At 41.4% G+C, this 142,866-nt stretch overlaps 2 protein-coding genes, 1 long non-coding RNA gene and 1 other non-coding gene across 5 annotated transcripts in view; 2 read left to right on the top strand and 2 right to left on the bottom strand.

The window, feature by feature from the left end:
• CWF19L2 (CWF19 like cell cycle control factor 2) overlaps positions 1-37,829 on the bottom strand; it is a 140,137-nt gene extending 102,308 nt beyond the window's left edge. Inside the window, exons 1-7 of the mRNA XM_059418267.1 lie at positions 37,695-37,829; positions 36,067-36,177; positions 35,185-35,307; positions 22,680-22,790; positions 21,821-21,940; positions 15,253-15,346; positions 7,676-7,791 (exon numbers count right to left, since the gene is read on the bottom strand). Coding sequence (XP_059274250.1) covers positions 7,676-7,791; positions 15,253-15,346; positions 21,821-21,940; positions 22,680-22,790; positions 35,185-35,307; positions 36,067-36,177; positions 37,695-37,787 — 768 coding nt within the window. The 5' untranslated portion in view covers positions 37,788-37,829. The remainder of the gene's footprint in view (positions 1-7,675; positions 7,792-15,252; positions 15,347-21,820; positions 21,941-22,679; positions 22,791-35,184; positions 35,308-36,066; positions 36,178-37,694) is intronic.
• A 32,618-nt stretch (positions 37,830-70,447) lies between these two features.
• Positions 70,448-120,091, bottom strand: ALKBH8 (alkB homolog 8, tRNA methyltransferase). 2 transcript variants are annotated; one of them, XM_059418254.1, is made up of 12 exons: positions 120,045-120,091; positions 114,487-114,622; positions 110,548-110,785; positions 107,841-107,972; positions 106,830-106,925; positions 104,900-105,004; positions 103,712-103,782; positions 90,651-90,757; positions 80,745-80,896; positions 78,752-79,011; positions 72,215-72,364; positions 70,448-71,378 (listed from the first exon to the last, which is right to left on the bottom strand). In XM_059418254.1, exons 1-12 carry the CDS (start codon positions 120,056-120,058, stop codon positions 70,830-70,832), a joined length of 2,010 nt encoding a protein of 669 aa, XP_059274237.1. In that variant the 5' UTR covers positions 120,059-120,091; the 3' UTR covers positions 70,448-70,829. The 2 variants fall into 2 exon arrangements, with proteins under 2 accessions (XP_059274237.1, XP_059274226.1); XM_059418243.1 differs by lacking the exon at positions 120,045-120,091 and adding an exon at positions 119,767-119,918.
• Positions 120,092-120,135: 44 nt separating this feature from the next.
• LOC132013171 (uncharacterized) lies at positions 120,136-122,205 on the top strand. The gene is made up of 3 exons (XR_009402901.1): positions 120,136-120,389; positions 120,596-120,709; positions 122,038-122,205. It is a non-coding gene; the product is annotated as an uncharacterized LOC132013171 (long non-coding RNA).
• A 1,077-nt stretch (positions 122,206-123,282) lies between these two features.
• LOC132009536 (small nucleolar RNA SNORA61) lies at positions 123,283-123,399 on the top strand. Its single transcript, XR_009402001.1, has one exon. It is a non-coding gene; the product is annotated as a small nucleolar RNA SNORA61 (small nucleolar RNA).
• Positions 123,400-142,866: the final 19,467 nt, after the last annotated feature.

The raw sequence follows: 142,866 nt of genomic DNA, 5'->3' as shown, positions 1-142,866 counted from the left end.
CTTAATCTCACAAAACAAACTGAGGGTTGCTGGGGGGGTGGGGGGTTTGGGAGAAGGGGGTGGGATTATGGACATTGGGGAGGGTATGTGCTTTGGTGAGTGCTGTGAAGTGTGTAAACCTGGTGATTCACAGACCTGTACCCCTGGGGATAAAAATATATGTTTATAAAAAATAAAAAATTATATAAAAAATAAAAAAATAAAAACTAAAAAAAAAAAAATAATAATAATAATAATAATAAAAGACAGAATGGATAAGCACACAAGGAGAAAATCCACATGAGAGACACATCTAGAAGGCAGCCATTTACAGGCCATAAAGAGAGGCCCCAGAAGAAACCAAACATTGTAATGTTCTGATCTTGGACTTCAACTCTCCTGGACTGTGAGAAACTAGATTTCCGTGGTTTAAGCCACCTAGCCTATGGAACTTTGTTATGGCAGTCCTAGCAAACTAAATATACTACCCTAAAACAAAGCTTTAAAAAATGTGATTAATCAACAAAAAATTGCCAAATAATGAAAAATATCTGGTAAGTCAAAAGAAAATCCACTATCCCAAAGGCCCAGCACTAAAACAAAATATAATACAGAAAACAGTGAAGACATCATTTCTAAAAAATTAATTCCTACTGTCATTCAAAAGGCTGCTACAACTTACACTAAAACATAACAGACTCTCACGAAAAACAAGAGTTCAAGAACAAGAAAAACCTATAAATGAAAACTGTGTGTCTAAACCATGCAGATATATTGAATCCAATTCTAGTTGATTCAACACTAGCCTGGGAATTCACTCTACTTAGGAAAAGATGGTAAGTAGATGTAATAAGAAAAAAAAGACACAAGGACAATTAATTCTATACATTCTAATATGCACATGTGAATATTACCACAAGGAAAGAGCAAAGAAAGAAGCAAGCATTAATAAAATAATGATAGTAATAATAATAATATAAGAAAATTTGTCTAGCTAATTTTCCAGGTATCATCTGGTAGCCTTAGGAGAGGGGAGAAAATGAAGCATATTAAGACTCATACATAAAAAATCCTAATTCCTAGGGTGCCCAGGTGGCTCATAAACTCTTGGTTTCAGCTCAGGTCACAATCTCATGGGTTGTGACATCAAGCCCCAAGCAAGTCTCTGTGCTCATGGTAGAGTCTGCTTGAAAACTCTCTCCTTCAGCCCGCACCCCCCCCATTCATGTGCATGCACTCTCTCACTCTCTCTCTAAAATAAATAAATCTTTACAAAAAAAAAAAACCTAATTCTTGAGTCTCAAAATCCATACATGCACACAAAAAAATTCTTCACAAATATTAAATCAGAGAAGGCAGTAGTAAGCATGAGATGTAAACAGATGGAAGTAGGCAAATAACACATTACCTACGAAGTAAAGGTAAAACTGTTGGGGCACCTAGGTGGCTCAGTCACTTGAGCATCTGACTTTTGATTTCAGCTCAGGGCATGATGTGAGATTCAGATCATGAGATAGAGTTCCATGTCAGAGTCCACATTCAGTACCTACACTTCTCTCTCCCTCTGCCCCTCCCCTCCACTTTTGCCCTCTCCCCCCCCCCCAAAAAAGTAAAACTGTTATCAATTCTTTATCTCTATTACTAAACACTATAAGCTATAAGATAATGGAGTAAAGATTAAATTATGAAAGAAAAAGACAAGGCAATAATTCTATACAGAATTCAATTCACAGTCAAACTATCCTTATCTGGCAAGGACAAAAGAAAGTCATGTTCAAAAATACAAGGAATCAGAAAGCAAACCATTTACTAAGTAGGTGCAGAGGAAATCACTCAAGATCATTAAGCCAAACCATAACGGAAGTAGGGCACAGATGGTTGAAAAAAGGAAGGAACACTAAAAACCAAATGGTAAATGTAATAGTTAAGTCTAAATAATTGTTTTTGTAGCTGAGAATTGTCAAGAGTAAGATGCATTTCTTTAAAATGTACTATAAACTGGAATTAAAATTTCAAATTATTTAATTCAAGGAAGCAAGTAAAAATGTAAACACAGTGGTCCAAAACCTTCGGGATACAGCAAAAGCAGTCTTAAGAAGGAAGTATAGAATAGCAATACAGGCCTACCTGAAAATGCAAGAAAAATCTCAAGTAAACAACCTAAAGGAGCTAGAAAAAATACAACAACAACAACAAAAAAAAAAAAGCAAAAGGAAGAAAATAATAAAGATTAGAGTATAAATAAATGATGTAGAAACAAACAAAACAAAAAAACCCAGAACAGATCAATGAAACCAGGGGCTGGTTCTTTGAAAAAATTAATAAAATTGATAAATCTCTAGCCAAACTTATCAAAAAGAAAAGAGAAAGGATCCAAGTAAATAAAATCACAAATAAGATAGGAGAAATAACAACTAACATCACAGAAATACAATCACAGAAATATATCACAGAAATACAAACAATACAAAATACAAACAATTATGAAAAGCTATATGCCAAAAAACTGGACAACCTGGTAGAAATGGATAAATTCCTAGAAACATAAACTACTAAAACTGAAACAGGAAGAGATAGAAACCTTGAACAGATGGGATAACCAGCAAAGAAACTGAATCAGTAATCAAAAAGATGGCTTCATGAACAATTCTACCAAACATTTAAGGAAAACTTAATACCTATTTTTAAACTATTCAAAAAAAATAGAAATAGAAGAAGAAAAAAAACTTCCAAATTCATTCTATTAGGCCACATTCCAAATACCCAAACCAGATAAAGACATAGCTAAAAAAGAGAATATACAGGCCAATATCCCTGATGAACAGATGCAAAATTCTCAAAAACAAACAAAACAAAACAAAAAACCAACAAACTGAATCCAACCGTACATTTAAAAAAATCATTTCATCAATCAAGTAGAATTTATTCCTGGGTTGCAAGGGTGGTTCAATATTCACAAATCAATCAACAGGATACATCATATTAATAAAAGAAAGGGTAAGAGCCATATGATCATTCCATTAAAGGCAGAAAACGCATAACCAAGTACAACATCCATTCATAAGAAAAACCCTCAACAAAGCAGGATTGGAAGGGACAAACCTCAACATAATAAAGGCCATACATGTAAAACCCACAACTAATATCATCTTACATAGGGAAAACCTTTTCCCTGGCTTTTCCTCTATAGCCAGCAGCAAGAAAAAGATGTTCACTCTCACCACTTTTATTCAACATAATACTGGAACTCTTAGCCACAGCAGTCAGACATCAAAAAGAAATAAAAAGTATCCAAAAATCAGCAAGGAAGAAATAAAAATCTCCCTATTTGCAGAGGACATGATACCATTATCTAGAAAACCAGAAAGACCAAAAGAACAACAAAACTGCTAAAACTGATAAACGAGTTCAGTAAAGTTGCAGGATACAAAATCATTGTGCAGAAATCTGCTGCATTTCTATACACCATTAATGAAGCAGCTGAAAGAGAAATTAAGGAATCAATCCCTTTCACAATAGCACAAAAAGCAATAAGATACCTATGAATAAACCTAACCAAAGAGATGAAAAGACCTGTACTCTATAAACTATAAAACACTAATGAAAGAAATTGAAGACAACACAAAGGAATGGAAAGACATTCCATGTTTATGGATTGGAAGAACACGTACTATTAAAATGTCTATAGTACCCAACACAATTTACACATTAAATGCAATCCCTATCAAAACACCAACAGCATTTTTCACAGAGCTAGAATAAACAATCCTAAAATTTGTATGGAACCACAAAAGATCCCAAACAGCCAAAGAAAACTGGAGGCATCATAATTCTGGACTTCAAATTATATTACAAAGCCGCAGTCATCAAGACAGTATGGTGCTGACACAGAGAGGCATAATAGATCAATGAAACAGAACAGAAAACCCAGAAATGAACCCACAATTATATGGTCAATTAATTTTCAACAAAATGGGAATGAATATCCAATGGGAAAAGAATTCTTTTCAATAAACAGTGTTGAGAAAATTGGAGAGCCACATGAAGAAGAATGAAACTGGACCATCTTCTTACACCATACACAAAAATAAATTCAAAATGGATTAAAGACCTAACACCATAAAAATCCTAGAAGAGACCATAGGCAGTAACTTTTTTGACACTGGCTGTAGTAACTTCTTTCTAGATATCTCTTCTGAGGCAAGGGAAACAAAAGCAAAAACAAACTATTGGGACTACAATCAAAATAAAAAACTTTTGAACAACGAAGGAAACATTCAACAAAACTAAAAGGCAACCTACGGAATGGAAGAAGTTATTTGCAAATGACATATGTGATAAAGAGTTAGTATCTAAAATATATAAAGAACTTATTAAACTCAACACCCAAAAAATGGATAGTCCAATAGGACTATAGGCAGAAGACATGAATAGACATTTTTCCAAAAAAGATATATAGATGGCCAACAGACATATGAAAGATGCTCAATACCACTCACCACCAGGGAAATAAATATGTGTGTGTATCTATATACATATACACACATACATGTGTTGTGTGTATATAGATACACACACATATACATGTGTGTGTGTGTGTGTGTGTGTGTGTGTGTGTAGTGGAATATTACTCGGCCATCAAAAAGAATGAAATCCTGCCATTTACAATGACATGAATGGAGCAAGAGAGTATTATGAAGTGAAACATATCAGTCAAAGACAGACAAATACCATATGATTTCACTCATATGTGGAATTTAAGAATTAAAACAAATGAGTAAAGGAAGGAAAACAGAGATAGAGAGAGGCAAAACAACAAACAGACTCTTAACTACAGAGAATACATCCATGGTGACCAGAGAGGATGTGTGTAGGGGAATGGGGGACACGGGTAATGGGGATGAAGGAGCACACTTCCTGCGATGAGCACCAAGTGATGTATACAAGTGCTGAATCACTCTATTGTAACTTGAAACTAATATTACACTGTATGTTAACTAACTGGAAATTAAAGAAAAAATTTAAAAATATATATATTTTTTAAATTTTTCAAATTATTTCAACACAATGGAAGTTATTATCTTAACCTAGGCAGAGATAATCCCCACATCGGGCTCTCTGCTCAGCAGAGAGCCTGCTTCCCCTCTCTCTCTCTGCCTGCCTCTTTGCCTACTTGTGATCTCTGTCTGTCAAATAAATAAATAAAATCTTAAAAAAAAAAGTAAAAGAAAAAAATCAAATCAACCTCAAAGGATCAAAAAAGTTATTACATTTCTAATGTAAAAATAAAAACAAAAAACAAGAGAGAACCCCTGACTAAACTCTGAATGGAAGAATACTTGCTAAAGATGATAATCTTCATCTGAAATGCACTGACAGCATTTTAAGTGGAAAAACAAGAAAACTAGCTTCCAGTGCTTTTATCAAGGTTCTGAGATTCTATTTCAAGAGGACAAATAAGATCTAATATTATAATACAGAGGGCAAAAAAGCAAAAGTAATCATCATTTGTATATAACTATCTTCCCAGGATGACCCAATGAAAAAATTAAATTTAATGACATGAGTTTAGAAAATTGGCATGTTAGCACCAACAGAAAGCCCAAGAACATAAAGGAAAAAAGATTCAATACACAAATGGAAGAAAATTTTTTTAAACCTTAAGGACCCACGCATAACAACTACACAGAGAAATTTACTGAAAAGCATAAATTAAACTTGAATAGAGAAATATCCAGTATTTTAGGATGAGATGACTCAACATTATAAAGATATTAATCATACCTGATTTACCAATACATTTAGTTAAATTTAAATCAAAATTCCAAAAAAGATCTGTAACTTATGATGAATTCTGGGAAAATGTTTGTTTCTGCTGAGCCTGAACTAAACAAAATGATTCTAGATTTAACAACAAAGAAATATAAGAATGAAAAGCTAATCTTTTAGTGACTAAAAAAAAGACTTACCCTGCCACATAGTAAGTGTTCACTACTTACCTACTATCTGCAAGAGTTACTGAAAACTATAATAATTGTAAGAGTACTACACTAATTCCACAAACAACAGAGAAATCAATGGAACAGATTTGAGAGTAGAAGAACAGACTTATTTTATAACAATAATAAATTTATAATAAATGTGTCATTTCAAATCAGTGGGAAAAGATTAATTTAGTCAATATACTATAACAGTCTTTAGGAAAGTTAGAAGCCTATTCACAACATACACAAATATAAATTCCAGGAAGATTAAAGATATGCAAAAAAATAAAACTGAGCCAGTACTCAAAGTAAATACAGACATACATTATTATGATTTTGGGGTGAAGGAGGTTTTACAATGAACTACAGGAAGAATAATTAGTTATGAAAGGAAAACCTGATGGACTTTGTTAGGTAACAATATCCAAAACTTACCCATAGCAAATACACAAAGGAAAAATGAAAAATGTGGAAGGGAAAACAAAGGAAAAATGAAAAAAAAGGAAAAACCATGAAACTAAGAGAAAAATGTGAAGACTAATTAAAAGATCTTAAAGAAACCAACGTCCCAAAAGAAAAATGGGAAATACTGCCAACAATCAGTTCACTTAAAAATATAAATGGCCATGGGGCGCCTGGGCGGCTCAGTGGGTTAAAGCCGCTGCCTTCGGCTCAGGTCATGATCCCAGGGTCTTGGGATTGAGCCCCGCATCAGGCTCTCTGCTCAACAGGGAGCCTGCTTCCCCCCCTCTCTCTCTGCCTGCCTCTCTGCCTACTTGTGATCTCTGTCAAATAAATAAATAAAATCTTAAAATAAATAAATAAATATATATATATATATATAAATGGCCAAAAATATATGAAAAAATACCAATTCACTGGAAAACAAATGTATAAAAAGCAATGAAAAAAATCTGTTTTTCAAACACGGTAGCAGACTGTAAGGAAAGATAATCCTACTGTTGAAAACCATGTGATAGAAAAGTCATTGTAATGAAAATATAACTTGTTAATCTTTCTGTGGAGAAATTCAGCAATATATATTTCACTTCAAGTGTCTATATCCTTTAACAATTTTGTTTTTAGTAATTCATCTTAAGAAAAACATCTTAAGAAAAACGGGCGTCTCTGGGGGAGCTGGTTCTAAAGTGTCATGTAAAATATCATGGTTCCATTGTTTTAAAAGTGTGTGCATGTATGTGTGGGTGTGTGTATATATATTTAAATATATGTTGTAAAACATATATTTTTATATATTAAATATATATGTTACAAAATATATATTTAAAAATATATTTTTAATAAACCTGTTATATTGGAAAACTCTGGATATTGGAAAACTCTGGAATATAACATCTCTGGAATAAACCAAAACTCTAAAATATATCAAAATTCCAACACTGGTTATCTCAAGAGGTATGCCACAGAGGATTTCCTGCATTATTTAAATTTTCTCACAATGAGAAAATGTTATTTTTACATTAAACACACACACTTAAATTGTACATACTTAAGTTTTATATTTATCATGTCAATAAAAATATGCTACAAAAGTTTATATGATTAAAAAAAGGTAGAAGATGGCTTCAGCAGATGAAAGAAATTTAACATCCATTTAATTCAAAAGAGCACAAATCACTGACAGAGTTAAAGACACTTACGTCTCATTGAAGTGTAAATATAATACCTATCTCATTGATACCAGTACTCACCCCGTATCTTTCAGCCACAACATCTTCAAAATTTCTATTCTGCTTCTCAGCTTGTTCCTTCATTCTTTGGTAAGACTTCCTGAGCCAGCTTAGTCCACCATCTTCTACTACTGAAACTAAATCCCAATATTAAATGTCAGTCATACTTTTCATGTGGTTATAACAGAATCAATATCTATTGCTTCTATAATAATTTCTAAAATATAAATTAGATATTTTTCCCAGAACATATAAGAATCATAAGGGCATTTAAAATTCAACATATTAAAAAAGTAAAATAAAATAAAATTCAACATATTATTTATTGTTTTTGTTTTTTTAAAAAGATTTATTTGAGAGAGAGGACAAACAGGAGGGACAGAGAAAGAGGGAGGAGAGAATCTCAAGCAGCCTCCATGCTAAGCACAGAGCCCAATGCAGGGCTCCATCTCACGATCCTGAGATCAAAACCTGAGCCAAAACCAAGAACTGGATGCTTAATTGACTGCACTGCCCAGGTGCAGTGCCCTCAACTTATTATGTATAAACCTATTATGCAAGGTACAGATTTTAAGGACTGAGGAAGGCAAAACTGAAGCTATCCTCAAAAAAACTGCAATCTAGGAGTTGGAGTGTAAGAATATGTAAGTAGTAACAATAAGGATAATATGTAACAAAAAAAATTTTTTTAAGTGTAAGTAATGATAGAAAAAATGAAAGCAATGAATTATTTCTAAATGGGAGGTCAGGGAACAATTTACAGATCAGGCTTAAAACAATGACTGGGACTTCTATAAACAAAGATAAGACTAGGCAGGGCATTCCCAGAAATAAAGAATAAAAGTACACACATAGCAGGGAAAAAGCTACCTCAGATACAGCACGAAGAACAAATAAGGAAGTTACAGATGGTAATACTGAAATGTGTATCAAAACAATCTGAGGGTTTTGAAGAGGCGGGGGGTGGGCAGTGAGAGGTCGGGGGAACCAGGTGGTGGGTACTAGAGAGGGCGGATTGCATGGAGCACTGAGTGTGGTGCAAAACCAATGAATACTGTTACGCTGAAAAGAAATTAAAAAAAAAAAAAAACAAATTATTCTATGCAGTCATGATCCCCAACTATGAAAATCTGAATGCCTTCAACAAACTTTATTAAGCGCTTGTATTTCCATCTACACACATCACGTTTTCGATATGCATAAAGAAATCTAATCAGTTACTTAAGTCAAAACTTTGTTCCTGATTTTCCCTGTACAAAAATAGGATTGCTTTTTGGGCGCCTGGGTGGCTCAGTGGTTAAAGCCTCTGCCTTAGGCTCAGGTCATGATCTCAGAGTCCAGGGATCGAGTACCGCATCGGGCTGTCTGCTCAGCAGGGAGCCTGCCTCCTCCTCCTGTCTCTCTCTGCCTGCCTCTCTGCCTACTTGTGATCTCTATCAAATAAATAAAAAAAATATATCTTAAAAAAAAAATAGGATTGCTTTGGATCACTCCAGTTCTAAAATCAACAAAAACACACACAGACCACAAAAGACATGTGTAAGAATCTTCATAGTGGAAAAGTCTGCAGTAACACCAGCTTAGAAAAGCTTAGGTGTTCACCATCAGTAAAACGGATATATAGCATGAATTATGATATATTCCTAAAACAGGCTATTATACAGCAATGAAAATCAATGACTGCACCTATACATAACAACATGGATGCATCTGAAAATGTGACCAGAAGCAGCAGGAACCAAAAAGGGAGCAGAGAGTACTTACTATCTGATTCCAGGAAAAACTGTCTCTGGTGCTAGAAACCAGAATAGTGGTCAGCCTTCTGACAAGAGCACAGTTGACTAGAAGGGTCACAGGGAGCTTTTTGAGACGCTAATAACACTGTGTTTCTTAAAAAGTATGCTGATGATACAGATATTCACTTTGGGAAAATGATCAGTCTGTACAGTGAATGATTTCTACACTTTTTTGCATGTGTTACATTTTAATAAAAAGTTTAAAGAAAAAAAAGATTTTCATTCCTCTAATTCCAGTCTCACTCAAATCTCAAAAATTTGTCTATGCTAAGCATTCAGAATCTTCTAAGATAATGGGTCTTTCTTTAGGTCTAAAATACTTTGTACTTCAAAACCTAGATCCCGGGGCACCTGGGTGGCTCAGTGGGTTAAGCTGCTGCCTTCGGCTCAGGTCATGATCTCAGGGTCCTGGGATCGAGTCCCGCATCGGGCTCTCTGCTCAGCAGGGAGCCTGCTTCCTTCTCTCTCTCTCTCTGCCTGCCTCTCAGTGTATTTGTGATTTCTCTCTGTCAAATAAATAAATAAAATCTTTAAAAAAAAAACAAAAACAAAACAAAACAAAAAAAAAAAACCTAGATCTCTAGGGGCGCCTGGGTGGCTCAGTAAAGCCTCTGCCTTCAGCTCAGGTCATGGTCTCAGGGTCCTGGGATCTAGCTCCACATTGGGCTTTCTGCTCAGCAGGGAGCCCTGCTTCCTCCTCTCTCTCTGCCCACTTGTGATCTCTGTCAAATAAATAAGTGAAATCTTTAAAAAAAAAAAAAAAAAACCCTAGATCTCTAGTTAACTCAATGATTCACTTTTCTTTCAAGTTTATTTTGCTCTTGCTATCTTTTTATTTTATCTAGTCTTTGAGTTCAAATTTAACAAGGCAATTAGTGAAGGAAGCTAGTCTAAATCCTCAATTTATACAAAGAGAAGCCCACTGTCACTAATACCTATGTTAATGTCCCAGCTACATAAGTTCGGAGTTATCTAGAAACTGTTAAGATACTGATGGGCAGAGTGAAGATTTCCTGCACAATCACCAAAATATTAACACAGTTCAGAGAAAAATCACCAATATATTAACATAGTTCAGAGAAAAAAAAATCTCAGAGAAATAGGAAGACTTTTACTCTTATGTTAACATTTATCAAGGAAATCAAACAATAAAAATATTCAGTGAATTCAATTATGAGTAAAATTCACAGTCTTTGGAACATATTTTTAGTTGATTATATGTTCTATTTCAATAGTCTTATTAATCTTATCATTAGAGATACAATAATAAAATATTTTTAACAGGAAAATCATCAGATATTTTAAAAGCTAATAAAATACAATTTACAGCACCATTCACCATGAAATTCACTCTAACAAATATTTAGCAAATATTTACTATGAATATGAAAACGTGCTGAATATAAAAGGAAGTAAAAACATGAATAAAACATAGTCCAGTGCACATGGTGCCGCTATGCCAGGCTCCGGGACCAGCTGCATTTGCGGTTTGGGAAGCTCCCTTTCTAGCACTTACAACCACCTTTGATTCTGTACATCCCGTGGGATTCCCACTGGTCTCCACTGGTATTCTACCCGGGCTGCCCTGACTGCCTCCAGAGGTCACTTCTGCCTTTCCGTGGCAAAATGATGTGCTAACTCTAAAAAACCAAAGCCACAGTAAACACATGTGGGATGGATAGTCATTGTCTCTCAGGAAAGGTTGCAGAGCCAAAGGAAAAGATCAGGTTGATGCTTACTTGCTGAAATTCACAAAGGAAGATTCTGAAGGGTAGAAAACAGATCGAGAAGCAAAGCTTCTGAAGCAGGGTCCAGCCCTACTGCCAGCTGCAACAGCAGTGGCCATGTCCTCGGTCCTCAAGTGAGATCACCTTCAGGAATGGATGGGAGATGGCATTTACTCATTTACTCTACCTCTGGGCTGATTTTCTAAACGACCTGGGAAGCTATTTCCAGACAACGTGAAACTAAGGAGCCTTCTGTCCAGGTTTTAGAGCTATTTGCCTCAAAACCCTGTTGTAGTTTGTCAATTTCATAAGCACTTATTTCTGAAAACATCTTTTACTGTAAATTTAGGTTAAGAGGCAATATCCCGTGAATGCTCTGATATTAAGACGCATGGCTGTTATGAAAATACAAGAGCATTTAATGTTGCCTACTATTATTGCCACATGGAGCAAGTGTTAGGCAAAGACTGAGCAACAATCCTTTTCTTACATAAAATACAGGTGCATACATATTCTGTAGACAATATTCAGAAACTGAATGGGATCGCCTACCATTTATCTTTCTTTTTTCATTTCTAAATTGGGCTTAACCAGGTAATAATGAAAGGATGATAAAACATCAAACATTCATCAAAATGCTGGTTTTTCATATTTTGCTTTACCCCATACTTTCGTTCAGTAGCTTATCATATTATTTACTTAATAAAGGTATTGTACTAGCTGCTGGGGATAAAAGGTAAGCAGCAACAGCCACTCTCTACCTGCCCAGAGCATATCATCTCATTAGAGATAGGCGTTTCAATAACCATGGAAATAAATGTGCAATCACTACTGGAAGCCAAGGGACAGAGCTACCAGCACATGCAGCAGCTCACAACCCTGGTCTGGGGGTCAGAAAAGGCCCCTCCGAGGAAGCTCATTCTGAAAGACAAGTAGGAGTTAGCTAGGTAATGGAGGGGAACCTGTGCAAAGGCCCTGTGAGCCCTGTAAACAAAGGCCTGCAAGAAGAGCACCAGCGGCCAGAGATCAGAGCGGCCAGGGCTGCCTGGCCTCCTGAAGGCTATTTGTTTTTATCCCAAGAACCATGGGATGCCGTTGAAGAATTTTAGAGGAGGAGGCCTCTGACAGCACTGGTCTTACTTTCTGAGAACCTCATTATGGTTGTCTTGTGGAGGATGGGTTAGAGGGGTAGCAAGCAGACTGCAGAGGGGCTGGAAAGGGCAGAATCAAGAGATGACATGGCCCAGGGTGGTATGCAGAAAAGGGGATTGGTTCTGATGCGGCTACAGACGTTTTCTGTTCTTTTCATTCTTTCCATTTAATGCTGCATAAAGGACATTTCCCATTAAAACTATTTTAAGCAAGAAAATTCTGATTTGCTTTACACTTTTGAGTTTCAAAATCTGCTTCCATAAGCAAGGGTGAGACCTCTGGTAGCAAAGAGTAACAGAAAAACTCTTATTCTCTATCTCTAAAGAATCAGGCTTAATAAGCTAATACTATATTGAACCATCCTGGGGTTTTTAGTCGGGGTATGTCCTTATGCAGCTATTTTCCTTAACCTCTGGATGTGCCAATTTGGCAGAAAATTAAATGCTTGAACTTGACATCAAATTAAGCTGGCTGGCTTTAAATAGATTTTTTCAAATACAAATTACATGCTCACTCTGGAAAAAAATCTGACATAGATGTATGAGAAAATAAAGGGTGAAAGTACACTTTGCTTTGCATCTTTGAGAGGCACAGAAGAGTATGCTGGGAAGGAAGCAGGCTCTGGAGCCAAACTCTTTGGATTCAAATGCTGGTTTGGATACTTGCTAACCATGAACTTGAAGAATTTACTTCAACTCTTCTTGTAAAATAGAAAAAAAAAAAAAATAGAGCTAGAACTCTTAACTCCAGAGAACACACCAATGAAGGCCAGAAGGAGGGTGCGGGGGGGGGGGGGGGAGGAGGGAGGAGGGACCTGCCGCGGCGAGCACCGGGCGCTGTGTGGAAGTGTTGAATCACTAACTTGTACACCTTTAACTGAGACTACACTATGTTAACTAACTGGAATGTAAATAAAAATGTTTAAAAAATCAAGTAAACAACTCAGAGAGGTCAAGCAACTTTCCCAAAATCACAAAGCTACTAAGTGGAAATGCCAAAAATACTAAGCCCAAGTAGCCTAAATCCAAATTCTGAGTCCTTAACACTACCACTATGTCACCTCTCCAGAGCTCCTTCATACTCAAGTGGTACCACTGTCAGGGGCCTAACCAGCTCAGCCCTACCACAGGTCCACACAGAATGACTACACTATCCACATATGCAGTCCAGCCTGCAGATCATTTAAAACTTAATGTCAACTCTGGGATCTAAACCTCTGACAGACGGGCTCTGTCATTCTTCCTCCTTCTAAATAAGAGTAATAATGGGAAAGGGAAGTGGTGAAGGGGAAAAGAAAAAAGGCTCTCTAAAAGCTTTTTATTAGATCATTTTTCTTGTCAGATCTGAGATGATGCTGTTTCACCCAGTTGAAAGATACTACCTATAGTACAACACTGAGTCTTCCACATTCAAGAAGCCAAGAATCTACTGGCTGCAAACACCCAAAGGTTCAGCTGGTCAATTCTAAGTGTTCCCCACAGATTAATTTGCTAACTGTCCTCTGACAACAATGGTAGCAAAACCCTGGATCAAAAAATCAGGTCAACATAGTAATGGTTCAGTGAGCTACCCTACTGCCCTAAACTTATGCTTTCAAATTACCAAAAAAAAAGTATCTCAAAGAGATTCTTGCGTGACTACAGTTACTATGTTACAACCCAGCAGAGACATTTCTATCTATGCTGAAAGGCAATAAAGAAAATGCTGCAATTACTAAGAGCACCCAAAACTGCTAAAGAAAAATTATAAACAAACTTATAGGGTGGCTTTAGAAACATCTCCACATCTTTTTGTGTAAGACACAAAAAGAATATCTATGAATGGCCAAAATAAAAATAAAGAATACAGGGGCGCCTGGGTGGCTCAGTGGTTTAAGCCGCTGCCTTCGGCTCAGGTCATGATCTCGGGGTCCTGGGATCGAGTCCCACATCGGGCTCTCTGCTCGGCGGGGAGCCTGCTTCTCTCTCTCTCTCTCTCTCTCTATCTCTGCCAGCCTCTCTACCTACCTGTAATCTCTCTCTGTCAAATAAATAAATAAAATCTTTAAAAAAAAAAAAATAAAAAAATAAAGAATACAACAAAAAGCATGAGAATCTTCTGATAAACCACTGAAAGGAAAAGACAGCCCCATACTGGACACCGCTACTATCTCTGCACCAAGTTAGCTATAGTTAAATAAACTCTTCACGGACTCGTCATTGAGACATGTAACTAGCATAGCATATAAATATTTTTTAAATTATGGCATCAAGTGTGATTATGTGACACTTAAGTATTTTATCTCCATCTGCTGGAATAACACCATCCTAAAGTAAATAACAAATTCTATGAATGCTGGCAAAGTAGGAGTTTCTGAAGATATGAAATCACATGTTAAATATTTATGCATTATTTTCATTAAATCTCAGACTTATGATTTTTCACATTTTGTTACAGAATTTGTAACAAACCAAAGCATTATTATATTCTCACAGAATCATACTTTGTATTAATCCATCCAAAACAGAAACTCAAATATGGAAGCATTATCAAGCACAAAATATATACAGTTAATCAATTTGTTCCCAAACATATATAGTTAAAATAATCCACCCAGGTACTAAATTTAAATAAGGCCTCAAAAGACTGCACAAATTTTATCTGCGTCATCATTATGTTATCTGAACCTTTAGTAATAATCCATAGACACTCATAACATGAAACCGTATGGATTCCATATCAGATAATCAATAGACTTATAGTTGTTTGGCAAATACAGAAACAAACACAGAGAATTCTGGACATAATCAAAACTACAGCACCAAGCAGAAATCATTAATATTTGAATAACCAAATCTTGCCAGTCTACTAACTTTGGTCATTTCCTGAGGAATACCAAGTTATAAGACATGCTTATGTGGCTGCAACCAAAATCCGGAGATACCTTTGGTAATTGATGACATCTTACAGTCTTCTGGGGGAAGACCTGTCCCGCCATCTTTCCAGTATGGATTCAATTCTCTCTCCAGCAGTTTGGACTAGAAAAAAACATTTTCAGAGATCACAATTTTTTAAAAGTAAGCTCACCATAAAATCTGCTAATAAATAATACATCTGAGACTCAGTTAACAATTGTAACCTTGGACAAATATTTTAAACACTCCTAAGAGAGGCTGTTCTGCAACTTGAAAAAAATAATATCTCAATTAACATTGATGCCTACTATGAGCCAGAAATGCTCTCGATGCAGAAGATCTAATGAACAGTCAATATGCCTAACTCAGATCTTGCTAGTTTATGAAATAGTGAGGAACAGGGACAACAAACAAGTAACTGACAAGGGCTCAGAGGAGGAAGTGTGGAGTGCTAAAGCCACACACAATTTAACCCCCTCTCACGCTGACAGATCAGGGACCTCCTAGAGGAAGTAACACGTGCAGCCTTGGACCTAAAGAGGAGCAGGAGTCAGCCAAATTCTCTTTTGTGAGGGAAGAAGGCACAGAAATGCTCCAGAGAGAATGAATAACAGCATGTTTGGAAAAACCCAGGAGGAAACAGAAAGCTTTCAAGGAATTTAAGATTATCCAGACTGTCCTAAAACCTAGATGTATGAGTGAGTAGTCATAAGAGATGAGGTTGTAGAATCATCAGGGATGAGGGCCAAGTGCTGCTGGGGTTTCATGCTGGGGCAATGGTAAATCATGAAAGTGACTGGCTCTGAACTACACGAAGAATAAGTGGACTCAGAGTGGAGGAAAGAAATAAGACAAGCAAGATCAGAGGCAGAAATCTGCTCAGACTGAAAGAGCTGATGGCAGCCTTGTCACGAGTCGAGTGCCTCCTGTGTCCCAGGCACTGGGCCAAGCACTGCGGCTCGAAGGTGTAAGCCAGGCGGTCTTCCCATCAGAGGAAAGGCGGTCTGCAGCCAGGAGAAAGACAATGGAGCAAGTCCAAAACAGCTGAGTGCTATGGCAAAGCACACTAGAGAGCCACAGACTGGGGCACCTGCCTTGACCTTAGAAGTCAGAAAATGCTTTTTAAAACTAATACAGCAAATAGATGGAGAAGACTGAAGAGAGTTAAACATTATTTTCTCGTACTATGTATCAACCCTACCACTGGAAACAAAAATGGTGGATAGAAATTTTTTTAAAAAGCTTTTAAAAAATATTCGTGAGCTGACAAAAGAGTACAGAATCTTCAAGGTACAAAATTTAAGTTCAAGGTTAATGTAGAAGATAAGCAAAACCATAAGGATTTGATTTTTAGTTTATACCAAAAACAATTCCATTACCTCCCTTGTTAGACTACCACAAAACCTCCAAGGGTCTATAATCAAGGAATTTCTTCCAGTGGTCTTGTGCAGATACTCAAAGAGATATACTTGACAAGAGTCTAGACAAACTGTGAGATACTATGTGAAAATATACAAAAGTAAAAGAACTGGATGTATAAACAACTACACCAATCAGTAAGAAAAAGACAACCCTAAAAGCAAATCAATAAAGCACATAAGCAATTCATACTTTAAGAAATATGGACCAAAAAAAAAAGAGAAAAGATCTCTCACAGTAATCAGATAAATGCATATAAAAACAATGAAATGCCATTTCTCACTCATTAATTAGCATGACAAAAATTTAAAAGTTTGGTCATACAGATACTAAGTATGGTAAAGAAAAATACACTGTTGGTTGGGGCACCCGGGTAGCTCAGTAGGTTAAGCATCTGCCTTGGCTCAGGTCATGATCTCAGGGTCCTGGGATGGGGCCCCACGTCAGGCTCCACACTCAGCAGGGAGCCTGCTCTCTTTCTTTCTCCTTCTGCCCTTCCTCACCACCCCCCAATAAATAAATAAATAAATCTTAAATAAATAAATAAATCTTAAATAAATAAATAAATCCTAAAAAGAAAGAAAGAAACATACACTGTTGAGGCAGTATAAGCTGTTAAAATCTCTTTGCAAGTATTTCTAAAAGAAGATAGGTGCATATCTTACAACTTAGCAATTCCACTTCTAGATGTGCACTAGGGAGAAGTCCAAACACACGTGAATGAGGAAATGCGCACAAGGACCTTCACTTAGCACTGTTTATAAATAGTGAAAAACAGCAAACAATGCCAATGTCCACAGACTGGCACAAGAAATGGACATGGCATAGTTAGGTGATGAAAGACTACACAGTGATTAAAAGGAATGAACCAGAAATAAACTATATCAATATAAATCAATCTCTAAAACACACTCAGGCCTTCTAGTCAAAATGGTTTATGAAGGTTCTATTCATCACAATCTCCTTGCTCAGGACAAACAGAAAAGATACACAAAATATAAAACATACTAGGGCGCCCGGGTGGCTCAGTGGGTTAAAGCCTCTGCCTTTGGCTCAGGTCGTGATCCCAGGGTTCTGGGATCGAGCCTGCAATGGGCTCTCTGCTCAGCAGGGAGCCTGCTTCCCTTCCTTTCTCTCTACCTGCCTCTCTGCCTACTTGTCATCTCTCTGCCAAAAAAAAAAAAAAATTTTTTTTAAATATATATATAAAACATACTTCAGTTCAGAACAAGATAAACATCTTTGTGGACAGAACAGAACAGAAATGCAAAATGGTAAAGTGACCTGAAACCACAGGCTTTACTGGGCTCTATATGAGAGCAGAAAATAACAGCCCTTAGTTCAACTGCTGTAAGATGATCAACACTACCAGCGCCCCAGTGAAACAGGAATGGGGCCAGATCACCACATGAACCCAAAGACTGTAGTGGGGACACGTCCTGAGTGCAAAAGAAGGTTGAGAGACCAATATGCATCTCTATAAACGGTCTACAGACTAAGTCTACAGATACGTGCTATCACCCATAGATTACAGAACAGTGCGGGCAGAAGAGGCCCAGACAACAAAAACACAGCCTTGAGCATGTGTTTACAAACCTTTCTGTGACCTTCAACTAAAGAGAAATTGAATGTGTGTGCTTGCATGTGTGTGTGTGTGTGCGTGCATGCATGTGTGTTTGTGTGTGTGTGTCCAAAGCAAAGGTTTTAGGAAACAAAATGTGGGGTGCCTGGGTGGCTCAGTCAGTTAAGCGGTAGCCTTCAGCTCAGGTCATGATCCCAGGATCCTGGAATCCAGTACTGCATCGGGCTCCTTCCTCAGCAGGCAGCCTGCTTCTCCCTCTCCCTCTGTCTGATGCTACCCCTGCTTGTCTGTCTCTCTCTCTCTCTACCCCCACATCTGTCAAATAAATAAATAAAATCTTTTTAAAATGTACAAAGAAACAAAATGTATCTTTGTTACATGTAATATATGCTGATAACTTATTTATTTTTTTAAAGATTTTATTTACTTATTTGAGAGAGAAAGAGACAACAAGAGAAGGAATACAAGCAGGGGGAGTGGGAGAGGGAGGAACAGGCTTCCTGCTGAGCAGAGAGCCCAACACGGAGCTCGATCCTACGATCCTGGGATCATGGCCTGAGCCAAAAGCAGACACTTCACACGACTAAGCCACCCAGGTGCCCCTGATTTTATATTTTTAAGTGTTGACTGCAATAAATCAATTACATGACCTACATTTTGAAACACACCAGCCTAGAGCACAAAAGAAATGATATCCTGAAAAACCAGAAGAGACATAAAATCAGCACACTTCACACTGAAGCTTCAGTTAAAAACCATCATCAGGGATGCCTGGCTCAGTTGGTTAAGCGGCTGCCTTCGGCTCAGGTCATGATCCCAGTGTCCTGGGATCGAGTCCCACATCGGGCTCCTTGCTCGGCAGGGAGCCTGCTTGTCCCTCTGCCTCTGCCTACCACTTTGTCTGCCTGTGCTCGTGCGCTCTCTCTAACAAATAAATAAATAAAATCTTTAAAAATTAATTAATTAATTAAGAATTAAAAAAATAAAAACCATCATCAGACTTTTTCCCATGATCTTCATTTTATCCCCACCTCCATAACAAGAATCAACATATGATTCTAAGGCAAGGGCCATTATTTCAGTTAAAGAGGAAAAATTTCATAGAGCATATCAAGTTAGGCCTTCAAGGATAAATAAGATGCAGACTTACAAAGAGAAAGGGAATTCCCTTAGAAAGCACCCGATGAACAAAGATGCAGAGACAGGAATTTGCAAAGACATGAGGGAATGTAATTATACTAGTTTGGATGGAGTATGAATTACCCAAGAAAAAGAATCCCAACCAATGTGTTTGGACTCTATTCATGGCAGCATTGGGGTGGGGGGGATGGGGGGGATTAAAGGAGAAGAGTAAATATGGCATCTTTCTTTTCCATGCAAGCTCTGAACAAGTTAAGAAATACAACTAAACCTTAAGGAAATACAAGACAAAAACTAGCTCTGTTGCTAATGAAGACTAATTTGGAAGAGACTTTTTCTTTCAGTAAAAACCAAATGGGCCTATTAACTGAACAGCACAACAAGGCAGACTTCCCCAAGTACAGCCAACCCCTCCTCCCCTCATTCCCCACATGGGCTCTGGAGGGAGCCTGGTCCATAAGCAGGGAGCGCAGGTAAGCCCAGTGCATTCCTTCCAAATTTTCCAAAAGAAGGTTCACTCCATGTCCTCAAGGACAGAATGAGAAAAGAGTGTGACCCAAAATACCCTAGTGGGGCTTCTTCTACCAGAAAGGAAACATCAGAAATGGTTAAGGCAATCCCCTTCCCTTGAATCACAAGGACTTCTAAAGAGAGTAACACCATGATCAGAGCTGTACTTTGAAAAGATTAATCTGCCATTTGTCATAGGATGCTAGGTGAGAAATGAAGAGCTTCCTGAAATTGCCTGCACAAGAGTAAATCAGGGCCTGAATCTTACTAATATCTTACACGATTCTTCATTCCACGGGCCGTCCTCAGCTCCTCACACAGAGGAACTCCACTCCAGTACAGATGAGACGACTGAGGCCCCCAGAGAAGACACACCACTAACAAGGGCACTCCAGCAGGAATGAAGAGGATGATACAAAGGCAAAAGACAAAAACTCCATAGGCAAGTAGATCAATGGATGCCGGCTCCAGTGAATCACAGTTCATATAAGAGTTTGTAAGAAAAGATTATGTTAATTAGAAAACCTGGAATTCAAAGCTGGAAAGGTGGTGAGATAAGAACAAATAATTACTGTTTCTTAGGAAAATGAAGATGGTTTTTATGTAATCGTTTTTCTAAGAATAACTGGTCACTACTTCAATCTATTGAAGGTACTCAAGGTTTTACTCTGTTCTGTGGTTTGACATGGAGAACAGGCCTGACCAGGATACAAACAAAGCATAAGACCACAATCCAGGGTTACCCTAACACGCCAAAATATCAATGCCTACCAATGGCAGGGCAGGATTTCAGAAGCAAACTTGTCTCAGCCTGGGAATCCCAACTTCCAGACCTCACACAGCTCCCCCGCACACTGGTCATCCCCACTAGTGCTCCGTTTACTCTCCCTCTCTTCTCTGAAGGTAAGACTCCAACTGTGTCAGGTCTCAGAGACAAAGATATGTTCCAGAACTTAGTCAAGAATTTAGTCATAATCCCTGCCCTCCAATGCTCCATGTGAACAGCTGCTTAATTAATAAGTCAATCCCATGTACCAAATCTCCATTTTCAGAATTAATATTAAATGGGGGGTGGCAGACAGAAAACAACCCTGCTCACAAGACGCTTACTATGATCACTCTTAACGTTTTTCATTTATTGGTCCCTCTATGGTGTGTTCAAGGTAAACTCTTAAAGATGATCTTCTTGTTCACTAATTTTCTCTTTAGCTGTATTCAATCTGTTGTTTGCTTATTTACTGAGTTTCTCATTCTAATTCCAATTGTGAATTTTTATTTCTATAAGTTCTTGTTGGCTCTTACCCAGATCTGCCTTCATAATAATTTTTTATTGCTTACTCGTATTTCCATACCTCCAGTTACTGTATAAAGCTATTAAATACCCCAACGGATAAAGGCTCCTTGGGTCTGATTCTACTGTTCATTATTTCAGATGACTGCCACGCATGGACTGACTATCCTCATATTTTCATGTATTTTGTGATTCTAGATCATAAGAGTTCTTCTGGGAAACCCGTGATGCCGAAATCGACAATGGGACCTTCCAGACAGCACTGGCGTTCACTCCCACCAAGCACTTCAAAGTACTTGAAAAACTAAGTACTTCAACACAAGAATATTTCAAATGAAGTCTCACCTTGAAGAGTTTCAGACCACACAGGCAGCACAGTTCAAGCCAAAACCCTTGTGAATCCAAGCTGTGAACCAAACTCAATATTCATCCAATTATATGTGCCCTGGATCTGTCAATCTAGTTCAGCATTAAAATGGCTTCCTACAGGAGATGCATCTTTAAGAATTTCTGCCCCATTTCATAGTTGTCCCCACTCATGCTATTAAGTACCGCAAAAGATAATATAATATTTCACAAGTAAAACCGCATTTATATAAATATCTCATTGCTGATTAAAGGCAAATTAGAAGTTAAAGCATTCTCAGTACCTTACCTGTTCCAGGGCTTGGGTTTTCTCTCTCTCTATTTTCCTCATAGCCTCCTTGTCAGCTCTGAGTGACGATGAGCACACAGTTTTAACAGACATAAAATCAACTGTCATCCACTCATCTCTCTTAAAAAAAAAAAAAAAAAAAAAAAGTTACTTCAATCTACATTGATTAGAAGTGAAAAACACTTGGCAACAAGAGCAGGCACACTGGAGGCACATGCACCTGGCTCAAATCCTACATCTGCCTATCCTGATGCAAGTTTTCTAGTCCCTCTGCGCCTTAGTCTCTCTCCTGTAAAACAGAATAAATTCCTCCCTTTTAGGACTGTTTTAAGGAGTAAAGCAGAGAAAAGATTTAAGGCACACAGTCTGCTGCCTGACACAGAACAGGCACTCGAACACCAGCTCCTTCCACCTTTCTGCGCTGCGGCCAACAGCATATAAGCTGCATTCTCACAGCGGCAAATGAAAGACAGCCTCACATCTGTGAACTCTTCAACTCTAAATACTGCTAATGGGAATTATGACATGATCTGGTGAAGAGAAATAAAAACTGAGCGAACTCTACTCACTCAGATACACGTAACGGTACAGAGCTTCAGGACACGAGAGGAATATGATGCTTTTCTAGCAACAACCAGAGGGAAGAAACCCTCTGGGGGACCAGAACAGGGGTCAGTATTCCCTTTCTCACGAAGAAGTACGGAAGTCTGAACACTAAGCAAACAGCGTCACTGCCAGAATTATTCATCAAAATATATACTGTTTTCAAAGTCTAATTTTTCTCTTGAAGCATCTGTCATTTTAATATTCATCTATTCTTAGCTATTCACACTTCTTTCTTTAAAACCAGGGGACCTACCTGGATAGATGGGTTGTCTTCTCTTTCTGAATTCTCCCCTTTCACTTTCCAGGCCTTTTCTCCGCCAGAAGTCTGGGATGGGACAGCCTCAACCCACTCATCTTCAGAGCTCTAAGAATATTTAGCATACAAGTGAAATTCTCAAACTTGCAGACTTGCATATAAAAATTCTATGTTGTTAAATGGTGAACTCAGATTTCTAGAAAAAAAAATTTAGAGTCAACTTCCCCTTTAAAAAGCCACATTGAAAATATGAACAAGGAACATATAAACCCACTCTTTTGGGATAAGCCCATGAAACACCACGACTGTTGTCATGCTGAGGGAAAGGGAAAACAAAAGATTAGAACTGACAACAAAGAACCCACTTTAACACGGAGCTTCGGTTCCTACCAACGTTAACCAATACTGACATCTTTGTTTAACTAGAACAAGGGAAACAACACTCAAGTAAATGACTTTGTCTTCTAAGTTTCAAATTTTTAAATTTCCCTGGGTCTAAAAATGCAGAGATCTCAGTTAAAAGCCAGGCTGGTAAAGCACTTTGTTACTGTGTTTAAATACCAGATTATTAAATCAGCTACAAAGTATTGAGCCAACATCCCCTATGTGCTCAGCATTATGCCAAGTTCTGGGTTCTGTTTTCCACAAATACATCAATCAACTCCTTCTATGTTCTATGTTAAGTACTGTAATAAGTACTTTCGCATATGTTCTCAAGATGACTCCTTAAAACTATCCTACATAAAATACTATTTGGTTTTAGAGATAAGAAAAGCTTCCCCAAATTAGGTAACTTGCCCAAGTTACATGGTATCCAAGTAGGAGAACCAGAATAGAAATCTAGATCTGTCTGGCTCTATCATCTACTCTTTGGAGCTGTACAGGAAGTGTAGGAAAGATCCTAGAAATCACCCAGTACACAACACTTGCTAATGCAAAGCAGAGAAACTTGGAGGCCACGGGAAGAAAAAGGATTTCCTGAATGAGAACAATATTCCTTCATGTCACAAAGTTCTCGATAATTACCTAACTGGAGAACAACAATATGTCTGGTGAAAGGTATAATCCACGTGGAGTAAACACATTTGTGCTCTGGCGTCTCAAGTGACAACTGTTTTCCAATGCAGAGCAGACTTCATTCATTCATTCATTCAGGCCCTGATTTAGATTCGTAGAAACATTAGAACTAGCTATTTACATATACAGTTACAATTTTTAAGATAATCACTATAAATATGTTTCTGGCCTACTCATATTTACATTGTCGAATCAATTTAGAAAGGGCTGCGTGTGTTGTGATGAGCACAGGATGACCTATGGAAGTTTTGAGTCACTGAACTGCGCCCCTCAAACTAACAATAAGTGCTAACTAACTGGACTTGAAGTAAAAACTGTTTTTTAAAAAAAGCAATTGAGAGAACTGGTTCCTACCACTTGGTATTATCCACTATAAAGGGAGTCTATAATCTGAAAGATTTAGCACATTCCTTGGGGGAGAGTCAATCTGCTAAGATCATGCTGAAAACAAAAAATGTTTACATTAGTGTTCCACAGGATTCTGTTGAAGGTTTTCTTTTTTTTTTCTTTTTTTAAGATTTTATTTTTAAGTAATCTCTACATCCAACGTGGGGCTTGAACTTCAAACCACGAGATCAAGAGTTTTACACTCTCCTGAGTGTCCAGGCGCCCCCCCCCCCCGAAGGCCTTCTTTTGAAACTATAAGTTTTCTCTACCCTCTGAAATGCTAACCCATCCCTTCAAAGTCACTGAGCAGGGCCATAAGCTGCTTCCCCACCACAGCTGCAAACCATCTCCACCCCTGCATAAACCCAATCACCATACCCTTTACAACTTCAGTTGAGCTAGACTCTTAATCACAACTAGTATTCCTCTTCCTGGTCCCTGGTCAACCCTCTCTTCCACTCCCTTAGCTTCCTCCCCCCATTTGAAGCATTTATCAGTTTTACATTTACTTGCGTGACTGATTAATCTCACAGCAAGTTCTACGAGGAAAGCAACCACATCTGCTCTCGCCTAGAGACCTTGCTTAATGCCCTGGCAGAGAGGTGATGCTCCTCATCTTCTTAAAGATCTCTCTCACGTTTTCTACCAAATTCCATTCCACATACAGTCAGCAAATGGCTCTCTCCTTCTTGATCAATAAAAATAAAGTCATTTTAGCTTCCTACCCAACTTCCAACAGAACTATTTATGCCTGTGCCTATCCTTACCTCCTGTTAACTCTTCCTCTTTAAAGCTGTTCCTCCTCCACAGATCTTGGCCCCAATGACTCCTGGTCCTCTAGGATGGTTGCACTATCAATCATCTCTTTGTCTCATAGCTTCAACCAAAGCTCTCTATTGCCCTAGAAATATGTTCAAGTATTCCCCATCCTGTGTGTGTGTGTGTGTGTGTGTGTGTGTGTGTGTGTGAATGAGGGAAGAAGGGGAACACTGATTGCCCTTATGTCTCCCTCTAGCAGCCATTTATCTTCCAACTTCTACTCTAAACCAAATTCTTAAAACAGCAGTCTACACTCTCTGTCTGCACATCCTCACCCAATTCTCAAACTCTACCATGTGGCTTATGTCCCCATTAACCTACTAAAACATCTTTAAAGCCTACCACTGGTTTCCACTTTGCCCAGTGCAGCAGAATGTTTCCACTTCTAGCTCCCTAGACCTCTGCTGAATACAACTCTGGGAAACTCACCTTCTCAACCTCCACGGCCTTTCCCAGTTCTCCTCCCATTCTTGGTTTCTTCTTCACGTCCCTCATGCACTTTTCCTCATTTGCTCAGCCCTTAAATACCAATGTTATTTGGGGTTCCATTCTTTGCCCACTACATTTTCTAATCTCTAAACATTCCCCTTTGGCCCTTAAATCCACTCTCATGACTCAAACTACTACCAACTGTACTGATATCTTTCACCTTTGTCTACCCAAAGTCAGTGATTTAACCAACTACCTACTACATTTGGAGGCCATGCCAAATTCAGTAAGAACAAAAAGTTAATCCATCATCTCTTCCATGAAACCTGTTCCTCCTCCTCTACTACGGAATTCAATTACATGGTACCACCAACCATCTACTTACCCAAGTCAACAATCTCAGGATCAACTTAGCCCTCCCATCTAAACCTACTATTTCCATTTCCAAAGTATTTCTCAAATATACCATACAGCGAACACCATGGGAGGCCTACCATGCCTACCATGGGAATCCCACTTCCATCTCTGGCCAAGGCTGATTTGTTCAAAGGTAGGTATCTGACCCCAATTCGTATCAATCGGAGTTACTGTCCAGGAACTTGAAGTCAAGACTCAATGGGGCTGCTAAAACTAAAGAGAACTGAAAATGCACTGGTAGAAGCTATTTTTGTTATGAGGAATAGAATTCAGCAAAAAACTGATCTGTGACCAAGAAAAAAACTGAACTCAGAGAAAAACAAACATGGAAGATGGCAAGATGATTGATAAAAGCATTTGAAACTCTAATTCCAGCCATTCCTAAAACCCAGCGACATTCCCATACCTACATGTCCTAGGAGACTTTTGTACTCTAATAATGAATTGCCCCTTTTTCTGAATAAGCCAATTTAAGTTTGATCTCTGTTCCCTGCAACCCAGGGCCCCAACTAATACATGCCCCTTCCTTTAAAGTATTCGAGATCACATCTTATCTCTCACCCAGACAACTGGGATAACCAAATTAGTTTCCTGGACACCAGTCTTTCCTGCTCCCCTTCCTTTTTCCAACCCCCACCCTAAATATACCTAGGAGTCATGTAAAGAGAACACATCTGACCTCTTCTATGGCTCCCTGTCACAAAGCTCCTCTTCTTACTTGTCAACAGAACACTATTTTATTTGTTCTGTTTATTATTATTATTATTCTGTTTATTATTATTACTATTATTATTATTATGTTTATTTAACATAATAAATGCCTCCCTTGCTGGTAAATGAAGACTTATGATCCACTGTCCAATGACATGAAAATAAAGGTATTCTGTGGGACTTCCTGGAAGTCAAATTATGAAAGAGAGAGCATCCTCCTCTTGTTATCTAGACTAAGAGGTAAGGCTGTAATGATGATGGAGTAGTAAAACAGTAGAACTAGCCTTAGTCCCAGAAGACTACACTAGTCCCAGACTGCCTACCTGGTTTCTTTCATAGGAGAGAAAAGTTAACTATCTTGTTTAACCAATGACTATATTGTTTGGCCTCAGCATCATAAGATTACATACTGAAATTATGTATCTATTTATCTAACTAGAAAATGAGTTCCCCAAAGGCTTGAAAACAAAAACCTCTTTTTTTATATTCCCTATATCTATACCAGTGTCTGATAAAGAGTTGGATTCAGTAAAGGTGCACTAAAATTAATTAAATCCTCTTTTTCTACTCTTCCAATAGCCCTAGTCAGAAATTTTAATTAGCAGCCAGAATCCAAGCATTAAATACCAGGCACTGAATGAAAGAAGCATCGTGATACACTTAGTACTCTTACTGTTCAGTCACAGAACAGTGAAACCCGAACAGTTCTATAGAACTTGCCTGCCTTCATTCTCTTCCTACTAATTTTGTTTTTCATTTTCACCAGTATACAATTTCCTCACAATTTCACACAACTGCTGTTCCCCCTCCCAAATATGCTATGACCTCATTTCTTTTGCTGATTTTAGTTTCAATCCTCCACCTCATCTTAAAGGACTCATACGCCATCAAGCTTAATGTGCCTCCTGACCTAACACAGCTTCCAGAACTCTTCCTCTCTTGTGTGGTCCTCATAATAACCACACCCCTAATCATATAAGAAAAAAATCTGGAAGACAGAACCAAGACAGCAAAGTGTTAGCAGTAAATATCAAAGAAACTTGAGGACTTCTGCTTCTGGCCAAGACAAAATAAATGGCATCAGACTAAAAATACATAGAAATAGAATAATAGAAAATATTCGGAACTGTTCTCAGAACATTGACTCTCAGTAATACAGGGCTGTGATCCCTGAAAAGGAAAACAAATGGGGTGAACGCTACAGCATTTTGCCTTGAAACACCTCCCAGACCAAGGCACAAGGAAGGGAAACAGGTATAACTTGGTGTGTTCCAAGGAGGTAAGTTCAGAGTTTGCCTATATTGCCCTCTTGAACTGAAAATCTCGGTAATTTTGTTTTAAAGATTTTATTTATTTATTTGTCAAGAAGAAACAGAGAAAAAGCACAAACAGTTGGAACAGGAGGCAGAGAGGTAAGCAGGCTCCTGCTGAGCAGGAAGCCCAAGGCAGATCTCAATCCCAGGACTCCAGGATTATGACCTGAGCCAAAGGCAAACACTTAACTGACTGAGTGACCCAGGCACCCCTACATCTTTTTTTTTCCCACCTTGATTTTCAACCATTCTATGCCCTTATTTTAAAGATAATTTTTTTAAGCCAAAATTACATAAAGTAAGTTTTATGACAATAATAGGATTAAATTCACACCCAAAAACAGATTAAGAAAAACAAATTAAGAAAAATGTCTTCCTGGGGTGCCTGGGTGCCTCAGTCATTAAGATTCTGCCTTGAGCTCAAGTCATGGTCCCACAGTCCTGGGACTGGGCCCCATATAGGGCTCCCTGCTCAGCGGGAGGCCTGCTTCCCCCTCTCCCACTCCCCCTGCTTATGTTTTCTCTCTCACTGTGTTTCTGTCAAATAAATAAAATCTTAATTAAAAAAAAATAATAAAGTTTTCCTGCATTGCCTTCTTGAACTGAAACTCTTGGCAATTTTTTTAAAGATTTTTTATTTATTTGACAGACAGAGATCACAAGTAGGCAGAGAGGCAGGCAGGAGCTGGGGGAGGGGGGAAGCAGGCTCCCCACTGAACAGAAGGCCAGATGCGGGGCTTGATCCCAGGACCCTGGGATCACGACCTGAGCCCAAAGGCAGAGGCTTAACGCACTGAGCCATCCAGGCGCCCCTTGGTAATTTTTTTTTAAACCAAAATTTAAATAGAGTATGTTATATGACAATAACAGAATTAAATCCATACCCAAAAATGAATTAAGAAAAACTAGTAAAATCCAAAAATATCTAGAAATTTTAAAATATATATAACGTACAGGTTAAAAAATTTAAAAAATCAATTAAAAAATATTTGAAAAACATGACAATGAAAACCTAACACATCAAAATTAGAGATACAACAGTGCCAAAAGAAACATTAATAGATTAAATATTCGTTAGAAAAATTGAAGATTTAGAATCAATATCTACCTTAGGATGTTAGAAAGAAAAGAGCAAATTAAACACAAAGTACGTGTTAGGAAAGGAATAATAAAAAGGCAGTGGAAATCAATGAAAGAGAAAGTATACAAACAGAAAATCAATAAATCCAAAAGGCACCTCATTGAAAAAATTAATAAAAATTGATAAACCTCAAACTATACTGACCTAGAAAACAAAGAGAAAACAGGAATTGCAAAATCAGGAATAAAAGAGGGGACACAACCAGATTCTACAGACATTAAAAGGACAATAAGGAAATATCATAAACAACTTTACGACAAAAAATTCACCAATTTAGATGAAATAAGAAAATCCCTTGCAAACTTAACTTGCCAACACTAATTCAAGAATAAACAGAAAATACTTAATATAGATACTAAATAAATTAAATTTGGGATTTAAAAACCACCCCACAAGGGCACCTGGGTGGCTCAGTCATTAAGCGTCTGCCTTCAGCTCAGGTCATGATCCCAGGGTCCTGCAATGGAGCCCTGCGGTGGGCTCCCTGCTCTGCAGGAATCCTGCTTCTCCCTCTCCCACTCCCCCTGCTTGTGTTCTCTCTCTGGCTGTTTCTCTCTGTCAAATAAATAAAATATTTTTAAAAATTTTTAGAAATAAATAAATTTTTTAAAAGCACCCCATAAAGAAAACTCCAAGCACAAAGAGGTTCATTGGTATATTTTAGCAAAGATTTAAGGAAAAAAAAATCTTCACCAATTTTGCATAAACCCTTCTAGAAAACAGAAGAGGAATTAATTTTAACTCATATACAAGGCCAACAGTATCCTTATACCAAAACCCAATAGTTCTCAACAAATTGTTGGCAAATACAACAGGGGGGGATATATATATAGATATAGAAATATAGATATACAGATAACATGATATATATGATACCACACACACCATATTCACCACATACCATAAATAAACAACAATGTCCAAACGAAGTTTACCCAGGACAGCAAGGTGGTATACCACTCAAAAACCAAAATGTAAAAAATTATTAAATAAGTTAGGGGCACCTGGGTGGCTCAGTGGGTTAAAGCCTCTGTCTGCGGCCTGGGTCATGATCTCAGGGTCCTAGGATCGAGCCCCACATCAGGCTCTCTGCTCAGCAGGGAGCCTGCTTCCCCCACTTTTCTCTGCCTGCCTCTCTGCCCACTTGTGATCTCTGTCAAATAGATAAATAAAAATAGATCTTTCAAAAAATTATTAAATAAGTTAAATTTTTTAAAAACCCAACCCATGTAATTCTCTGTGTTGACTGAGTAAAGGAGAACAATCAATGCTCCTATTAATAAACACAGAAAAAGCACTTAACACAATTCAGTGTTCATTCAAGACACCAACTCTCAGAAAAACAAAAACTGAAGATAATTTCCTCACTCTGAAAAGGGCATACAAGAAAAACCCACAGGGAACATGAAGCTTAAAAGTGACAGATAAATGCTTTCCACCTAAGATAAGAAATGGAGCAAGGGTATCCACTCTTACCACTTGATTCAATATAATACTGAAATCCTAACTAGTGAAATAAAACAATAATAACAAATGAAATAAAAGGAACAGAGATTGGGGGGAAAGTATCATTTATACATGCCATAAAAAAGTACTAAGAAATCAACAAAAAGGGGGCGCCTGAATGGCTCAGTCAGTTAAGCATCTGACTCTTGATTTTGGCTCAGATCATGATAATCTCAGGGTTGTGGGATCAAGCCCATTGTGGAGCCTGCTTAAGAGTCTCTCTTCCTCCCCCATCTCATCCCCCTCCCTCAAGAAATCAACAACAACAACAAAAAGCTACTAACACTAGTACTTAAATTTAGCAAGGTGAAAGATACAAAGAAAACAGAGGTTTCTCCACTATCCAAAAGCAGAGTATTCCTATGAAACCTTGTGTAAACCAAAATGGCATAAAATAAAGAAGCCATTACTGTTTCATAAAACTGAAATCATGTTCAGATTTCTTTTGGTTAGCAAAAACAGGTAACAACTTGAACTTTCATAAGCAAAGTGGCATAAAACAAACTTGGGGAGAGGAAAAACCTATACACAAAAACCAACCGTTAATGTATACACTCATCGCAGATACACGGAAACTGCCATTTATTTTTCAAAGATTTCACTTACAGTAGTAACTCAAGAAAATAAAATAGAAAAAAATGTAACAGGAGCGCCTGGGTGGCTCAGTGGGTTAAAGCCTCTGCCTTCGCTCAGGTCATGATCGCAGGGTCCTAGGATCGAGCCCCGCATCGGGCTCTCTGCTCAGGAGCCTGCTTCCCCCTCTCTCTGTCTCTGCCTGCCTCTCTGCCCACTTGTGATCTGTCTGTCAAACAAATAAATTAAAAAATATATTTATATATAACAAAAGATATGGACAACATCTCCACTGAAAACTCCAAAACAATATGGGAGAAGCTGAAGAAGACTTCAATAGATGGAGAAGTATACGACATGCATGATGGGTGGGAAGCCTGGCTATTTTAAGGTATTATATTAATTCTCCCAAAATTGATCTGTTGATGCAGAACAATTCCAGTAGACATTTTTACTTAAAGTAATGGGCTAATTCTAAAATTTATTTTTAAAATACAAAGAACTTAAGAGTAACCAAAATAATTTTCAAAAAACAAATTTACACTACCTATTCCAAGACTTAACTTAACCTTAAACTAAGTAATTAAGAAAGTGTGTTTACTGGCCAAGGAGAGATGTGTAGCTCAACGGGATAGAATACAGAGTCTAGATATTAACTCAAAAATAACTGCTCAAGGGCACCTGGGTAGCTCAGTGGGTTAAAGCCTCTGCCTTCGGCTCAGGTCATGATCTCAGGCTCCTGGGATCGAACCCCACATCCGGCTCTCTATTCAGCAGGGAGCCTGCTTCCTCCCTTATCTCTCTCTCTCTGCCTCTCTGCCTATTTGTGATCTCTGTCTGTCAAATAAATAAATAAAATCTTTTTAAAAAAATAAATAAATAACTGCTCAAGGGCACCTGGGTGGCTCAGTAGGTTAGGCTTCTGCCTTCAGGTCATAATCCCAGGGTCGTGGGATCGAGCCCCGTGTCCGGCTCTCTGCTCGGCAGGGAGCCTGCTTCCCTTCCTCTCTCTGCCTGCCTCTCTGCCTACTTGTGATCTCTGTCTGTCAAATAAATAAATAAAATCTTAAAAAAAAAACAAATAAACAAAAAATAAATAATAACTGCTCAGTTAATTCTCAACAAAGGAGCCCAAGTAATTCAACAGAGAAAGGTCTATCATTTCACCAAACAATACTGGAACAACTAGAAATCCATATGGAAATAAATTAACTTAGACAATTAATACACATACCATAAACAAAAATTAAGTCAAAATGGCTCACTGATAAGCAAAAAATCTAAACATCACATGAGATTACTATACACGGAGTAGGATGGCTGAAAAGCACACAGACTGACAAGATCAAGGAGCAGCAAGGACAGGGAATAACTAGAACTCTCACACACAGCTGGCAGGATTATAAAACAGTCCAACCGCTTCAGAAAATAATGGCATTTTCCCAACAGAAATAAAAACGTGTCCACAAAAAAACTTGTACACATTCATAGTACTGTTTTCGTAACAGCCCCAAACTAAAACAACCCAAACGACTTTCTCTTTTTTTTAAGATTTTTTTAATTTATTTATTTGAGAGAGAGACAGTGAGAGAGAGCATGAGTAAGGAGAAGGTCAGAGAGAGAAGCAGACTCCCCGTGGAGCTGGGAGCCTGATGCGGGACTCGATCCCGGGACTCCAGGATCATGACCTGAGCCGAAGGCAGTCGTCCAACCAACTGAGCCACCCAGGCGTCCCCCCAAATGACTTCAAAATGTAAACAGGTAAGTGGGGCGTCTGGGTGGCTCAGTGGGTTAAGTGTCTGCTTTTGGCTCAGGTCATGATCCCAGGGTCCTAGGTTCAAGCCCCGCATCAGGCTCTCTGCTCAGCAGGAGCCTGCTTCTCCCTCCCGTCTGCCTGCTTGTTCTCTCTCTCTCTATGTGTGTCAAATAAATAAATGAAATCTTTAAAAAGAAAAAAAAGACATACATACAGATAACCCTTGAACAACAAGGTGGTTAAGGGTGCTGACTGCCCATACAGTCAAAAATCCACATATAACTTTGGATGTCCCAAAAAACTTTACTCGTAGCCTACAAGTTGACCAGACAACTCACTAATAACATTAACAAGATAAACATGTATTTTGTATGTTGTATGTATTATACACTGTATTCTTACAATAAAGTAAGCTAGAGAAAAGAAAATGTTAAGAAAATCATTAGGAAGAGAAAATACATTTACAGTACTATACTGTATTTATCTAAAATCCATCTGATTGGGGGGCCTGGGTGGCTCAGTGGGTTAAGCCTCTGCCTTCGGCTCAGGTCATGATCTCAGGGTCCTGGGATCGAGCTCCACATCGGGCTCTCTGCTCAGCAGGGAACCTGCTTCCCCTTCTCTCTCCGCCTGCTTCTCTGCCTACCTGTGATCTCTCTCTCTCTATCAAATAAATAAATAGTAAAATAAAATCCATGTGCTTATAAGCGGATCCATTAAGTTCAAACCCATGCCATTCCAAGGTCAACTATATTTCCAGGAAAGAACAAAAAAACGTTAACAGGTCACTGTCTCTAAGAAGGGAAAGCAAGGACCCTTAATCAAATTACATTATTTACTCAGCCTAGCATATCTGTCCCCACGGGACCGAGATTCTTAACCAGTGATCTCTGCCTAAACTGTAGGGAGTTTTCTAAATTCCACTGAAATGAACAACTTTGAATATAAATTTCTTTTTGGAAAAAGGGTAGTTTTTTCAGGATCTCAATGGGATCAGGAACTCAATACACAATTTTGGAAACAGTGCCTCCGCCTCTTTTATATTTTAAGATTTTCTAAGTGACTTTCTCCTGAATTACACTTAATTTTTTTTCTATATAACTTAAATATTCCTACCATTACAAAAATATACTGGCTACTTGACAAAACTATCCAGCTGTATTCTTGCTATGAATTCATAAACTGCATTCTCATATAAGAGAGGCTTTATTGAGCCATTTATCATCTTGGTGTACTGCCAAAAACTCAGTTCCTAGAAGTACAAGAGGACCAGACTTCGGAATCTGGTGATTCAACGACACATATAACCCTCTGAAGAACATACCTAGGAGACCAACTATCCCTCAACATCTCTAGCTCACCACTCTCTAACCACAGTGTACCTCTTTTTTTTTTTTTTCCAAGATTTATATAAGAGAAAGGAAGAGCACGCAAGCAAGAAGAGGGGAAGAGGGATAGAATCTTGAGCAAACTCTATGCCCAGCATGGAGCCTGTGGGCTCTATCTCATGATCCTGATGTCATGATCTGAGCCGAAATCAAGAGTCAGAGGCTTAACCAACTGATCCACCCAGGCGCCCAAACCATGTACGTCTTTCTTCCGGAAAATCAGTGTGAAAGGTTTACCCTTCCTCCATGAGTCCTTTTATCCCTGAACTGGCTAGAGACACAGCCGAGACACATGTTCTTCCTGTTGACCCCAGAGATAAATATATAAACATGTTCTATTTTAAAGACTAAATGTTAATTTCTATTAAAAAATAAGAGTAATAAACTCTCAAATGTCCTTTTTTTTTGAAGATTTTATATATTTACTTGTCGAGAGAGAGAGAGAAAGAGCACAAGCAGGCAGAGCAGACAGAGGGAGAAGTAGGTTCCCTGCTGAGCAAGGAGCCTGATGTGGGACTCGATCCCAGGACCCTGGGATCATGACCTGAGCCGAAGGCAGACGCCCAACCGATAGAGCCAGCCAGGCATCCTTGACTCATAAATATCTTAAAACCCTCTTATTTTTACAGTACTATTTTTCCTTGCATTCTTCCAATTTTCCAACTACTTGATGGCCTTTACTTTCATCTGGTTCCTCAGTATTGGGTGTTCCTCTTTCTTTGTAACTTCCCTGGACAATCCACTGGCACAGAGCTTCACCGAGCAATGACTGCTACATCATTATTCCCATCCTCCTACTTTTCTCTGTAACCAATAATCCATATTGCCAGTATTTCCTGGACACCTCCCAGAAGCTGTTTCCCAGGCATTTTCATAATCTAACTAGTAATACTTTTTTAAATTCTCATATATTTTTACATTTCCATACATTATTCCTTTAAATATAATTTTCCCAAGTAGCTGCTGTGGTTTAACACATACTTACTGATGAACTATCTGTTGACTCATTGCTTTTTTCATACTTCTGTTTCTTACTCTTTTTTTTCTTCTCTTTCTTTACTTTTTTTGAGTGTTTGTCTTTTTTCTTCTTTTTCTTAACAGAGTGTTCCTATAAATAATCATTTTAAAGAAGTAAGAAAGGAATTGGTTTTATCTTACATTAAAACAAATATTTTGAGGAAAATCTGCATTCCAAAAACTACATTTTCATGAAATGAGACAATACACATGACAAAATAAAATCTTCTAAGAAACTTTAACACAATTCTGTAATATATGCACTGCTAATAAATCGTATAGCTGAGGTATCTTTTCAGAAAAATATGAGGGAAGTTTTAGTCTTTATTTGCAGATTCATCTGACAGACAGATATAATCAAACAAATACATTTCTACCTAAACATATGCACACACACACATACATAAACATATATCCTCTGTGGCCACAACAGAATTTATAAAAGATTATTAGGCCATATAAAGACAACAAGACAACATAAATTAAAATTATGGAAATGGAAAATAAGAATTCAAACAGAAAACCATGACATTAAACTTTAAAATGCATAGTTTTTTAGAACCATAAGCTTGATACAAGTGGGCCAGAAATTTGCTAATCTACCAGTCAACTCAAGTAACAAAATCTGTCCAATGTTATAATGTCCAAAATATTAAAAATATATTATTTCTGAAAAAAATATATATATATATTATTTCTGTCAGAGAGATAAAATCAGTCAGTAATGCCACTATATGATAGTCATTCTGTAACTTTTGAAAATACTAATAAAGTTGCTATTCCAATATTAACTTTAATAAATACAAAAAAAGACAGATCTGTTACATCAAGTAAACCTGTTAGTATTCACCTGGGAGAACTGTTCAATTCGCTCATTCACATCAGGTAGCATCCATGTATCCTCACCCCGAAGTCGTTTAAGTTCTTTACGCCTTTCTTCCTTTTCAAAATTGGCTTTAGCCTGAAACAATGAAAAATAAAAAATTAACAACTTACCAATTGCTTTTCATGAGAAATAAAAAAAAAAATAAAACAAAACCATTTTCCACTTTCATATAAGGTCTCATCAGTCACTGTCTGTCCCTTGCCAGGAATTTTCTTCCATAAACAAAATAAAACTCTCCTTCCATATTACCAATCACATCACCAATCTCTAGTGAATCAAGGATAGAATTCTGGGACCTATAGCAGATCCCCCTCCCCCGCAAGCTCCCTACCTTAAATAGAACATGAATCTCCTTCCTTCACCATCGGACTGCTACTGCCTGAGACTTCTGGAACTGTCAAGAGATTGACCATGCCTTCAATCTGCAATGCCCATATCCTTCTATCCAGCCCCAAAATGCTTCAGGAAGAATTATCTTTCTAAAGCCAAATGATCATATTGCTAATTTATATTCACCTTTCAACAAAAGTAAAATAAAAAGAGTTTTTCCCAGGAGGTTGCTTCTGCCTTTTCATTCCCTCTCCAAATTCCAAAGCTGGTTTTGGTCCTTACCAAACTCTATGCATATCTCCACTATAAAATTTACTTTCACTTACAAATCTGACTCACTCCAAAAACTACCTAAAATAACAAAAAGGCAAGAATGAAGAATATTTATTATGAATATAGGTTAAATATGCTGAAATCACAGGACAATACCAATCTTTCATCTGTCCAATATGAACTGCCCTCTCTTCACCTTAAAATCTGAGTATAGTCATTATACACACACACCCCCACCAGCTCCTTTTCTTCTGCATTTATTTAACTCTTCCGTCTTAAAACCAATAAAAACAAAAACCTTCACGTGTACCCTATGTTGATCTCAAGCTACAAATTTTCCCCTTGATTGCCACACTTCCTACATCTTGTCAGATAATACAGTTCACTTCCGCCATTCTTTATAAGTTGCCTCTATACATCTCAATCTTGGTGAGAAATACCACGTTTCTTAACCTTTTTCGAGGGCCTACATTTTCTGAGTCTCTTCCGTCAACCCTTTGTACGGATCAATAACCCTGGATTCGATATCAATAAAGACAAGAGACGGAAACGGTCGAACAATCTATTCCAATGTGCCTCACGTGTTTCTGAAAACGGAAACGTTTATTTCAGATGCAGAAGGGAGGACTGACGCTGTCAAATGCGCTGGCAGAGTCGCGTTAGTGGCGGAGGCTCTCAAAAGTGCGCAGCCCAGATGATCAAATAATGGAAATACCAAAAAGGGGAAACTTAAAAAGTTAGGAAACTCGATAAAGAAACAGGACATCCTAAAAAGAGAATGTGCAGCTGGAGACTGCCAACGCATCTGGGGAGGCAGGAAATAACCACGAGTTTTCGGGCATCCCAAAGGGAGACCCTGCCCTCACTCAGATAAGGTGAGCCACTGAGGTGGCGAGAAGAGAGGGGGTGAAGGAGAGCCAGAGGCCTGGCCCCAGGAACCGTCCACTCCCACGATTCTAAATGACTCCAAAGCCCCAGAACGGAGATACCTGGCGCAACACTTCGGCCCTAGCAATCCTGGTCTGTTCTTTACGTTCTTCGATACTCCTTGCACTTTCAAATCTACCACTAGCAGCCGCCATCCTTGTTGTCGTAAAACTAGGACGCCAGCACAAAAGTCTCAGTTTACGACTGTCGTAATTTAATAAACAAAACAAGACTTCCGCCTGGAGGGGGTAGGAGGGGCGCTGCTCCACGTACGGAGCATGCGCGAGTGTGAGAGCCACTTAAAGTTGGCGGCGATGACGCAAACTTCAGGGTTCTGATGAGACCTTGCAGACTAAGTTGAGGTGCTGCGCTCCTTTCGTAAACCGGATTGTCCCGCCGCAGGAGTAGCGTCACTGTGCATTTATGCGCGCTTTGCACGATACCAACGGCATTCTCTTGTTTCCTTTCAAAATCTACAACTTCGGCGAAGTTAGGTCCCTACGTCTCGAAATTTTCCACCAAACTGCCCTTCTGAGCCAAGAAATTCCTGTGCCGGAGGGATCTCCTGAAGGTGGGAGGGAGAGACCAATTGCTCTGAAGTTCCGGTGCTTTGCTACAATTCGGGAAAACTTTCTCAAAAGACAAAGCAGCCTAAACCTATAGTAAAAGTATGCACCGTGAACTTGGGAAAATCAACCCAGGACAGCCAACATGGAGACCTATTCTAGTAAAACTACCGGATTTTAAAGGGAGAAAAGTACCTGGAGCATACAGGCAGAAAGATCGATTCAGTTGTTGCTGTTGTTCTTGTTTAATTTTTGTTGTTTAAATTTGCTTTTTCGTAAATTTAATAAATGTGGCATCAGTAATCCTACATGGAGATTCATCTCTAAAAGATCGGTTACTGAGGACAAAAATAAATTTTATCCAGTATGGCTTAAAATATGCAGTGGGTTTTGTTTTGTTTTGTTTTTCTTAAAGGTTTTATTTATTTATTTGATAGATCACAAGTAGACAGGGAGGCAGGCAGACAGAGATGGGGGAAGCAGGGTCCCTGCTGAGCAGAGAGCCCGATGCGATGCGGGGCTGGATCCCAGGACCCTGAGATCATCACCTGAGCCGAAGGCAGAGGCTTTAACCCACTGAGCCACCCAGGTTCCCCAATATGCAGTGTTTTTAAGTCGTTTTCACCTATTAATTGTTCATATATTCCATTAAATAAAAGTTTCATTTATAAACTAAATGAGTTTATGTTGTATGTGTGTGTTATGTAAAAATTGAATGAATGAAGATGGATTCAGTTGTAAGAGAAAGGACATCAAATTGGCATCGGACTTAGGTCATCTTTCTCTTCCAATTCCTCTGCTTTTCATTCCCTTCCTGTGCAATTTAGCCCGAAGTCATCTGTTGGGTGCAAGCAAGCTGTGCATGTGTGCAGGGGCAGTGGGGACGAGTGCTCTGAGCACAAAGGGTTAAGAAGGGGGCTCCCGTGGCAGAGGAGCAGCTGGAACCGTGGCATCAGGGCCCAAGAACAGCGGACTGTGCATCCGTGGGGGAGGGAGCCTGAGTGGGAGAACCTAGCACAGGGTGAGGAGAACATCCATGCCAGGAGGGAGCTGTGAGGGCAGCAGATGCTGGTTACATCCTGGATGATTGCACAGAGAAGTTAATATACTAGGCTGATAAACTTTTTGAAGAATGGAGTTTCAAACATGGAAATGAAGCAAACTCGAATGAACCCGGTGGTGTTGAATGGGAATTGGAGGTAAGAACTCATGTCTTCAATATACACAAGTAGATACGGAAATACAGATATTTCTGTTTATCTGTATCTGCATCTTTGTATCTATATAATCCACCTCCCTAGCTCTGTCCATTAAGAGGACCTGGGAATAGCAACGCTCTGGTGTTAATGACTGTATCTAGTGCCCAGATGCTGGCTTTGACAATTTTGAGCTTTACCTGAGCCCTGTGCTCCTGAAAACAGTTGTTTTAGGGGCAGGGATAGGAATACACCCATCCTTTTGTGTTCCAGGAAATGGCTTCTGTGAAGAACCACCCTTCCCAAGTGATTCAGATAAGACTTGTTCCTCCTTATTTACTCTAACAAGGCCTTCTAAATATGCATCTCCAACCCCTCAAAGGCCAATAAAATGTTCCCTTACTTTATTCTGCATATATTTCACATGTTCAGTTGGGTGCCTCAACATAAGAAGACATAAGCTAGGGAAGAGCAATGACTCATGGGTCCCACCTGAATTCCCACTAAAATACACAGCCACACAGGGACAAAGTACATAGATACACATATTGATAGAGACAACAGAGGACTGAGATCTTCGTTTTACCCTCATCTAGGAAATAAATGAGTTTACGTATTTAAATTGATTATGGTTCTTAATTATTTGCTTAAATTATTGATTTATTATGTATCTATCATTCTAATTTTACTTATTTTAAAAGTTTAGTTTACTTTTATCTTATTTAGAAGTATTTATGTTTTGTCTTCTATTACATTGTTGCCTTTCAAAAGTTGCAATAACAAAACAGGGGCATGTCTAATTGGAAAGAAACATGGGGGCCCCTGGGTGGCTCAGTAGTTAACCATTTGTCTTCAGCTCAGGTCACGATCAAAGGGTTCTGGGATCAAGCCCCGCATTTGGCTCCCTGCTTGGGGGGAAACCTGCTTCTCCCTCTCTCACACTCCCTGCTTGTTTTCCCTTTCTTGCTTGGTCTCTCTGCCAAATAAGCAAATAAAATCTTTAAAAAAGGAAGGGAGGGAGGGAGGGAGGACAGGCTGTAAAGTGTTACACTTGGAGGAGTGGTGTGGTTTGTGGGTTTCCATGGACACGGAAGATCTCTAATCGCCTGCCAATATTTGATGTTTTTATTTTGCCTCAGTTATCCTGTTTTAACTTCCTAACCTTCCTCTGATTCATCAGAGAAGACTGATGAAAATTACATATTTGTGACTTTACAGCAACAAGATCCCAAGAGTACTGCACTGATGCTCATTTATTCATCAAACATGCATCAAACATAGACTGTATGACAGGAACTGTAAACAGCTGAACTTAAAAAGATGAAAGCTGCTAGTCCTTTCTTCAAAAGCTCATAGTCCAGCAGGGAAGGCAAACAAGTAAACCAGAGTAAACAAGTAAGCCACAAGTAAATAAGGTCAGTGAGTAAATGACCTTGACCTCTCTTGAATAAACCAGGCACATGCCTGTCTCGGGTCATTTGCAAACACTTGTCCCTCAGCCTAGATTACGGTTTCTAAATTATGTAAATATTCATATAGCTTCAACAAGACACACTCAGAGAGGTCTTACTTAAATCACTGCTCCCTTACTCCTCTATCAGTAATCATTTTCATGAGGCTTTGGCTAACCTTTAGTTTCGTTTTAAAACTATAGGCACAAATGAAGCGTACCAGGTATTACGTGCCTTGTGATGTGATATAATAGGAAATACACTGCTGACAAGGCATTTTTGCCCCCCCAAAAAAGCCCATGAATTCAATCCAACCTCTAGATATAACTAGTTTATTGAAAACACAGGAGCTAGAGAAACAAATGAAGTGACATTCTACGGAAGTGATCCAACAAATCCAATATTTTACTACATCCTTGAGATCTCTTCCTGATTCCTTTTTACAGCTGCGCAGCGTCCTATCACAAGAATTTATTCATTTATCTATGGCCTGTTTTTCCCCACCCAAAATAAGTGCTCTTAGAGCAGGGATTTTACTAAGACGATGCCAGCCATCAATACACGTTTGTGGAGCTGTCTGATTTGACTGGCTGGATCCAGGAGGCTGTGCCCCTCGCAGCTGGTACATCTCAGGTCAGGGTAGCCAGCCAAGGCAGAGCCAATGCAAGGGCTCTCTGCACCTCGTCACCCCGTCCCATCGGTATCCAAGGAGTCTGCCACCAAACATCCTCTTGTGGTCCCGGGGTGGTTTACGCAGTGACCTTGAAACTGGCAGTCAGAAGGGCTTTGAAAAGTCATTTTATAGTGGAGAAAAAAAACAGGGCCAGGGCCTACCACTCTGGAAGGTTATGCAGCCCCATGAGGCCTGGCCGGGCCAGATCCTCCCATTCCTCACTGAACACAGCCAATGCTCAATGGAAGATGGCATGTTGAAATCTGGTGTCTGCATGTGTGACAGACAAGTGCAGGGCTCGAGACCTGCATGGCTCCCACCCTTCTCTCCCTCCACACCTCCCAGCCCCCCTGCCGTAGTCACTGGAGCCTCATTTCTGGGCCCCTTCCCGCAGATGGCCTTTGCACTTGCTTGTCGTCAATGTCTCAGATCAAACGTCCCTTCCTTGAGGACGCCTTCCCTGACCACACAATCTCCTTTCCCATCCAGACACTACTCCCCAATTACTCCGCCAAACCCCCCTCTATTGTACACTCCTGCACTCACTTCCTCCTCGCACAACTGTCCTGACTGGTTTGGTTTGGGGGTTATTTTGTCTTTGTTTTTGCCAACCTGTTTGTCTCCTACTGTATCCCCAGCATCTAGCAAAGAGTCTGTCACACGGCAGCTCAACGGATTCAGTGAATAGAGGAATTTATCTAAAGAAATGTATTAATCCACTTGTGGTGTTAAAACACTCTTCGCAAACTTCATCCGTTTGGAATTCATACTAATGCTTGAAGGACATCAAAAGTTATCAGTTCATACAGACTCTCTCAAAAACATTTTTCTACAAACTGGCTGACCTGCTCCATAAAGAGAACTTGTTGGAAAATGCTTAACCTGTCTCTATGGGGGTGGTTTCTGTATAGGGGTTACATTCTATCACCCATGGGTAAGGCAGGCACAGTCAAAACTATCCTCGGAAAATCCTTCAAATTGCCCATCAAACACAGACAGCTCGTCTAAAGACAGCAGTAATATACATGCGTTTGTGCGTAACGGGTACAGCGACCTATGATTTCTCCAGAGCCCTGTAGGTCTTGAAGACTGAAACTTACCCTGTAAGAAGGATGACCATATGTCCCAGTTTTCATGGTGAAGCTACCAAATAGCTTTTTCCTTTTGGAAGTGTCCCAGTTTGGATGATATATGATACGGCCTCTCATCTGTGAAGATCTTAATTCTTTTTCAACACAAGCCTGCCTATCTTCAGATGAAGGTAGGGTCGAAGAGTCTTTTTGAACAATGTGTCGAAGTCTTAAATCTCCCTGTCTTCCGGAAGCCACAACTGTAATAATTTAGTGGCGTTAGCTGCCTGTTGCATGCTCAGGTTCTAATGCCAGTCTCCTGGGTTAAACATGAACCCTGGCCCTTAACTAGCTGTGTCAGGGGACGTTGTCTGCGTTGTGCCTTGGTTCTTGACCTGATGGGAATGATGTTGATACATACGTCAGAGAAGTTTGGTGAGAATTAAACGAGTTAAAACATTAAGACATAGAATACGTTCAGCCTGAGAAGAGTGCTCAGTGCATGTCAGCGATAATTGTTTAGACTTCATCATATCTTTGTCAGGTGCCACGCTAAACCATTCTTTTCCTCTCATCTTCAAGGCACGGATGCTGGCTAGACGTACTGCGCTCGTATTTACAAGTCCTACAGGAAACTAGGAAAACTGCTTCCCAGTGAGTCCACCATGCCAGGATTTCTCCAGAACTGGCAGATCACTCTTCCTCTTGCTGAGCCCTGGACAGATCAGCCAGCTTCTACCAGACCATGTGGACCCCAGTCAGCTTCACCTCACCTGGCCCACATTGAACAATTCTTAATTAAGAATTGATTTTGAAGGTAAGAGATGTCACCATGATGAATTCTTTCACTAGTGTCTGATGTTTTGGTAGAACTGCTGTGAAAATATTCACTCTCCCCCCGTCTGAGTGTCCTGACTGCCGTGAACACTTGCAGTCTCCCTCCTGAAAGTTCGGTTCCACCCAGTATTTCTGTTTCTGGTTTTCCTCTCTTGAGGTAAAACTGGGGCTGGATTCTAGGATGGGAACCTGGTTCTGCACCTCAGATCGGCTGAAGGGGGTTCCCTCTCCCGCCAGCCTCTTTCCTGAGGCTGGACCCTCCTCTTGTTACCTCATACTATTTTGAAAGGATCTCCCAACCTGAAAGATTCCGATCCCTACCAGATGACTAAGATACGCCACCGGCTCCCCCTTGGCCCAAACCTCTTAGATATTGACCGTTGCCTACTCAGAGCAGAACTGGTTAATTCCCCTGATCTTGGTGATTTAAGACTGCTCTTTCTCCAAGGAAGTGGCTCTATCTTCTGTCCCTGTTATACTTTCTCCCAGCATCTGCTACTGTTCCCATGTACTCTGCCCTCAACAGCATGGCGTGACTAGGGGTCAAGATACTGATCCCACCCATCCCAGTGGGCTCCAGACTTCCACTGTTTTGCCACATGAGGCTTTCATGAGTTCAAGACCTGGGTTGGCTGAACCTACAGTCAGCAGATTTTTAATCCTGCGAGCAACAAGGCATGGAATAACAAAATATTAATTTCTATTTCCCATGCATCAAGTTCATTGTGTTTTAAGTACCAATCAACTTTTAATTATCCATAGTAATGGGAGGGAGTAATGACATACTCCCACAGCACTGCTCTAAATAACATATGCTTTGGAAGAAAATTAGTTGCCCCAGCAGCAGATGCACTTTGCTGGTTATCCTGTGTTTGTCACTTTATTGAAATGAGTCTACTTTCCCTGAGCACTGAGCCTTATAATCATAGGAGAAGACATCACAAAAGCCTTTTCAGTGTCAGAGGCCATTCAGTCTTGGCTTAGATATTTAGATTAGATGTTTACTGTAGGAAAATCCCATCCATCTGTGAAGAGCCAGTCATGACCTCTTTAGAGGTCACGTAACAAGAGCACATGGTGGAATTAGGGGTGGAAGTGGGGTGTAACTTGGAGTTAGGCATTGACTATGTGGACAGTTATGCTAATGAAATATGGAAGAATGACACAGGCAGAAAAGAAAGGAGAGAACACACTCAGTGACATTCTGTTGCAAGGTTGACATGTTTAGGCACTGCGGCTATTTACCTAATACTGAAAATAATTTTATTATAAAAGAGTTAATCAAGACTTTGGGAGAGGGCAACGATCACATTTGCTGAGTGTGTGGTCCACGCCAAGAACTGGGCTAAGCAACTTATGAGCGTTAGCTCCGTGTCCTTGCAACGACCCCAGGAGGAAGGCATTTCCCAGGTGAGCCATTCAGAGAGGGGATGTTCCCCAAGAAGCCAGGATAATCTGATTTCAACATCAACACGACTCCCTGCTATTTATCTTGTACGGCCTTCCACAGTAGAAAAGGCAGCCGTGTTAAATGTAACGTTAACAGAACATCAAAGAAGAAAAAACATTTCTCGCAGTAACTGAGCCTTTTTCATCTGAGATAAAAGATGATTTGAGTGTTAAATGGCAACTAGGGGTAGAGAGTGGAGAACACATCTCTACTTCCACCTCCATTTTAGCCCAGTCTTGACTGCGGACCACAGCAGGTCACAGGTCATGGTTTATATAAGCACCCCGCTTTGGCGGGAGTGAACTACAGCTGAAGAAAAAACCACGTGATAGAAAGGGAACAGTCTTTGGGAGCCTAGAAAAGGAAAACGCTGAGAAAAGGCATCAGCCATTGTACAAGAAGAAAAAGCAGAGAAGACTCCGATGTTTCAGTCATCACAGCGATGTGATCTGCCGATGTCTTGTCAATTCTTACCATGGCTGTGATATTATCCAGGCTATGGGTCCCAGGCTGTCACGTGGCACACATCCGGGGCACAACACTTCCAGGGCATTCTATAGATTCCCCACGCATCTTTCGAGGACTATCTCTGCCACCTAAGAACCTGAATTTTGACAAGGGAGTGTCTGGAAATTCAAGTGAGAACATACAACCAACTCAAGTAAGAACATATAGCGTGTTGAAGTCTAGTTTCCAGAAAGAAAAGTCTTTCATGAGACAGGAAGTAGAGAAGACTTGGTCAGTCTCTTAGGACCTCGGGTATGGAGACTCCGTCACCTGCTCCCGACCAACTCTGGCCTCCCAGGCAAAATTCAGTGTCCCGACCTGCAAGCCTGAGTCCAAAACCTAGACGGTGAGGATCACCAGCGCACCCTCCACCTCAAGTAGCAGGCCCTGTCTGGGGAGCAGCAAGTTGCCTCATTGCTCAGCATTGCAACCACTTTTGTAACTCCCCACTTGCACTAGTTTATATTAACTGAGTGCCCCGAATGAACACACGCTAGATATCTCACTACATAAACATGGCCATTCCCCAGTAGGTCTGTTATCTGAAGAGACAACTCTCCAAGGAACAGGAACCCTGCAGCCCGACACAGTCCTAGGCGGGCTAGGAGCCTCAGGTACTGTCACTTCTCCACAGCTTCTGCCTCTCTCCTCAAGCTCTAGCTTACTTCCCATCACGACTGATCTTCTTGAAGGAAATTCCAAAGGTCTGCATTGCTTTCCTTTTGCCTAATTTCTTACGGAACTATTTCCCACAGTTCCCCAAACCTGCACAATCCATTGTGTCAATGTATATCCAGAAAATACTTGGGGTGAATTTAGTAAGAATAACCATACCCATTATGAGGGATTCTGCGATTCTGCTCTGAAAACCCCATCCGACTTGTTAGGATTTAGTACCTTGAAGGGAACTTCAAGGTGCCTCTGCCCACCTGAGGTAGTTAGAGCACAAACCAAGAGCTCGTGTCGAGGCTGACAGCCAAGCGCTTTCGTACACAAGTGTAACTGCAGAAGGCAGTGTTCACCAATGTGGGGGGGAGGCAAGGCGGGGCAGAGGTGTTAAGAGGTACAAAATGGCACAGTATAGGGTAATGATGCCTTTTCATCTGGAGCACGTGGGTGACTCAATCGTTGCACGTCTGTCTCTAGCTCAGGGTATGGTCCCAGGATCCTGGGATCGAGCCCTGCATCGGGATCCCTCTCTACGGGGAACCTGCTTCTCCCTCTCCCTCTGCCTGCTTCTCCCTCTGCCTGTGCTCTCTCTCACGGTCAAATAAATAAGATTTTTTTAAAATCAAAATAAAATAAAATACTTCCATCTGTGGATGGAACTAGAGTATTATGCCGAGTGAAGTCAGTCAGTCAGAGCAAGACAAATACCATATGATTTCACTCACATGTGAGATCTAAGAAACAAAACAGATGAACACAAGGGGGGGGGAAAGATAGAGGCAAACCAAGAACCAGACTCTGAACTCCAGAGCACACACTGACAGTGACCAGAGGGGAAGTGGGTGGGGGATGGGGGAACAGGTGATGGGGATGAAGGCGGCCGTCGTGATGAGCACTGGGTGACGTACGCATGTCCTGAATCACCACATTGTAGACCTGAAACCAACATTACACTGTATGTTAACTAACTAGAACTTAAATAAAACCTTTAAAAAAATTTATTGCCCTACAGGAAACTAACCAATTTTTTTACTTGACTTAGCAAGGCTATTTCAGCTTTTCTTCTATAACGGACTATGTATTTTGGTTGTTCACACACTCCTGAAGCCAGTGATCTTGTCTTGCTGCTGGTTTTTTCATGACTGGGTTGAGCAAAACTTTGATCTGTGCTAAAAGTCATCTAGTTTGAGTATTTTGTACTGTGTTGTGTATTATACCATCTTCTCTCTAATTGCTGGTAACCCCAATCTGTAAATATAATCACATTTAGAAGACCTGTGTTACATGAGCCAAACTGTTGCTTAAGAAGCAACATTCATGGGGCACCTGGGTGGCTCAGTGGGTTAAGCATCTGCCTTTGGCTCAGGTCGTGATCTCGGGGTCCTGGGATCGAGCCCCACATCAGGCTCTGATGTGGAGCTGGGGAGCCTGCTTTCCTCTCTCTCTCTGCCTACCTCTCTGCCTACCTGTGATCTCTGTCTGTCAAATAAATAAATAAAATCTTAAAAAAAAAAAAAAAGAAGCAACATTCATGGGTCATAAATACACTTAGGCCTTTGACAAGGCCTGTTGGTCTCCTGAAGTTTACTGAATGGCAGAAAAAAATTATGATTAGTCACCCCCTGGTTCCTACCACCATGAGTGACATTGTCATTATTCTCCAATGCTGAGTCCAGTGGAAGCAGCCAGAGGACTTTTCAATAATTCACTGGCACAATGTCTTAACCATTTCTTTATTCTAGAACTGCAGTGTCCAACATGGTAGTCACTCACTCCACGTAGTTTTTTTCTTTTTTAAGACTTTATTTATTTATTTGACAGACAGAGATCACAAGTAGGCAGAGAGGCAGGCAGAGAACGAGGAGGAAGCAGGATCCCTGCTGAGCAGAGAGCTGGATGTGGGACTCGATCCCAGGACCCTGGGATCATAACCTGAGCTGAAGGCAGAGGCTTTAACCCACTGAGCCACCTAGTCGCCCAATCTCCACATAGTTCTTAAAATGAACTGAAATGAAATAAAACTTAAACATTCAGTTTCTCAGTTGGGCCAGTCACATTTCAAGTACTCAGTAGCGACATGTGGCTAGTGGTGGCTATTCTATTCGATGGTATAGATACAGAACGTTTATATCATCACAAAAAGCTCTGCTGGACCATGCTGGGAAAGGCAATTTCAAGCTTAGGTGAAAATGTACAATAGATGGGACGCCTGGGTGGCTCAGTTGGTTGGACGACTGCCTTCGGCTCAGGTCATGATCCTGGAGTCCCGGGATCGAGTCCCGCATCAGACTCCCAGCTCCATGGGGAGTCTGCTTCTCTCTCTGACCTTCTCCTCGTTCATGCTCTCTCTCACTGTCTCTCTCTCAAGTAAATAAATAAAATCTTAAAAAAAAAAAAAAAAAAAAAAAAAAAGAAAATGTACAATAGCGCAGGACACCATAATCCCAGGACCACTTCTTTGGAGATCTGGCTTGAGGGATGAAAATATTTTATGTTTTTAACTTTGTATTTAAATTCAATTTAGTTAACATATAGTGTTATATCAGTTTCAGGGTTAAAATCTGGTGATTCACCAGTTGCATATGACACCCAGTGCTCATTCCATCGGGTGCCCTCCGTAACGCCCGTCACCCAGTTAGTTACCCCAACCCCACACCCCTCCCCCAAGAAACCCTCAGTTTGTTTCCTAGAGTTAAGAGTCTCTTGTGGTTTGCCTCTCTCTCTGTTTTTGTCTTATTTTTCCTTCCCTTCCCCTATGTTCACCTGTTTTCCCAACAAAAGGAGGGCAATGAAATTGTAATCCTTGGGGCTTTGTCTCTTCTACCCGCCCGAAGAAGGCAGAAGAGGGAGAGGTGGAAAGGATCACAGGGTGGCACCTCACACAAGTGACACTGGATCTACCTTTCCCAAGTGCCAGGGTCTCCTTCGATCTCCGGACTTCCCTCAGGGACACCAACAAGAGCAGTTCTCTTTTGTCCTTGCTCTCCCGCATCAAAGTAGCGACTACATTTTCTTTTATAGGATTTTCACGACCTTTCCTTCCTGTTCCTGCTCCCCAAACACTGCGTTGTCTCATCATCTCATTGCCAAAGTCAATTAGGCAAAATAAAAATTTTCCATACTGTTTTAAGATTCAGGAAAACTTTTCAAATCAGTGTTTCCCTCCACTGTGATAAGTTGTTCAGTGAATACCACAAGGACACATGAAACTCTTATAAGCTCTGACTGCTCTGCTTCTTATTAAAGAAAAACTTAGTGAGTTTTTACAATTTATTAAGATTTATTTATTGGGGGAGAAGGGAGAGCGCATGCACAAGTGAGGGGAGGGGCAGAGGGAGAGAATCTCAAGCAGACTCCCTGTTCACCCAGGAGCCTGATGCGGGGCTCAATCTCACACCATGATATCATGACCTGAACCAAAACAAAGAGTCAGATGATTAACCAGCTGAGCCATCAGGCACCCGTTTTTACACTTTTTAATAAATACACCTTAAAATCATCTTTAATTTTCACATTTACAACTGTTTTCTGAAGTATAAGTATCTGAACAATGTATAAGAAACATGTGAAACAGGGGCGCCTGGGTGGCTCAGTGGGATAAGCCGCTGCCTTTGGCTCAGGTCATGATCTCAGGGTCCTGGGATTGAGTCCCACATCGAGCTCTCTGCTCAGTGGGGAGCCTGCTTCCCTCTCTCTCTCTCTCTGCCTGCCTCTCGGTCTGCTTGTGATCTCTCTCTGTCAAATAAATAAATAAAATCTTTAAAAAAAAAAAAAAAGAAGAAGAAGAAACGTGAAACATTTAAAAGGCACAAGAGATAAAAGGTCTTTGATCTGTTGGAGGGAAGGAGGAAAAACAAAACTAGCAAACCGTCAGGTGTCTGAATGCTAGAAGAATTTTCCTTTCTTCCTGAGGGAGGAGGTTACAGATCAATTATTATAGCGAAAAGGTACCAAAGCTACCTCGACATTGGTGTCCACACGTTTCCTCTGATCTTCAATCTGGCTGTCAGGCACTACTGTGCTGTGAAGCTGCACATCTTCCTTAAAGAAGAAACTCGTTTTTCTGATCTTGCCTTTCGTTTTTTTATTTTGTCTTTTCCCTCCCATCCTTCATGGATGCCTCCACTGGCCACCTCCCTAGTCTCCATGCACCCCGTTCTGCCTTCCCTCCTCCCAGCCTGGCCCAATCTCGACACATCCACCAGAATAAGCTTCCTGAACTGTTGCCTTAACTTCCTCACTTGCAGCTCTGAAAACTACTAGGACCCTCTTCCTATTATGTAGGTTCCCCTTCCCTTAACCAGCGAGTGAAGCCCTTTGTATTTCATATCCCAGCCTCTCTCCAGCCTCGCTGCCCACTCCCCTCGCCCCCATGCAGACAATGTGGTCTAGATAACACTTCTCAATACGGACTCCCATTAGAACCCTGAGGTGCCTGGGCCCTAGTTCCTAGAAGTCCTTCTTTAATTGGCCTGGGCGGGGGTGGCTCAGAACTCTGTGCTTCTAAAAGGCTGCCCAGGGGCTCTTGATGTGCAGAGAAGCCAAATGTGGAGTGCACAAGTCTGCTTTCACCTCTCTGTAATTAGCCCATTTACACCCATGGAAATCCTTCCCCGTTCTTCGAAGTGCAGCTAAACCACCACCCCTCCCGTGAATGTCCTGCCCAGTTCCACTAGCTCAGACTTCCTCTGCATTCTTACACCAGTCCTTCCACTCGCACAATCTCCTATGTGATAACTAATCAATTATAACTGATTTCAGGTTTGGCAGTTCACAAAGTTCTCCCACAAATCTCTCCTCTAACCTTTTTTATTTACTGTATAACGGAAGCTGTATCTTCCCCAAGGTGTGGAGGAAGAAACTCTGGCTCAGAGAGTGTGAGTTTTTCCCCCAAGCTCACAGAGTAGGTAAATGACAAAGCCACATCCTGAGACTAATGATTGGGCTGGGAATATTCAAAACAGGAGCAGAATCAGACCCTCATTACCATCACAACACACAAATGTTACTCTAGGAGACCATCAAAGCACACACACCTGAGTTCCAGCCTCGGGCGACCTGGGCTCATCCACCAGCACAGGACCGAGAAACTGTACTTGCAACGGGCACCACCAGATCGTTCTCACACAGGTGTTCAGGGGTCACATTCTGAGAAAAATTGCTCTAGGTGAACACACACCATATGGAGATTGTAGAGAAAACCTCCAAAGGGCCGTATTACCCATGTAAAATGATAATTCAACAATAATTAAAAATTAGTTGAGAGAAAAGCAGTTTTTGGCCAGTAGAAATCACAGCCTTTTTGCCCAAGAGCATTTTCTCTGTAATTGTGAAAGTTTTTTCTTAAAACCACATCTGTTAGTAGACAGAAGATGGCGGAGGAGCAGCAGACTGAAATGACATCAGATCCCAGGAGTTCGGCTAGATAGGTATCACCCCATTCCGAACACCTACAAACTCACGAGGAGAGCGAAGAGGAGAGCAGCAATTCTAGGAACAGAAAATTGACCACTTTTTGGAAGGTGGGACGTGCGGAGACGTGAACCCGAAGCGACGGGGAAGATAGACCGTGAGGGGAGGCGCCGGCTCCCAGCAAGCAGCGGAGCACAAAATCAGAACTTTAAGAGTCTGCTCCACGGAGGGACGGCGCTGCAGAGGCTAAGCAAGGGCTGGAGCCCTGGAGGGGACAGTGTGGTCTCAGGACCCGCGGGGCCACAGAAAGACCAGGGTGTCTGAGTGTGGTAGAGCTGCCAGGGATCAGAGTGGGGAAGCTGGTGGCAGAGACAAAGCCGAGCTCTCAGCTCGGGCTTACCTTAAACCACGATCCGAGGCACATTCAGGCCACTGCTCTCCAAGCAGGGACCTCACAAGTGGCAGATCTGGGGTGACTCACCTTAAGGAGCGCATGGCAGGAATCTGCTGGGTTTGGAGACTCCAAACGGGCCGTGCGCCAGAGATAGAAATGCTCGGTCACAGGCCAGGTGAGCTCAGAGCGCGGTGGGAGACCAGGGAGACGGGAGGAACCGACTGCTTTTCTCTGAGGAGCGGGGCAGATCTCTCGGCTCCTCCCGCCGGAGACTGGGCAGCCGCCATCTTCATGCCCGTCCTCCAGAGCGGTACGGAAAGCGATCAGGGAACAAAAGCTCCCGAGAGCGAAAGGACTAGATTACTTAGCGCGGCCCCTGGCGAGGGCGGTGCAATTCTGCCTCCAGCGAAGACATTTAGGAATCACATCAACAGGCCGCTCCCCCAGATCAGCAAGAACATCCAGCCAAGACCAAGCTCACTGAAGGAGAACAGCAGAATTCTAGAGCTAGGGCAAAGCAACACAGAATTCGTGGCTTTTCCCCCATGATCCTTTAGTCTTGCAAAGTTAATTTTTTTTTTAATTTTATTTGTTTCTTATTCTATTTTTTTAACTTTTCCTCTTTCCTCTTTTTTTAACTAGTTTATCTTAACATTTAGCATTTTTAACTAGTTTATCTTAACAATACCTTTCTTAAAAAATACCTTTTAAACCATTATTATGTCATATTTTATCCCTTCATTGTATTTAACCTTATTTTTTTTATATACATATAGATTTTCTTTTTTTTTTTCTAAAAATTGTTGGGATACAATTACTTCTAATAGATCAAAATATACCCCAATCTAGCACATGGGTCTCTTCTAGTCTCCAGCCTGAGCACATTCCCTCCTCTTTTTTTTTTTTTTCCAACCAACTTATCAATTCCTTTCTTAGAATTTTTTAAAATTTTCATCTTTACAGTAATATTCCATCCCTTCATCATGTTTACCCTTATTTTGTGTATATATAAGTTCTTCTTTCTTTAAAATGTTGGGAGGTAATTTCTTCTAAGAGACTAAAATACATCCAAATATCATATATTTATATATATATATATATATATTTACATATCATATATATATATATATTGGTTAGCGTACATTTTTCTGGGATCTTTGCCACCCTTTTAGTATTTTATTCTCTCGTTCAATAATAAAATAAGTATTTTATTCTTATCTGAATAAAATGACAAGGCAGGAAAACTCACCACAAAAAAAAAGAAGAGGCATTACCGATGGCTAGGGACCTAATCAATACAGACATTGGTAATATGTCAGAACTAGAGCTCAGAATGACAATTCTCAAGGTGCTAGCTCAAAAAAGGCATGGAAGATATTAGAGAAACCCTTTCTGGAGCAATCCCACTAGTGGGTATTTACCCTAAAGATACAAATGTAGTGATCCAAAGGGGCATGTGCTCCTGAATGTTCACAGCAGCAATGACCACAATAGTCAAACTATGGAAAGAGCCCAGATGTTCATCAACAGATGAATGGATAAAGATGTGGTTCATATATATAATGGAATACTATGCAGCCATCAAAAGAAATGAAATCTTGCCATTGGCAATGACATGGATGGACCTAGAGGGTATTATGCTGAGCAAAATAAGTCAATCAGAGAAAGACAATTATCATATGATCTCCCTGATGTGAGGAATTTGGAGTATTTGGGGGGTATGCAGGGGAAAAAAATGAAACAAGATGGGATTGGGAGGGAGACAAACCATAAGAGACTCTTAATCTCACAAAAAAAAACTGAGGGTTGCTGGGGGGAAAGAGGGGTGTGGAGAGGGTGGTTGGGTTATGGACATTGGGGAGGGTATGTGCTATGGTGAGTGCTGTGAAATGTGTAAGCTTGACGGTTCACAGACCTGTCCCCCTGGGGCAAATAATACATTATATGTTAATAAAAATAATTAATAAAAAAACACATCTGTCAGTCCTCCGGACCAGCAGAGAGTGGGTAAACCAGATGTCTGCCTGGTGATCAGTGCAAACCTCCTCCCTCTGAATTATGACAGGTGTGCTGGCTTTACAGTTCCCCTCTGGGAAGCACAGAGGTCACGTGTAATCTCTCTCATTCCAGAAGGGCTTTGCAGAAACTCATTTGGCTCAGAGCTTTCAAACCGAGTTTCCCTCATGAGAGACTCTTCACTGACATTCTGTTCAGCTGACTTGGGTAATGTTCTATGGCTTCCTGGAAACAAAAACAAAAACAAAAACAACGCTCTGCCTAGATTAGAAACAGAACCACCTGCTTCTGTGGGGAAAGTTTTCAGTATTTTAAACGATACCATTTCACAAAAATCTTGACATGCTGAAGAAAACGTCTTTTAATGGTTAGACATTTGGTCAGTCTTATGGAGGTCAAATATGTCAACAATACCCTGACTTCCGTGTGAGAACTCTGTGGAGTCCAAGATTACTTGGGTCTATTCACTTCTCAAGCAGGACTTGTATAAAGGTTATTCTCTAACTGGAAGCAAGAAATTCTCCATTCCTTGAGGGGATCTTCCCTCACCTGTGTAGAATTGTGTAGAGAAAGGACACGGCACTGTATCCGGTGAGTCCTTGTTTTTCTAGTTTAAACTGAATTTTAAAATAAAGCTCTCTATTCTCTTGAGCACCCCTTAGCTTTAGAGCTCAAAACAATTCTGTCTCTTGCCCTTCCCAACCCTCCGGTTTCTTAGGAAGCTCAGGAGGGTCCGGCCAGTTATAACAATAATACAAAGGACAAACTTAGAGTTCTGGCAAATTACCCAGTGCTGTGCCTTTCTCTCTGAAAAGAATTTCCCCCACTCTCAAAACAATATCAAGGCCTTTTAGTGCCTTCCAAAAAGAAGTAAAAAACCAGTTAATTGCGGGGAGGGGGGTTTCAAGCCAAAGGGGAGGCAGTGGTTAGTCGGGTGTGGGGAAAAGCACTCCACAGCTTTTTCACCCCTACTTTTTGCCCCAGGAAGCTGACTTTCCTGGACTGCATCCCTGGGCTCCTTTGCTTTCTGTCTTCCTCTTGGGTTCAGCCAGTGAGAGACACAGGCGGAAGACTGGAGAGAGACAAGGAAGAAGTAGAGGTATTGATTCCCCGATTCCCTAGCTGTTTGGCTGTGGATGCACTAGTCTGTGTTCCTCTATCATAGGCCACTGCTGCTGTCGGGCAGCCGCCTCCCACAGCCACCCTCTCCCAGCTCCAAAAACTATCCCTAACCCTGGTCTTGTGACTTCAGGCCTAGGAAGACTTATGGCTCCCAGATGTTGGCAGCCCCAGGTGCTTCTTCTCTGATGGTTTACCCTAATCTGCCCCACACTTTTGTCACCCATCCCTTCAGTAAACTTTCCCCTAGTACTTAGATGGTGTCACTGTGCTGTCTGCTGGGGCCTGACCTAACACAGACAGCTGCCCTTACACAGGCCACGTTAACAATACCGAACTTCCTAGTCATCTTGGTGCAAAGAAACCAGGGCTGCCTTTCATCAAATTTGTAAAGTAAAGAAAAAGAGTTCTTAAATAAGATGACAAATAAGGCAGATATGACTGATAAAGATCTAACTTTATAACCCTAAAATAAACACCTTCTTTTCAGATGCTCAGACATTGACAAAAACTAACTATACATTAGGAGGCAAACCAAGCTTCCATAAATTAGTGAGACGTAGAAACAGCCTAGATGTCATTCTCCAATCATAAATGCAGTAAGGAGAGAATAATAAGGGAACTTTAAAAAATTTGTTACAAAATCCAAAAAAGAAAAGTTTCCACTGTGCCGGGAAAACTTAAAGGTCTTTGATGTAATTAACTCTTTGACAAATGGAAGTTGTCAGATTTCTTAAAATTAACCATGATGGAAACATGACATTATCAGAACCTAACGAAGAGTTTAAAGGACAATGGAAGACTTCCATCAATACACAAGGAAAATGGAAATAAATGAATAAGCATGTGTCTCCCTAAGAAAAGCAGAAGGAAGGATATCAGCGAATCAGAAAATAGAAAATCAGTATTAAGGAATAAATCCAATAGGTCATTCTTTAAAGAGAAAGTTGGACACACTACTCAAGTGCTAACTGGGCAAAGCACAGAAACACAGAGTAAGTAATGATAAGAAAAGTAGCCCTAGGGACGCCTGGATGGCTCAGTCAGTTAAGACTGAGCAGAGAATTTGTTTAAGAGCTATCTCTACCCAACAAAACAAATAAAACAAAACAGAAAGTCCCAGAGTGTTTCATAAATAGTTGGACCAGCTCCTCAAGGAGATCACTCCAAGCTATGCCGCCATGTCAAAGCTTGAGGAGGGAGGTGGAGGGAAGCGGGTGGGTGGAGAAGAAAACTCCTGTATTAGTTCAATGAAAAGAGCGTAACATTGACACCAAAACCCAACAAAGACTGTAAAGAAAACTACCAACAATTCTCATTCATGAATAACAATGCCAAAATCCTGATTAAAATATTAGGCTGTTAAAAGTAAACATACATGAGCAAGTGAGGTTCACCTGAAAAATTTTCAATGATTCAACATCAAAACATCCACAAATATTATTTATCACATTATAGATTTAAGGAAAAATAATTATATTTGTGTCCTTGGGGGTTATTAAAATAGTATTTTAAAAAGTTAATGACACCCTTTTTTAAACAAAAGTCAATAAAATAGGGCTAGACTTGATACCTCAATAAAATTTCAGCCATTTCAGCCTCAAAACAAGTAGCATGCTTAAAGGAAATCACAAGAATCATTTCCACTCAGGTTAAGAACAAGACAAAGATAATCACTATGTTATTATTTAACATTGTACTGGAGATACTAACACAAATAGATAAGAAAAAGAAATTAGAGTCATGAAAAATTATAAATGAAGGGTTAAAACTAACATATTTGTGTATGATGTGCTGGGTATGTGGGAATAACAAAAGAACTCATTGGACATTAATACCCAAAAATGTGTTCAATCTCACTCATGAGAGAAATGCAAACGAAATGCCAAGAGCTATGATGTCCTTCTATCAGGGGACAAAATCCAACATTTTCATAACCAATTCAGATGGGGAGTTCTTCTCGTATATTGCTGGTGAAATGATAAATCAGTATGAATGTGATGGGTCATTGAAAATAGCAAACGGATTTACAAATGCACCTTCTCTTTGAGCCTAAAATCCCACACTTTGGAGTTGTTCCTACAGATATGTTATGGAAGAATATGTGAATGTATACGGATACATGCACACTTTTATAATAGCTAAGAATAGACATATTAGTTACCTCTGGCTATCCCCAAACGTAGAGGCTTTAAACAATACACATTTCCAATCTCAGTTTCAGGGTGTCAGGAATCTGCCTCACTGTCTCCCACAAAGATGCCGTCAAGATGCCAACCCAGTATCGGCAGGCTCGTCTGAACCTACACATGGGGAAGAATCTGCTTCCAAGCTTGTTTCGTGGCTGTTAGCAGCACTGGTTCCTCAAAGGTGCTGGGTTAAGTTCCTCACTGCCCGATGGCCAACATTTGCCTCGAGTTCCTTGCCAAGGCCTCTCCTGTATGGCGCTCCATCATCAAAGCCTGCCAGCCCTGAAGGAAACAGAGTCTGCTAGCAGGACAGAAGTGCAAGTCACTTCCTCTGGCCTAATCGTGGAAGCGACATCCCATCACACTTACCGTACTGTTTGTCAGAAGCAAGTCACAAGGTCTAACTCACATGCAAAAGTTAGGTGTCAGAGAAGGGCATGAGTACCATAAGGAAGCATCGTCGACGCTGTTCGCCACCTCCAGAAACGGGAAGACATTGGAGCATAGAGAGGACAGGGTGTTGGGAAGGGTTCGGAAATTTTTAAATAAAAAAAAGTTATCAGTGAAAAGGTATTCAGTGGTGAAGCAATGACACCTTCTAGTATTTAAAATCTTCTGAACCATGTGAATATATTACTTAAGATATTAAATTAAACATGCATTTACTTTCTTGGCAGTCTCATCATTCTGCAGGAGCCCTCCTGCTTTTATTCATTAGCAGCAAATCCAAGCTATGCCTTTAGAGCACTTACAGAATTTGTAACTTACATGACTTGCATATTAACTTGTTTATTGCTTGTCCTTCTCACGAAACTTTAAGCCTTGGGAAGGCCAGCGCAGGTCTGCTTCATTGACCTGTGTGTGGCCCAGGACCAGCCACGGTGCCTGGCACACAGTCAGTGCTCAATCATTACTCCCCACAAAACAAACCCACAAACGCATCATGCACTAAGAGTGACAATGCACATAAGACAAGAATAGAATAGATTTGGTTGCTAGCAAGGAAATGGAATAAAGTTAAGAAAGAAGTAAAAAAAAAAAAAAAAGTAACAATGTATCCTCTTTTAAAACCCAATGGCATGGCATATAGTTCTTATCCTACTACTATATCTCTATCACACTGAATGTTTTTTCCACACCTGTGAGCTTCTTGAGGAATTAAACTGGATACAAGTATAACAGATATCAAATTTACCAATAGTTTCTTCTCAAAATTTAGCTCAAATATCTTTACTTCTTTCAACAAAGTACCGGTTCCCTGCTACATTCTTATCCTTAGTGAGCTTACATTCATGTTTGCAAATGACTAGGATGAGGTACAAAGGAATAAACAAGAGCATCCCAGATAAAAGGCTCTGGAAATCAGAAGAGAAAAGATATTATTGGGGCACCTGGGTGGCTCAGTGGGGTAAGCCTCTGCCTTCGGCTCAGGTCATGATCTCAGGGTCCTGGGATCGAGCCCTGCATCGGGCTCTCTGCTCAGTGGCGAGTCTGCTTCCCTCTCTCTTTCTCTCTCTGCCTGCCTCTCTGCCTACTTGTAATCTCTATCTGTCAAATAAATAAATAAAATTTTAAAAAAAAGATATTATTTTGAGCGGGAAGTGGCTACATCTGGGGGCAGGGGTTGGAAAAAGTTTTATGGAGGAGAGAGCGTTCAAAGTAGGCCTTAAGGACGCCTGGGTGGCTCAGCTGGTCGAGCGACTGCCTTTGGCTCAGGTCATAATCCTGGAGTCCTGGGATCGAGTCCCACATAGGGCTCCCTGCTCAGATGGGCGTCTGCTTCTCCCTCTCCCACTCACCCTCCTTCCTCTCGTCCTCGCTCTCTCTCTCTCAAATAAATGATCTTTAAAAAAAAAAAAAAAGTAGGCCTTAAATAATAGGTAAGCATGCAGAAATAGCAGAAAAGAACATCTTGGGAGCGGAAAGAGAAAGAACCGATAAACGACACAGGGAGAGCGTGAGGCGGGCATGGGAAGGAGCATGATATTCGGTATGAAGGGGCCTCGGGCATGAGTGAGTGGGGGGCGGAGAGAATCGACAGGGCAGACCAGCAGAGGGCCTTTATAGAGTTACATCTGATATCTGCCAGAGTCTGGGTTTCATTCCTGGGAATTAAAAGTCACCGATGGTTTGGTTAAGGAGAAACGTCTTCAGATTTTATAAAACTCGTTTTGGCAGCAGTATAGAAAACCAAAGACAGGTGAGGCGTAGGGCAGGGGAGAAATCAGTGCGTGAAATACGCAGGAGCAGGCATGGGTAGGACTTGGTGACCTAAAATGCAAGAAGTGACTGAGCAGCAGGACCCAATCTCAAGCCATGAGCAGATGTGGTATGGAGCTCAGGGCAGGGAGTGGTGGCGCCAGACCGATGTCCAAATGCCGAGTTACGAGGCCGAGCCTTCTGTAAGTCCTTGAGGAGCTGCTGCTTGCTGCTGAGTCCATCGCAAGCTCAGCGTTAATGAACCAAGCTTGGCATTCAAGGGCAGCCTGGGAATCCAAAACACAGCTTGCGCCTTGTTATTAAAAGGACTAAAGTCACTGCATATGTTTGGCTACTCAAGCAATCCAGGATTCAGCTAGAGCGACCAGAGAAAAAGTGAAGGGAGTTGGAAATGTATTTCGGGAGCGCTCCCACCCCCTGAGGCTGAGAGGAAGGTTCAGGGTATGAACTTTCAGCAGTGGACCAGCGTCCTTCCCCAAGGGGTGCCGGCCTCCTCTTACACTTCAAGGGGTTCTGGGTCTGCAAACTGGCTCATGTCTGGGAATGCAGTGAGGGGCTGAGACTCTTTCTGTTGGTGATTCAAGTTAGGCTAACTGCTTACAATATTCTAGTAAGAATTTAGTGGATTCTCATCTGTCTTCCAGGAACACCACACTCACCCAGCCAGAGCCATAGGCCAGGTGGTAGCCACGCCCACCTGGTGTCCTTGGTGGTGGCCACGCCCACCTGGCCGGGGTGGTTAGATGCAGCCACTGAGCCCCTGTCCCCCAGGGGTCCAATTATTCCCCACTGCTTTGGGGACCCTGGTTTGTGGGCAACTCTCGCTATAATTTCAGAGAAGAGTGAGCACAGAGCTGTTTAAGGGTCCTAGAGTCTCCTCACAAATCTGAGATCTCTTTGGAGATCCCTTGTTGCCCCCACTTCTCCTGAAGACGTCACTGCTCCCCATGGCACTGAAGTCTCTCCGGCTGCTACTTGGAGCAAGACAGTCCCGATTGCTCTGCCTGTCACCATAGACATCGCTTTAATCCCACGGCTGTAATGGTCCTGGTCAGAAGATGCCACCACCTCGTTTCTGCCTCACGGTGCCAATGCTGTGAACCTGTATGACGTGGCTTCATTTGGACCCTCTTGTGGAGAGGACCTAGAGCAACCATAAAACCCTTGTTTGTAGCACAGCCTCTAGGGCCATTCTGGTGAGGGCGGGCCAGATCCCCTGTGGCTGGTGCAGTACGAGTGCTACCCAGAGATACACAAGACGGCTCCGGTGGCTTAAGCCACTCAAGGAATCCCATTCCTCCCGCTGCGGCGTTAGGTGTAGAGAACTGCACCAAACCCAGGCCCCAGCTGGTCAGCCCTTCATTCTCCTGGTCATGGGGATGGTATAGCAGATCAGAGAGAATCACCAGGCTCGTGACTATACGGTCCGGTAACCGGTGACTATCTGTAGGGCAATAGTTTTGTTTTTCCCTTGAACTGACTCATGTTTCCACTGGTCTCTGTCTGAAAGTGTGGGGCCTCCACTACTATGCGTTCAACAGCTCTGTTTAACAAGCAGATGGGCTAGTCTGGCTTGTTTTGTGTAGTGACCAAGAGACAAGGGAGTTTTCTGTAGGAAAAAACCCCTCTGTCCTGGTTACTACCTATCATGCCTTTCCTACTCCTGCCCCCAGCATAATCATAAACTAAGGAATATACCATGCGTGCACTTCATTTTCACTGATAGTCTTTTCCCCACATAGGACCCAAATGGGTATTCCAAAGGCTGGACCAAGGGCCCATTCAAGGAAGAATCAAAGAAACATAAAATCCCCAACGCACACGTGCGCGCGCACACACACACACACACACACACAACCTGGGAGTACTTTTACATCCCAGTTGACCAGGATTTCTAGTGCTTAGACTCTGGGCTGTCTTTAAATCTCATGAGCACAAGCAAGGGAAGGCCACTGCCTAGAGTCTAAAGCTTGTATATTTTAACTTTGGGGTAGGGACGGGGTAATATGGACCCTTCTCCGAGAAAGCTGTCCACAGGCACTGCCCACAGTTCTGGATACCAGGTGGGTCACTCACGAACACTCTGAAGCTTATTCACTGGCCACAGGTGAAGGATTCCTTCCCTAACTCTACAACCACTCTAGCTTTTTATGCTGGACCTTTAAAACAGCTTCTAAAGGCTTTCATTTCCTCAATGGCCCTATTTTCCTTGCTGGCAACTACAAAGGCCAGGACGGACATTCTTTAACATTGCATTAGAGGCTTAATCGCCATTTCTCATTAATCAATAACAAACTCCAAATGCTTTTGCAAGGGGGGAAGGCAACGAGACTGCGCTCAGATGAGTATCTCCTGCTGCTTTTTCTTTCACACTTGCTTGCCAGGGCTTTTTTCGGGACCTGTAAATAGAGGTCCAACCGAAGGCAAGGCGAGAATAAAGCCCTTCGCTCCCTCTTTTCATCACTATTTATTCCCCCCTTGTTTCTGCAAAGGGCATTTGGAGGTTATGCTCAGACACGCCTGGCTCTTCTTGAGGAAGCATTTTCTCTCGAGTGATTTGCTAAAAATAAAGGGCCATCAATCACCCGCCTTTCTACGGCTTACACTAATTTGGAGTCCCTGGATGTGTGTGTTTATCTCAGGCGAATGGCCCCTAAAGGAATTTGTGATCACAGTCTTGCACTGCTTTCTATTTCTGTCTCATGACTGAACTCTAGCTGCTCGGAGCGTGCATGGTCTGAGCCGAAAGCACCTGCTGGTTTATTTGCAGATGGATTACCAGGAAGATGTGCCCAGGGCGGCACCACAATGGACCGCTGCCTGCGAGCGAGGAGGGGAAGAGAAGGACACAGCAAAATCGCATCTGGAGGACAGATGCAGAGAACTGTGAGAACTCTCCTGAGTGTGGGGGCATCGCCAGCGTCTCCTGCTCCCCCGCCCCCCACCGCAAACCTGTCCCTAGTGCTGAGGGTTCTACCTTTGGATTGCACATCCCAGAGCCCATTATGCTGGCGGCCACCACCTGCGCTGCTACACACTGTGACAAGCCAGTCGTCATCTCCCATCCGCATTCTGGCCACCGCCCTCTGCTGGGCTCCCTGCTCCCACTGTCCTCATCCTGTCTCATCTCCACGAGGCAGCCAGACGAGCTGACATGGAACTGAGATCACATCGCCTGTCCGCTCAAAACCAACAAGAGGAAACACCGAAGTCTTTCTGGCACGTCATGCGTGGCCTGCCTCGCTGCCCGGATGACCCTCTGACCTCACCTCCAGCAGCTCTCCCACATCCACTCCAGCCACACGGAGCCCCCGGCCGCTCCTGCGTCTTAGGCCTTTGCACGGGTCTCTTCCTCTGTCTGGAATGTTTTTCCCCAGATCAGTACATGGTCAGCTCCTCTCCCTTCTCACAGACAACCACCCTAGCCACCCTTTAAGGAAAAAAAAAAAAAAAACTGGAACCCGGGGCACCACCCTGGCTCAGTCCATGGAACATGCAGTTCTTGATCTTGGGGTCGTGAGTTCGAGCCCTGCACTGGGTGTACAGATTACTTAAAAATAACTAAAATCTTAAAAACGAAACAAAACAAAACCCAGAATCCATGTGACCCGCCCTGCTTAACCTCTTTTTCTGCTCTACTCCCTCTTTTCTCTATGGAGGGAAAAAAGCATCCCTTTAGAACACGATCTATGGTTTCCTCACTTAGGTTTACTGCTCATTGTCTTACCCCCACCTCCCGTGCAGGACGTCTCCCTCCAGCTGCACCTCAGGTTCCACAGGCTCAGGATCTCCTACAGTTCACGGATGCATCCACTACTTAACAAGTGCCCAGCATGGAGTAAGCGATCAATAAATCTGCACTGGACTAATTAGTTAATTAACGCCTAAGTCAGACTGACCCCCCCCCCCCCCACACACACAAAGATTAGAAAAGGTAAAGCCCAGTTCTTTTTTTTTTTTTAAGATTTTATTTATTTATTTGACGGAGAGAGATCACAAGTAGGCAGAGAGGCAGGCAGAGAGAGAGAGAGGGAAGCAGGCTCCCCACCAAGCAGAGAGCCCAATGTGGGACTCAATCCCAGGACCCTGAGATCATGACCCGAGCCGAAGGCAGCAGCTTAACCACTGAGCCACCCAGGCGCCCCGGTAAAGCCCAGTTCTGCTCTCAGGGATGCAAAGGGCATTTGGAGGTTATGCTCAGAAAGCATAACCTGGCAGAAGACGGGGAAGGAACAAGCTGGCACTGACGGAACGTCTATGATGTAGTATCGTACACGTGATCTCACACCAGCCAGCCGACCACCCTGCAAGGACGGTGTTATCATCCTCTCTCTACAGATCCATACTTCCCCTGAGACCTACAGCTGTAAGCAGTAGCATTCAGTTTCAAATCCATGTCTGCCTTAAAAACACTATTCTTTCCAGAACCACTAACCCAATCTGCCTCGGGTCAGAAGGGTACCAGAGAAAAGAGTTCAGCAAGGCAGACCCTAAAAAGGAAAGCAGGCACAGAGTTGCCACTATACTCTGCTCTTCACACTATATTCAAAGATCTGGCTATAATTCTCAGAGCTTAGAAAACCGGATTTGGCTCAGAGCAGAGATCCGGTATGATCTCTTACACGTTTGTCCTATGTTATCCGGTGCTGATTTGAACAGAGTATCTTGCCTACTACAAGTAAGGTTTTGAAGCCACATGTGGGGAGTTATTATTTCTAACCAAATAATCCCTACCCTCAGCCCCCAGATAGTTTCATTCAAAACGGAACAAACGAACAGCAGAAGGAAGAATTATGAGTCACACTATATATTACTCCCCCCCACGACCCTCTGATAAAACGTTAGATTCTTTCTCTCATTATCTAAAGAATGATTCTTCAAAATGATGGGGTCCTAACTGGAAATGTTAACTGTAAGTCATGTTGTACACTCTCTCTTTCTATATGGGAATCTTTTATGGGAAGATCAAGACTTCTACTAAAGAAGGTTCTTTTAGGGGAAGGCCACCAAGACTATACCTCCAATACTCCTCTTCGTCTTCAGAGGAAGACAAAATACACAGCTGAAACTAGGAATCAAGAAGAAGCAAACATTGGAAGTGTAGAGAGAAGTCATACATTCTCAGCCCACTGTGCGTGGAAAACATTCAGGGGGCTGACTTAAAGAACAGTAGACTCACTTAGTAAATCCCTGACGGACAGCCATGGTTGCTAATCCAAAGCAGGAAAGCAATGAAGGGAATTATGCAAAGAAAAAATCTCTCTTACTTTTTTTTTTTTTTTTAATTTCAAGGAATAAAGAAACAAAGTAGCAAAAAGATATAAATAATACAGTTTAAGAATTTTCATCCCTATGGTCAGTGAACATGGCTTACTTGCTTTACCTGGAATCTCAAATGCAATCTTCAAACATATTTAGGAAGTGGCTAAGATCGTATTTCTTTCATATATATACAGTGTCTTGTTTTCTTCAATGGATTATGGAAAAATTACATCATGAAATTGGGTTGTCATTTGAAGTAATCCTACTGCAAATAGTTTTGGGTGGGGAATTCCTTATTAATGGAATAATTTTTCCACTATTAGTCTTAAAAAGTGGGCTCATGAGAATCTTAGTTATGTTTATTAATTGAATTTTCCAATTATCAGATTCGTGGAATTCTCTCCCTGGTCAACTTGGTATGGCTAGAAGTTTATCAGTTTTATGGGCAACAAGAACATGCTTTGGTTTCATTCATTTTCTTTATTGTTTTTGTTTTCTGTGTCATGGATTCCTGGGCGTCTTTATTGCCTCCTTTCATCTGTATATCTTCTTTTTCTAGTCTCATAAGAAGAAAATTGAGGTTCTTCTTTTGAGACCTTTCTTCTTTTCTAACATAGGCATTTAGTGCTATACATTTCCCCCTAACGCCTACTTCAGCAATAAGTTGGGAGTCCCCAGGTCAATACAGGTCGATCCCCAGGTTCAATGATTCTCGAGGAGGACTCACAGGACTGAGTCTATCATTGCACTCAGGGCTAAGATTTATTGTAGCAAAATATATCACAGTTAGCAGTGAGAAAGGCACATGGGGTGAAGTCCAGAGCACAGGCTTTCAAGAGTCTTCTCCCAGTAAAGTCACACAGGACATGCCTGATTCCCCCAGCACGAAATGCTGCCGTCCACAGAAGCTTGAGACTTGGTGCCCACATTTTTTACTGAGAGCTTGTCACGTAGGCACTCTCTCCCTGGGCTGTACCCAAATTCTAGACTTCCAGAAGGAAAGCAGGTGCTCAGCACAAACCATTATGTTTGTATAAACACTTTAGTCACAGGGAGCTGATCTTATCAGTTAAGGCAGTGGGGAACATCCCCCCACCAAATCCAAATTCAGAGATACCAGCAGCCAACCGCTAACTTTCTAAGTAGGTCCTTCTAAGGATAGCAATGTCAGGTCTGCTGTGTTGTTTGTTTCTCTGCCCAAATTTTGATATATCATGCTTGTATTTTCATTCAGCTCAAAATACTTTCTATTTCCCCTTTTAAATTGTTGCTGAAATCTATGGCTTATTTCCACTGTGGCCAGAGAGCATATTTTATATGACTTTAATCCTTTTAAATTATCAAGTCTTGTTTTATGACCTAGAAGATGGTCTTTCTCAGTAAATACTCTGGTATATTCTGCTGTTGTTGGCTGGACTGTTCTATAAATGTCAGTAAGGGTAAGCCGGTTGTATTGTTCATGTCTGCTCTACCCTTACTAATTTTCTAAGTTCCTGTTCTGTCGATCACTGAAACTTCCACCTAAAATTATAGATTTGTCTATGTTTCCTGTACTTACTTAACAGCAGTCTCTGCTTTGTGTATTCTGAAGCTGTGATTAAGTGCATAAAAGAACAAGGTTGGAAACGTGATACCCAAATTTCTCACGAAGCTATCATAGCCAAAACAGTGAGGTTCTGGCATAAAAACAGAGACAAAGATAGAACAAAACAAAACAAAAAAAAACAAACAACTAACCAGAAATATGTCCACTTCTATAGGGCCAACTGGTTTTTCCACAATGGTGTCAAGCAATGCATTTGGGAAAAAAAAATAATCTTTTCAAAATGATGTTGGAACAACTGGATAGCAACATGCAAAAATGTCAGTCAACCCTCACGACATGTATACAAAAATTAATTTGAAATAGATTATAGGCCTAAATGTAAGGGCTGAGGCTGTGAAACTTCTAAATGACAACATAAGAGAAAATCTTAGTGATCTGAATTGGGCAAAAATTTCTTAAATAGAACACAAAAAGCACAATCTATAAAATTAATAAATTATGGATAAACTGGGTTTCATCAAAATATGCTGGCTCTTCAAAAGACAACCCTAAGAAAATAAAAAGTAAGCCACAGACTGGGAGAAAATACTTGCAAAGTATATGTATGATAAAGCACTTTTATCTAGAATATATGTAACTTACATAACTCATTAAAGAGAAGACAAGTCAATTTTTAAAAAGGGACAGAAGATTTGAACCAACACTTCACATATGAATATATTCAAATAGCAAATAATATAAAAATGCTCCCTATCACTTGTGTTTAGGGAAATGCAAATTTAAAATACAGAAAATACTATTATAAATACAGAGTAGAATGGCTAACACTAAAACGACTGATAATACAAGTCTTGGCAAGGATGTGGAGTAACTGAACCCTCTAACACGGCTCATGGGATTTCAAACTGGAACAGCCACTCTGGAGAACAGTTTGCTGGTGTCAAGTTAAACATACACTTACTATATGACCCAGGATTCGTTCGTCTCTGAGGTATTTACCCAAGAGAAATGAAAACATACAGACACAAAAATGCACTCCTAAGTGTTCAGAGCAGGCTTAAAACCAAACAAAACAAACACAAGTTCTGAACTGGAAATAGCCCAAATGCCTATCATCTGATGAATGGACAACTGGACTATGATAAATCTTTACAGCAGACTATTACTCAGCAATGAAAGGAACACACTACTGATATACTCAAGAACAAAGATGAATCTCAAAAGTACTGTCTTGAGTGGGGAAAAAAACCACACACATAAAAGTCTACAAGTGTATGATTACAGAAATTCTAGAAAAGGCAAAAGTAGAGCAATAGAAAGCACATCAGTCTTGACCATAAGAGGAAGGAAATGAATGCAAAGGGGCAAGAAGGAACTTTACAGGGTGATGGAAATGTTCTCTATCTTGACTGTGGGAATGATAACATGAGTATCTGCTGCAAGGAGTCAAAACTCATCAAAGTATACACTAAAAATGGGTGAATATTATATGTAACTTATACCTCATAGAAGCTGACATAAAAATCTATTTAAAACATTTAACTCAGGGGCGCCTGGGTGGCTCAGTGGGTTAAGCCTCTGCCTTCGGCCCAGGTCATGATCCCAGGGTCCTGGGATCGAGTCCTGCATCGGGCTCTCTGCTCAGCAGGGAGCCTGCTTCTCCCTCTCTCTCTGCCTGCCTCTCTGCCTACTTGTGATCTCTGTATGTCAAATAAATAAATAAAATCTTAAAAAAAAATTAAGTCAGATAAATAAATAAACCTGAGAAAGGAGAGCATGAACGGGGGGGAGGAGCAGTGGGAGAGGAACCAGCAGACTCTGCAGTGAGCGCAGAGCCCAACTCGCAGCTCAATGCCATGACCTGAGCCAAAATCAAGACTGACACTCAACCGACTAAGCCACCCAGGCACCCCCCAAACTGTTTTGAAGTTTGAAGTCTGTATTACACATAAAGGAATACAGATCGTTAAGGGTCTTGTCACACACTCAGTACGTGAGTGAGTCAACACCAAGCAAGTGCCATGTCAATGCCCTCCCCCAAGAAAGAACACCGTGAACACCCCAGAAGGCCCATTCACTCCTCTTTTCAGAAATTCACTGTTCTCTAAGTCTTTTAAAAGTAGAATATTGCTGTTTTTTTTAAACTTTCACCTGAAGAAAAGTGTGCAGTAGAGTTAACCTTATTCAAAAAGAGGTCTGGCCATTGCCTTGGGCTCCTGGGAGCAGATCTCTAAGCCCTCACAACATCCTGCCTGAGCAGTATCTGTTTCCCTGGGGGCCCTGGGCCAAGCACTTATTAGCCTGACCTCCAGAGAAGCTCACGATTAAAGGTCAGCAGCAGGAGTGGTCAACCATGTCCGTGTAGTTGGGCCCTCAATCAAACATCTGAACACCCAGCCTCCAGAGCTCCTCCCTGCTTGGCACCCCCCCCCCGCCCCCCGGTGTGCTGTCAGTTATCACCACCGGGGGAAGTCACTCTGTTGAAATCTCACTGGGAGAGGGCGACTGGAAATTCCACATGCGCAACCCTCTTGTATTTGGCACCAAGCACCCCTTCCCTGGGGCTGATTTTAACCCGTATCCTTTTGCTATAACAAATATGATCATGAGTGTAACAGTCTCTGTGAGTTCTGTGAGCCCTTCTAGCAAATTCTCAAACCCGAGGGGGCTCAATACATATGTTTTACCTGTTAAGAACAAAGCAGATAAAAAAAAAAATCAGTAAAAACATAGGTTTTGATTATATCTTTAATAAATTAGATTTGATATCACTCAATACCTAAAACTCTTGTGGGCTTTCTCTGGGAGTAACGGTAATAAACATTCTTCCCAAATGCTTACTATGTTCTTATACCACTGTAAGAGCTCTATAAGTATTATTTCAGCTAATTTCATAATAAATCTTCCAACTTTACAGCTGAGACACTGAAGCATGGAGAAGTTAGAGAATTTGTCCAGAGTCTCACAGCTTTTAAAAAAAAAAAAAAAAAAAAAAAAGGCAGATTGAGAGTTCAACTTCAGATCTGATTCAAAAGCCAAGTTCTGAATTCCTTTTCTATTTTCTACCTCTTCTTGAGGTAATGTTGATATTTGCGTCTTCCCTGGAAATCAATGCCATCCAGAGTTTAAAAGTTATTAGCATGATCTGAACCTCAAATTGTGATATTAAGTCCTAGAATATCTATCAGATTAAAACTGCTTTTTAGCCCTCTGTTTTTTTTCTTTCCATATCATGAGCCTTATAAATTCATCTGGAGAGAACAATTATAATCTTGCAGAGAAATTCCATGACAAAAATAATCATGGCTTCACCTAAGACCTATTGGTCACCCCCGGTTTCTGGAAGCCTGATGTTTGAAAACAAATCTCACTAACACTAACAAGAGATACAATCATCTAGGCATCATCATTCATGGAAAGCAATTTTTCTTGAAGTTGTCTTTTAAGCATTACTACTACAAAGCAATGCACGCTGGCAGTAAAATGGTTAAAGAAAAAAAAAAAACTTTCCTTTCTGTGTGATCGTTTGACCTATGGTCAACTTCCTACCTTTACTCCTTCTGGAAACTCAACGGAAATAGTAAGTTAACTCAGTAACTACGACATAGTTGTAGGTGAAAACTGCTGATTGCACCCAGATGAGAACCAACTATGAATGAACTAGAAATACCCAATGGTGACACCGCAGCTTCAGCATTACGGGCATAATTAGGTCTGACTGACAATTCTAACTTCTGCTACTTCGACAAAGGAATTACAAGAGTGTACAAGGGTTGCCTTTAGCATCTAACTCAGTGCATTAAGGGGACCAGTTAATTCTTGGTAATAAGCTACCGTCAGGATTAGTGGTTATCTCAGCCATTTAAAAATAAATCTTATGTTCTCATACATCCTCCCACTATCTTACTTTCCCCCATGGCATTCGGCACCGTCTAGCATACAGTGTCTATTTATTTGCTTATTGTCTGTCCTTCTACAACGAATTACCAGGAGGGCAAGAGCTTTTGTTCTTGTTCGCTGCCCCACACCCAGTTCCTAGCACAGTAACCGAGACATAGTGGGGGTTCGGTGAGGATTTGTTGGATGACGTTCCTACTGAGGTGTGGCTATTATCTGATGGACTAACATCTTACCGAGCACCTACTATGTGCCGAGCCCTGTGACAGTAGGGCGAGGGGACAGAGTGTTATCAGCTGTGATTTCACAGAGTTAATCATCAAAGATAAAACTTCAGACAGTTCTCTACTGACCAAGAATATTTTCTTTATTAAAATGTTGTACAATGACATCACTAAGATTCTACGTGATTTAGGTCAATCAGTAACATGTACAGCATAAGTTTATCTTCAATGTGCTGTTTTCTCACCCCAAACACTTCACGGATGACCTCAGTCACTTGTACAAACACCCTGTTCCTCCCCATGTAGGGGGATAAAATGAGGTCAGCCACAGCAGGGGACAGGATGGGTCCTGAGTAACCTCCGCTCCCAAATTTCTCTCAGGCGTGCTCCTCTGGGACTTTCCCACTCGTTTTCTCTTGAATGAAAAAGACAGTAAGTTTAGCCTCCTTTAAGAAACCAAGTGAGCCTCTCTTGCCTGTCTCTGTCTTCAAGGAGACAATCAGACCTTCTGAAGAACCACACACCAGTTGCCCTGGTCATAGTAGCTCTGCAGCAGGTGGACACCACTCAGGGTCTGGCAGGCCGCCTCCAGCTCGCCCTCACGGAACACGTGGTAGTAACGATGGAACACGGCGCCCGGGGCCGATCCTGCCGCACCAACAGGCTTGTCCTTCCCGGGGCTGCCCTTATGGTGCCAGGGAACCAGTAAGTCTTGAGCATGAAAAGAAGTCCTGTTAGTGTGAACAGGTAGCCTGGCATCCGTGACATCGCTGGTGTTACCCCCTTCCCCCGGGCAGTCGGGAATGGCTGGGACACAACACGGGGCGTCCTGGTCACCCACGTCAGGCACCTGCCCTCCCAGTGACACGGGCACCGCTGCTGCATCACTGTCCGTCTCCTGTTCCTTTCCTTGGCTAACTCTGTTTTCTCTAAGATACTTGGATTTCTTCTTATTATATTCCTGTTCCATCGCCCAGACATAAATCAGTGCCGTCCCGCCAGGCCTCAGGAGTCGAACAAGTTCTCGGAGAGCCGCCACTCTGCGCTCCTAGTGAAAAAAAACCACGTTGCCCTTTATCGACCGGGAGGAAAGGCAGAGAGCAAACAGGAAAGTGTAAGTGAAGACAGGGCTGTTTTCATTATGATGAACAGCCCAGAAAATCTCGCAAAATACAAAGCAAAAAAAGAAGAAAAATGGAAATTTTGTTCTGTGACTGAGGGAGTGAAAAGTGTCAAAGAAACAGGGAAAAGGGCATTTTTAATTGTGTTAATAAAGCAGAAGCATAGGTGGTTATCCATTTGATTTCGTTTTGAACTCAGGTAAGCTGGTCAGGTATACAGAAATGCCTGGTAATGCCGGCTCGGGGGAGTCTGTAAAATCATTGCTTAGGTTAGGGGAGAAACCCCAGACACACGGAAAAACAAGCTGTTTTTTCTTATAAGAAAAATATAAAACATTAAAGTCACTTGTTTCAAAACCAGGAACGTCTGTGATGAATTAAAAGCATGAGTTAAGCTCCTCAACACCTGAGTTTTGAAAAAAGAAGACAAGCAGGCGGGAAGGAGACGAGTCAGGGAGACGAGCACGGGCCCTGGGCCAGGGAGCTCCCCGCCATCTGACAGCGGAGCTGCGGAGCCCCTGGACCTCGGAACACTCGGGCCGGCCGCAGACAGAACCAGGCGGCACTGAAAGCGCGTCCCCCCGCCCACCCTGGCCTCGCGGGAGCTCGGGCGCCGCGCACCTCCTCTGCGAAGGGGGCGAAGGGCCGGGCCACCAGGGAGAGGACGGGGCGACCGGAGAAGCTGCGGCTGGGTCCACCGCAGCCACCCGGGAGCACGTCCTGCCCCGAGCTGCAGTTCTGGGGAGACCGAGGCAACACTCACGGCGGTGGCGAGGTGGTGAATCACGGCAATGGAGAGGCAGGCGTCACACGAGCCGCTGCGCAAGGGCACGGCCAGCGCGTCCCCGACCAGGGCCTGGAAGCGCCGCTCGCCGCAGATGTCCGCGAGGCTCCGGCTGCGATCACAGCCGATCTGCGGCAGGGAGAGAGAATTCCGGAACGGGTTGGTTGGACGTCCCGAGAGCCCCCCAGCCACGGCGTACCCGCTACCACACGCTCGGCGGCGGTTAAAGCTGGGAGGCGGGGAGAGTCTCAGTCCCTCCAGCCGGCGCGAAGGCCCGCGGGGTACCGCAGGGCAGCCTTTCCCTCGGCACCGGAGTCGAACCGAACTCGGAGCCGCGCGTGGAAATACAAGGAGCAGAGTAAAGACGACAGAGGTGGACACGGGAAGTCCCCACTGGCATCCAGTGCATCACCCACCAGAATCCAGAGCTTTGGGTAACGGGAACCATCCCCAAAACACAGACTTCTGGTCCTTTGTGGGGGCCTACAGGTGTCTCTCAATACAAACTCTACTGTGCTGGCCCCCACAGCAGGAGGACGGCTGCGGTCTTTGCCCGCTTCTTTTTACCTTTCAATACATATGACTGTACAATCAGAAAATAAAATCCCCAAACAATAAAAAAGTAAAATAATTAATTTCATTTTTTTTAAAAGCTTTGAGTCTTGTTCTGTTCAGCACTTAACCCATATACATCAAGAATAAAGTGCTGAATTCAAACTTTGTAAAATGCTATTTAATGAAACCTTTTAGTCTAAGCCAACCATTGTAGGGGAACAGCAGCGTCCCTTCATGTCCCCAGGGAGGGAGGCCTCTTGCGCCATCCGCAGGGGCCTGGTTCTGCTTGACATGTTTGAGAGCAGGACTGTCCCTCTCCTCTCCAGCTCTGCTGTTATTTTTGTATCCAGTTTTGCTGTTTAGTCCCGAGAGTATCCTGTGTGCACGTGTGCGTGTGTGTGTGTGGAGGACCAGAGCAATGAACAGTGTACACAGGTAAACTGAGAGACGATGTGGGGAGCGGCATGAGAAATATTAAATCACTAATTAATAATTATCCCCAGGTATTTCTTCTTAACTCATTCTCTACAAGAGAGAAGAAGCAACGTGAAAGAATTCAGCAGACAGAAGCGGCCTCCTCAAGCTTGGATTTGCTCATTTGAATTTAAGATGCAGTGACCACTGATTATTAGGGTTCCCTCAGTCTATCCCAGAAAAAGAATAGAGTCCTCATGTCAAAACAAGTCTTAAATCACGCTGCCATGCTAGTTAGACCTAATGATGAATCTGCTCAATTTCTAAGTGGTATTAAACAGCTTCTATATTCCATCCCAGAGCTGCATTAATCTTTGAAGCATAATGAAAGGCACCAAGCTAGAGGTAAAGCACAGCAATGTCCCCTTGATATATCCTAAGATGAGAAAGTACGAAGGCTCACTCCTAACAACAGCGGCGCAATTCCCAATTGACTCCTGTCTCTACCTCCGTGGGATACATAACTGACTTACTACTTTTATGTCTTTTCTTCCATATTCTATGCTGCTGAGCCAGCAACCACAGTACCAAGCTGACAATACTACTCACATAATTCGTGTATTACATTCCAGGGCTTGTCACCTTATTTCACAATAAAATTCAGTTAACGGAGTCAGAAGTCTCAAGTCGGTCCAATTCTGACAGATTGCTATAGATCTTGCTAAAAGTCAACAGGAAAAAACCCAACTTTACTACAAAACAAAAACTAGGAGAGAGAGCTCAACGAAGAAGGAAAGTTATTGCCCGAAAACCACAAGAAGGCAGAACAAGGAGAAGAGCAACCAAACCAAACCAGAGGAAATGTCCTTCGTCCCACTGCCAGGCCACTGCACATCTGTATGGGGGGCCCCCCCGTGCCAACAAGAGACGGGGATGGTTTGACTCACAAACCAGCAGGTCGAGGGGAGACAGGACTCGTGCCTGGTGCACGACCTCCATCCTGTGCTGATTCTGCCCGAGTCTTACACACAATCTTCATCAAATCATCATTAATTTGCTCTCTTCCCTTTCTATTTTTAAATTTCTGTAAGTCTTTGGAACCAAGGAAAGCACCCAGAATGTGAAGGGCTCCCTAATCACGTTGCATAATGTCAAGTGTGACAGAATATGGCTTATTTATAAATGCAATTTATAAATACATTTATTAAAGGACTCATGTAAGGCTACGTAATTCTGTGTGCTGGACAGTCAGTGACATGAAAACACACAATGGCTGGGCTTGAAATGCGTACTTACTAATTTTTTAAATCTTCAACAAAACATTAAACATGCAATTCCTGAAAGCCTGGTAAAAAATGAAAAAACATTCAACCTAGTGGTCAAAGGTGCAAACTACAAAACAAGGTTTCATTTTTCTTCCAGTGAAGTATTGAAAATATTTTAAAACCAAAACACACCACAGTGAGGGCAGTAAGAAAAACTGCTCTCTGAAGCGCTAGGACAGTACAAATGGACGCCACTGATTTCCAAGAGCCATCTGGTGCACCACATTTTAAGGAGGATAAAATGTTCACAACTTTTTTTTTTAAGTAGGCTCCATGCCCGTCTCAAGCGGGGCTTGAACTCACGACCCTGAGATCAAGACCTGAGCTGAGATCAAGGGTTGGCTGCTCAACCAATGAGCGACCAGGCACCCCAAAAACATGTATAACTTTTGACCCAATAATTATTCTTCTAAAAATTCATCCAAAAAAAAATTATCCAAAAGACAAAAAAAGCTAAACAAGCTAAAGAAACAAAACAGAATTGCCTTTTAACTGGAACAGCCACCAGATAGGCCAGCAGACTCTGTATTAACGACCTCAACCCTGAACACACACCCTGAAGTTAGCTGCTGCTATTACACGGCTAATGAGGAAGACTTGTCTCACCACAGGTAAGTCATCCGCCCCAAGTTAAAGTAGTTCAGTGGCAGTGCAGATTCAGACCTGGGCTTTTCTCACTCCAAACCCCATGTTCTTCCTTCCTGTCAGACTTTCTCAGGGCAGATGCTTGTCCCTGCGTCATTTATAAAAACCCCACACTGAACATGAGGAAGCATCCAGTAGCCTCTCCCTCACCGAGTGTTATCAAGTGCAGGAACTGAGGAAGACTACCCACTCACATGGAAGTATGAAGAGATACGAATGAGTCATCAAGGTGTACGCACACTCGGGACGATACAGGTTACAGGAAAAACACGGGAAGGACATCTCTCACAACAAAGTACTCTTTTAGGGGGTTAGGATTACAGGCAAACACCTTTCCTTTTTGTCCATTTTCTGAATTGTAGCTGTATTAGTTTTATTACTTAAAAAAATACCACACTTTTAAGCTACTAAGGAAACCAGCAAGATGGGGAGAGGAGACTGGCAGTAAGGGGCTGACAGCACGCAGAATGGGCAAAGCCCGTCAACTACCGTGAAAACAGCAACCAGAAGTCTCAAGCTAAACTAGCTGAGTGATCTAGGAAAGCCACTAAACGTCTGTTTAGTCATAAAAATGCCAACTTCTTAGGGTTGAGATGAGAACCAAACGAAATGATGTGTATTAAATGCTTCACTCCGCAAATGTTGTAACGACTACACAGAACAAAGCAGGGACACGACTTCTCATCCTAGGTTCTAGATACACAGAGAAATCCAGGCGTCCTCAGTGTCTGTCACTCTGAGTGAAGGCCCAGCCGTTCATTCTGAGTCTGTCCCATTTCCTTCAGGGTTACAGGACACAGCACCGTATATTCCGCTTTGCATGTGAGAAACTGAAGGCGAACTCACAGGTTTGCTCCTCGCTGCTTAGCAAACCATCGACAAGCTTCCATGATGTGCCAAGTAGCTGATTTCTGCCACATCTGAGATGACAGCCAGCTGTTCTGTCAGCAGAGTCGGCCTTTAAGATCTCTGTTAGCAGAACGCCACAGAGTAAAGACCCTGCCGCCGGAACAAGGTTCTAACACTTCTCCTGATACCATGGAACCTTGGGACTGTTTTCCTGTTGGTAAAATGGGAGTGGTAGTAATGATCTCCTACACCCTGTGAGAAAACACAGCTCAGCACTTCGCACACACTGTTAGTGGCCATTCTGTCCTTTCCATTACTGGGGTAGTCAATGGTTCACACACAAAGCAAAACAAAAACAGAAATGTTCAGAGGGTCTTAAACAAACACATCTCCAATTCTTATCAACAGATAATTGGCATCATTATTATTAGTAGCTTTGCAATCCCAACTTTTTACAGCAACCCAAGAAAGTCTCTACAATGTATTAAGTAGTTACTTATCTGAGAAATTTGGGCTGAAAGTGGTCTGAGACCAACGCAGAGAATCATCACTTAGTGAGTGAGTCGGGCTGAGCTCTGGGTACGTACTATCTCATCTACTGCTAGGAAAGGCGGCAAGTTTCCTAAAGGTATAAAGTCTTTGCTTACAAAATTTACCTCTGAACATAAAGGCAGCAGCCAGTGCTAATGACAGAAATGAAGAGTAACTAAAGATATCTAAAAAATAAAAAGCAGGGGTGCTTGGGTGGCTCAGTTGGTTAATCACCTGCCTTTGGCTCAGGTGATGATCCTGAGTCCCAGGATCAAGACCCGCATCAGGCTCCCGGCTCAGCACGGAGTCTGCTTCCCCCCTCACCCTCCTCCCTCTCACACACTCTCTCTCTCTCCAATAAATACATTCTATCTCTCCAATAAATACATAAATCTTGAAAAAAAAAAAAGATACCCCTGGAACAAATAATACATTTTATGTTAATAAAAAAAGAAAAAGAAATTAAAAAATGAAAGGCAGCTTATAAAACAATTTCCATGAGGGCTTAAGCTAGTATTTAAAAAATACATTTTGTTAAGGAATCATGTAATAATATTATAAACGTTTTTTTTTTAATTCTGAGGCAATCCTATGTGTGCAGACTCAGAATGCATGCCCCAGGTGATACCCCCTCATAAATATCAAAAAAAATGCACATATTTTCAGGGTCAAAGACGGCTGCTCAAAATACATTCAAATACACAGGCGGGAGCTTCAGCAGCTTCCCTCTGCCATCCGTGACTCCATTTCTGGTATAACAAACACTGGACACAAGGCATCTTCATTCCCGCACCAAACCAACACCTATGGAGCCTTCCCAAGAGGTCAGGCCCGCAGCAAGCTCTGCAAATCGCACGTGCCAACCACAAAATGAATATAAATAATGGGAAGTGACTATACTTGTGATTTTCTAATTCTTCAACGTGAATTCCTTCTTGAACAGATTCAGATTTTGGCAAATCATGTTTCTCAACTCTAACAGGATAAGGCAGTCGGGAGGACTCCGTTCCACCCAGCTTCCCGGCCATGGGTGCCGTCGGGCTCAATAAAGCTGTGGGTTAGACCACGAAGGTGCAAGAGCAGAGCTCCGTGAGGGACGTTCTGGACAACACCTGAAGATGACAGTGTCAGAAGACATCACTCTGATTTTAAGTGGCACACAGAGAATTCTTCCACATGAACAAATCTAACTCATTAGACCTTATTCTTCTTAGACTAAAATTAAATTATAAACATGATGACAATACATGGATACTAATGTCTTATCTCGATGAAATAAAATCTGTCTTCTAATGCATGAACTCTGCCTTTCCTCAAGCGCAGCATAACTCACTTTGCTCATGGAAGAAGTAAAGATACAGACGATGCGCAAGTGATGTCGTCCGGGGACCCGTGGGTGCGCACTGCTCTTGCTGTCCCTATCCACCCTCCTGACTTTAGTCCTCCTGCCCCTAATCTTGAGAAAGGGAGGCTTCGGTCCTCTCAGAGCAGCGCTGACATGGGGATTTACAATAATGCACCAGTGTAGGGAGAACCATCTCCTTCCTAGCACGGCAGAAAAAAGAGTGGACTGCAGGAAAGAAATCACAGCAACTGGAAACAGAAATGTGGCAACAGAAAGAAGTGGATTCAGATCCTACCCCTTGCGCTGTAACCTCGATCACATGGTTTAAGCTACTTAAGCCCTGGTTTCCTCAAGAGTAACCTTTATTTTTTCCTACTGTGAGTAAAAGAACACTATATTTGGCATCAGAGGCATGGGTTCAAGTTTCAGCTCTGTCCCCTAATTACAGGACATCAGGGAAGTAATATAGTCTGTGAGTCTCAGTTGCTTCATTTATAACAGACAGATGAAAATATTAGCTTTAACTTCCTCACATTTAGAAGGATCAAAGCAAAGAAAGTGGCTTCTCTAAATATCCTTTCTGACCTGTGAAAAGTTTAATAAATTTAAGATAGTTTTACTGATAAAATAATCAAAATCTAAAGGGAAGGGAAAAACAAAAACATACACTACAAATAATGGCATTCATGCCCACAAATTCTCAGGGGAATAAAAAAAAAAGGAGTACTCATAAATTTTCCATCTGTTGGTTACAAATTTTCATCAGTGACCTAAAAAACAGCATTCTAGCAGAAGGAAGAAGGTGATAATAACAGACAAAGTCAAAAAGGAGCCAGAAGCAAAGTGACTTACCATGTATAGGTCCTGATTGATGCCAAGATACTTTCCATTTCCACAGCCAACATCGGCCACTAACGAACCACTTGGCAAAGCTTTCAAGAAGTCCACGACGCGCGGCCATGGGGTGTGCCTCGTGCTGCTGAAGTGCCCGGCAATCTCCTCGTAGACCCGATGGACGTGCTCCCGCTCCAGCTGCGAGGCTTCTCGAGCGCTCCCAGGAAGCGATGGGGAGGAGGTCTGCTTCGTCTGGCTGTCACAGACCAGAGGGTAACCTAATGGAAAAGGAAGGCAATACAAACCTCTTCTTTCTATCCAGTGGTTCATACGGTATCATGTTTTCTTAAATGATCTAGCAATTCAAGGCAAATTCAATGGTAAGAGATAAGCAGGCTCTGATTTAACAGTTTAAAAACAGCTCTTACCCAACAAGTCCAATTTCATGAGTGAGGGGCCAAATAAAGAGAAGGGTAAAATCCATCTGCAACAGGACATGAACTGCAGTTCTATAACAGCCTAACAATGCAGGTGCCTAGTTCATCCGGGGATGAAGGGTCCTTTAATTTAGGAAAGCATCTTGATTGGCCTGGCCTAACTGGAAGAAATTTAGCGAATTCACAGGAGTTAAGGTTTTTCTCTTGGTGAGCAAAGGAAACAGGAGCTCTGGGGCAATACACTAGCACTCTGGAAAAAACAACAAGACCTAGGAGAAAGTGTCATTTGGTTATGAGCACAGCATTTAATGAACACCATTTGAAGCAGTTTGTACAGATGGCCTCAATTCTTACTGTAACACCATGAGCTGGAACTACTGCGTCCATTTCACAGATGAGGACACTGAGGCACAGAATGCTAAGTAACAATCCTGAAGTGACAAAGATGGTAAGTCACAGAGCCAGGATTTGCACGCAGGCAGTGGGGACTCAAGAGCCCACAATCTCAGTGACAACAGAATCAACATACCCTAAGGAGAACACCATTAACTCAAGGAGATGACAAAAGGAAGTTGAGGATACACTGTTATCCTAATTAACATCCTAATTAAATGGATTCTGAAGTTGTTCCCTCTTCCCTGCAACCCATCTAACACTCATTTTAAATCCTTGCCTGTTCTCTGTTAATTTCCCTTTATCTTTGGCCGAAGTCTATGAGCCACATTTTTTTACTGCAGCAAAGAAAGGAGGAAAGAGCGGTGCTCCCGGAAAAGCCACAGTCAGGACATAGGCAATAATGAGAAATCACGTGGCAGCTCAGAAGTGGGCCGCAGTGTACACGGCTTCGGGAATTCTCCCTAACTCTAATCAGAGGGGGCCGAACCTCAAGAAAGAGATGGGAGAGAGCTTGTGTCTGCTACCGTGTGAAGGGCAACTCTAAACATTTCATGCAGAATTTAAGAAAACCCGATGGCTCTAACAAATGCAGGTGACAACAGACGGGTTACCTTGTATGTTGGGCACATCAGGATTACACTACTGCATACGCGACAGTGACCCTAAGCCGGTCCTGGCAACATTTCACTGTTTTAGAAATTATAAACAGCTAAGTAATCTAAAGAAAGGGGCATTCCATGGGGGGCCTGGGTGGCTCAGTGGGTTAAAGCCTCAGAGCCTCTGCTTTCGGCTCAGGTCATGATCCCAGGGTCCTGGGATCTCTGGCTCTCTGCTCCACAGGGAGCCTGCTTCCTCCTCTCTATCTCTGCCCACCTGCGATCTCTCTCTGTCAAATAAATAAATAAATAAAAATCTTAAAATAAAAAAAATGTTTATTTGGCATCCAACTATGCTTAAGTACTATATGTAGGGAAAAATGAAGATGAATAAAATGCATTCCCTGCCTTTAAGGAATATAAACTCAATGGGGGTGGTTAAGAAAAATCTACATTACACAGAATATGAGAAATGCCATTAGAGAAGTTAAAACAAAGCTCTCCATGGTTCTGATGGGACTTTAAAAGATTTTTACACTAGATTTACTCCATTTTACAGTGGAACCAAAACTATATACTTACTGCAATTACACGGTGTTTGCCTCACTTTCCTAAATGTAAACGATGTCCTTATTCCCCTCTTGCTTAAAGTTAAGTCGCCAACATCACTGGTGATAATTCCACCTTTATGACCCTTGGATGCTTGAACAGTATCAAATTTCCTGGGTGTGATTCTAAAAACAACAGTCAAAATAATTTATTTAACATTGTATTTAAAAAAATATTTCATGTCTTTTTAAAAATATTAAGGGAACAGACCAAATTAAGAATTTACGGCAAAAATCTATTGGATTCCCCAAATTGTTAAGCACTACATAATAAAAACAAAGAAATAGAAGTCTCTATTTTTTAAAAAGTTATCTTCAGGGTAATAGTAAAAGAATGTACACTAACAAATTATTCAAGAAATACAAATAGAATAGTAACAAATATTTAATTTTTTTTTTTTTTTAAGATTTTAAGTAATCTCTACACACAATGCGGGGCTTGAACCCACAACCTCAAGATCAAGAGTCCCATGCTTCTCTGACTGAGCCAGCCAGGCACCCACAAATATTTAATTAATACTAATTCTGAGGAAAGAGAAAACAAGGAACAAATAGAGCAAAAAGGAAACACATAAACAGTAAACCTAAATCCAATCAATAATTATGTCAAATGTAAAAGGACTGTAATATGCAATTAAATAAAGAACAAGGAATGTCAGAAAGGGTTAAAAAAAAAAGTCCAATTATATGCTGATTACAAAAGTCAATCCCCTTAAAATAAGGACATAGAATGGTTGAAAATGAAGATAGGAGGAAAAAATAAAAAGATACAGGGGCACCTTGGTGGCGCAGTAAGTTGAGCATCGGCCTTCAGCTCACGTCATGATCCTAGGGTCCTGGGATCAAGTGGCCCATCGGGCTCCTTGCTCAGTGGGGAACCTGCTTCTCCCTCTCCTCCCCATTGTGTTCTCTCTCAAATAAATAAAATCGTTTAAAAAGGGGGGGGGCACCTGGGTGGCTCAGTGGATTAAGCTTCTGCCTTCGGCTTGGGTCTTGGACCTCAGGGTCCTGGGATCGAGCCCTGCATCGGGCTCTCTGCTCAGCGGGGAGCCTGCTTCTCCCTCTCTCTCTGCCTGCCTCTCTGCCTACTTGTGATCTCTTTCTCTGTGTGTCAAATACATAAATAAAATCCTAAAAAAAAAAAAAAAGATAACATACAGAAGGCAAGTATTTTGCATGTTCCAAGCAAAACCAAAAGGAAAGTGGTATAGCTATCCTAAACAAAGCAGGCTTCAAAGGCATAAATACTGCTAGAGATGAAAAGGGACAGTGAGCTTGAACTCATGACCCTGAGTGATCCAGAGTCTGATACCTAACCAACTGAGCCAGTCAGGAGCCCCAAAAAGGGACATTTCATAATAACAACAGTGTCAATACGACAGGAATATATAAACACCACATATATTTATTTATATGCCTCTAACAACACAGCCTCAAAATATATAAAGCAAAAAGCAAACAAAAAATAACAGGAGAAACAGACAAACACCTAATAATCATTGTAGCTTTGAACACTTCTTTCTTAGTAAGGGAGATCTAGCTGAGCGTCAAGATCATCAACATCAGAAAACCACAGATAACAGAACAGTTCCAGGCCGCCTGACATTCTCACCAGTACTTGGTATTATCTGAGTTTTTAATTTTCATCATTTTAGTAGGTGGCAAGTGGTATGAAATTGTGGTGGGTTTCTTTCTTTCTTTTTTTTTTTTTTTAAGACTTTTTTATTTGAGAGAGAGTGAGTGTGCATGCACGAGTGGAAGGAGGGGCAGGGGAGAGCATCTTCAAGCCGACTCCCCCCTGAGCCTGCAGCCTATCTCAGGACCCATGAGATCAAGACCTGAGCCAAAACCACGAGTGGGATGCTTTACCAGCTGAGCCACCCAGGCACTCCTGAAACTGTGATTTTAGTCTGCATTTCTCCAATGACTGAGGATACTGTATCTCCCCCCATGTACTCATTAGCCATTCACTGATAATTTCTTTGGTGAAGAACCTGTTCAAACCTTAAGCCCAAACCTTTGTCAGATACATGTATTCTGGATATTTTCTCCCCATGTGTGGCATGCCTTTTCATTTTTTTAATGATATTTTTTTGACAAGGAAGTTTTTAATTTTGATGCAGTTCTTTTTTTCCTTTTATAGTGTGTTCTAAAATCTTTCTTTAAAAACCTCTGCCTACCCCAAGGTTGCAAAAATATTCTCTTGTATTTTCTTCTAGATGTTTTATAAGTTTTACTTTTACATTTAAATCTATGCTCTACCTTGGGGCACCTGGGTGGCTCAGTCCGTTAAGCGCTAAACTCTTGATTTCAGCTCAGGTCATGATCTCTGGGCCATGAGATTAATGAGATCAAGCCCCAAGTCAGGCTCCACGCTCAGTGGAGAGTCTGCTTGGGATTTTTGTTCTGCTTCTCCCTTACCTTTGCCCCTCCCCCAGCTTGAACATGCTCATGCTCCCTCTCAAAATGAATAAATAAATCTTTGGGAAAAAAAAATCTATGATCTACCTCATATTACTCTTTTTGTTAATGGCTATGAGGCAGATCATGGTTCATTTTATTTCCACAAGGACCCAGTTCCAGCACCACCTGTTTATAAAGTTTCCTTCCACATTCAATTGCATTGGTGTCTTTGTCAAAAAATAACTGACTGTGGGGCTCCTGGGTGGTTCAGTTGGTTTAGCATCAGCCTTCAGCTCGGGTCAGGATCCCAAGGTCCTGGGATTGAGCCCTTCCCTGCTCAGCGGGAAGTCTTGCTTCTCCCTCTCTCTCTGCCTGCTGTTCCTCCTAGTTACACTGTCTCTCAGTCTGTCAAAAAAAAAAAAAAAAAAAAAAATTAACTGACCTGATATCTGAGAACATATTCTGCCCCACTGGTCTATCTGTCTATCTATACACCAACACCACATTCTTTTTTCTCTGTCTCTTTTTCCAGACAGGCTCGACATCCAGCCTAGAGCCCATCATGGGGCCCGAGCTCACAACCCTGAGATCGAGACCTGAGCTAAGATCAAGAGTTGGACATTTAACAACTGAGCCACCTGGGCATCCTATACACTTTTTAGATTATATAGCTTTAGTAAATTTTAAAATCTAGGTAGAATAAATCCTCCAACACTATTCTTCTACTTTAAGACTGTTTTGATTATACTAGATCTTTCACGTTTCCTTATAAATTTTAGAATCTGCTCATCAATTTCTATAAAAAAGTCTTCAGATTTCTAATTGGAATTACACTGAAACATTAGATAAACTTGGGACAAATGATAACAATATTAAGCTTCCTATCCCTGATAATGGCATCTCTACCTCTTCATTCATTTTGGTGTTCCTTAATTTCTCTCAGTAGTGCTTCATGATTTTCAGTGTATATGTGTTGCATAACGTTATTTTTGTTAAATTTATTCCTAAGATTTCAATCTTCTGAGTCCAAGTTTTCTGCTGGATATACCCTACCTAATCTGTCTCCTTTAGAGGTGTGTTTTACATTCAGAGAGAACATGCTAAGCCTGAAAGATCTCAGCAAGTTATTAAAAAGCATAATTTCATACTTAAGTGGTTGATGGCTCTTTATAAGGAACTAGGTAAGTTTTTTCTACACATCTAAAAAAGAGAAAGTTCAACCATATAATTAAAATGGATTTGATCCTAAAATGAAAAAACATAATGTATTTCAGTTCTCAATTTTTATTTTGTCATTGTTATACTATTACTTCAATCTGTTGTTAGAAGTCCCAAAAGGCAACAAAAGCAAAAATGAACAAGTGGGAATACATCAAAATGAAAACCTTGTGCACAGTGAAGGAAGTTATGAACAAAATGAAATGGCCACCTCCAGAATGAGAAAAAATATTTTATGTTATATAACATATAAAAGGTTAATATCTAAAACATATAAAGAATTCCTCAATAGCGAAAAACCTTCTAAAAAACAGGCAGAGGATCTTAATAGACATTTTTCCAAAGAAGACATATAGATGGTCAACAGATACATGAAATTCAATGTCACTAATTATTGGGCGAATACGAACCAAAACCACAGTGAGGTATCACCTCATACCAGTAACAACAGCTATGATCAAAAAGAAAAGAAATGACAAGTGTTGGTGAGGGTGTAGAGAAAAGGGAGCCCCTGGGCACTACTGGTGGAAATGTCGTTTGTGCAGCCGCTGCGGAAAACAGTGCAGAGATGCCTCAAAAATTAAAAATAGAACTACCCTGTGATCTAGCAATTCTACTACAGGATCTTTATCCAAAGGAAATAATACCAACTTGAAAAGATACCCGCATTCCATGGTCACTGTAGCATCATTTACAACAGGCAAGACATGGAAACAACCTAGCGTCCATCAATGGATGAATGAAGTTAGATAATGTGGTGTGCTATTTTTAAAAGCATTTTATTTTCATAGGCTACAACCTTGCTATATTCATTTTTTAGTTCTAGCACTTTTTTTGTAGAATGGCTAGGATTTTCTACATCCACAATCATAAAGAGTTTTACTTCCTCCTTTCAAATCCCTATGATTTTTATTTCTTTTTCTTGACTTATTATACTATGTAAAACACCCACTGTAATATTAAAGAGAGGTGGTGAGGGCAGACATCCCTGCCCTGTTGAGTATCCTAGGAAAAGGCATTCACTGTTTCACTATTTCACCATTAAATACGATATGAGCCGTGTATTTCTCAGAGATGCCCTTTATTGGCTTGAAGAAGTTTCCTTCTTGTCCTAGTTTGCCAAGTTTTTATCACGAACAGATGCTGAATTCTGTCAAATACATTTTCTGTATCAATCAAGATGATTAAATAATTTTATCACCTTTGTTCTTTTTATGTCATGAATTATATGGCTTGGTTTGAAAATGTTAAGCCAATTTTGCCATCCTGGAATAAACTCTACTTGGTCATGATGTACTTTCTTTTTTATATATCGTACAATTGGATTTTCTCCTATTCTGTTCAGGATTTTTTTTTACCAGTTACGAGAGACATTGGTCTGTAATCTTCTGTTATTGTATGTCCTTGACATGTTTTGGTGTCAGGGTATGCTGGTCTTATAAAACACATACGGAGAGTGGCTCTTTTAAAAGAGCTTGCACCAAAAGCAATTTTTTTTAGAAGTAAAAGCAGGCAAACGTCGCCTGAATTTATATGATTGTTACCCTGATAGAGGAAAGTAAGTACAACTATGGTATTAAACAAAGTCAAGATAGCTCAGAACAACGTGTATCCTGAAACTCTTATTAGCAAGTAAATTTCTCTCTTGAGGGCCAAGTAGTTCTCTATCACAGCTTTTTAAGTCAATTACTTTACTTGCCTAGAATTACATCTTAGACAAAGACCAAGCAGTACTTAACTGCTTTTGGAACCAATCTCAGATTTTTAGGAGTAGGTAAACCATGTTAAGATTAATCCTTAACATGAATTCTTTTAAACATTGCTGAACATTTTTTTCCTCCCTACTCAAATTTATAATCCAGTTGAAAAAAATATTAAATAAAAAGAGAAAAACCTTTTTTAGACTTAAATAAGAGTTCATTAGAAGAGACATCTCAAAGTAGCAGAAGCAATACAATCTTTAGGAGTTTAAGGGAGAAATTATTTCAGGTTAAGGTCCCCAGAAAAAGTTTTACATATCAAAAGAAAGAGCTGAGCTCTATATTAAAAACAAGGAAAAGGAAATTTATTGCACTGAGTGCTGGCACAGGAGTAAAGACCCGAGGGCATAGCAAACATCTGGAGAAGAAGGAGCGATCAAGTCCAGCCAGAATGACAAGGTTAAGGACAGAATCTGAGGCCAGACTGCCTGTCTTCTCATCTTGGCTCTGCCACTTAATGATTTTGTGACTTTGTGCAAGTTACATAACCTCTTTATGCTCCAATTTCCTTTAAAAATGGGGACAAAGCCACAGAACCAACTATCCACTGTGACTTGTATGAGTTAAGCGAGCTAACTGCGTGAAACTTTGAGAACAAGGCCCAGCAGAAAGAAAATGCTCCAAAAGTAATTTAAAAGGAGAGTCAAATAAACTTATAGATAAATGCCTGCCAAGCCAGTCAAATAACCTCAAGGAGGGAAGTGCGTGGGTTTGCCTAGAAACACAGTTTGCTGTTAAACACATACGAATGGGTTTCATTTTAAAACAACAAAATGTTTTCTTCCACTTTTCTTAACACACTTTCTCACTCACTCTAGCTTCCCGTTCCCTACTTCTTTTTTTTTTTTTTAAGATTTTTTTTTATTTATTTGACAGAGAGAGATCACAAGTAGGCAGAGAGGCAGGCAGAGAGAGAAGGGGAAGCAGGCTCCTTGTTGAGCAGAGAGCCCGACGCGGGGCTCGATCCCAGAACCCGGGATCATGACCTGAGCTGAAGGCAGAGGCTTAACCCACTGAGCCACCCAGGCGCCCCCCACCCCCCGTTCCCTACTTCTAATACAGACAAAAATTTACTTCATTTTCAAGCAGCTCTGTCCCAACACAAACACAACAGCGGGGGAACAGTGACACAGGCCAGCTGATGCTCAGGTTTAGCGACGGGCAGCACAGAGCACGGTGGGGGGAGCCCAAGAACGCAGTCCTCCTCTACAGAAGGCCACAGACGGTCCCCAGTGGCAGGGCCAAGGCATCCAAGGGCCCACGTAGTCAGATTGCCCAATTTCCAAAAGTAGCTGAAGACTCACAGTTTCAGGTGAAAGCTGCTGATCTGCACATGCAGACAATTCATAAAAATGCTATCCCGGGGACCACCACTGGCCCAGCCAAAGAGAACATGGCCGCCCGCTGCATTTGCCTCAGGGCCTCCCAGGCTGCCCATTCTGATTTAAGGCATGGCGGCTGGAAGAGTAAATCCGAACTGCAGCGAAGTAAGAGTCTGGAATGAACTTTTCAGGGCAGAGTTTATCAACCTTTTTTTTTTCTTAAAGTAAACCTTACCCTTGATGCGGTGCTCGAACTCACAACCCCAAGATCGAGAGTCACATGTTCCACTGACTAAGCCAGCAGGAGCCCCAAATCAACCTTCTTCAATTCCTGTCCCTCAGTAGTGCTTTCTAGTACTTGCTTCCAGCACACAGATCAAAGTAGTTTGTTTTTTTAATCAAGGTGTATGTCCTATGGTTTATGCATATTTTTAAGTGTATTAAATGTGCTTTTTCAACTTATTCTCCTGTCTACCCAGAGATTCTGATGAATAACTCCACGGTTGGTGTATTATTTGGTCAGCCTCTATTTCTATCTCTAACTGTAGCCCCTCCCTCCCTACCCTACCCCTACCCTTTCTCCTCTTCACTACACACACACACAAACTCGTAATACAGGCAATGGGTTTCAATGGGAGCCTTTAAAAAATAATACTGAGGGGTTTTGTTCCCTGAAATTATTGTAAAGAATTTTGATTCTAGAGAAAGGTTTAAAAATAAATGTTGCCTACAATTCAATCTTACAGAGATAAATACTCTTAACATTTAACCACACAATATTCTTTCTTTCTTTCTTTTTTTTTTTTTTTTTTAAGATTTATTTATTTGAGAGAGAGCGAGAGGGAGCATGCCCACGCACACATGCAACGAGGGGATAGGGGCAGGCAGAGGGAGAAGCACACTCCCTGGTGAGGCAGGAGCCGACGTGGGGCTCAATCCTGGGCCCCCAAGAAGATGACCTGAAGGCAGACACTTAACCAAATGAGTCACCCAGGCGTCCCCACACAATATTCTCTCAACAAGAAAATAATGTGATTGGGGGATTTAACCATCTGCCTTCCTTCAGCTCAGGTCATGATCCCGGGGTTCTGGGATCGAGCCTCACACTTGGCTCCCTGCTCAGAGGGGAGACTGCTTCTACCTCTCCCTCTGTAGCTACCCCCCACCCCCTCAATGCTCACTTGTTCTCTCTCTCAAATAAATAAAAATAAAAACTTTTAGGAAAGAGAGAGAGAAGAATGCAATTGAAATGATGTTTAGGAGAATTCATCTGTACCATTATCCAGAATTTAAAATATGTTTATATAAAGATCTATGAAAAGTAATTTTTCATTTTGTACTTGCTGAAATACCATTACTCTTAAGTTTAAATGCACCGATAGTAAAAATGTTTAAACTTAAAAAAAGAAAACGTGAATATTCTCAATTTTAGAAATACTTGAAACCACTGGATCGCCTCACCATTTTCATTTACTGAAAGTGAAAATATTTTAGGTGGCCATGAAAAAATACATCAGGTAAATTTAAGCCTCATTGCACAAAATCAGGCTATCTGTTTTTATGGCTCACCTTCAAGACATGTTACAGAATCATTTACATGTTCATTTCCTTGATTTCTTAAATGCATCAGTTAAAATCTCCAAGCAGGACTTTATTAATAAGCACAGAACTCAGCAGTATTTTAAGCAGAATACACGTAAATTTCAGTGGTGCGATGCTTCTCCTCCAAAGGCTAAAGCTATATTCTTGCCGAATGTGCAAAACCCATTTCTTTGAGATTACAGTCAATCAAACAAACTCAAATTGAGGGCCATTCTATAAAACAACTGGCTCCCTTAAAAATGCCAATGACCAGAAAGACGAAGAGAAGTTGCGGAATTGTTTCCAAGTAAAGACGACTGAAGAGAACGGACAGCCAATCACACGGCAGAGTCCGGGAGCAGAGGGAGAGCGTGCCACAAACCACTGACCAAGATTCTCTGCTTGACCACACTGCGGTCGGACTCCCCTGAGCCCAGCTCGGCCCCACCCTTGGGCATGTCCACCAAAAGCCCCACTTCAGCAAGAATCCTGCTGAGTCAGTTTAACCAGAATCCCCCCGGTGCCCAGCAAATGCCTCACTGCCCAGCGATCCCCCAGCTGACACGTGATGAGCAAGAATCCTTTGGTCCTTGGCCAGAACCTACCCCTTTTAACCCCACCCCTGCTGATGCTTCCACTGGGATTTTTCCATGCACTGCCCTGCCCCACGCCCACTCCCAGCTCCTCAGCTGTCTATCCCGACCTTGCCTGTTGTAGCTGGGATCCAGCCCAGTTCTCCACTGCCGTCCCTTTTCTCCCACCGTGATAGCCCCTGAGTAAATCGGGTCTGGCTCCTGTAACTGCCAGCAGTCTTCCACAGTACTGTACTATGAAGTACAACTAGCAGAAGTTAATGACGGGTTGTATAAGAATATTTTATCAGTGCTGGTGTTTCTGAATTCGAGTTGCACAGCAGTTTTCTATCAGGGGTCGGCAAACTTTTTCTGTAACAGGGCCAAACAGTAAATATCTAAGGCAAAAAGGGCCACATTCAGTTCCTGTCGAATATTCTTCGCTGTTTGTTTTTTACAACTCTTTAAAAATGTAAAACCCAAAATAACAATCATAATTAATAATCACAAAAAAATTTTTAAAATACAAATAAAAATGTAAAAACCATTCTTGACTCGTGAGCTGCACAAAGCAGACTAGGGCTGAATATGGCCAATGAGCCATGGTTTGCCAGCCCGATACAACGAATATCCTTGCTCTCAGGAAATAAGCAGTGAAGGACGTAAGAGGAAAGGAGCAGGATGTCTGCCGTTTACCCTCAAATGATTCATCACTGATAATAACGGTAACGTACGAGAGCAATAAAACACACGGTCAAATGTTCACAAATGGCAACAACTGGTAAATCTAGATGAAAGGTGAAGGGAGTTCATTATCTATGCTTGCAACTTTCCATTAAACCTAAATTTCATCAAAATAAAAGGTTATTATTTAAAATAAAATGGGCACAGAGGTCCATGAGGGTTGAAACCTGGACACCTCGATGTGCAGTCACGGGGCACGATTCTGGTACTCAAGCAGGAAAGAATGAGAATGCTCACAAAGCAAGAGGCATTCTGTCCCCAAGGTCATTTCAATACGTACCCATGTGTCCAGAGGTATCTAGATTCCCCGGTCATCACCAGCAAACTGTGACGAGGCAACATGACTGGCACTGTGACACCATCTGGGTGCTTAAAATCCATGACAATCTTGAAGAAAAGACAAAAGCATAAAGATGAATCCAAAACATCACTATTCCAAGGACAAGAATAATTGATTGATTCTGGCTCTCTTTCTCAGTTCATAGAGATTAAAACGTGATAATGTTTATAGAAGAGCATAGCACAGCGGTCCTCAAACTTCAGAGCACATAAAAATCAACTGAATGGGGCACCTGAGTGGCTCAGTTGGTTAAGCATCCGACTCTTGATTTTGGCTTAGGTCATAATCTCAGGGTCCTGGGATCGAGCCCTGCAATGGGCTCTGTGCTCAGCACAGAGTCTGTTTGAGATTTCCTCTCTCTCTGCCCCTCATCCTGTGTGCTCTCTCTCTAAAATAATAAGTAAAATAAATCCCTAAAAAAAAACAAGCCAACTGGATGGCTAGAAAACCTACTTCTTCCATAGGTTCAAACTCGGCAGGTCTCGGGTGAGGCTCAGGAGTCTGCCTCCTTAACAGTCGCCCCAGAAAATTATGATGCAGGTGGTCTGAGGACCATACGTAAAATGCAAAACACCAAGGCAGTGGTCAAATGCTAGGACTCAGAGCTAAAATACTCACATCCTGACCCTTGCATTTGCTAGCCACATGACCCAGGACAAGCCACTTAATCCCTTCGTGGCTCAAGGTCTTCAGCCCTTAGAGGCTGGTTACATGAATTAAATATACCACGGTTATAAATCACAGTATCTGGCACAAAATAAATATGAAAAACAGCAGCTATAGTTATTCATAGGATATTAAAAATTAATTAATAATCCCTCCAAACAACCATGAGATGCCTATTCACATATTACCCATTTTGCCTTTAAAGCCACTCAACATTTTGGATATTAAAGGCTAATTTATAAAAGATAATAAAAAATACAATGTTTTCAGCAACTCTTCCTAAGTTGTGCTCAAGTATTATTATGGATAGCAACCTATAAAAGATACAACACCCAGCAAACTGTTTTTGTCCTCTGGAACCCAAACCCCATAAACGTAGCAGTAGCTGACAAACATGAATTCAAAAGTCATGCCACAGGGCTAGAAAATATTTTTTTTTATTTTTTTAAATTTTATTTATTTATTTGACAGAGAGAGAGAGATCACAAGCAGGCAGAGAGAGAGGAGGAAGCAGGCTCCCCGCTGAGCAGAGAGCCCGATGTGGGGCTCAATCCCAGGACCCTGGGATCATGACCTGAGCCGAAGACAGAGGCTTAACCCACTGAGCCACCCAGGTGCCCTAGAAAATATTTTTAAATGAACAAATCACTCCACTTGAAAATAAATACCCATTATCAGTGGGAGGAACAGAATTTAGCATCTTTGTTAAAGGCTAACGGTTGGTGTGGTACCTGGCACAGGGCGTGTTAGCTACTGTTACTATCAGCAATATTATTTGTCCAAATTCGGTAACAGATGTGAGAATTCTTCATAAACTACAAAGAATTATACAGAACTAAGCGGCTTCCTTCCCTTGGAAGCATGGAAAATAAGGTAAGATGATAGAATTTCATTTTCTAACAATTACCCATTCCTAAATGATCACATATAATTTCAAATAGCCACACTCTAAAAACATTCTACTGATAAACACTGCAGGTGAATTCTGAAGTTGTGGGGGTGACGTGCATGGACACCCACAACTTCCCAAAATGTCTAAGTAAAATATACCAATAAGAGGATAGACAGACAGATATATATTTGATAAAGCAAATATATTAAAATGTTAACTATAGAATCTAGGTGGTGGGTATACAGGTATTTGCTGTAGAATTCTTTCAACTTTTCAGTATGGAAAAGTTCATACTGAAAAGCTGAAGGGGAGAAAAGGCACTGTGACCCATTTTTAAAACCAATACATAGAGGTTTCAATCTTCTGAAGAAACTACACGTAGGAAAGAATAATGAGCACATTTATTAATTGTGTTATTAGAGGAAATAATTTGTGGGTTAAGACAATGGAAGCCGTTGGTGGGAAAATAAGAGACTAGATTCTAGTTTATTCTTTAGATAAATATTTATTTTTCATTGAGCTATCAAAGGCCACAATGTAAAGTGAGAGACATGTCTTTGCCCACCCAGAGGTTTCTGGCTAATTAGCACTCATATGTGTGACAAATATACAGTACCTATTTACTTGTGAAATTCAAACACATTTCCTCCCAGCAACATAGAGTAATGATTTTTAAATAGGGAAATTTCAGTTTAAGCAAACGATTAGAACTAACAAGTATGAATGTGACACTAATTAATTTGGAAATACCTGTCCTGAATACAGAAGCCAAGTTTCAAGGAAGAATAATACGCTCCCAACTAAGCCAACTATTACAGGACTTAGGTGAGAAAATACACACAATACTTATTATTACTCCTGATGGTCATTATTAGTTTGCTATAGAGGCTCCCAGAACTCATCACAACAGCTGCCTCACTATTGACCAGTTTTTTATAAAGTGACATGACAAAGGAGACAGACGAACAAACAGATGGAACAGGTGCACAGGGCAGGGACGTGAGAAGGGGTGCAGGCATCCCTGACCTCTCTAGGTATACCCCTCTCTTAGGACTGCCACGTGTTCATTCATCAACTTGAAGTTCTCTGAACCCCATACTATTGGGATTTTTATAGAGGCCTCATCACATAGACATGATCAATTATTAAGTCCATCTCCAGCCTCGCTCCTATCTGGAGAATAGGGGACAGGACTGAAAATTCAAAGCTTCTAACCATGGCTTGGTCTTCCGGTGAACAGGCCTCTTCAAGGCACCCATTAAGAGTCATCTCATTAGAACAAAATATGCTGCCATCCGCCAGGATATTCCAAGGGATTTAGGAACTCTGTGTCAGGACCCAGGTGAATGACCAAACATTAGAACAAAAAATGCTCCTACTATTCCTATTGCTTAGGAAATTTACAAGTGTTTCAGGAGTTCTGACTAGGAACTGGGGACAGAAACCAATATATATGTTTTCTATTACCTCTAATGTATCTAATGTGAAAGCACAGGGGGTTTTTGTCTGTTTTTTTTTTTTTATCTAAGAAAGTAATTTTTACTTATAAAATTAAAAGTATATTTTCTATAAAAATTAAATTTTCTTGAAACAGTCAATCATAAAATATTGTTACTATCATCGTATTTAAAATATCTTTAACAGGGGCACCTGGGGGCTCAGAGGGTTAAGCCTCTGCCTTCAGCTCGGGTCATGATCTCAGGGTCCTGGGATCAAACCCAGCATTGGGCTCTCTGCTCAGCAGGGAACCTGCTTCCCCCTCTCTCTCTGCCTGCCTGTCTGCCTACTTGTGATCTCTCGCTCTGTCAAATAAATAAAATGATTATTCTTTAAAAATATATATATATGTATATATATATATCTTTAACTAAGTAATGTTTCAGACCAAAAAAGAGAGAGAGAGAGAAAGAAAGAAAAAAGAAGGCTTTTTTAAAAACTCACAAAGGATTCACAATCAATAATGTTCCCTGCAACTCCTGAATCATTCTGCCATGTGACAGCTTTGCTCCACAGGACCTTTTTTCCAATTATTCTTTTTGGTTTTACCTATTTTCCAGGATGGCAGAGTCAATAAAGATCAAGGTTCCAGCAAGCTTGTGGGGCAAGGGTGAGGATAATGTTCAGTTCAAAGCAAGCAAACAAAAAGTTTTAGAGTTTCTGATCTTATAAAACATTTAAGCATCCCAAGTACAATTGAATGAAAACCCCAGAGACAGCCATCACTCTCTCACTCAAGTGAAGAGAAGATTCACAACAGAAAAGTAGATGAAATAAACAGATCTTCATGTCAGCTAAACGGGAAAATAAAGGGTACGCTGCTAGTGGGAACACTTCGGATAAGAACACAAACTTAATGTAGATCCTTACTGGTTAAAAAGGGGCTTGGGCGGTTAGACTTCTGAAACCCTAAGGGCATACATACAAGAGACAACGCGATGGGAAGGACCTGTGATTCACAGAAAGTGACGAATGTCCAAATGGTGGAGATCACTCTGTTTGACCAGAAAAGTATCCCACAGCCAAGTAGGGAGCAGAAGAGAGAGAAGTCCATGTGCTTCCCACAGCCTGCCAAATATAAAATCTTCTGCAGTTGCACTGATGTTGGTTGGTTGTTACTGAACACAAATGGGACCCAAATAAGAATTTGCTTTTTACTGTAAACAGCAAACAGGTGATGCTACCTCATGAGCATGTCCGCTGTGTTCAGACAAGAGGAAAGGAGAGAAGGAGACACACAATTGCAAGTGGCCAAGACTAAAGCTACAAACGACTGACGAGCAACTGTGGGTATGTCAACACTGTCTGTTTACATCCTCTCCTTGGATCACAAATACAGAATCCCAGCAGAGCTTGAGATCATTAGTCCACCGCTGGAGAGACAAAAAACTGAAAACATTTTTAGTAAAACAAATACAATTTTCTGTCTCTCTACAAAAATGACACTCCTAGAAGTCTACTCTGGCCAGCTGAAAAGTAGCGGGAAGAGAAGCCTGCTGACAAGCCATATTATTCCAGGGCAGAGGACCTAATAGAAATTTTGTCTGGAACACGTTGGAGACCAGCAGCTGCTGTCAATGACCTTTCAATCTCCTCCCGTATAAGCCTCCTCCCGTATAAGCCTGCTCCTCCCGTATAACCCTTAAGCAAGTTAAAATCAAAGACTGAAATCAATCTGTTTCCCTTCATTGATTACTACTAGCAAGATAGGTTTCCAAACAACAAAAACAGGAGCCTTGAAATTTGCTAAATTTCTTGAAAACTGCAACTGCAAGATTACCCAGTCCTGTGAAACTCAAAGGAAAGAAACAATGCCAAGAACAAGACCCAGGGCATCCCATTTGAAATCACTGGAAGAAACCAAACTCCACTCCCTCATTCTGGAGTCAGGAGCAACATTATAAAGGACAGGCCTCCGTATTCTTATCAGGAAGAGGACACTCTCGCATATTTGAACATAAAGATGGTGCTTTATGGCAGAGCAAAGTGGGCCCTCACCTGGGACACGCAGGAGCGAAATCCCACCGCAGCCCCAATGCACTGGCTTCTCACTGCCTCGCAGAACGGATGCGGGAAGCAGAGCATCACCTAATGTTTCTGGTGTGGAAACCCCCGGCTGCTCAAGTACCGTGTATACACTTAGCATATGTAGCCAGGAACCTCTCTGCAATACTGTGCATGGGAAACAAGCAAAACGAGGCAAAAATTTTAAAAGAAAACACCACAAACAAATCTACTTTACAGCATATGTCAGCAAATTCCACCTTTCCATACAACTCTGCCTTACAGAACAGGGTCTCAGCTGCCGCATGAGTCGATGCTGCCACCTCACATCTCCACCCCGCAGTACACATGATTTTGAACTGTTTTATCCGGCTGAGCTCAAGTAGAATGTAAAACAAGAGTTAGTATTTTTTAGTTTAATGGTCGGAACACATTTGCAAAAGGCACAAACAAGAGCAAAGGAAACCTTGCATAACAGAAAAATAAGCCTGAAAAAGGAAAGATGCTAAACTGGGGGCACTTTAGCCACCACTGAATATCCTATATTACAAATGCTTAGCTTATAAATGCTTACAATATCGGGGCACCTGGATGGCTTATTTGGTTAAGCATCTGACTTCAGTGATCTAAGGGTCTTGGGATTAAGCCCCACATAAGGCTTGATCAGTGGGGCCTCTGCTTCTCCCTCTGCCCCTCTCCCTGTTCCTTCTGTCTCTGTCTCAAATAAATAAAATCTTCAAAAAAAAAAGCCTATAATATAATTATGTTTATGCTTTGCACTGAGACCACTTGCTTTCCGCTTTCATTTATCACACTGTGGCTGTATTCCTCTGTAGGAACTGTGAAGTGCAAAACCACATCACCTAAAACTGGACTCCAAACACAAGTCTATCACAAACTACTTCAGTAAAAATAAGTTTTATTTTATATATGACAAAACTCCAAAGGTAATGAAACATTTTAGCTTTAAAAAACATTTTTTGAGATTTTACCCTTATTTACTTGTTAGAGTCTGTCTAGTAGCTTATACTCAACAAATATTTTTGAATGAATAAATTCATCAAAAACAATTTATATGAAAGGAACAGGGCAATATGCCTCACATTTTTGGACAAAAGGCTTCCTAAATTCCATTTATTTATTTTCTGAGCTTTCCTCCTTAAACAAAATAAATTAACAGATTCATATACACAGGTAACCAAAATGAGACAGCTAAAGTAAAAAGAACAATAATAGTCACGACGACATCTCTAGCCCTAGATCACTCCTCATAAAGAAAAACTTATTTAGGATAGTACTTTTCCATAGGTACCATAATGAGATATCACCTCACCACTCTTAGAATGGCTACGAAAGAAAGAAGGAAAGAAAGAAAGAGAGGGAGGGAGAAAGGGAGGGAGAGAATGGCCAGCAGCAGACCTGGACTACAGGAATGTCAAGGATGCTGCATTATATAAAAGGAAAACGATCCCAGACGGAAGGTGTGACATAAAAGAATGAAGAGCAACAGAAACAGTAAGTATGTCTAAGTGATCACTGTAACTGCCAAAGAAGTATCTAAAAAAAATGTAAGAGAATTCATAGACACAACAATAAAAGGATATAAATTATCAGGGAGTAACGGAGTTAAAGACTTCTGAAGTTCTTATACTATTCAGCAAAAAAAGATACCAAGTAAGTTTAGACTTTGAATGCATCTCAGGTAATTATGTTGAGTGAAAGAAGCCATACAGCAAAGAGTACATCTTCCTATACAAGAGATTCTGGAAAATAGTCATGATGTAAGGTGCTGAGGAACAGGAGGAGTTAAGGAAACTTCAGGGGATGATGGACACATTCAACATCTTGAAAGCCATGAAGCTTTCATGAGCATTTGTTTTATTTTTTTGTTAAGATTTTTATTCATTTATTTATTTGAGAGAGAGCAGAGCATGAGAGAGGGAACACAAGGAGGGGGAGCAGGAGAGGAAGAAGCAAGATTCCCGCCATGCAGAGAGCCCAATGTGCGGCTTGATCCCAGGACTGTGGGATGGTTACCTGAGCCAAAGGCAGACGCTTAAAAACTGAGCCACCCAGGCGCCCCATGAGCGTCTATTTTAATACGTGCAGCTTAGGGGCGCCTGGTGGCTGGGTGGGTTAAAGACTCTGCCTTTGGCTCAGGTCATGATCCCAGGGTCCTGGGATCAAGCCCCACATTGGGCTCTCTGCTCAGCAGGGAGCCTGCTTCCCTTCCTCTCTCTCTGCCTGCATCTCTGCCTACTTGTGATCTCTCTCTCTGTCAAATAAATAAATAAAATCTTTTTTTAAAAAAACCATGCAGTTTAGTGCATGACAATTATGCCACAAGGAACTGTCTTTCAAAGAAAATATTGGCAGATGTAGTTAAAACAGCAGCTGAAAGCAAAATTCACTATCATAAAAATGTTATGTCAAGACTATTTCCCAGGTTCTTGGGGAGCCTGGGTGGCTCAAGTTAAGCAGCTGCTTTCGGCATCCTGGGATGGAGCCCCATATGGGGCTCCCTGCTCAGCGGGAAGTCTGCTTCTCCCTCTGCCTCTGCCCTTCCCCCCCAGCTCATGCTCTCTCACTCTCACTCATAAATAAAATCCTAAAAAAAAAAAAAAAAACTTATTTCCCAGGTTCTAAATTGATCCACTGGCGGACAATTAAACAGAGCAGGAAACTCAGGAAGAGCAAAAGTTCATTTTGTTTTGTAGGGGAGAAGAGCGGTGGGTGGTAAACGGCTGAAAACAAAGATGAGTTCAGACTTAGAAAAAAGAAAATGTCTTTTAGAGAGTTGGATGTTCAGGTCCAAAGTCAGAGGTGGGGAATGGGGAATCAAAGCTGGAAATATTTTTGTATCCTGCAGGTCACAGAAATAAAAGCTCTTTTAAGAGACACCTATTTAACCAACCGAGATGCTGCATTCCTTCTGGAAGGTATGCTCAGCCCCCAAATCACAGGCAACTCTCCAACACCTTCACGCATTTCCACTCTCACCACCCGAGCTACATACTTAACAAGTCAAGCACTCAGTGCATCCACATTTATTTTGCAGTTACTTAATGATATATTATGGAAACCAATGAAATTGACAAAGGAAAAGACAGAATTTTCTTCTCTATACATAAGGTTGGATGCTCCTAAAAGACTCAGTACAAGTAAACAAAATGAATTGCTGTAACAGATGTGATAATTCACTAATAAAATCTTGGAAATAAAATCACTCAGATGTCACAGGTATCTTAAGTTTTTGCTTCACTTTAAAGAAATGAAAGCTGGAAAGACAAGGCAGACTGTGGACCATCCCAGAAAGAAGGGCCCTACATCAAAATACTGGTGAGTGAATTTACAGGTAGGCTAAAACACAGTGTTTGTAATATGTATGTATCTTTTATTATTATTATGCCCAAATTCAAGTGACCTCTTAGTTAACAGCCAATCACCAGTTTCTACTGCATCTCCTAAACAGGCCTCTATTGTAGCTTTCTGCCCTCAACCGACAAATTTCATTCTAGTTCTACATACCCGCAGTGATACAATGCTGCTGTCTTGCTACAAAGTAAATGTACAAATTCTACCTGAAAAGATAAAAGAATTGGTACTTGGAAGGCTCCAAATACAACAAAACGTTCTAGTTCATGATGTCACGCTGTGAAACTTTTTTTTAGCAGATTACTGGCCCTGGAACAGGCGAATCTCTCGTCGTTCTCCTCACTGTAAGGGCAGCGTGGATCCTGCAGCATATGAAGGACAGGAGGGCACTGGGAGAATCGTCAGCAGACTCTCCATTGCCCCATTTACACAAAAGGGGATTTTGGCTTCCAAGATATCTTGAAAGATAAGAAAATTACACAAAAATTGGAATCTTCAGAACATGAGTTAGTAGGGGAAGTGCTTAAGTGAAAACAGAATTCACGGTATAAAAACAAACACGACCAAGTATGATAAAGCATCTCCTTCTGGATCACAAACCAGATCCACTTGTCCACGTTAGTTCTTAATGTTAGGGACACACTGGATCAAAGGGAAACAAAGACGTGGCCGATGCACCTCCGCCAACATACACAGCCACACCACAGCTGCGGCTAGGGAGCGTCCCTGCGCACGCACTCCCACACCCACACCAACGACACGGGCCCAAGTATAAACCCACTTGGATGGCAGATCGTCATCCTTTCAATGCTGAGAGCATTACAGAGATGATGGAAAATATCACAAACAAGTTTTAAGGGAGAAGGGAGAAAGGAGCTACACAGCAGACACAATTTATTTGACAGAACTTTACAGAATGTAAATATTCCAAGAACTCGCAGAAGAATAAAGTCTGGGTCCTGGAAGCAAGATAAAAATAAGAAGAAACTGCGTGGCTTCTGAGGCTATAAATGTTGCTTCTACATACACATTCTGAGGCTGAATTTGAGGCTAAAAATGAGGTCAGGATGCTGAGGGTCCAGACTATGTTAGTTGTTTCAAGCCCCATCAAGAAAATATCTTTGTTTTCTTCCCCCAATTTGTGCTGAGGATCAGAAAACAAGGGAACATTTGTCTGTTAAAGCAACACACTCCTGAAAGAGAAGTACCCTATGAGTCATCCCTGACATACAGGACACGATGAGAATCACTCCAGTATCAGAACATCTCTGGGGCAAAATATACAGAGTTTGGAAAAAAAACACAGAATCTACAAAACTACTCAGCTGGCAACAGAGAAACTGGGTCGCTCAAAACATTTCACAGAAAATTTTTACTCAGTACCATATATTTCAGAAGATCAAGCTGGACTTAGTAACTATTTGCTAAAAGCATGAGCCTGGAGAGGGAACAAGTAAAGTAATGAATTCGGAGCCCTCTAGCAGGCATTCAACAGACAAAGCCTTCATTAACCAGACACCCAGTTGTTCACCCCACTCAGTTCCAAAAATCATCATAATAAAAAATATTTACTGACAAACCAACTTCTTATAAAATTACTACTTCTTCAAATATCTCTGTGTTTAAACCCACAGCTATCTGTGCCCATTGTGGTGACCCTTTGGTCAGTCTTTCCGTGAATTTTGATGTAATGTGTATTAACTTTGTAGGGTGACAGAAGGTAACCAGACTTGTTATGGTGATCATTTTATAGTGTATATACATTTCAAATCACTGTTATACCTGAAATCAATATAATATTGTGTGTCAATCACACTCAATAAAACAAATTAGGAGTTCTCACAAATTTTCGAGGAAAAGGAAGCAAGTAAAGAGTTTTAAGAGTTAAGTATAGGGGCAGCTGGGTGGCTCAGTGGGTTAAAGCCTCTGCCTTCAGCTCAGGTCATGATCTCAGGGTCCTGGGATCAAGCCCCGCATCGGGCTCTCTGCTCCACAGGGAGCCTGCTTCCTCCTCTCTGTCTGCCTGCCTCTCTGCCTACTTGTGATATCTGTCTGTCAAATAAATAAATAAAATCTTAATAAAAAAAAGTTAAGTATAATCTCAAGGATTTTAGCTAACAAGAAACAAAACACTAAAAACAATGGTGCCACTGACAAATTATTACAATGGGATGGAAGCTGGAGTAGATCCCATAGTAAATTTCTTCCAATAATTAAGGCTGTCAAAGAAATAAAGAAAAAGGGACAGAAGTCTGGGAGACAGATTCTAGGTCTCGGGCACAGAGCCAGAAGAAAGTGCAAACAACTACAGTGTCAAAAGCAAACAGAACAGGTGCAAAGTGGGTAAATGCAAGAAGAGAAGGTGAAAGACACCTTTTTGGGGACCACCAGAAATCTTTTTTTTGAGGCCTTGGGAACGTGATCGTCCCTCTGTTACAGAAGTGAAACCTTCCAGGAAGGGACCAAAGAAGCACCTTACCTTAGTAAGTCTGCACGTATGAACCGCTCTGAGTTAGAAAACAGTTTACAGAGTTAACTCACAATCCTTCCGCCAGACAGGAGCTAATGTTAATCCCATTTTACATACAAAATAAAGGGCTCTAAATACAGTCAACTTTTTAAATATCATGATACGCTTACACATGTCTAGTAAATACTTTTTCCCCCAAAGATTGGCTACCCATCAAAAACTATCTCTTAACAAGAAAATCTATTGGTCTTGTCATAAAGCGTAACATGCATGCTTTCCCGCTACTACAAAGGCGGCTTTAGCCAAGAATCCCATAATCCAAATTGGCGGCTAAAAATTATGTGCCTTCAGAGACACCAAGTGGAGGTGACAATTGCAGCATATTATCAGTGCAGGGCACGTTTTCCCTTCTTTTCCCTTCTTTATGACTTCCAGTGGTGGAAGAACATTTAGTTTCACTTCTCATATTTCCGTAGGTGGGGCAGAAATTTCCACCAGAGTAAAAGCAAAGGAACAACATACCTGGCTTTTCTCTACTCCTTCACTCTTTTTTCTTTTTGGAGAGAGAGAGAGCACAAGTGCATGCGTGTGACCAGGGGGAGGGGCAGAGGGAGAAAATCTCCAGCAGAATCGCTGCCAACTGTCCCAACTCAGGGCTCGATCTCACAACCATGACTGATACCATGACCTGAGCTGAAATCAAGGGTTGGTCCCGGAACCTAGTGAGCCACCCAGGTGCCCCCGCCAACCCTTCACTTTTAATTGCCCAGGAGAGAGGGCCTGGCTCAGGGCAGTAGCTAGACTGGGGCCACGCTCGCTCGGCTGAGCTCTTCGCTTGCTCTCTTTTTCAGATCTACACGGTCTGCAGAACCTAATATGTGCTCCTTCATGTCCTGTTAGAGAGGAAGCTCTTGCCTCCACAAGCAAGGTCTCCAGCTGTCTGGCTGCACCGGTGACAAGCACAGCAAGTCACTTTAATTCAGATGTGAAGTATTAATACGTCCACGTGGCTACAGATCTAAAGCCATTCTCTGCCGTGTTTTCTCAGTAGTAAAGCCCACACTCTGATCTCCAGCTGTGTCTCCTTTCTCAGCTGGTTAGACAATTGAGAGGAAAAGACAAAGACGTTCTTTACTTACGGATCCCCTAAAGCCACAAGCCAGGATAACAGGTAAAATAAAAACAAGCCAGACAGAGAAGAGCTCTTTGTTTTTCCTACGTGTCCTCCTTATTTATAAAGCATTTAATAAAAATCCACACATGTGGGTGACAAGACACATCAAAGAGTACTAACTCTCACGTCACAGCACTGCCATCATCACATGAGTTCAGCATCATTTAAAAAGCCAAAGCACCAAAAACCTAGTGATAGGGACCTCACAAAGGCAAAACAAAACAACCTAGGAAACAGTATTCACCTCTAGGAACAAGATCAGATTTTGAAGCAACCTCTGGCTAGATTAGAGGACCTGATATTTTAAAGGCTCTTCTGGACTTAAAATACTGATTTCTAACTAAAATTATACCTGCAGTCTGCACCCATCCCTTTAAATCATGCTTTTTCTATCTTCTTGAGCAGCTCAAGGAAAGTGCAGCTATACAAACAAGTCGATGAATAAACATGAACCTCATATTCTTCGTCTGTAAAAATCAGCATATTATCGTGGACTTCTCAGAGTTTCTGAAGGGAATGAATCAGGTAATCTATGTGGAAAAGTATCAAAATTCTGGACACACATTTTAGTTCTGTGTTCCTTTTCCTGTGGCGCGCAGCCACCATCTGTTGCCACTAGGTGGCACTGCGGCACGTCAGGAGGGGAGTCTGGCTAGTCTTCACCAGCTACAAAGTGAAATGTGTAAAAATATGTGAAAAAAACAGGGGTTTTCCTACCATCTGATCAGCTGATGCATAAAACTTCAGACACCTGAAAGAAGAGGCTATGATCACTTTATATTCTATAAGATATAAAGGTGCTATTAGCACCTTTACTTAGGTTTAAATCCTACCTCATTTTACTTAAGTGTAGGAAATCCCGTGAAACAGCATCATATAAGGTAAGAGTTGTTGACGGCTAATGAAAATGTTTGAACATTTACCTCTGACCCCAAACTGAGAGAAACAATCTCATCCTCAAAAGCAGAATGTGTGTCAATATGAGCAGGAATTCCTGGGACAGAAAATAAAATAATAGGTCATTTCATTTGTCCTTTCAGTAGATTGAAGACACACATAGCCTCACACTATACCGGGGAGAACACGGCTGCTCTCAGGAAGGTACCATCATTTAGTGAAAAGCAAACGCCGAGGGTGAATGTGACTCCATGACATCAGACCAAACCTGAATGGAAAATCTCTCCACTTCACGGCCAAGAGCCACTGGCTCCGCTCTGACACCCAGATGCGAGTTGCTGCTTACCTGGGGCATTCGCCCAATCCCAGCCCAAGAGTACGTGCGGCAGATCAATGCCAAAGTGCTGTTTACCCGTGAACATGGGATCCCCAAGCACAAGCAGAACACAAGCAAGAGCCGGGTGTGAAGACTAGACACACGCATCATTTCGACATCAACTGCTCAACTACCTTCACTGAACATCTCCCAAGAAGAAGGACTTTGCTGCGTGGCAGGAGTATATAAAGCAGGAAGACAGAGCCCTGTCCTCAGGGAGCATACACACCAATAGAAAGACTGACAGGTACCTATGTAATTACAATACATTGTGATAAAAGCAGGAAAATACCCCAAACCCCATGATGTCTGCCATTGCTAAAATCCTGAAGAGCATTTCACTACTACAAATACCCCACAGAGATGCTGCTAAAAAGTGCAAAAAAACTCAGGAGACTAAAGACTTTTACTAACATATCATCCTAGAATTATCGTCACATTCTCAGAGAAGGAAGGAAGAGCAAGAGCAAGACCATCCAGCCAGCCTTCTTCTGGGTATCCATAAGCTAAGTGGCTCTCCCACCACACAGGCCTCCTGTGTCTTTGCAACAGTCTCCTCCCCCTCTCTGAATGAAATGCTGAGACAAACAAACAAGAAAAAAGACCACAGACAGGGAAGGGACCAGTCTGCTTATCTACACTTTGAGACACAAATTCCCCAAGGGATTAACGTGTAAATCTGCAGGGGATTAAATAGCCAACACAGGTAACAGACACAAGCAAATTAATGCAAAGAGTTAGTTTATGCTAAAAAATCATACCTTTGATTTTAGAGAGTTAAGGAATCTACTCAGTCATGAAATATATGATTGCAAGGTGAAAATAAGAAAATACTCACCATGTCCAGGCTCATACTGGTTAACAGTCAGTTGATCGGGTTTGTGCTTAATGAAGCCTTCCTTCAACCACTTCTCCAGAATGCTATCCCAAATGTCAGGAAGACCTGATGTCAGTAATCATAAAGACAAAACATTAAAATATTTACTTTGCATGTTTTACTCAAGAATTAGAAAAGCCGGGGCGCCTAGGTGGCTCAGTGGTTTAAAGCCTCTGCCTATGGCTCAGGTCATGATCCCAGGGTTCTGGGATGGAGCCCCACATCGGGCTCGCTGCTCAGCAGGGAGCCTGCTTTCTCCACCCCCACCTCCTGCCTCTGCCTACTTGTGATCTCAGTCTGTAAAATAAATAAATAAAATAATTTTTAAAAAAAGGAATTAGAAAAGCCACTGTGAGAAAAATCACAGCTTTTATTTAGCAGTCAAGATCTAAATATAACAATAAACTGCTAAGACAAAACAAAATAAAAATGAAACCTTCAGAATCTTTTAAAGTTATTTTATTTTTAGTGAAACAAAATATCCAAAAGAAAAATTTTGCTCACAATTTCGACATTTTGTAAGACAGCAATAAAATTATAAAATTTACTATTATAAACTGGAAATTAGCCTGATGACTCTTTCTTGTTATTTTAAATCATTCCACTTTTTAAAATTAAATTTAAATTTAACTGATTTATTCTGAATCATCTCCACACCCAATGTGAGGCTTGAACTCATGACCCCAAGATCAAGAGTTGCTCCTTCTTCCAACTGAGCCAGCCATGCACCCCTAAATTATTTCCTTCTAAAAAACACAGTTTTCGGGGTGCCTTGCTGGCTCAGTCTGAGAAACATGTGACTCTTGATCTCAGGCTATGAGTTTAAGTCCCACTGAGCCCCATGTTAGGTGTAGACATTACTCAAAAAACTAAATATTTAAAAAACAAAAACAAAATAGTTTTCAAAGTAAAAGTAACTTACTTTCACTGAAGTCAGAAATGTTATTTTATGAGGGAAAATAAGCTTTCAGTAAGATTAAAGTCATACAAATAAACGTAAGTCCCACACAATCCTACCAAAGGTTTAATTTACAGATCATACAATAAAATCTTATTAATCAGTCAACCCAGTAGCAAAAACTGGCAAAGGATATGAAGGGGAATTCACAGAAAGGTAAATAAAAATGGCCAACCTCACTAGTAATCAGGAAATTATAAAGTTAAAAGTTTTATTGTATCACATGTTGGTAGAGGCGGCGGGAAGGAGGTCCACGCTGGGTAAGAACCATGGCGATACAGCTGAGCTGGGGGCGGTTTCCCAGTATCTGTTAACATTTTTAAATGAACACAGCTTTGACATAACAATTCTACTACTTAGCAGTCTCCCTTGAGAAATTCTTGCTTCCTGCCTAAGAGATATACACAAAGACACACACAGCAGCCCTTATAAAGCTAAAAACTAGAAACAACCTAAGTGTCTACCAACAGCGAACTAACTGAGTAAACCACTGTCGAACACTGAACACGAAGAATATTCACGGCAGATCTCCAAAACATTTAATAAAGGAGAAGAACAAGTTGGAGGCATCCACGTGAGATGTGAACATGTAACACACACACTCTAACACTACATGTTAACAACTACACACTTCTACAGTCTCTCTGCATGGACGTAAACTCCTTTGTTACAGCAAGTGTCCTCACCTGTTAACAGTACTGCTTCTGAGAGGTGTGGGAGTGAGGACAGTGTTCAAGAGGAACTTTAGCCTTAGCTACATGTATCCAGTTTTCACAAAAACTCACTATGAATGTAATGTAAATGTTTTAACTTTAATCAGCTATTTCAACAGTGTACCTAGAAATGGCAAACGAAACACACTATGACATACTTCCAGTACATTAAATCTTTCTTTCCTGAGCCAGCATTTGTGGTTTATTAGCAATTACTTACCCCCTGGTAATGGCTTGTCTTTATCTACGTTGTTGTTCTCATAGTGGAATTCATAACCAAAATGCTTTACCCTCCTGTGCTTCAAGGATTTTTGAACTAAATGAAGAAAAGAAAGGAAACTATTTGAGAGAAAAATATTTGCATTCCTTTGTCTATTTCAAAGTCAAAATTGTGAGTCAGGACTCCTTTAGGAATGGTAATTTTTGATAACTACTGGATTATCTTTAAAAAATTAACCACTCTGGGCACCTGGGTGGCTCAGTGGGTTAAGCCTCTGCTTCGGCTTAGGTCATGATCTCAGGGTCCTGGGATCCAGTCCCACATCGGGCTCTCTGCTCTGCTTCCTCCTCTCTCTCTCTCTCTGCCTGCCTCTCTGCCTACTTGTGATCTCTCTGTCAAATAAATAAATAAAATCTTTCAAAAAATAAAAATAAATAAATGAAAATTAAAAATTAACCATTAAAAAAAATTTAACCCTTCTACCTCATCTCTGCAGTTCTTTTCCATCTAAAATGATTACAAAGCCTTGGAGTTTCATCCCATCAACCCGGAAGAGTCAACTATGGACGCTGCCACTCACAAGACCGTTTATGATCTGGGAAGAGTCAGAGGAACTCTCATTTGCAAATAAATCCAGGAGGCTCTCACTGCATTGTGGCAGCAAGGTGCTGAGCTGCTGATCCCACACTGGAAATGTGCCTAGTGGGGGTGGAGGGGAGAGGATCAAAGAAGATAATGTATGTGAAAGGGCTTACCAATGTTGGCTCTACAAATGTTAGCTAATGAATATTAATTAGTTTGGAGGTTAAAATTGATAACTATATAAATGTCATTTATTATTAATGCCCTTAAGAAATGTTGGCATGACTTACCTAATATTAGATCTAGGCTACTTCAAGTAATTTTGAGGAAATATTAGAAATTTTAATAAAGCAAAGGAGGAGGAAAGGAGAAGCGCTGACATGGCATTTCGCAGACATTTAAATATTGTATTTTAGAAGTTTTACTTACCATTTTGATCGTCTATATCCTCTGCCCAGTTAACGCTTTCCAAAAGCATTTTCTCATCCTCAGAAGAAATAATTTCTTCTACTACCATGAGGCCAGGAGGTAAGGCCTGAAGCCCCAACTCTTTCCATTGTGCTTGGGAAACCAAAACAAAACAGTCACAGACAGATCTTAAAGTTCCTAAATACAAATAATTCTGTCCAGAGGCCATTTACCAGTTCATAAAGTTCCCAATCCTCATATTCAGAAATAAGAACTAAAAGCACATGACATAGGAAAATACAAAAATGAAAACCAAGATAAAAATTATGGTACAGTGCATTCACCACAGTTAGCCAACAGCAAATAAAAAACAGTGTTTACTTAATTATTATTGGAACACAACTGAGTTACTTTTTAAATCTTACTAAGAAATAAGGTTTGCCATAATATCTACAGTTTGCCACTCTATTAAAAAGCCAGACTGTCTCTAAATATCGAAAACAAAAATTTAAATGCTCATTTTTGCCCTTAGGGTGAAGCAGGCTTCTCGCAGACCAAGGATATAGATGAGGAACTTGATCTCAGGACCGTGGGATCATGACCTGAGCCGAAGGCAGACGCTTAACTACTGAGCCACCCAGGTGCCCTGCCCTTAAGTTCTTGATGCTAGCTATGGTCCAGTAACAGGAAAAGCTAAAACAACAAAAAACATATTCTAAAGAAATAAAAATATCATCCTATAAAGAGTTATTCAGTTTATATTAAAATAATTTGAATCCCTATGCCCTTCAAAGTTTAAGATAGTGTAGCAGTGAAAGAAAAAGAATAACAGATTTATAATTAAAGGGAATAATGCAATTCATTTACCATTAGAGATCTCATTGTTCATGCTACAGATGGGATCTCTACAATTTTTCTACTGAAGTTTTCGATCTTGAATTATTTAACCTAAAAATTCACAAAAATAATAATATAAATGTCTATTAGATTTTATTATTGTTTCAGAAACACAAATAGTGAATCACCTGATAAATATTTACTAAGTGTTTACTACATGTTAGGCATTACATTACTTATTCAAATTATGTAAGAAATGCTTTGGGGAAAATTACTTAAAGATAGGCAATTTACAGTACAAGTAATTCATACTTACTTTTCCTAAAAATAGTTTTAAAAAAAATAGAATGAGAAATACCCCCTTGTGTTTCCTAGTCAGTGGCTCTCTGGTAGTAATTATCAAAATCAGTATCAAAACATTTGTGACACAGTTCTGTTATCTGTTTGTTTCTACTAAGATTTATTTCCTAACAACAGCCTTGGAAATACATCTGGATCTAATGTGGGATTTCGAATAAGGTACAGTCCAGAAGTCTGTGCAATTTCTTATTGAGCCTTTAACATACTGACTGCGGGAAAACCGAAGGACAGTACTTTCTCATGATCCCAGGGTCCTGGGATACAGCCCTGCATGGGACTCCCTGCTCAGCAGGAAGCCTGCTTCTCCCTCTCCCACTCCCCCGCTTGTGTTCCCTCTCTCGCTGTGTCTATGTCAAATAAATAAATAAAATTAAAAAAAAAAATTACTCCCAAACCATTCAATTTTCAAAAGCTGGTCATAAACACATGCAATACAGAGATAATAGTTTTTTAAATCTAAAGCTTATGTCATATTTTAAATTAAATACATATAGATACTGAGAATTATAACTCTTAAAATATATCTTTATAAAGTCTTTAGTTCAAAAGTTTATAAGTTTCCTAAGTCTTATTTTACAAAAACATAAATTTGGTCAGATTATCACCTACCCATCCCTAGGGTACCTGAACAAAACGTTAAGTTGCCTAAATAGGTGACAAATAAATATAATGGGAGATCGGATATCTACATCAAAGTTCATCTCAGTACATCTTATTTCCATAATCTCTTTAGCAGTCCTGTATATCAGTCTACAAAGATTTTATTTATATTTCCTTAAATAAAAGTAAATTAAAAAACCAGTTCCGTAATCACACAATCACATTGGACAGTGCGCCTGTGAATGTACGAACATTGCCATCATCACAGAATGTTCTGCTGGACACGGCCACTCTAGAGCTTAGGGGACCGCTGCTGGCTGGAGGTGTTCCCCCATAAATAGCAAGTCTGGCACACAATTACTCGGATCACAAGTGATTTTTAAGCGATTAAAAGCTTCTGGGTAGACGCTATAAAACTGGCAATCTGAATCTCCAATGTTAAATTGTGACAAAAAACAATTCGGTAACAGGGTTCCAAAATAAGTCACATGGATAATGTGGGCAGTAGGGCCAGCCCCTTAAAGGCAGGCTATGCCTAACCCACGTCCCTTCCACGACTGGCCTGCACACACGAGGTGGGTCAGCAGCACCTGTGAGACAAAACGGGGCTGCTTAACTGAGTTCCTGTCTGGTTTCACAATCACTGAACCTCCTAATGTGGGTATGAATAGAAAACTCCTGAAAAACGAACGACTGCTTTTAAAAGACACCTGTAGGGGCACCTGGGTGGCTCAGTGGGTTAAAGCCTCTGCCTTCAGCTCAGGTCATGATCTCAGGGTCCTGGGATCAAGCCCCACATCAGGCTCTCTGCTCAGCAGGGAGCCTGCTTCCTTCTCTGTCTGCCTCTCTGCCTACTTGTGATCTCTCTGTCAAATAAATAAATAAAATCTTTAAATAGATAAATACATAAAAGACACCTGTATACTAATACCTTTTTCCACAAAGTTCAAGTACAGAATGATCTTTTGTCCTGAATCACCCACTATTTCTTTTCCATTGAGGGTGACGTAGGCTTTCCTGGCTTCTTCTGCAGTTTTGTATCTCACAAATGAGTAGGGCTTATTAGGGGGCATCAGGAGACTATCCACCAGGCCACACTTCTCTAACGCGGGGAGCAGCTGGCTCCTGCCCACACCATTCCCCAATCCACCATTGGCAACAACCAGACTCTTTAAAAAAACAAAAGAAGAAGAAAAAAGACATGAGCAATTAGCATCAACCCATTTGTTTTCAAATAAGATTTTAAAATGAAACAAAGTAAGTTTTTTTTTTAAATAAGATTTCCACAAAGGTGTAATGAAGACGGCAGGTGGGGGGGGTGGGGGGGGCGGTCTCCTGAGATGGGGAAAAAAGGTTTCCTTATGGGGGTTATTTGGTTTTCTAATTTCATCCATAGTATATAAACCAATTTATTAAATAGTACAGATTAAAAAGTATAGCTATGATATAAATAACACTGATTTTTAAATAGACTTTGCAGTAAAAAATATTCCTTTCTTAATGGCTATACATACAAATTAAAATCTCACATTTATTACTACTTACAAGTTTAACACAATGAAAGAGAAATAGATGGAAGACAAGGAATAGGAGTTACATATTAATTTCTGCCAGGCTATCCCTACCTTAATCTACTTACCCCTCACAACAAAGCCTACAAAGTACGTGATATTAGCCCCATTTCACAGAGTAGACACTGAATAGTAGAGAAATTAAGTTGTGGTAGCAAGGGAGGAGTTGGGTTTCAAACCTGTTTCTGTCGGTTTCCAGAAACCACATTGATATAACCATGATATGAAATTACTACAGTTTCTACTGAATATAAAACAGGAAAATTTTCTTCTGTGTCTCAGTAATTCAGTCATTTTGCAATTAAACTTTTTCCTTAGTTATATTTCACGCTTACTTCCTGTTATTTGCAGTCCTGTGCTAAATCTTATTGAAGGGATTTGTTGGGGGGGTAGAGGGGAGAGTTTCCTATTTTTATTCTGATGCTTATGGCCTAACACTTCGTATAAAACACTCTACACAGTGTTAAGGTTTTTAATTTATAATCTATGACTCCTAAAAACTTTGTAGACTAAGAGAAGTAAACCACTGATGGCTTACTCTTACCAGTTTTATTGCTTATATCAGGTATTGACAAACTTCTGAAAACAGCCAGACAGTAAATATTTTAGGCTTCTCAGGCAAGTCTCTGTCACATGCTCTTTTTCATTTTCAACAACGCTTTGAAAATGTAAAACTCGTTCTTAGCTTACAAGCCAGATCTGACCCGGGGACAGTACTCTGCCGAGCCCTGATTTATATACAAAACAGGAGATCAGAATGTAATGTATTAGTTTCATATACACCACCAAATGGTGATATCTAGAAACTTGACTTAAAAGAATGTAATAGATTATTATAAAACTGAACAACAAAAGTAAAGCTCTGTGCTATCACGGAAGACCCAATACTTCATATGTTTGCAAACACACAGATACACATGATGAACCAAAACACTAATACAATGATATAAAACATGATTAAAAATTTAGTCTAAGATGGCTTGCCTTGGACCTCATTCAACAGGGTTTATAAAGTACTAAAATAATTTGGTTACATGTAGCCATAGTTACAAAAATATTTCTGTATTCCCAAATCTTAGGAATTGCAAAGGTGTTATAAATGTCAAGGGTCCGTGACCTCTTCTAGAAACTGAGGAGCATGGTGAGGTGTGACTTGAGGAATACTAATGGTCCTCAAGGATGCTGTTTAAGTGATCTGTGGGCAATTCTAAAGGCAAACCACACAAAAACAAGTGCAGAGGGGAGGAAAGGGAGGAATTTATTTCCTACTGTATGTGAGTCACACAATATAATTAAAAGCAGAAAGTGTCTTATTTATAATTGTTCGAGCAAGCAAGTTTCCCAATAATGTGAAGTAAAGAATTCAGAATTTTTTTAAAGTTATCTTCAGTCCTGACAATTTGAGGACCACTGCTCTAAAAAAAACACTACGGCTACGAATGTGCATAAAGGCATGTATACTTAGCACGCATCATGAAAAGAACATTTGTTCTCTCCTGGATAGATAATATGCACTTAGAGGTTCTTCTAGAATTTTATTCCTTTCTTGTAAAAATATTGTGGAGAAAAAATAACCAAGACCAAATAAGAAGACAATTTGGAAGCCATGAAGGTGAGGTTTAAGCTTCTAGAAATCTAAAAAAACAGATCCACTAGCAACAGCCTCAGAGGCAGAAAAAAAAAAAAATTAACCATTTCTTTCCTTACACCTCTAGAAGGAAAAGAAAGCAAGTTACATTTGGGAAGAGAAGAACAGAGATGAAGTCAGTTTCATCTTCTGAAGGCCTCACAACCTCGATGGCTCTTGGCAGAAACAGCAGTGTGTGTGCTGTCCTATGACTTCTAATCTATGATGTAGGCTGTCCTCTTTATAGGAATTTGGCTTAATTCTCTGAAGTCATTAATACTGTGTCTAATCTATGTACAGGCCTATTACCTGCTAAATTTAAATCTCCCTCAACAGGGGCATCCGGGTAGCTCAGTTGACTGAGTGTCTGACTCTTTTGTTTTTTTTTTTTTAAGATTTTATTTATTTATCTGACAGAGAGAGACACAGCGAGAGAGGGAACACAACCAGCGGAGCAGCAGAGGAAGAAGGAGAAGCAGGCTTCCGGGGTGGCTCAGTCATTACCCGTCTGCCTTAGGCTCACATCATGATCCCAGGGTCCTGGGACCAAGCTCCCCATCGGGCTCCCTGCTCGGCGGGAAGCATCTGACTCTTGATTTCAGCTCAGGTCATGACCTCAGGGTCGTGAGATGAAGCCCCACACCGGGCTCTGTGCTGAACATGGAGTTTGCTTAAGATTTTCTCTCTCCCTCTCCATCTCCCTCCACCCTGCTCTCTTTCTCTCTAAAATAAACAAATCTTTAAATAAATAAGTGAATAAATAAATCTCCCTTAACCGATTAATTTCTAAAACTATCACACAGCACAGAAGACAGTGTAATGTGATACAAGGGAAGAGCACTGGTCTGAAACCCAAGTTTTAATCCCAGCTTCACCTTCTCAAGGGCATTGTGTTTGCCCTTGGTTAGATGATGGCTGATCTTCCTTCCTACCCCTAAGAACCAAAAAAAAAAAAAAAAAAAAAAACTGGATTCACGTGGAATTTTAACAATGAATAAATACTGTCACATACTTCTAGAATCTAATCCAATGGAATAAAAACACACGTGATACTGGGTCTTTACAAACAAAGAAAGCTGAGATCAAAGGGACTGCTCATGTACAAATAAGAGGAAAAGGTAAGAGTTAAACTGAGTTCTTCTTAACCCACAGTCCAAGAAGTCTCATAGTCCCTCATATGTATAATTGATACATATAATAGTATAATATATATAATTTAATTATTGCCATTAAAAAATGAAAAGTCTTTGTAAATAAGGTCTGATAAATTAAACCTGTTTTATAGAACATAATCAAAATACTTGTAACAAAAATGGGAGTTAGGAAGAGAGGGGAAAGAGAACATTAGGATACAAAAGACTGAGGTTTAGTTTTCTGTTCAGCCATTCTCTCAAAGGACACACCACCGGTCAGAGCCTTAGTTCTCTACTCCTCACATAAGAATTCCTAAGGGATTAAACACAATAATGAATAGAAGGATGCTTTGCAAATTCTATATACAGTGTTTCCCCAAAATAGAAAGTTAGTAGGTCCTGTCCTGTGTATACTGAACAGAGACATAACACAAGACTGAAGGGGAACAGCCTTCTTCTCTGAGCAATTAGTAACAAATGTGACTATGACACATTAACATGGCGAGACGACCACATTCAAACAGTAAGTTTTTGGTTACCTGAGTGGCATAGGACACTGTCTCAACGCCTTCGTGTCTCAGCAAAGTATGCCTGGCTTTAATCTGTTTCCTTAAGAATTTCTTCTCGGTTTTAGTGAGTTTGTAATTACTGTGATGGTTGCTGTCCATGACAGTACTGGGGAAAAAAGAAAAAGGTAGAAAATGACAACTTTAAGAATCCTAAAGGAAGTTATAACAATGCTATTCATATATTCTGTAGTTTATAAATATTTCTATGTGATCATTTTTTCAAAGGCTTATTTGACTTTTCACCAACCAAGAGAAGTGAAAACAAACTGACGCCTGGACAACAAAGGGATATTTAAGAAGGTAACAAAAAAGCAAGAACATCAAAGAAGCAAGAGCACCTCTGAGAGTTCTACAAAATGTTCCAATGCTTTAGCTCTATTAATGGCACCACATTACCCACAGGTGACATATCCCCTCACTTGTGAAGTCCTAGGTAAAAATGTGCCACAGACAAATTCTACAAACATAAGGTTAGGAAAGGAAGAAAGAGGAAGAAAAATGAAAACAAAATTTACAGAATATATGGTATGATTCTATTTATAAAAAGTTCAAAACCCAAAGTAAGCCATATATTGTTTAAAAATACACATATAGCAACATGCAAAGAAATAATAAACACAAAATTCAGGGCGGAAGTTGTTTCTGGCAGGAGGAGAGGAATGTGATACAAAAGGGACACACAAAAGCATCAAAGGTATTTCTTAAGCCATATGGTGATTTAGGTTTTTTAATATTTTTTAAGCTATACATATTATGTATATTTATATCCATAATTTTTAAATACAGATATAAGAACCCCAGAGGACTGTGCTTTCCTTCTACTAAAATATGTAAGTCAGCAAGTAGTTACGGAGCCCTTTCCCACAAAGGCCTTCACACTATCCAAATCAACACCCTACATCATGCCATTACCTACTTATTTCAGTCACAGAATTTAGCACAATTTGTGATGATTTGTTTCATAGCTTAATCTCCCCATCAGGATGTAAACTCCAAGACAGCAAGAAAGTCAGACATAGTAGGTGCTCAATAAAAATGTGCTGAAAAGATAAATGAGTGATAACGGGCAGATACACACATGCCTATTTAATGTCTCAGCACTCCGCAGCCTACAACTACAATACACAGGTCATCCTTTCGACAAGCTTAAAATTAGTTGAGGAAAACAGACAAACATGAAACAGTGAAAGAATAACGTATCTTGACACAGTTAAGTGTTAACTGCAGAGTCTTCTGATGTGACATGAATTCGAAAAAAAATAAGATCACCGTTAATGGGAAAAATCTGGGAGAACTTCAAAACAGAAGTCAACCTGAGCTGAGCACAGAAGGGCAAGAGGAAAATGGAGTCATCTGGAAGGGAGGTTTCCAGCGAGGCAATAAAGAACAGGAGCTAAAAACAGAAATGGCTGCATCTGACCAAGAGAGGGAGAGGGAGGCGTACATTATTTAGAGCAGAGACCTCTGGCTGATGCTCCAATCCCACTCTGCACCCACTTGAAAGTCTTCAGAGTTAGCAAACAAAATAAATTTAGGAAATTAAATAAAATGTATTCCAAAACAGTTCATAAACAGCGAAAACTCTCATTACGAATCTTTATGTCTAGAGAGAAAATGCTGAGTTGCCTGGAAGAACAGCCACGAGCTACCGGAACTAACCCACAGGGTCCGTGCAGGCGGAGCTGAGGCCGGCAGGGCAGGCCGCCCGGACGGCTTCGCAGGGAAGCGAGAGGCAGGAGGGCCTGCAGCAACCGAGCAAGAGAGACAGGAGCAGGACAAAAGAAAAGTTCTAGTACTTTCTGTAGGACTTGGTGACTACAGAGACGTGAGGGAAAGAGGAGACATAGATCATTTCTGAACAGGACAGGGCCCGAGTGACTGAGAGACCAGAAACATCATTCTGAAACTGGAGAGTCAGAAGAGCGTCAGGAGGAGAGACAGTGAGGAGGAAGGGGAGTCAGAATGAGTAGGACTGAGGATGGAACAGGGTTGAGGCCCTGGTGAGATACACAGCTGTGGTGTCTGGCGGGCTGGGGACAGCAAGAAGTGGCTAAAAGGAGAAATCAGGTTAGAAAGCTTAGACAGGAGGAAGATAGTTGAAGGGATTTTTTTTTTTTTAAAGATTCATTTATTTATTTGACAGACAGAGATCACAAGTAGGCAGAGAGGCAGGCAGAGAGAGGGGAGGAAGCAGGCTTCCCGCTGAGCAGAGAGCCCAATGCGGGACTCCATCCCAGGACCCTGAAGTCGTGACCTAAGCCAAAGGCAGAGGCCTTAACCCACTGAGCCACCCAGGCGCCTCGAAGGGATATTTTTGACACTGCACTGATTATAACTATAACTATTATAACTATAGTTATAATAACTATAACTATTCTAATGTTTGGCCCCTTCCATTGGACTATGAGCTCTTTGAGGACAAAGATCACGTCATAGCTGTCACCGTTTCCCCAGGGTCTCCGTGAGTGCTGTGAGACAGTATAATAACAGTGTTCTGCGTTCAAATCTCAGCTCTACCACTTACTAGCTGTACCACCCTGTGCGAGTTCTTTCTTTTTGTGCTTGGATTTCCTCACCTGTGAAACAATCCAGTGCCTGCTGTTGGCACATAACTCCTCCTAAACCCTGCACTAAAAAACTAGACCAAACTGGATCACGGCTTCTGGCTGCAAAAAGCCACATCCCCAGGAGGGCCCCAGCTTCCCCAACACAATGCCTGCCTGAGAAAACTACAAATGCTGCCAAGAAATTTTACTATTTGTTCTAGCAACACCTGCCAATAGGCCCCTGATCTCCCCTTCTTTAGACCATTTATTAAAAGGGGATTACAATTGTGAATATGTATCTTTTGCAACTCAAAAGTATCTCTCTCAGAGCACCTGGGTGGCCCAGTCAGTCCAGCAACCAACTCTCGATTTTAGCTCAGGTCATGATCTTGGGGTCACAGGATCCAGCCCTACACTGGGCTTCACGCTAAGCATGGAGTCTGCTTGAGATTTTTCCTCTTGCTCTGACATCCCCCCACCCCAAGTTAACGCACCTGCACTCTCTCTCACTCAAATGAATAAATAAATCTTAAAAAAGAAAAAGAAAAAAGAAGTATCTTTCTCAAGGACCTGAGAGCCATTCCTTTGAAATGTAATCATCAGGAAGGACAGGGCCTCTGTTTCCCAGTCTCTGTGGCAGGACAGAATCCTATTTTTAACTGCTAGCTAGCAAACACAGCTGGCCTAATTGCATTTGCAATGACCAACCCCTTGTGGTTTTTCACTTCTCTGACTCTGTGGAGCCCCTGCTCTACCTCACCCCATTCTACCTTTAAAACACCCAAATCATTTCTCACAAACTGGAAGGGAGCTCAGCTCTTTCCTCTACTGTCAGTAGTTCCTAAATAAAATCTGTTTTCACTACATTCATGTCTCGCTGTGTTAATTTCTGACACTAGCTCATAAATTTGTTAAAAGAATTAAATATGACTATTAATAAATTGTTGATAACTTCCAGAAGAGCAGGAGCAGAATGGTTTAAGAAGACAAAGAAAAGCTTAAAGCCCTCAAAGGAACTATCTTACTGCCATTCAAGATCATCTTCTTTGGAATGGCATCTTTGCAGTGTGAAATGGAAAACAAGGGATAAATACACTCAGAATTCTTCTTTTAATATGTCACATGAGCCAAGACTGCAATGTAGAAGAAATAAGAAAAAGATGCTGAACATCTTTTTAAAAAGTATGACAGTAAGAGCCTCGTACCAGCAGATGGAGCTGCGTGATCACATTCTGTCATCTCTTCTTCCTTTTCCTTTTTAATTTGAAAATGTTTTACTTGAGTTCGAACAATTAGCATTAGAAAATGCTTTAAAATTTTAAAAAAGTTGCAACTCGGAACTCAATCAGAAATACTGAGTGAAAAACAATCCTATTAATTCAAGTGATAGTGTGTTTTGTTTTTTTCCCTTCTTCCTTTTCGAAGACAAATCCAGATAGCCCCGAAGGCTCATTTGTTCCCCATGCCAGTGACTTAGCAATGTGCGGGCCCAGCAGGTCTGAGTCACCTCAACACAAGGAATAGGCTGATACCAGCTGCCGAGTTCTGGAGGTGCCCCCTTTCTAACAAGGTGACTTCCCTGGCCAATAAATCTCTACTACTGCACAAAGGTTTGGGTGTTCCTTGCCATGCTGTGGGAGTGTTATGGGATGCTACGGGAGTGAGGTCACTGTTCACTAGAGAGCATTCGCCATACAGAGTCCAGTCTAATCAAACACGATCTAAGCACACTCTCTGTGGGAGAACAAGATACTAGAGATTACACAGACTCTGCTAGTAAGTTTAACCCTAACATATCCTATTGGATATTGCCCCAAGGGCAAACTAGTGTGATCCTGCCCTCCTTGAGTGTCCATAATGAACCGATGCAGCATAGGAAAATGTTCCTGGCTTGTAGATAAATTTGAATTTAGTAGCTATTCAAACTGCATTGCCTACTAAAAAAGAAAATTAAAATTTTTAAATGGTTAAAAAAATTTGACCCCATCACCTGTCATATCAGCGTGTTTTAATTCTTTGAAGGATACCTACTCTATTTTCTTACGTCCTCATTAATTTGATTTCTCTCTTTCTTCTCTAACTTACCAAAAAATATACTAAGTGAAAGTAGAGATTTTTGTCTGTCTTATTCACCCTGGAGCACTCAGCACCTAGAACAGGATCTAGCAACAAAAAGTCACCCAATAAAGGTTTACTGAGTAAGCCTGTACTTACTAAACTTAAGCAACCTTGCCTTATTTCCTAAACCACTTCTTCAGAACTCTGAGCTTAGTGATGACCCACATCGATGTTTTCACTAATACTTGGTGTGTGCCTCTATCTCTGCTGTTTTCAGACTGTATTATAATTACCCATTTGTGTGTTGGGCTCGCTCAGAAAACTGTCGTCGACTTGAGGTCAGAGACTTGAGTGCCTGCCATACAGTAGTAGGTAGGTACTCAGTAAATATCTGTGAAATAAAAATCAACTGAAACCACAGCCTGACACTCCTAGGGGCCCAAGGGCCTTAGGGAGTACTCAAACGCTAGCACAGCAACATTCAGCCATGTGACCCCGCAGACCACCAGCACCGCCTTTTCCTCGCTGCATTGGCACAGGTCAGACAAGCCCCGGCAGCGCCAGACTAACCCTCGCCAAGCGGTTATCGCCCGTCCCCAACCCCAAAGGAAACAGAAGAGTGACACACACACATAAGCATCCGTACCGAACACACACAAGAGCACCCGGTAAACCGACAGGACCCGCCGTCCACGGACCAGCCCAGGTGCCCGCTCCAGCCATCCCTGCCCTCCCTCTGGCCTCAGGCCCATCCGGGAGAGGCCGACAGGAGAACGCGGGGTTGCAGCCATGCCGCCTGCCAGTGTGAACCGCCACAAATCGCCGCAGCGGCGCAGGCTGGACTCTCGCCAGGCCGACAACCCGCCTTCGCCAGCCTCACCACTTTGTCCCCAAAAGCAGCGGCGGATACCCGCACAGCCTCACCTGGGCGCAGCCATGTTGGAGGAAGCTGCACTACATTTCCCGTGAGCCTGCGGGGCGACGAGACGGCGCTCCCACAATCCCCTTCGCCGCCCTGGACTCTCGTCTTCTTGCGCAGCCTCACTTAGGCCTGTGAGCCACTCTGCGTTATCTTGAAGACTTGGTTATTTATTTGCGGGAATAGTAAGGGCTGGGAGTGCATCTGACTTCTGGTGCCTCCCCATATGGTCAATGTCAAGCCCGTTGTGTCCCTTGGTCGCACAGTGGTGCCTCCCCTCCTTGAGCTTGGTACATCTGTCCTCCTGAATCTTCTTAGAGGAACGGTCGAGGGCCTTGGGGGTCTGAAAGGTGACCTCGCGCCCGGGCGACAGAGAGGAGAGGAAAGGGAATATGAGTGTGCCTGGGAAGTTGGGGGCGGGGATCACACAGGGGCTGGATGATGTGTGCAAGGATGCGGGGGGGGGGGGGGGGGGGGGGAATGCAGGATGTAGGAAAGATGGGCTGCCCCAAGTCACAGAGAACTCTGTAATTATAGAAACCGTTCTCTTGTGTAGGTCTGAGAGGGCCCTGGAGGAAATGGTGCTATGTGACCGAGCTGCTGGTGGAAGGTGGGAGCAGAGAGTGAACGTAAGAAGACTAACAGGCTGGTGCGGTGCTTAAAATACAAGGTAACAAACTATTAAGTTGGACCCAGCAGTGGCAGAAGGAAAGGAAAAAGATTTGGTAACAGACCAGAAGACACGGGAGAGGATGATGATTAGCCATTGTTATCGCTCTAATGTCCCGTGTGGGACATGAATGTACTGTCACCATTCTGTCTGCATTGTTTTTTGTGAGCTGTGTGAGTGCGGGGGAGGAAACGGGGGAGGAGGACATCACTTCCTGGAGTGCCATCCATGCAGGGCCCCCATGGGTGTACCTGGTCACAGTGAACGGGCAGTAAAAGCTGGGGCTGGCTGGCCTAGGAAAATTGGCCCCTGAAGAACATGTTAGAAGGAGGCAAGTACAGAAGTTGGGGGCAGGTAGGCAGCCACTGCAGTAGTCCCAAGTACGAGAGGATGAGGCTGAGGCTGAACTGCAACAATGAAGAGCCAAGTGCTAGCGGGAGGTTAGACAAAACACACACCGCCAACGACTTGAGACAGTATAAAGGAAAACCTACTCAGTCTCGCCATTGTGTTCTTCTGCACAGCTAGATGCATTCAGAAACACACTTCACTGGAGCTTTCTACGATGATGGAAATGTGTTAGCTGTCCAATATAGTAGCCACCTGACCATATGTGGCTTTTGAGCATTTCAAGTGTGGCCAGTACAACGAAGGAACTGATTTTTGAATTTTTATTTTTATTTGGTTTTAATTAAATTTAGATAGCTGCATGTGGCTAATGGCTAGCAAACTGGACAACAATGTAAAGTATCTCCTCTTGGCCAAATTCAACTATTTCATCTTCTTATTCACCCTGCTTGAAGGTACCTAAAGCTTTTAAAACTTGAATTTCTTAGCCTCCATGAAGCCACCTTAGTTATCTTAATTCTCTTTATACATTCTGATCACTTGTTTTTAGAGTTTTTCACTAGCTTGCCTTCATCTTTCCACAGTTAAACAGAAGCAGTCCTTCTGGTTTTGTTTGACCCTCTTCTCTTATTCTATAGTTTTTCCCCATCTGCTGCCCCAGAGTTGGAGGGATTTGTGAATCATTCCCTAATCTTTTATCTTCAGCCGTGATTTCCCTTTGGGAGGCAGTTTGGTTTAGTGAAAATAATACAGGGACTGGGGTATGACCTGATGCAGAAACTACAGAACAGCACTTGCCTTTGGGGATTGATCTAATAATTACTTACTATAAAATATCTAATAAATGGTTCATTCCTTTTCTACCTTTCTCGTCTTGAGTTACAGGCAATAATTCCAACCACACACTGTCCATCCTTGCCTCCAAATACTTAGAAAAAGGTGGATACATAAAAATTTTGTATGAAATCCTTTTTATACAGGCCCTTCTCTTTTGCTTGGAATACTGCATGGATCATTTCTCCCAGAGAAGATGACTCCCTGAAGCAATTTTCAGCTACATTAAGGCCCTGTTTTATTCATTATGTAATTCCAGGGTCTTCTATAGTCTTGTAATAATAGAAATCTAATAAACGTTGAGCTGAAAAGAAACTTAATTTGAAGGTAGAATTCATCTTCACCTGTGCCAAAAGCTTTATGTGGTGATCTATAATAATTTCTCAAAGGTATTAAATACTGTCCGAATGACTTTTTCCTTAGTAAAATTCATCTCAGTTTCTTGGTAGGAGCAGTTCTCTGGATGACAGGTGCAGGGGTTGGAAAGATTTTTCTATAAAGGACCAGATAATATTTTCTACTTTGTAGTCACACATGGTCTCTGATCACACATTCTTTTTTTGTTCTGGTTTGTTTTTGTTTTGTTTTAAACAACACTTTGAGAATCTAAAAACCTTCCTTAGCTCCCCTTATGCCAGCAGGACTTGGCTCACGGTCTATAGTTTTCTAACCCCTGGACCCCCTTCCTGGACTCTGTAATCCTGAGCACAGTCTCAAGGTGAAGCTAAGATTGATGTGAAGATGCTTATTATGAATTACAGTATAAATGAATTTAATCAGATTAGTCAATACAACATTTTAAGCACAGAAAAGCAGAGGTCTATCCTACAGTAGAGCTCCAGAAATCAAGGCTAGGAGCAATCTATCATTCAGAATTGCTTTTAGTTGCCAATGACAGAAAACTAGACAGACTGCTCTAAAAAAAAGTGATTTTTTCCTCAACTGACAAGCCATCCAGACAAAAGCTATCATTGGCATTGGTTCTACTGTTCAAAAATATCATCAAGAACCCAGGTGCTTCCCACTCCTCCCACTCCACCAGCCTTTGTACGTTAACTTTTTGTCCTCATTCTTGACGTCTCCTCATTACAAGATGGCTGCTGCAGCTGCTCCAGATACCTTGTCCCCATACTAGTGTCTGTAGCTGGAAAAAAGGAGAAGAGTCTCTGCCTTCTCATCCAGGAAATGAAGTTCCCAATGGACTCCTTCTTGTTTCTTTGATCATACATGGACTGCATACTATAGGAGGCAGAATAATGGACCCCCAAAGATATCCACACTCTAACCTTTGGAAATTGTGAATATGCAGGAATAATGAAGTTTGCAGACCTCAAAATAAAATATCTAGGGGCCCCATATAACCATGCAATTCCTTAAGAATAAAATACCCAGCCCTCTAGTTCCCTTTCCCGTCAGATCTTAACACTGGTCTTGGTGGTTGTTAAAGGAGGAAAAGGAGGGGCGCCTGGGTGGCTCAGTGGGTTAAAGCCTCTGTCTTCGGCTCAGGTCATGATACCAGGGTCCTGGGATTGAGCCCCGCATTGGGCTCTCTGCTCAGCAGGGAGCCTGCTTCCTCGAGGCTCTTTCTCTGCCTGCCTCTCTGCCTACTTATGATCTCTGCCTGTCAAATAAATAAATAAAATCTTAAAAAAAAAAAAAAAGAGGAGGAAAGGGAACAATGAAGCTGGCCTCCCAGTATCTATAGTCTGCTATACAGCTTGTGGGCTGCTTCAAACAAGGTCTGAATACAAAACCAGCAAACAAAAAACCAGAACATTTACTCTGGCCAGAGCAAGAGAGGTTGAGCAGAAGAAATAAAAAAAACTGGAAGGATTCAACATACTGTTCAACATACTGTTGAAAGGATTCAACATACTGTTGCTGGCTCAGAGAGGTAAGAGACTGGGTGCAGGGTCTGGAGAGAGGCTTCTAGAAGCTAGCAGCATCCCCCAGCTGACAGCCAGGCCAGCAAGGAAGTGGGGACCTCAGTCCTACAACCACAAGGAACTGGATTCTGCCCACAATCTATATTATCTTCGAAGCAGATCCTTCCCACAGGGCCCAGCCAGCTGACAGCCGTTCTGTCCTTACAAAAGTCAGAGCAAAAAAACCAAGCACACCAACGGAAACTCAGCGCCGTGAAATAATAACTGCGCTAATTTGTTACATCAGCAATAGAAAACTACTACACATGCTTACCCCTGACCAATCACTAACTAAAGGGATTGGGATTGCCAAGGCTGCTTTCAGCTAGTCATGCTTAATTCCATGGGGCTGAGATGAGGCCCGTCCTCCCTGTGATCAAGAGACCTTGGAAGAGTACACTCTACCTGGAGGAAAGTAAAATGAGTGTTCTATCAGCAAGAAGAACACGAAAACATTTGTTGGGTAGACAAGTAACAGCATATTCCATAAGAGGCTTAAACACTTCATGCAGCTGGATTTATCCCAAAACCCAAGAGAAAGGGACACTGGAAGGACGGGCGCTGTCATAAACTAATAAAGCACTGAAAGTTAGAATTTCAATAGCATCACATTTCTACTTCAAGATTCCCAATCAGAGGGGACGCCTGGGTGGCTTAGTTGGTTGAGCAGCTGCCTTCGTTCGGCTCGGGTCATGATTCCGGGTCCCTGGGATGGAGTCCCGCATCGGGCTCCTTTCTCAGCGGGGAGCCTGCCTCTCTCTCTCTTCCTCTGCCTGCCTCTCTGCCTGCTTGTGATCTCTGCCTGTCAAATAAAAAATTAAAAAAAAATTTTAAAAAGCTAACCAGGGAATTTAAAGTTAAAAAAAAAAAAATCCCCAATCAGAAAATATCAAAGATGTTCCCAATAGTCCCTGAGACTTATTATATATTTACAATGGTTCCAAATTGTGAAATCATTTCACTGCAGTTTCAGACTTAATTCCTAATCTTAGAAGGTTTCTAATTTCCCTTCCTCCTGACCCAGATCATTTGTTTTTGGCTACCTTCTGGCTTTTTCCCCACTTGTCCTCAGTGGCAAGTGTACTACTTTTGCTTTTTTTTTTTTTCCTATTTATGGTTTAAAAGAAAAAAAAAACAACAACTTTCATTTCTCAGTCTTTCCCCTTATTCTTCTGCTACTTATTTTATCCCTCCTAGGTACATGACAAGTTTAAATCAGATGACAAGTTTCCTTTCCAAACTTTTGTCTCTGCTGCTTCCCGGATTGCTGTCTTCTTGAAACTCCAGCAAGAATGCATTATGTAAAACCATTTGATGTTCACAGTGACATTTCAGAACCGAATCCATTATTCATGCTTTGGTGATAAAAATTCAATGAAAAGTTTGCAGTTTTAAAGTCATATGGTGAAAGAATTCCCGTGCAGTAATTAGAGGCAAAAGAAAAAAAAAAAAAAAGAAAGAAAGAAAAAAGAAAAGGGGCCAGTCTTCAATGTGTTATATAAAACATAAAAACACTGCTTGGAGGATTGGTGGTTTTTTCGGTCAGGTGCAAAATGTAAGATTTTACCTGTAAAACATTAATGTTTGGGGGCGCCTGACTGGCTCAGTGAGTTAAAGCCTCTGCCTTCGGCTCAGGTCATGATCCCAGGGTCCTGGGATCGAGCCCCCCCCCCCCCCCCCCCCCCCCCACCCCACTCTCCCCACCCCCCCCACCCAACGGGGCTCTCTGCTCAGCAGGGAGCCTGCTTCCCCTCCCCCTCTTTCTCTGCCTGCCTCTCTGCCTACTTGTGATCTCTGTCAAATAAATAAATAAAATCTTTAAAAAAATTTAATGTTTTAATGCCCACACCCACCCTCCCCACACACAAAATGGTTTACTTATTCTTGAGGCTGAAGACCTGCTGCTTCACAGGATTCCTTACTTGCAGCGTACTTCTCAGACAGAAAAGAATAAAGTGCAGGTAAGTCAGGGTACAGAAAAATCTTTGCTATGGCCAGAGGACTGGGATTTGTGACTTATAAAGATGATGGTCAAATGAGGCAACTTTTAAAAAATATTTCCCTTTAAAAGAATTTAAAACAAATAACCTTAAAAATGTATAAACAATTCATTTAAAAATGTTAACTTTGATGGCTTTGTACCATCATTAATCTCTAAAAAAATGGACCAAACTAAAAAGATCCATGCTGAGAGATGAGGCTTACCAGCTGCATCATTAACTGCACTGCACGTAAATCCCTATTTCCTATCATCTTCATGATCATTTCTAATTTGGGGGGATTTCTTGTTAGAGCTGATTAGATGGACTTAGCTTTTTGTTTACAGCTAACAAAGACCTCCGTCGTGCCAGAAGCATCGGTTCTGCCATTTTCTGTTGCTCAGCTGGAATCACCCTTATTCACCTCCACTGTAGGGAATTTAGAATTTTCTAACCCCCTTGTCCATTTTGCAAAAATAGTTTTTGGATTATGTAAGCAACTTACCAGGCACCAAAAATCATGCCTTGCTTAAAGCAAAGGAGGGAAGGCACCAGAGGCAGATCCTCTGCCTGAGAACTCCCACTCCACTCTTCTTTTAGAGTAGCTCTCTAAGTCTGCGACGTGTGACAACCCGACACGCAGACCTGATGAAGCCTCCAGCACACCAACGGGGAGTGGAGTCGCATTTGCTCTCCATGAAACTGTAAATAGAATTTTCAATGTCTTCCAGCTACGCTCAGCTGTGCGCGCTGTACGGTAGAGGTCACGGACCTCTAGGAGGTAGGCCCGGGTCACGTTTCTCAAAGGGTGGGCCTTAGGCTGGCGCCATCAGCAGCACCTGGTGAAAACGGAATTCCAAGCCCCACTAGACAGCAGCCAGCTAAAGGCAAATATGAGTTTTCACAGCTTTTCTGAACCCCAGTAGATTACAGGGTATGTTTCAAAATCTCTGCAGCCAGGGCCTAGTGATTCTGCACGTTTAATAAGCCCTCCTGCTGCTTTTCAAATGTTCAACCATCGAAGAAAAATTTTGCATGTTATCTGTCAACACAGTACTCTTCAAAAACCTGCTCCAGAGTAACGAATTGCCAGGGTTCTAATATTTGGGGGTTTTATTTTAGGTGAAATGTTTTCATTTTATAAGGTACGAGGGACCAAGAAACCAAATGGTACAGCACTCAGAGTATCAAATTATTACAGAACCTGTAAAATGTATTTTCTCATAACAATCCCAATTACTGTCATCTCCATGTCCATTTTACAGATGTAGCAACTGAGACTTAAAGACGCAGTGCAAGCTGGTTAAATAGGAGACATTTTTAAGAGACTGACTCACATTCATGTCTGTGTCCTCACATGAATAAAAAAGCTCAGTTTTATATGTTAAAACGTATCTATCTACTTTTGTCAAGCACAACACTAAACGTACATTATTATTTAACCCAAACAACAAAAACAATCCCAGGAGTTAGTTTTATGCTCTCAGTTTGACAAATGTGGAAACAGAGGCTCCACCAGATGAAACGACTTTCCTAAGATCACACAGTGACAGAGACAGGAGTGCCTCCCAGGGTCTCTCCTTCTCCAAGCTTACACATAATGCTCAAGGACACCACTGCAGGAAGATGTCCATCGGTATTCTAAGTCTGTCCAAGCATTATGAGACAAATACAGACTTGACAAACATGAAAAATGTTTTGTTTAAATGGTTCCATCTTTTCAGCAAGCACACGCAGGAATAATTTATAACAGTATAACTTTTAACCGTCAATAAAGATAGTGTGTCCCGAATCCTAATTGCAAGTTTAGATGTTCTCTTGTCAACTTTTTAAAAAGACGAGCGGTATTAATTGTCTTGTTCTCTTTTGTCATTCCAGCTCTCATCATCAGAAATAAGATTGGTCCCCATAACTTTCTCCTCTATTTCTGATCATGGCTTTGGAGACCATGGTTAGGAGGAAGTCAACCAGGCCTAGAATTGACTTTTCAACATCCCTAGGAAGGCTGTTGACATTCTCAGGATGAGGAATTAATAATTAATTAGCACTGATTATGGAGCTCTTCATGAAATTTAACACACCATAATGGAAACAGATAGCTTTGAAATATCATTTGAAACAAGAAACTTGGTGAACCTGAATTATTGAGGTGGTGATACAGGTAGACCATGATCTCAAGTTTAAAAATGTTTTCTGTGCCTGCCTGAATAAGTGTTTGGGGTTTAAGGACTCTGACAGATTTCTTAGGTCATCCCTTCTATTACAAATTCCTCCATAGTTTTAAATGCTCTTTCAGTGCTGTGACTGTATGTTATTGTGACAGTGGCCTCGTGTTAACTAGTTCTGATCTAATCCAAGGAGACTGGGGTGGGGTGAGGTGGGTAGGCAGACAAGCATTGACTGGGAATTCAGGAAACAAAAGGAGTTGAGGATAAACTGTTAAACAAATGAGCCTCTAGGACCTCAAGAAATGCAGGAAGCACAAAGCCGGATCCCGGTCTATGTAGCACACACCTCCAACCAGGAGATGGCAGCAGTGGAAGCAGGAACTTAGAGGAAAAAATAACAATGAATAACAATCCCGGGCAAATATCCTTACTTGGAAATCAGGACCCTGCTCCCTAGTGCTCTGGCATCACTAAAGGCTCCTGGCTGGTGTGGAAGCCTCCAGGAGGTGCCATGTCACTGAAGTGATCCCAGGCTTCTCCCATTCAGCGTCCCAACAGGAAGGGTTAGGCATACAGAGCAGACATCAACCAAGCCAGGGTTGCAAAGGGTCTCTCAGAAGTTAGCCCAGTTTCTACAAAGAAAAGTCAACTAGACGTCACAGAGACACCACAGTATTTCAGTAAGAAGCAGAATGATGACTAGGGATTCGGGCCATAAGTTATGGAATGAAGCAGAAAAGCAAATCTGACTGGGAACTAAAAATGTTGACAATGGCGGCCAGTGCCAACAATGTAGGCTGGGCCTCCGGTTCTGCCAGTTCTTGGAAGGGTGGTGAGGTGCACCCCTGGGAGGACTCAGGTCTGAGGTAGGAGGTATCTCGGCAATGCACAAGCAATCGTGTGTTTGGGGGTAGTTCAGGTTCTTGAGCCACGATGAAGTGATGCATGAGCACAGCTACAGTCCAATGGTGCAGGTCACAAATGCCCCTTTCCATTAGCTGCTAAATGAGGTAAAGGAATGAAACCAAGGGGTCAATTAATTGCATAAAAGAAGGCCAGTGACTGTTTCTTCCCAGGAGCTTGAAGAGACTGTTGTTGGGACTGGGGTCACACCTAATCATCACAAGGAAAGATTATTACAGTAAGGAATTCACTTCTAGTACAACGCCTTGCATTCTTGGTTGTGCCATTTTATAAAGCATGGCTTAGCCTCAAGATGATCTAGAATGGTTGTCAGTTCTCCTAGCCAAGTCTATGACAGGTGATGGCTGGAGTTTTACGTCCCTAGAAACACTGACATTAAAGAAAGGGGGTCAAACCACGAATTAAAGAAGAGCTGATTAATTAAAAAAAAAACCTCTGTTTGGTGTTCTAAACCAAAACACTTAGATTTCTGTAATCATCTCTATTTCCTGAGGGAAGATGTGCGTCAGGAACACTCCTTCCCTTTGTCATACTTTTTGGTTAAAGTAGCATCTTATCAGGTTGTCTGTCTGGCCTAGAGCCCAGGATGAAGCAAGACATCAGTCACCCATCCTTCTTTTAAGGAAGAGGATCTGGTGCTCAGCCTCAGATACATAGCACAGCTCCTGCACGATCCAAAACACTCTTCTCAACCATTTCCCCTTTCACTTCAAGATCCAAGGTTGTACTCTCCTGGTGAGTCAGGTTCGGAACAGGTGCTTGGCAGAGATGGTCCCCAGGTAAAGATGGTAAGCGAGCAAAATCAGAATGCTCCAGAGCCAGAGCACCCTTGCTTTGTTTCTTACACAAACAGGACAGGGGATCCTCCAGGGAAATCTGATATGTAGACATTCCTAAGGAATTTGAGGTTCAGACTTTGATCACCATGATCCAGGCCCTTGAACCACAAAACACAGTGAGAACCCCACCTTCCTCCCAAAAATACTATTGGGGAGACTAAGGATGTCATCCATTAGGTGAGGTCCTATACGGACCTGGAGACTGAGGCTAAAGCCACTAGTCTACCACTATAGATGTAGCCAAGGTCAACAAAGGGACAACCCTATTAGAAGGGGGTAAATGTAATCCCAGCCACCCAAACAAGGCAATTTCCATACCAACCTTTGGCCAGGAAGCCAGAGTCCCAAGTCATACACAAATGCCTGAAGAGGACGACATAAAGCAGCCCACAGGGAAGAGCGTTGTCAGGCCTTGAATATGGAGCTGAGCCATTTCCACCCCCGCTGGACACAGGACATACAGCTAGAAGATTCTCAGACTCCCACAGCTGACACAGGTCTCCTATCAATAGTTGAGGCTCGGCCTCCTCCCTGCTGTAATGCATTCCAATTTCAACTGGTGAAAGACTTCAAAGATTTGAATTTAAAAGCTGGGTTACTGCTTCCCTCTCACCAGCACTGTTTTTCTCCCCCAAGATTTGTCAGAGCTTTTCCATAAATGCCGTCCTGGGGGCTGTTACTCACAAAGCAGGTTGCTTACCTCTTGAAATGAAAGACCTTCAGCCTGATTTTCATGTGGTCAGTAGAAGAGTCCAGGTCTAGATTCTAGGGCCTAGAAAAATAGAAAAAGGTAGGTCAACACCAATAGCTAGCCAGGACCTCTGAAGTCCCACTGGGTCGAAATGTCAGTGAGGCGGGCCATGCTGTGATGAGACGTCCCATGGGCTGCGTCTTTTAAGAGGTGGTCTTCCTCGGTGAAAAAGGAGATGTAAGGCCTCAGAGCAGCATTCTCCCATAGTGATGCTGGTCTAGATGCCACAGAACCACAGTGTTTTATGGGGGGGGGGGGGTAGTCAGGGCCTGAAAGGGACAGATAAGGCTGCTAGTCACTCATGCTCTTATTTGAAAATTAGGTTGTAAAAAAACAACACTCCACCCCTTAAGGGCATAAGGGCCTGAAAGATACATATGCACTCAGGTGCATATTCAGTTAGACTGACTGCAGCTAAGACCAGGAGAAGCCACCAGCAAGAAGAGACAGGACCTCTTTGGGTACCATTGGCAAGGTCTGTTTCCCCAAAGGGAAGATGCGGAACTAGCCATCCATCCTCCAGTGTGGCCAAGCTCCGGCCAACCAGAAAGCAGGGCAGACTTATCAGTGACCTGCAAGCAACCCAAGGTCATCCCAAAACAATGACAAAGAAGGGATCCAACAGCAGACAATTATTGAAACTCCTAGCAAACCATCTTCAGGGAAACCTACCAGTAGGGAAAAGCCCTCTATCACCAGAATTTAAAGACAAAGTCAGCTCAGATGAGCTGGAGGTTTAAGGGAAAGCAAGTGCCCATAACTTGGGCTCAAAAGCGCCAAGCAGTAGGGATGCCTGGTGAGCTCAGTCCGTAAAGCATGTGACTCTCAGTGTCAGGGCTGTAGGTCTGTGCCCCATGTTGGGTCTAGAGATTACTTTAAAAATTAAAGAAAAAGAAGTTGTTGTTTTTTTTTAAATTTAAAAAGAAGCAATGGGCAGGAAATACTTCTTAAGAGCTCATAGGCCAAACCAGACACTGAGCAGTAGGGAGGAACCCCGTGGGGTCTTCAAATCCCTTCTGAGGGAAGCAGCTGGGGCAAGCTGGAACAGACATGTGAGAGCTCCAGGACTCCAGGTGTGTTCAGAAGGCTCCCACTGTGGGGACAGTCCAAGACCTCAGGGAGCAGAGATGAATAGTGTCTGATTTATATCACTCCTGGTAGGTCCTGTCCCCTGGTCTCTTTCACTATTCAACTTCTAGGTTATTAATTCAGTTCTCCCCAATTAGGCTATAAATTCTTTGAAGGCCATAGCGTATACTTTTATATCTTACATTATTGCCTCCAGGATCAAGTACTGCACGTAAATAGTGCTAATACATGTTTGTGGCTCCATTCTGTATATAAGTGGAAAGGCTCTGAGGTAAGTTCGAGAACATACTGCCGGGGGCACAAGTGAGGAGTATCGCATTCCCTCAAGTCTCATCACCTTTCTGCTCCTCAACTGCTTTCCTGTGAAATATGGCCTTTAGACCAAACTCCTGATTTTCCAGTTGCGTTTCTCTCAGCCTTGGGGTTTCTCAGAGATGTGTCAGGTTGCCACCAAGCACACTGGGAAGGGAGAGAGGGGACGGACACCTGACTCAAGCCCACTATACAGACAGCACATCTGCTTCTACTGGTCTTACATCGTGGGGTTCATGTAGAGGCCATCTAGCCAGGTTCCGTGGCTAAAATTTTTTAGAATTGTTCAAATATTTCAAAGGTCCCTTTCACTCTAACATAATAGGGTCTTGTAATTTCCCTGATGTTTACATGGGACACGAGTCTTACTAGGTAACAGTCCATCTCTGTCCAAGGACCGTGCTTCCCCTCCCAGCCCTGGCCTCTGCTGCCACCCTCCACGTCTGCAGAGATGAAACAGCCCGGCTGTGTTTGCACTGAACTGCATCCCTGGTTTGCGCTCCCCAGCTCTCTCATTTCACACACGAAACCACCTCCCTTTCCTCCAGCTTTTCAGGACCCCAATTGGTGTCCTGACAGGTGGAAAAGGCCCCCGGGACACGCCTCCCTTCACTCCGCGTGGATACATCCCTGCTTCTTTCAGCTTTTCCCTTCCATATAGGGTTCTCCCTTGTGTCTCCTCTGGCTGGCATTAACGCTTAGCTTTCTTCTCCCACTCTGTCTATTTATACCTGAGGGTTCCCAAGAACACTAAGAATTTCTGCAGGTAATGTCAAAAGACAGCCAGCCAAGTGATGGAAAAGGGAAAGGACAAAGGGGAGGCGGAGAGTGAGAGCAGCAGGAGAAGGTGTGCGTGGTCTCAGACAGGCGCTCTTCCCTCGCTCTCCTATAAACCTCACCCTTACGGGCACCTGGGTGGCTCAGTGGGTTAAAGCCTCTGCCTTCGGCTCAGGTCATGATCCCAGGGTCCTGGGATCGAGCCCCATGTTGGGCTCTCTGCTCAGTGGGGAGCCTGCTTCCCTTCCCCTCTCTCTCTGCCTGCCTCTCTGCCTACTTGTGATCTCTGTCTGTCAAATAAATAAATAAATTCTTTAAAAAATTTAAAAAAAAAAAAAACTCACCCCAAGTTGCCACTAGGTATGGGGCTGCCCCTGACTTATAATTAGCTAAGAGACAAAGTCGCATAAAATATGTACTCTATTCTTTATCACCAAATTAGTCACCGCCATGACTTTAGAGAGAATATCACCTGGTCGTTCAAAGGTGCAGTTAGACTGCCTGGAATCTTGCCAGCTTCATGACCTTGACCATTCCATGTCTCAGGTTCCTCATCTTAAAGTGGGAATGATAAAAGGACTCACCTTTATGGCTGTGACCATGATGAAGTGACAGAATGCAAGCACAAGATAGGACAAGATTCTAAACAAATGTTTTGCTTTAAGACTTTTCCCCCGTTCCCATCCACTACACCACGTTCCTTTTTAAGTGAATTGGCCTGGTCTCGGGTGGCCTCACCATGTCAACCAGCGCCTAATAAATGTTAATGGTAAGTGATGGCAAACGTTGCTTCTCTCTCTGGAGTGCCTATTAAATGCCCTTGCTGTCGTGCTAGTTAAGGACTAGCTCCACTTGGGCAAAAAAAAAAAAAAAAAAAAAAAAAAAAAGGAAATAACCACATTATAGTCTATTCACAATAGTCATGTTCAGAAGGTTCAGCCTGGGGAAGTGTACACATTTTGATTTTATGGCAAGAATATAATAAAATATAATACAAACAAGCTCCTGTTCATGCTTTTACAGAAGTTGGCTTATGTCCTAAGTGTGTGGTTCTTAATCAGCTGTGTGCATTGGAGTCACCTAGGAGAGTTTTCAAACACATACATGCCTGGGCCCCACACCCCAAGGATTCGGATTCCTAGGCCTAGGTGATGTTCCGGCATGTTTATTGGGGAAATATTTACGTAACCGACTCTGATGCAAAACTCGTGTCCCAAGTATTCCTGGCCCCTTTCCTCCCATTCTCCAATTTCAACGAGAATGAAAACATCACCCACAGTTTGGATGGCACTCTCCATACAACTAGGCGTTCTGGGATTTTCTTAGCAAATTCTCTGATTACAGAAGGAAATGTCTATAGTTCAATTTCATCACAGAAGCATGGAATCATGTTCCATGAGGACTGAGCTACCAGGAACTCTGCTAGCGGGTTCTTCTGCCAATTTAATGAGAACAACAACAAAACAGAGCCTTTGTTGATGATTTTGTGGCTCTCTTCCTTCACTGAAAGCTGATGTTTTGAGCATGATGGCTTTGCTATCGCCACTATGATTTTTCCCCTGGGAGCTTCTCCCCCTACTTTCTTATTTTAGGATGCTTGTTCACATTGGTATCTGAGGCACCCAGTCATGCAGAACTTTGACCCAGAAACAACAGTGGAACAGGGAACAGGAAAAATATAATGAATTTTATTCTATTTAACTTTGATCTAGACATGAGAGTGGAACAGGGAACAGGAAAAATGTAATGAATTCTCCTCTACTTAACTAATGCATGTGTTTTACTTTCCTAAAAGGATAGATGTTATAAATAAAAAAGACATATTGGTTCACCTACTTGTAACTCCTCAGCATTGAAAGTTCTCCATTTACCATTGGCTGCTTCTGTGCCTTTAAAAAGTGTTGATAATCTGGCCATCTGTAGCGGCTCCTTCCATACTAGCTCTAAGGAAACACTGGCTAGAGTGATCAAGCAAACAAAACAGGGATTTTAAAAGAGGGCTGTATTTCTTTGTGTATTCAAACACAAGTATCTCATCTCCTTTATTCCCAAATGCACAGAAATCAATTAAATCAGAGACGTGAGAGCCCCCATTGTCATGTTAGTTGAGAGGTACTTGCAAATTTATTAGTAATGTTTTGGTATCTCAGAGAAGCTTCACAGAGGACATGCCCTTTCTACAATAACAAAAGAACAGGTACTCTAAGCCTGGCTGTCATCTGGAATTTCAAGAGCTGAAAAGTCAAACTTACAGAGGCACATCACTGCACAGTGCTCATGTTGTGACTAATATACTTAAATACGAAATGTCGAGCTACAGCCTTTTCCGTGAGCTGCGTACCCACACTGCATGAGTCACAGGGCACTGTCGTGACATGCCACTGAGCTACGAGGAGACATGCTCTTGGATGGAAAAGTTTCCTTATGTGTAGGAAACTGCTGGACATAACTAAAGAGGGATATACTCAGACACTCCTTCCGGTGGGCTCCCTTCCGGAATCTGTCCATCTCTCCAATCCACCACTTACTCTTTTGCACTAAAATTATCTGTCTCCATTACTCTTTTTGATACTAGACTGCTACTATTTGGGGGACTGGTCTCCACAGTGTTTATCTTCACGTTCCCATCGCCCACCAGAACCTAACACATAGCAGTCAATAAATCCAGCATAAAGACAAGATGTCATGGTAATATTAGTTTTCAGTTTGTGTATTAAGTAAGTAGGAGAAATATCTCCACATATATAGTAACACAGCTTCTGAACCAAGAATTGAGATTCATCATCTGAAACACAATCTAACAGAAAATAGTAGAAATCTGGAGAGTCTCAACATTCTGGACAGATGAATGCCTTGTCCACGGTATACATTTATCATCCTTCCCTCCTCTCCATCTATCCACCATCCGACCACTTACCCATCCACTCACCCATCCGTCCATCCCTTAGTTACTCAAAGTACATTAAACCAACTCATATTTCCAAAATAAGGTGGAGAGTGATATATGTTGCTTTTAAATAAATATATAGTCAGGAAGATTACTTTTTAGCTTCTTAGTACAGAATTTTTTGCTAATGGGTCACCTAACATAGGATTTAAATTAATGAACACATTTTATTTTTTTAAAGATTTTATGTAGAGAGAGAGAGAGGAAGAAGCAGACTCCTTGCTGAGCAGGGAGCCCGAAGCAGAACTCAATCCCAGGACCCCGAGATCATGACCAGAGCAGAAGGCAGAGGCTTACCCTACTGAGCCACCCAGGCGCCTCTCATGAACATATTTCAAAACCCTCACCAAAACTTTAAAAATTTAAATTTAAACTTCTTCTCCACCATATAGATAAATATCATGGGGAAAGCCATACTTTATTAGATTATTCCTTCTTAAAACAACAAGCTGGTAGATTCTGAAGAAAAAATATATTTAAAACAGCAACGTCTATAAAAAACTTGATCTTCAGTGTTGCCTCACTTGAAGATGAATGAATTATATCGATTTTCAGAAGAATCAGAATTATTCAGTTATGAAATAATAATGAAGATTTCTGTTCCACAGACACACACAAAAAAAGCCTTTAGGTTTGATGCTAATTATGAGGTAAACAATATATTCACGGTTAAGGCAAATGTTACAATACATATGTGGGGTAATCATGTGGGTATTTTATTGGAAAATAGTTTGGAATAAAACAACCCCATAAATTCCCAATATGTGTTGGAATGGAAAACTGGCAATAATGTTATATTGTATAATAGCTAATTGTTACAATTTTTAGTTGTACCCTTTCAATAGTTTAACATGATCAAGCCATCTTTTAAATATAATTTTGCCAGAGATTTTTAAATCCTTAATTATTTAATTATAAATGTAATAATAAATAATAAAATAAATAATTTAATATTTAATTATTTAATTAATCTTTAATTATTATTCTAAGCTATGCATCCAGAAGATTCTTTTTTTTTTTTTTTTTAAGAGAGAGAGAAAGAGAGAGTGCAGAGCACGGAGGGGAAGAGGGAGAGAAACCCAAGCAGACTCCTCACTGAGCACAGAGCCGCACACCAGACTCAATCTCGTGACCTTGAGATCACAACTCAAGCCAAAACCAAGAGTCTGCTCACTTAACCCAGTGAGCCATTCAGGTGTCGCCAGAATTCTTTTAAATAAACTAGGTCCTAATTCAAAAATGTTCACTGTATCCACAAAGAGTGTTCCCAAAAGTTAGCAAAATGCTCTCCACTGGTAGCTTTACCATGTAAAGAACATAACATGAGAAAATTATTTTAATGAAAACTATATGTGAAATTAATTGTTGAGAGAAGTGCAAATCTAAGAATTTCCATATGCCTCCTGGCCCTCACTCACTTCTTTTTTTCCCCCAATGAATGAGAAAAAAGGAGCCACTCTTCTGCCATGCTGGCCACAGCCTTCTTACATGTGCCCTCCTAGCCAAGGCCAAGAGCAGCAGGGAGGTGGACACAGCTGCATTATTTGCTGAGACCGCTGCACACTGATTCCTTTAAATCTGACCACCAGAGCCATGAGTTCTAGCCCTCAGCAGTCTTTGAGGCTGCCATAAGCAGTATAGGCAATTTCACTATTCCATTAAAACCATGTTGAGCGTGGTTCCAACCCTGGGATCAGCAACGAGCAATTTAAAAATTTAATAGGTCTAAGCCTCCCTTACACCACTACTGAGATCTAGAAGTTGGCTGGATTTTGAACAATAAGGGAAATAATGTCGTCCAGAGCAATGTCTAGCCCACCACCATCCACAAAGTGACTGGAATTCTCATTTACTTCCTTCTACGTATTCTGGGTTGTGTCATTTTCAATAGGTGCATTTTTTTATTTGCTGTCCATGGAAAATATTTGTTTTTTCAGGTGTCTTGAATTGCCCTGGAAGTTTACCGTGGCATCCAAACAGATGACTTGTCTTTCCAGAGTTTCACCAAATGGTTTCCGTGCAACCTAAGTAGTATAAGTTCTCAAGAAGAAATTACATAGGTTCTTAATTTGTATTAGAGCCTAGTTATCATAGATCCATAGAAGCCTAAATTTTCTCCTACCCACTATATATGACCATCCTCAAAAAGAAAAACAAACAAACAAAAAAACCTTCAAAAACGTTAATTTGCACCTTAAATATATTCTAGTGTAGAAGTTGCTACCTACTGAACATTAAGGCCCCAACTCAAGGCTGACCATTATTAAAGGTCACTGCAGGCTGGGCTCATTAAAATTTCCAAGTAGGAGCATCAACCACAACGTCAGCCACAAAACAGTCCAACTTCTACCTTGCTGTTTTCTCTTGGATTCCCGCAGGACGGCCATCTTTCAGAGATTAACTAAGCTCCCTTGGACTTGGATGACAAGATTGGGGGCCTGAGCACCAGAACTCACAGATGTTTTTGGCCTACATTGTCAGGGAGCAACAACACCTGAAACAAAAACCAGCCCCGGAGGAGTCTGACAGGGTGACTGAAAGGGGAGGAGGAGGTTTAGCAGAGATTTAATCCTATATTAGCAAAAACCTGGAGAAAAGCCCCAAACTAGTGTGTGTGTGTGTGTGTGTGTGTGTGTGTGCACGCATGGGTGTGTACAAATATCCTCTATTTGGATATGAGTTCCTCAAGATCACAGTGTTTTATCCATCTTTGTCTCCCCAGTATCTAGCGTAACACATTGTCTACACTAGGTGTTCAATTAATGATTATTAAGTAGATTGCATTTTTTTTTCCAGGGTTGAGGCCCGAAAAGCCTTCTCTGTGCCATAACCTGGGAACTCCTGTGAGGCAGGGTGTCTCGGAGCCTCAGTGTATTTGGTTTCAAGCATTCTCTAGCATGATGACTAACCCTCCTACAATCCCAGGTACAGTTTTATCAGTATAGATCTTAGGAAGCATATTGGGTCCAACTGCCATGTCAGTGCTGTACCCAGAACTCCATTCTATTGGAAAACAGAATGACCTTATATTAATTTCTAAACTTTACACAACAATTAAGCAAAATGAGACAAGGCCCAATACTTTTTAAGCCCAGAGGTTGCCTTTCCGGTCTCATGATGAAGCCAATATACACAATACATGCATCTCCTACTACCAATTCTTCAAGTCACAGCATGAGGACCAGAGCCAGATTCAAAAGAAATAAATGGGCCATGACTTCCACCCCACCCCACCAAATGACCCAGGCAGGAAATTTGTACTTGCCCATTGCTCCATCAAACCTAGCTGAAGATAGAAACCTCTGGGTGGGGAGGTTTTTATTCAAATAAAGAGTGATGTTCCACGAGAAATCTCCTGGCAAGGCAGCCTACCCACCTGCCTGCAAAAGACCCAGACTCTGTGTCATGAGCTAAAGTGGAATCACAGAGACACAAGCGTCCTCTCCCTCCTCAGCTCTACTGCTGTGACTGAGACAGGCTTTAGTGGCACAAGTTCCTCCTCTGTGGACCCTCCCTAAACGCTCCATCAGATGATCTCCGTTCCTTCAGCTGCCACTTCTACGGATCCCGTAGTAATCTGTTAAATACAATTTTTATCCAGAGATAAGGGAGCTAGAGTCATGACTAACGTCTATTGAGCACTATGGGCTAGCCGCGATGCTAAGCACTTTACAAATCACCCGTGTAATTCCTCCAGCAACACTATGAGGTAGGCATGCTCACTGTCATCCTCACTTTAGACAGAAGACTGAAAAACAGTGAAGCCTAGATCCTTGAGTCTCTAGTCTGGTCCTTTATCATTATGTGACATCGCTGTAACAAGTGTTACCAAACACTTTACTTCCTTCATTGTAACAATTAATTGCTGCCAAACTACCTGGGCAAGGATCCTTGTGGTTTGGAAACCCATAAGGACTTCCTGGATCCATCCAAACAAGGTGGTTAACCTGAAATTCTATATGCCTCTCTGTATGCCATCCTACTGCACTTTTAGTCAGAGAGCTCCAGTGTTGATTAACTGATGAGAAATGCCTTATTTGCCTGTGACAATGGTGCGTATCAGAGCAGTTTCCCTTGAGCAGTGCCTAGTTGGTACTCTACTAACAGATAACAGATGTCTGATGATGGAGATATTTAGAAAAGCTTTTTCAGTTAGCAGAGCATGAGGTCACACATCTTGGTGTACTTACAAGCTTGGCAGTTGTAACCGTAACCATGATGAAGCACAAAGGAAATGCCTGGAGATGGGAAAGAGCTGATGAGGCTTCTTTAAAGAACTCCTGAGAGCATCACACTAGACAGTCATTTCTAGACATCTTAAAGGGGCATGGGTGTCAAATCAGGCTTCCCAAAAAACTCCGGGTAGGTTTATTAGAAGATGGAAGGTGATTGAGAGAGAGAAGAGAAAGAGAGAAAAGCTGGTGATAGCCAGGAGAGAGTGAATAAAGATGGAAGAAAATAGTCTACTGATAGAGACTGGGGTGGGTGGGGGAGGACATATTCACTATAATGAGCTAATTCCTAGGGTGATGGCCGTTGGTGGTCACTTCTCCAGAGCAGTGGCAAGAGCCAGAGGTACATTGTTCAAAAATGGCAGGTGGGGGAGATGGAAAAGAGAAAGAAGTTTTAAAGATAGTTGCTGTGGACCAGCAAGAATGCTGAAGCAAGAATGATACGGATTTACAGATAATAGGTTGCGGCTTTCATTATAACACACAAATTATTTAATGAATTAAGGTTTTCTCTACTTTGAGGTGTAGACATCTGTGGCTTTGTGGCAGGAGGGAAATTAGGAGAATAGAAAAGGGTGAAATTGAGCCAAATCATAGCGTCAATAGATGGAGTAATTAGAAAAGAACTCTAGTTTGAGGAAGCAAGAAGAGTTGAGAACCTGCATACATTCCTTCATTCATTTCACAACCTTTTACTGGGGATCTATTGAATAATGGTTATCTGCTAAGTGTTGTTTACATCAGAATGAATGAGATCCTGCCCTGGAATTAAACATAAACTGCAGCAAGGCTGTCACTAATTGCTATGGAATACACGTATACACGCATGCTTTGGAAAAGTTGGTTCTAAGAGGTGACAAGTCTGTCTCATGCTCAGACAATAAGAGAATCAGAGAAAAAAGCTTGAGTTATTCAGATAGCAGATAGATCCAGTCAAATGAAACAGAAAATAACTATTGACATAATACAACAGAAAATAACTATTGACATAAATAGAGGCCAAAGATCATGAAAGGGGAGGGATCAGGAGTGGTGCGTGATCCTGGAAGAGAGGCCTGGGATTCAGAAGAGCTGGGAATCCAGGTTGCATCCAACCAATGGAAACACTGTTCCTTGACTTTAGAGAAAGGATATAATTTGGTGAAAGGACTAAACTCTCTGGCTTTCCCCCACCCCCTCCCATTCTTCATATGGGATTGTCCAACCTAGAATGGTCTGGGATTAGGACTGTTGTAGCTGAGGGAGTCAAATGAAAGGAGTAAAAATCATTGCTTCAGCAACAACCAGGCAGGGATCCATGTCCATGTAGTCCGGGTGGCTTCAGGCCAATATTAATATCTTTATTGTTTTTGGAAGGATGAATCTGGACTATGTACATTAATCTGATGAATAACACAAAGATAAAAATATACATGACCTGTGTCATCGCTCAGGTGTTTATTGCCTATCTTCTTCAAACTAGACTATAAGTTACATGAGGGTAGGGACCCCTTCTGTCTTGTGCATTGCTATTTTCCTGGTGCCTGGAATGGTGCCTGGACATACCAATCGCTGCGGGGGGCAATGTTTTAGATGGCTTTGACACTGCCAGCAGACAGTGACACGTGCAGACAGCAGGAGGGCAGCGGAGTATTAACTCTGCCATGGGGTTTTGGGCAGTCTTCGGAAAAAAGGTGGCATTTGAGCTTGAAGAGTGGGCAGGACTTTGTGAAATGGAATGGAAAAGGAAGAGTATTCCAGAAAGGGTGGAATAACATAAATAAAGGCAAAGTGTCATGAAGAAAATGGTACGTTTGGGAGTTAATGAGGTTTATTCTTTTTTTCAGAGAGAGGCAATGAGCAGGGGAGGGGTGCAGGGAGAGAAGGAGAGGGAGAGAGAATCTTAAGCAGACTCCACGCCCAGCACAGAGCCCAACTTGGGGCTCGATCCCATCACCCTGAGATCATGACCTAAGCTGAAATTAGGAGTCAGATGCTTAACTGACTGAGCCACCCAGGCGCCTCTGAGAAGTTTACTTTTTGAATGTTGATATTTTTTAAAAGTGGGATAGTATTAGTGCAGAGAAAACTTCCTTCCATACCATACTTTGTTCAATAGTTGTGAAACAAGGACCATGGGGGAATGCAAGTCAATTAAACTACTTTTAGAAGACTATGGAGTGAAATCCTTCCCGTGGTGATAATCCTGCCCATAGCAAATTGCCCGGATATATGGCCTTGATGTAGCTCCTTCCTAGAGGTTTATTCAAAGAAGCAGGAAGAAACTGGAGTGCTGAAAGACAAGGTAACAGTGGCTAATGTTTTCTAACCATAAAGTTAGAAAAATCCAAGTTCAAGGTTATTTAATGTGAAGAGGCAACAGCACAAATGGTCACCATTTCAAGATCAGCACTAACCCAACCTGTCATGAAAACAGACCACAGACGTGGAACTTTCGGAGGCTTTCTTGGTGAACGTCAGCTGCACAGCAAGAGCTCGGGCTCTGGCCTCACAACAATCAGAGAGGTCGGGATCCCCACGGTCCAGGCTACAGAGGCAGAGCATGGCTAGGGAACGCGAGTGGTAGATAAAACTGAGATCAGGCCAACCTCGAGGCTCACCCTCTTTCCCTGACCCCGTGCTGCCTCAACGTAAGCAGCGTTTTGCTTGAATATAGAGAAAACGTTCTCCATTCGGCATGAAGTACCACACCACTGAAAGGCACAGGTTTCGGAGGGTGTTAAGTGAGTCATTCCGGGCCACTCCTGTTGCACGTGGAAGCAGGGCGCCCTAAAATAGCCCCCGAGCACGGTGTGGTCCATCCATTACAATTAACCCCGGGGTGAAGATACTGTTTGGAAGTCCTGGTTGAAATGCAGACATGTGACCTGGGAGGACTGACAGCATCTCTCAATTACACCTAATTAAAGAGCTGGCTCCTGGAGAACTTGACCCGACAGGTCCAGGAGTCGGGAAAGGCGGGCGCTGCCCACGCACCCAGGAGGCTGGTACCCGACTCAGGAAAGCAGGTGGGGCATCGTACCTGGATTGCG

The sequence above is a fragment of the Mustela nigripes genome, chromosome 1 (assembly GCF_022355385.1).
Source record: "Mustela nigripes isolate SB6536 chromosome 1, MUSNIG.SB6536, whole genome shotgun sequence".
NCBI classification, from domain to species: domain Eukaryota; kingdom Metazoa; phylum Chordata; class Mammalia; order Carnivora; family Mustelidae; genus Mustela; species Mustela nigripes.
This window is presented reverse-complemented; position numbering and strand designations above follow the sequence as displayed.

Coding starts and splice junctions, on each gene's coding strand:
- ALKBH8 (XM_059418243.1), bottom strand. CDS start 119,843: ATGGCTGGAGCGGGCACCTGGGCTGGTCCGTGGACGGCGGGTCCTGTC. Junction 106,926..107,840: donor GGATATAGACGATCAAAATG/GTAAGTAAAACT, acceptor TTCTTCATTTAG/TTCAAAAATCCTTGAAGCAC. Junction 80,897..90,650: donor AGATACCTCTGGACACATGG/GTACGTATTGAA, acceptor TGTTGTTTTTAG/AATCACACCCAGGAAATTTG.